The following is a 138426-nucleotide window of genomic DNA, read 5'->3' as shown; positions in this document are numbered from 1 at the left end:
GCTGCAGTTAGCATTCCCACGGTAAACGTAAAATCTCCAAGAAGTGCCAGGAAGCCAAGGAGGGCAGGCAGGCCTTCCCGGCCTCATCACCGGGGGCCTGGTTCAGAGAGGCTGTGTCATCGGGAATGAGGCTTTCCTCAACCACATTTAATACTCGATTTTTCTCCCGGGGAATTTCTGACAAGATTGCCCTGCACAGGGACCGTCTTCGAATGGGATCAGCCGCTCACGCGTGCTGGGCGGCAGCCCTCGCAGGCGACAACGCAGCCCGGCAGAGGAGTGAACGCAGCGGGGGGCGCCTGGCCAGCACGGCCCGGGCCCGGGTCGCGCTATTTCTGCCTCGGGCTCAGGGGGGAGGCCTGCACGCCGGTGCCTAATGAACCTGAATTAGAGAGACGTGCAACCTCGGTGCAGACAGACCGGGCACTTCTCTGTCCCGGGGTCACAGGGCATTCCAGCTGTGGTGACACCCCTGGCCTGCGGTCTCCCGGGAGCCACCCCAGCCCCTGCTCTGAGCGGGACAGTGGGCTCACAGGCAGACCTGGGGTGCCCCCCCACCAGGAATCCTCCTCCAGGAGCAGACAAACAGTGGGGAGAGAGGTTCACGAAATGCATTCGAAATAGCTCAAAGGACCTGAAGCCAGAGCAGTCCTGGGAGCCGGGACCTGGGGGGCTGGGGGGGCGGGTCTCCCCACCCGCAGGAGAAAAGGCCGGGCACTGTTGTGGCGAATTTCCTGACAACCATCGAACTGCCTCGTCATCAGGCTCCATCTGACACCCACCCTGAGCTGACACTTCTAAAAGAGTGCTAACGAAGACCATCACGCCTCAAAAAAACAAAACAAAACAAAAACACACTTTCATTGGTCCAAGTTCTAAACACTTGCTATGGTTACTCAGTGCAGTTGCAGTAATATGTACCGTGATGTACGTAAGCTTCCAGTTAGCACGGCTTTGCTACGTCCCCTTTAAGAAACATTGTATTCTGCGCGAGAGTCGATTCTGAGACCCGATTACACGGTGGGTCCCCCTCCCAAACACAGGGACCGACTGCCCGTGTTGGTTTCCAAGTTCCTGACGGTGTGAGCCTGTTTGGGGCCCAGTTCCTAGTTCCAGCGCCTGCCGGACCACGTGTTTCCGTGTTTAAACAGGAGGGTCAGAGACCGAGAAATAGAAGGTGAGTTACTTCGCTTGTGTCCTTTGGTGTGACCCCTGGGGTGTTTGTGTTTATATTTTTTTCAACTGCAGAGACGTTCGAAAGCCCCTAGAATCCATCCTGTAGGGGTGGTGGGGGGGGGGGGGGGAATGAAGACCTGGGCAGTGTTGTGAGTTCTAGAATTTGTGGTGAAATAAGAGTTTTATGGACCCCTGCCCATTTAGCCTCATGCTTAAGGCTTTTCCCAAATATTTATGTATCTGTCACTTCACGTGAATGAAGCATTTTATTTTATTTTTTTAAAATATATTTTATTAATTTTTTACAGAGAGGAAGGGAGAGGGATAGAGAGCTAGAAACATCGATGAGAGAAAAACATCGATCAGCTGCCTCCTGCACACCCCCTACTGGGGATGTGCCCGCAACCAAGGTACATGCCCTTGACCGGAATCGAACCTGGGACCCTCCAGTCCGCAGACCGACACTCTATCCACTGAGCCAAACCGGTTTCGGCATTTCACGTGAATGAAGCATTTTAGAATGATATTTAAAAATGTCCTCTGAGCAACCACGAGCAAAGACAAATTCGCGAAACCAACCATCGCCATCGGTTGGACTGGACCGTGCTGAGATTTGTTGCGATGGCCAGTTTGCAGAAGGCTTGAAAACAAAACCACGTATTACTGCAAAATAATAGCAGGATTCTCCCCCTTTCGTAAATGCAAAACGAAACACCACAGCGATGCAATGCCAAGTTTTCATTCCTCACGGTTCCCCCTCTTTGGTACAGTAATACTTCTTTTTCTTTCTTCATAGGATGATACATAGCAGGTCAAGAGGAGAAGGAAAGCTGGACTGTCTATTCCTGCTCTGTCTGTTGCTGTTCTTGGTTTCATTTCTCAGTTGCTCCTGAAAAGGAGGCTGCGTGGAGAAGGGGGTGCAGACTCAGACAAGGGGGCTCCGCGTCTCTCGTGAGGAGGACGATCGTACCCTTCATGCCACCCTCAGCCTCCACACACCCTGAGCGAGAACTTGGGTTCTTGGTGGTGGTGGTTGTTTTTCTCATGAAACTAAATTTGACCAAAAGCGAACTCGGGTCCGGCGGGTTCTGCGGGCTGCCTAATGGACCACATTCGGGTATCCACGTCCTCCCTCCTGGGGTGGACCCCCCAGACTCCAGGCTACACCCCCACCTCCGTCCCCTGAAGACTTTCCTCTTTCCAGGTGGGAACAGGACCCGATCGCATTTCAGCAGCCCATGCCGTGCCCGCGATGCCCTCCGGCATGCCAGCGTTTCCTCGCCCTGCCCCGTCTCGGCCTTGTGACGGCCCGGTCCGATTTCCTGTGGACGGGGCAGGAAGCCCGTCACCCGAGTCCTCAGGGCTTTGCTCAGGTGCCAACAAGAGCCTCGGGCAGCACTGAAGAGGCCAGCGCCTGGGCGTGAACCTGACCTCGGGAAGGCCCTGGGTGAGCGGTGGGCAGGCCCTTTAGCGACTCCATCAGAACCTGTGACAGCCCGGGCAGGCTTTTTAAAAAATATACTTTTATTGATTTCAGAGAGAAGGGGAGAGGGGGAGAGAGTTAGAAACATCAATGATGCGAGAATCATTGATTGGCTGCCTCCTGCAAGCTCCCCACGGGGATTGAGCCTGCAACCCGGGCATGTGCCCTTGTCCAGAATGGAACCCGGGATCCTTCACTCCACAGGCCGACGCTCTATCCACTGAGACAAACCTCTAGGTGCTGGCAGGCTTTTCATTGCCCAGAACCTCCCAGCAGAACCAGTTCCTGCTGCTCTGTGAGGTCCCTTCTCTGGCAGACATCTCAGTGCTGTCCTAGAAAGTTCCTTCAGTTGAAAGAAGACCATTTTATTCACTCACTGACTTCAACCTCCAAGAAACCAGCTGGGTTAGAACCCTCACTCTGCCACATCAAAGCAAGTTCCTTAATCCCTCTGAGCCTCACCTGTCAAGTCTCGATGCCACCCCTGGCCAGGCAGAGGGGCGGGAGGGTTAGGTGAGGGAACGTGCTGTAGCCGCTGCCCCTGTGCCCAGCCCACCGTCAACGCTCAGTAGCCGATGGATCCGTGCCGCTGTGAGCATCTGTGCAGAGGTTGTGACCAATCGACTGGGAGAAGATAAATGGGCTGCACAGGATAAAGATCAGTCATGTGACAAAGGATGTCAAATAAATGTCATTTAACCAGAAGAAAACATGTGGCGGCTATTGGCATGGCAAGTATCCAATTACAACAGTCACAACCCAAAGTCTACATCTGTGGTGTGTCCTGTGGGTATTGATCAAAAAGACCCCATGGGAAGGTCTGTGTTTTCACCCAGAATAGAAACAGCGGAGGAAGAAGTGAGGGGCAGAGGGAGGTGAGGAGGTGAAAGCAGAGAGAGAGAAACTTCCTTCACTCTTCCCCAAACTGGATCTCAGAACCGTCCCAGAGGCCCCGGAGGGAGGACCGGTTTGAAAGGCGCCAAGAGCAGATGGTTGTGGGTTGTGTGAGGCACCTCCAAGAACCATGCTGGGCTCTCCTCAAGGGATGGCTCCAGAGGAAATGTGGGCGTACAGAGGAGATGTTTCTAGTAACTTCCTACGACAGAGTCCTGGAGAATTTCATTCCTGAGCAAAATCTAGTTCTGAAAGACTCCAAGCCAACTTGGCCAAAATACTAACCAACCCACATCAGGGTTGTAGAATCAAACATTTTTTTTTTCTCCTTGGACCTTTTTATACCTTTTAAGGATTGAAAATGTGTTACTATTTGAATCAAAGCTTGAGCTTCAATTTGTGAGCTGGTAAAGTAAAATATAAGATTTATGTGGGGCTTAGTGATCCTCTTGGGTTACGTATTGTGGATCCATTTTTCCAATGGGGAAAAATGAGATGATGTCATGGAACCTGGAGGTGAAGTGAAGAAGAAAATGTTTTGGCTTTGTAACCAGTTAATTTGAAAATAAATGAGACATTATGGAACATTGAGAATCTAGAAACAGGGTGGGGGGCAAAGTGGAACAAGGTGTAGGGCAAAGGATTTAAATGCTAAATCCCAATTAAAGTGATTAATCCTAATAATTAAAGCCTAATATGCTAAGTGTCTGGTCATCCAATCCAGCCCCGATAGTGCACTGGTGGGGTCCCTCAGCCTGACCTGCGTCCTTTTGCAATCCAGGGCCCCTCGGGGAATGTCAGAGAGCCGGTTTCAGCCCGCAGGCCAGGCCGAGGGACCCCACTGGTGCACAAATTCGTGCACCGGGCCTCTAGTCAAATATCATTGTAGAAACAGGTCTGACAAAAATATTACTGGAAGAGCTTATTAATTAGGATTCTGGAGCTGGGGGCACACTCTTTCTTTGGAGCTAAGCTCTGGATTCTCTAGGACACCCTCCCCCCCCTTAATTTGAACCAGTGCTATGAAAAGAGGTAGAGACACTGTTATATACTCAATTCATGAGCCATTTTTTGCCAATAATTGCCATTTTCTAGCGTGATCTTGGGGCTGCTAGAATCTGAAGATTCTAGCACATTGGATGGCCAAGGAAAGAGCAAAAAATAGACCTTCTGTCTATAAGCAACCTTTACACATTTTAGCTTGAAATTTGGGCCCCTTTGGTTAGGAACTGAGTAAAATTAAGAAGTTTATATAACAAGAACAAAAAAAAAGAAAGAAAGAAAGAAAGAAGAAGAAAAGGGGCAGTTTCAAGCAGAATGTTTAAACCACCAAAAGCAGCAGCCAGTGTTTTGCAAACACAGTGTGTGCGTGGGGTCCTTATTAGTAAAGACCCTGGACTCGGCCCAAACCCGCTGAGTCCCCGTCTCCCAGAGGGGCCCGGACCTTCTGCCGCCTTTCCCAGGCAGTTCTCGGACACACTCCGGTCTGCAGCCTCTGACTAGGAAATTCCCACGAGAGCTCGTTCTGTGGTTTACTCCAGATCTGAACAGCTCTTCACACTCTCATTTGCAGGACTGAACCTACTGCCTCTGAGGTTGGCTGGCTGGCCTTTGGCGAACCAGGTTCAGCAATAAGTGAGTTTGTAAAACCAAGTAATCTCTCTCTCTCTATCTCTCTCACTCTCTTTCAAACAGTTACTCTTTAAAAAAATATATTTTTATTGATTTCCGAGAGGAAGGGAGAGGAAGATAGAGACATCAGTGATGAGAGAGAATCATGGATCGGCTGCCTCCTGCACGCCCCACACTGGGGATCGAGCCCGCAACCCAGGCATGTGCCCTGACCAGGAATCAAACCATGACCTCCTGGTTCATAGGTTGACGCTCAACCACTGAGCCACACCAGCTGGGCTGAATCTCTTCACACCACACACACACATACACACATATGCACACGCACACACACACACAAACACAATGAGAACCCACAGCACCCTCCCTGAGGTACTGAGGCAGATCCCCTCTGGTGTCCTCCTAAATTCAAGGACCGTTTCTCTGGGGAAGGAAGTGTCTCTGGCACACCGAGAAATTAATTAGCAGCCACCAAATGAGCCACTATTTCATGCCCTGCATGAATTTCTATTTTTCATTTGTTACCATCCCCCCCTCCAAAACATGGAGAAAGTCTCTGCGAAAATTAGTTATGCTGCCTGGTTTCTGGTGGCTCTGCAGGGACTGCCCCTTGGGCTGTGATTCGCAGTATTTACTCCTTTTTTTCACCAAATTATCAAGTGAGAATCCAATTGCTCCTAATGGCACGCACTCTGGGTCCCCCATCCTCATGTATGAGGAAGGGTTTATTACCCATTTGTAGTAATTAAGACACTGATGTTATGGAGACCCATAAAAATCCTTCATTAAGCCGGTAAAGAGCTTTTCATCACAATCCCCGTAGCTAAATATTTATTTAAAAACAAAAACTACATGAAATCGAAGAACTCCACTGGCCACGAACAAAGAAGAACGGAAAGCGCGGCGGGGAGAGTTCGCCGGGGGCGGTGGGCTCCCCGGGCGGTTTCTGGTCATGTAGCCGCGTTTTCTAACGGCAGGATCGAGCCTCGCCGGCGCCCAGTCCCGGGCAGCTATAAAGAAATGAAGTAATTAACCATAAGGAAATAACTCAGCAACACGCTAACAGCTTAATAAGACTTAAGCATTTGCATTTAGGCGTGATTGTTTTCAAATGGTCTCGTAATTGCCTTCGATTTGCAGAAGGTGTGAACGCGCGCGCACAAGAGCAGGGCAGGGTGTTGAGATCGACGTGGTCGCGGGTGAGCGACAGGACGGGTGGGATGGGGAACAGGAGCCCCGCGCAGAGCAGGTCTGCACAAAGGGAATGCCACAGTGCACCCTCGACAGCCCTCGGAAGCTCACACGTGCCCCCAGCCGGGGGTGGGGGGGCGGCGGGGCTTTTACTAGAAAGGCCTTCCTTTATCTGAGGAGTCTGGCCGTCAGCACATCCCTCTGCCCAGAGGGAGCTTTCTGTGTCTCCCTCGAGAGCCTGGGGGAAAGCAGGGTCTGTTCCCACGAGAGACCAGAACACGCTTCTCGCCCAGGACGGAGGCTCAGGGCCCACAGGTTCTCTATAAGCACGTGACGTTACTCGCCTTAAATTCTATGAAAATCTTAAAAACTATCCGGGGGACCGAGCACTGACATGGGGTCCCCCTGCGCTATTAAGCGTGTGAACCTATTGGCACCAGTCAGCGTAGCTTCAGTGCACCCAGGTTAGGGAGACAGGGTGACGGTAGATTCCAGAGGAAAACTGTTGGTGCCAAATAAAGGCCCACGCGAGCCCTGGGCCCCCGTGGGGCAGAGGTCGCCTGGTCGTGAGCAGAGCACGGCTGAGGGGTGGAGTGCCCGGCTCAGGGCCCAGAGCCACCAAACTGACCCTCGCACTCAGAGCCCAGTTCAATTTCAGCAAAACAACACAGCCTCAACTTCCCGTTAAACGGCGCCTTTGAATTCCCTTGGTCTGACGGTTTGATCTGAACGCGGTTTGTCAAGCTGTGCTGACTTCACAGTGAGTGGTAAGCAGACGTGAGCGTTCACACCTGGAGCGGGGCTTGCCGTCCTGGCCCACGAGGGAGGCTGTCCCGGCCTCCTGGGGGCTGAGCAGCAGATCTGGCCTCTGCCCACCAGATCCCAAGAGTTGGAAGTTCACGGCCAGTATCAGACATGACCCTCCTGTCTACTGGGGAGCCCACGATGGGCATGAATGGAAAGGGAATGCCTAGACGTCATGCGCCTGAGGACAGGGTCACACCATAACCGCGATGCCAGGGGCTCCGCCCACGCTGCTCCTGCGGGCCCCACGGTGTCTCTGCCCCTGTGTCTGGGTTCCCATGGCGTCCCCCTCCCTGGTCCCTGGAATAGGACAGCAGCATGTGAGCTCCCCCAGCGCCTGCAGCCGCCGCCCCTGTGACTGAGAGGGGCCACGTGGCCTGGGGCTGGGCCGCTGCTGGGACAGGACAGTGAGGGCCTCCTCCTCTGTCACACCACGGCCTGTGAGGTCCAGGCGTGCTCGTGGTGGGCAGGGATGGGAGGCGTCTGCTTACCCCTCAGAGCTCAGCTCTGTGGGAGGGACCGCCTGGCGCTGGTGGAGAGGCACTGTTCCCGTGGGACATGTTCTCTGCTCGCCGAGGCCGGCGAGGAGCCGTGGCCTGGATGCAACAGGAATCAGGACGCTGTCTGGCCACCGAGCCCCTCACTTTGTCAAGACCCACTGTCCCCCAGGAGGGCCTCAGCCGCAGGCCGATTGGCCTCCCAGGGCGCCCCTCCATCAGCACAGACAAGGGCAGACCTTCTGTGATTCTGAACTCCTCTGATTCCAGCGAGGAGCTCTGCCCCATCGGTGAAATAGTGGAGAATTCCGACGCTCCCAGGTTGTCCCTGTAACACAGGGACCCGGAGTCGGAATCTAAATGTGGGTTCCCACAGAAAGCTGACCGTGGCTTCTCTGCAGGGTCAGCAGCTCCAATGGCTCCAGGCGGGGGTGAGAGTCCCAATATTTAACAGCCGGTACCGCCGGGCACCAGCGGGTTCAGAGGAGGCCCGGGCCGCACAGACCAGGCAGGCGAGGGAGGGGGCAGCTCGTGCTTCCTGGTGGGGCCAGCGCTGTCCGCTGCAGACCACGGGGCCTGGGGACGTGAGCCCAGGAGAGGGAATGTGGTGGAGAAGCAGTTAGAACAGTGGTCAGCAAACTCATTAGTCAACAGAGCCAAATATCAACAGTACAACGATTGAAGTTTCTTTTGAGAGCCGAAAACCAACTTCTGCGCATGGGCCACGAAGTTTCAATCACACTGTACGTGTGCCCGCACGTGGTATTTTGTGGAAGAGCCACACTCAAGGGGCCAAAGAGCCGCATGTGGCTCGCGAGTAGCAGTTTGCCGAACACTGAGCTAGACGATGAACAATGCTGATGTATACGAGAGGAAGCTGCTCTGATGAATAGACTAACACAGCTCCAGAAAACACACAGGGGCAGTATGGTAAGAAACTATAAAAACAAGACCTAAGACTAAAAGGGGAAAAGCCAACATGAAGAGAGATGGTGACACCCTTTGTAACCAACAACGCCTTCCTTCTTGGGAACCCATAAAAAAGCCAGATGACCGAGTAGGAAAATGCTAGGTCCATAAGGACATGAAGGACATTTAAATGGAATAACGTGTAACCACGAATGACCAAAGAAAGACAAATGGATCCAACACGTGTCAGCGATCTGCCTAGCAGGTGTGAAAGGCCGGGCTGGGAGGAAGTGAGTGTGGGCCACGTGTGGGAAAGACAGTCAGTTAACCTGATTGGCTCAAACAGACCGATTGATTCCTTTTACCCATTTTTGAACACGGATAACCTGCCAGCCGGCAGCGCTGCTACCCCGGGCACGGGCATTGACTTGCGGATGGCGGCCCCACGTGTGAAAGCATTACATTTGTCCTGTTGGAGTCTGGATTGCGGCCCCAGAGTCCTGTGCTGAAGCTCTGCCTCCTCTGTCTGCGTGTCCGGAGGTGGGGCGGGAGGTGATCAAGGTTAAGTGAGGTCACAGGAGGGCCCTCAGCCCCCTCACACGGTGTCCTGGCTGGAACAGGAAGAGACTCGAGGGTTCTGCCTGCCCACGGGCACCAGGGGAAGGCGGGTGAGAACACAGGGAGAAGGCGGCCAGCTGTCCGCAGCCAGGGAGAGGGCTCATCGCCCCCAGGTCCGCCGGCACCTGCATCTCAGACTCCCAGCCTCCAGAACGGGGAGCAATAACTGTGTTTTCAGCACCCCCTGCCCCTCCCATGCTGCTGTGTTATGGCAGCAGAAGCAGCCTAAGGCAGTGGTCGGCAAACTCATCAGTCAACAGAGCCAAATATCAACAGGACGACGATTGAAATTTCTTTTGAGAGCCAAATTTTTTAAACTTAAACTTCTAACGCCACTTCTTCAAAATGGACTCGCCCAGGCCGTGGTATTTTGTGGAAGAGCCACACTCAAGGGGGCAAAGAGCCGCATGTGGCTCGCGAGCCGCAGTTTGCCGACCGCGGGCCTAAGGCCTCTATCAGCCAATATTTGGTTACATAAATGACAGCAGATGCATGAAACTGGAGAGCGAGGGAGACTTTAAGGAGAAACGGGGGAAGATCCACGCGTGGGGCCGTGGAAAGATGTCCCAAATTTATTGTGAGATAAAAAAAAATAAACAAACCGAGTGGTCAGTGCACATACAGTGAGATCTGAAGAGATCACGGTTACCATGAGGGGAAGGTGGGTCATTGGAAGAAAGAGTTACATACGAGGGGAAGTTTCTTGTTTCTTTTTTCCTAAAAGGTGTACATGTATATGATTTTTATGTTTTAAGAAAAAGCAGGGTTTTTAGATTTGTAAATATACCAATTAAAGACCCAAGAGAAACAAATCCATGCTTCCTGGGACTTCCCCAGTCTTCAGAGGTAATTAGCACCCCCGAGCTTGCCTGTACATCAGGACTGTTATAGCATGAAGAGCCTGGGTTTCATCCGAGGAAGAAACCTACATGACAGAGACCTGCTCTTTTTCCCTCCCCGTATTTCCCTGTAAACATTCTCACACACACATAAAAGTGAATCGCTGAGTGCCCGCTATGTCGCGTCCACGATTCACCTCTTGCTAGTCTTGCTTTATCACAGGTGCATCCACTGCTCTACTCATCAATGTATTTATTTTTATATATTTCAATGTAAATTGCTGGCACGAGTTTACTTCCCCCCTAAATGTTTCCATATGCATCACATGCAAACTGCTTTTGAACATACACATAATGAAAAAACTCTCACAGCCAGAAGAGACCACACACTTCATGTTAGACTAGGAAAGGGGGTGCGGGGGGGCGCTTAGAAAGAACTGGGGTTTGGGGGAACTTCAAAAGGGCTAATTAGATTTTGTTTGCCGCCTCGGTCCAGACTTCACGGGGAAAGAACGGGGAAGCACCCGCACCTCAGAACCAAACATCAATATGTTTGTCATTAATCAAAACTGCAGTTTAAAAAAAAATCAAAGCGAAAGCAGTACCTGGAGCGTCCGCGGCTGTGAGCGTTTTCCAGGCGCCGTGAGATGGGCGTCTCAGACGGGGAGGTGCTGGCCTGGGGCTCCCCGTCTTTAGCTTCGGGACGGGAACGCCAGCCACCATCCTTTCAAGTCTCCGGGTCCAGCCGTGGCTGTTTTCCTGCAAATATTTGCTTGTGGATTTCCTTGAGCGGTCTCGGTTTTTTCTCAAGCGCTGTTTTCACTACAGACACCTCTCCCCGAGCAGCCCACAAGGCTTTCATGTCACTTCCAGTGTATCAGCGTGTCCACCGGCCTGAGCGGGCTGGTTCCTCATCTCCAAGGTCGTCCAAGGTCGTCCTAATAGGGTTAGGAAGGCCTGCCACCACCTTTCCCCGGGCAGATGGGCCCGCCCGCCAGCTGGTTTATGGGGAAGTAGAGTGTTTTTCTCTGAAACCAGGGAGAACACGTGCCCCCTCTTGGATGACGGTGCCCAGCGGGCACTGCCCGGATCGCATGGAACCCGACGTAGCCCAGGTTCTTTGCTGTGGACGCCCCATTCCAGGGTCCCACCGAACTGCAGCTGCTGGGTGCCTGGTGCTCACTCGGGCAAAACCTCCACAGAGCTCGTGTTCCCACGGGGGTGGGTGCTTTCTGTGGTCCTGGGAGCATCCAAACTTCTAAAGGTTAACACTGCCCAAGAATTCTGGAATCAATTACTATGGTGTAGAGTAAAAAACAAAACAAAAATCATTACAATATCCACCACAAAGATGAGAAGATCGTTAGATTTCGTTATTTTTCCCACCTGGCCAGGATGTTCCCACCCCCACTGGAAACTGCAGGAGGTACCTGGGTGCTGCAGGCCGGGCATAGTTAAGAAAAATGAGAACCAAAGAGGAAAAGCAGCCTGTATGTCTTTAAAGCACATCTGTTCTAACTCCCATGCACGTATTTTTTCCTATTTCAAATTCAAGAATGAGTGAAAACCTAAATCCACTTAGACACCAGAGCTGGCAGGGTCATGGGATGGAGTCCCCGCACTGGGCACGGGATACATCTCTCCATCCCCAGCACTCCAACCCCTCCTCGCCATCCACCAGTTTAAATGGCGCAGGAGTTAGCTTCCCCGAGTAAGGTCAGAATTACCACCACACTGGCCTATCAGGAGAGGGGCTGCGGCGCAGACCCCAGGAGCCCGCACCCCGGGCACTGCTCACCTGGCGTCGCTGGCATCCGGACACCAGCCGGAGGTCACCGGGTCACAGCACCTCAGCTCTCAGGCTGCGTTAGCCCTGGAGGACCAGTCCAAGGCCCCGCAGGGGGAGCTGGGTGATTCCCTGCTTAATTCTGTTTCCAGGTGAAACTCCCTCCCAGCCCTATTTTTAAAAAAAAGTAGCAGGAATTCTTCATCTAAGACCGTAACAGGCAGGCTTTTTCCAGCAAACAAACAAACAGAAAATATGTATATCCTGCTGAGCAGATTCTCAAAGATTCCTGATCCCCAAGATTTCAGCATCTTTGTTCCGGGGGCTGTGCCCTGGGTGGTCCTGAGGCTGCCCACCCAGGGCACCTGCAGCGCTTCCTGAAGCCGCACATCCTATCCTGTGGACCCCTCCCCCCCCCCCCCCCCCCGCATATCTGCAGGCAACACCTTGGCATCGCCCTGGGAGACAGTGTGCGTGCCCAGCTGGCCCACGTCTGAGTCTCAGCCAGGAGCAGCAAGCGCCCAGGTGCTTTCCACGTCCCAGCTACCGTGAATACCGCAGCAGTGTTGTGACGTGGTTTACACACACGATGGCAAAGGGTTCAGTCTTCACAAAGAAGGAGGATCTGCCATTTGAAACAACATGGACCAACGTCGAGGACGTGAAGCCGAGTGAAATAAGGCAGACACAGGAAGGTGAATACAGTATGATGTGGTTCCCACGTGGAATCTGAAAACAAGTTCCAATCATAGAAGCAGAGAGTAGAATGGAGGCTGCCAGGGGCTGGCGGGTGGGGTGGAGGGAGTTGGTCAGAGGCTCAGTTATGCGATGTGAGTACGTCGCGAGGGTCTGATGTACAGTGTGGTGACTCTAGTTAATGATTCTGAGCGGTATATTTGAAATTTGCTAAAAGAGTAGATTTTTAAAAATATTTTTTATTGATTTCAGAGAGGAAGGGAGAAGGAGAAAGAGACAGAAACATCAATGATGAGAGAGAATCATTGATTGGCTGCCTCCTGCATGCTCCCTACTAGGGATCAAGCCAGCAACCTGGGCATGTGCCCTTGACCAGAATCGAACCTGGGACCCTTCAGTTTGCAGGCCGACGCTCTATCCACTGAGCCAAACCGGCTAGGGCAGTGGTCGGCAAACTCATTAGTCAACAGAGCCAAATATCAACAGTACAACGATTGAAATTTCTTTTGAGAACCAAATTTTTTAAACTGAAACTTCTTCTAACGCCACTTCTTCAAAATAGACTCGCCCAGGCCGTGGTATTTTGTGGAAGAGCCACACTCAAGGGGCCAAAGAGCCGCATGTGGCTCACGAGCCGCGGTTTGCCGACCACTGGGCTAGGGCAAGAGAGTAGATCTTAAGTGTTATTACCACACACATACACACAGTGGTACCGATGTGAGGTGAAGAATGTGTTAATTAATTTGATTGTCTGATCATTTCACAATGTATATGGATAGCAAATCATCATGTTGTACACCTTGAATATATACAATTTGTATCGGTCAAGTACACCTCAATACTGCTGGGAAATAAAATTAAAGAGAAAAAAGAAGAAATGTTCAGAAACCACAGCATTTCCTGCAGGTAAACTATAGTCTCTTTAGAAAACTCCTGTGGTGGGAATGGGGGTGAAGAATGAAACAAAAGTCTCCCAAGAAGGGAACAAAGAAACTATTTGTTTGAAACTTTTTTCTCTTATTAAACATCAGTGTCTGGGAGTCAAGTTTAGATAACACCAAAATTGCAATAGTAATTGTAATTTTAAATGTCATATTCCAAGGGCAGCCGTATTCTCTAACTTTATCCACCCTTATTTGAAAACCATGCCTGACATGTGTAAAGATTAAAAGAAAGTCTGATTTCTGTTTATTGATCATTCACTTAATTACTGTTATACAGTAAGTTCAAACCCAGGTCTCCAGAGAAGTATAACAGTTTGCATTCTCATTTATTAATAATGTAAACCTAATACCAGCTCATGTCCAACCCGATACCATGACACCTTCATGTTATGCTGTTTTCACAGCTTTTTAATTCCAACAACACGTCTCCTGATTGAACCTCCTCATTTGAGCCAGAGGGTTCCCCCCAAGTTTCCTCTCACAGCTAAAGATCTGTCCACGTGAATTCCTTTTATGTCGGCGTTTTAATTGAACACTAAAAAAGTAACAGTTCGTGGAATACAAGATTTAGTGTGGCACATAAAAACATAAAATGACAATAATAAAAAAATCTCTCACTCACATAAATTAAGCCAAAGCCCTAAAAATTCAGCTTATGAAGATCATATATTCTGCAGTTGATTTTCCATTTTCAGCCCCAAAATGCAATAAATTACAAAGTATGAGCCTGGGCATGGTGCCGCTCAGACACATTCATTCTCCCCCTGAAACATCTCGGCCGTTTCTTATCATATTTGTCTTTCCAAATCTTTATTAACTCCACCAAAAGAGCTTATTGAAGGCCTACCTTCACTGTGACCCCAGGGGCTTTGCAGCCAGTAAAAAAAAAACCAAAACAAATTAGAACTCTGCTATTCACATACATTCGGGGAAAATCAATAGTTTTAATTTTCACATTGAGGCCCACAATTTTCCACTGACGGCCTCGGCAGGTTTTAATGGACACAAACAATTTACTTTTACTGTTTTAATTGTTCTTAGTCAATCGCTTTTTATTGCCCTTTACATCTGACTAAACAAATGAATCGAGCTGGATTCATAAATGATGACTCGGTAACATGGCCGGTCCTGCGTATTTTACTATTTGAGTCTCAATGGCAGGCGGCGTTAGGAAAGAGAGGGCCCAAGAGGTAGTGCTGGGCATTAAAGCCGAAAACGGAACCAGTCCGGAGGGAAATGGCAGAACAGGGGCTCCGGAAGGTGAGGGAAGCGGCCGGGGGGGTCCCCTTCTCCTGCCTGAATGCCAAGTGCCACCCAGCGGTCCCCTGGGGAGAGGTGAGAGCTTCCGGTTGCTGGGAGCCTGGAGGAGGGGAGGGGAGCTAACTCGGTGCACAGGCTGCTGGGATGTGACCCGCGGTGTCTGGAACCAGGAAGACCCTCTCCAGCGGCAAGCTGGCACCGCCCACGGGCACCTGGGGCACCTCTATGTCGCCCCTTCTCCCTGAGCTGCCCCCCAAGTGCCTTCTCACTGTGAAAAGTCACAGCTTCCTGGTGTCTCACGCGAGTCTGGCTGGATCCCAGGGGGTTTGACTTTTGCAAACTCAATTCCATGCAACGGAAATAAACGAGAGGGAGGATGGACGGGTGGGAAGGGGACTCAGCGCGGATGGCTGTGCCTGTGTCCCCGGGAGTGAGCACGTGTCCTCCAGGGACTGAGACTGGAAATGGGACCCAGCTGCCCCCACAGCGGCTCGGAGCCTGAACGGACTCGCAACCCCGCCAGGTGCTCAGGGCAGCAGCACAGGCCACAGCGGAATTAGATTAAGGGAAGGGTCGGTCCTGCCGTCGCAGGTGAAAGAAGTGACTTTTCTTCTCTGGAGACCTGGGTCCCACCCTCCCTGAGGCCACAAGAGAAACAGGTGTTGTGGCTGAGTCCCCCCCCCCCCCCCACTCCCTACCCAATTGTCCACATCGGCAGGAGTGGGATGCTTCTTAAGGCCGTTAACCAAAGACAGTGGTTAATCACAGCCAAGGACTGATGGGAGGCGGGGAGGCGAGGCTGCAGGTGACACTCGTTAGGAGCGGATTTCTCTCCAATCTGGGGGGCTCATTAATGAGCCACGTTTCTTCCATTTCTTCGTCTCCTTGAGTTTTCCTGCTATTCATAAAACGATGATTTCTGAGGTCTCTTCCAATTTCTTTCAGGAGTTGATTTGCTAAATTAGATTCGGGGAAACCCTCGCATTGCATCCCCAATTACGACCGAGCGTTAGTTACATGACCAAGCGATTTAAAAACAAGTCGGCGTGGGAGGACCTGGCATTGGACGGACACGTATGTTGGCTTTATCTCCCTCCGCCCTGTCATGAGCGGCACAGGTGACCCCCTAATCCAGAGGCTCACGGGGAGCGCTGGTGAGCAGCCCCCATGCCTGACCCCGAAGCTGCCCGCTCAGGGAGGTGGGAACTGTGTTCGTCTGGCCATGGCGTACCCCTCCCCCACCTTTAATGAGAGCGCGAGGGGAGCAGAGCTATTTCCCTAAAGACACCGACCCGCTGTGTAGTTCATCGAGGGGTGTCTGTTCCCCGGGAGACAGGGCATGCGCTGGGAGGCTGGGCGGGCGCTGTGCTGGAAGCTCACCTGGAGACGCGGAAACCCGGCCCGGCACTCCACCTGCGGGAGCTTCTCTCCGGAGGGCTGAGCAGAACGGATTCTCTCTGCCGGGCCAGTCCTGAAAGAAGTGATGGGCAGACGGCTTCATTGTGAGCATTCCAGTGTCTTACCTTCATCAAGTGGTTCTATTGCAAGTGTGACTACGAGGCTCACTGGCCCCAAAGGAGAGGAGTTTGGGTTGGAATAGGTTCTGTGGGAGGAATCTATGCCCGATTCCTGGCAAAGGATGCCTGTGGTGAACATTAGGGTCCTGAAGGATAGCAGCGTTGACGCCCACCCACTTTGGTGACCCTGGCTCTTCTATGGGCATGTTGTGTGGTTTTCAGACGCACCTGAGAAATGGGAGGGTGGGCCTCCTCACCGCCGACGTTAATGACCACTGCCAGGCAGGGAGTTCATCGTGAGCATGACCCTGACCCCTAAACGTGTTCATAGTTATTCCTGTTTGTAGGAGACGGGGTCATGTGGAGGCTTTCTGCAAGACAGCCTGCCGGCAAGCAGGGTTACACGGTGAGTTTGATTCCTTACTTTTCGCCGACAGACCTTGGGTTTATATCGGTGGAAGGAAGGGTTTAATGATCCGAGAAGCAGCAGGTAATACAATGAAGGAAAAAATAAAATCAACACTGCAAAGGGCTTTTATTTTAGAGGCACCAATCAAAAACGAGAAATCACTTCAAAACATATCAAATAGAAAATAATTTATTTTAACTTCATTTTCCTTAACGTTTGTGAGTAAGCATGACTTTGTGAACTTTGCCTGTAAAAAGAGTCTGTCCCTTCAAATCTACACAGAAAAAGGTCGGCGAGGAGAGCACTTAAAAAGTCCACACACCGTCTCCATCCGCGACTCCCCTGTGCGCGCACCGTCTCCCCACCGGCTGCAATATTTGCAAACCTGCTCTAAGCTTCCGTGAAGCTGCACCATACTCAGCTTTCTGCTTAAACCTCGACGCTCGCCTGGGAACTTTCACCAGAAACATGTTTACAGTTGAAACATACATTTAAACACACGGCTGGTTTGGTTATGTGTATTCAATCATTAACCGGTTGGGTGGTTTTGAGCTGAAGCCCTGACCTAAATAATATATTAATGGTCACTCATAGGAAACACATTCAGGAAAGTAACATTATAAAATAGGATTCCATTAAAAAATACATAATGGTAGTTGTATTTTCGGCAGGAAAAAAAAAAGCATGTGTAACTTTTTCCATATGAATATAGTTTAAACACATTATCCTGTGAAAGTATGCTCAAAAAGACCTTTTTGAAATTTAAGCACTTTATGTAAAAGGTCACAAGTAAAAAAGTACCCTTGCTATTTGAGAAAGGCCTTGTTGGTCAATATTGCCTCCCAAGATAGTTTCAGGGTGGCTTTTCTCCACTTAAAATAGAGCCCTCTCCCCGGAAGTGCAGAGGTGGACTATACACATGATCTTATCTTACAGAGACTTGCCGCATTGAACGAGGCAGGGTTTTCTACCCCAACGGGAGCGCTGTCTATATACATGACGCTTAGACAGTCGTCACTGAGAGGAAGGAATTGTACACTCTGGTGCCATCTGGGGACTTGGTGCCATGGGTCAGGAGCTCCTGGATCGTCATCCAGTTATCCAGAATCTTCTTGTTCCTCCTCTTCATCATCTTCTTGTGGCTCAGCTCAAGGATGCTCACCTCCCTCCTGTCCTCTTCGGCGGGCTGCTCCCGGGGGCCGTCCAGCCGGCTCTGCAGCAGGAGCGCGCGCCGCCGCCTCTGCTCCCTGGCGCGCGCCACGTGCTGCTTGCGCTCCTCGCGGCTCCAGTAGCGGCCCAGCTTCATGTCGCTGGCCGCATCGTCGTCCGTGGTGACCCCGCTGCGCTCCTCGCGGATCCGCAGCGCGCGCTCCCGCAGCAGGCGGTCGCGCACTGGCCTCTTGGTGATGTAGCGGGAGCCATCGCTGCGCACCTTCACCTTCCACTCTGTGCGGGGCTCGGGCGGGCCGGCGGGGCCCAGGTCCTTGCACACCCCCAGCAGGCTCACTTGGCTGTGCGCGTACTCCACAGCCGACTTCTGCTGCACCAGCTGCATGTAGCTGCGGTAGCGCCGCGCGTGCGCCGGGATGTGGGCCAGCTTGTGGGGCGCGTGCGCGTGCGTGGGGGGTGCGGGGCTGGGGCCATCCCCTGGGCTGCGCTCAGGGCTCTGCGGGGCCCCGCGCAGGTCCGCCTCCTCCGTGATGCAGAGTGGACTCTCTGGCGATGGCCCGCAGGCCCCTGTGGTCGCCTCGGCCCCTCTCCTCAGGGAGCTGTCGGGGGACATGTCCAGGGCGAGCGGGGTGCTCCGGCAGCTCTCCCCGGTGTTGTAGGCGCTTGAACTGTCCTTGTCCGACTTCTCGGGGAGCTCGGTGATGTCGGAGAGCTCGTGACGGCGTCCATCCGCCTCCGTGTCGCAGCCGCGGAAGCCACCGGGGTGCAGCGTCCAGGCCTCGCGCAGCTGCCGAGCCCGGTGCGCGCGCACGACGCTCAGACATTCGAGCTCGATGCTGCGCAGCTCGGCGTTGAGCAGCTCCAGCTCCCTGTCCACGCTCTCGGGGGCGCCCCTGCCCGCGCCCCGCCCCGGGCACCTGAGCTCCAGCAGCTCCGCGTCCAGCAGCCCCAGCTCCCTGTCTGTGCTCTCGGGGGCGCCGCGCGCCGGGCACTTGAGCTCCAGCAGCTGGCGGAAGCTCTCACACTCGGCGTCGTCGGCGCAGTCGGCCCAGAGCAAGGACTCCCCGCTGAAGGGCAGGTCGCCGCTGCCCAGCGTGTCCTGGCTGCCCGTGCGTGTCCTCTGCCCGGCCAGCGCGGCCGACCCGGGCGCCTCGTCGCCGTTGTTCTCCTGCTCCGAGCTCTCGTCGTTGCGTGTGCTCTCGTCCGTGCGGCCCACGCCGCTGTCCTTCTCGTGCTGGGTGGACAGGATGGTGGCGGTGTCCGTGGTCCCCCCGTCTTCCTCATGTTTCTTCTGCACAAAACAAGAACCACCGGTCACGGCGAGGGGCCTGGGGGCAGCGACCTGTGACCTTTTCCTGCAGGACAAGGCTCTGCAGGTGGGGCGGGCCTCCACCACTCGGCACAGGTGAGGACGAGGACGGGGCCTGGGCATTGGCCAGACCTACCTGGGCGACCACTGATGCCGCCGGAAAAGTGAGGTGACAGTCGCCTGGCCTGGATGCATGGCCCAGAGCGCAGGGCTACCTCTAGCTCCCGGTCAGTGGGGTGTGCAGGACAGTGGTGGTGGCATAGACGGGCCAGGGGCAGCTCAGGTTAAACGGGGAAGGGCTTCACTTTTGAAAACGTGGCCATGTCTCTGCTCTGCAGCAGTGCCGCCCCCACAGGGGCTTTCTCCGCTAACGTGGAAGGTCAGCGGTCCCTTCCCAGTTCTCTGTCCTCAGGGCCAGAAGGGCAAGCACGGCTTTCCTGCTGCCTTCCAGGTGGGGTCTCCCGTGGACCTTAGTTAGCTTCTAAGGGAGACCAGGAGAGGTTTCCTGCAGCTGGGCCGCCTGCAAGGCTGGCGAGGGCTGGGCTAGGATGGGCGTGGCCTGGCGAGGGCTGGGCGTGGCCTGGCGAGGGCTGGGCGTGGCCTGGCGAGGGCAGCTGGGCCTTACCTGCTGCAGCGCGCTGGCCGTGAACTGCATGGCCTGGTGGTGCTGCTCCTCCAGCATGTCCATGTGCAGGTCGTCCAGAAAGTCGTTCCGGTCGTCGTCCATCCAGCCCTCGTCCAGCTGGGGAAAAGCGGCAGCCAACACACGCCTCAGAGGAGAGTCCTCTTGCTCTCATTTAATTCATTCATATTTTTTTAAGAAAATACACTTCCTTGGGGAAAAACATTTCCGGGGTGGTCTGCCTGTTGCTTGCTATATTCCAGGAAACGCCCTGCCTCACCCCATGTCTGGGGTGCGGGGGTCCCCACTGTCTGCTGTTTCATTTTGCAGGGTGGAACCCCTTCTCTCACATCAGCTATTTTCAGGCCGCGGTGCAGGGCCGGGTCCAGCAAGCCCTGCGTCCTGTCTGCCGGCCCCACCCAAGCAGCGGGGCCGCCCTCTTCCTTGTCCAGGAAAGGGCAGACTCCTCAGGGGCCCTTGATCGGCAGCCCAGGCAGGTGCCAAATCTGGCCTTTTATATCTGTTTTAATAAAAAGTTTGTCGACCAATGTTTCTCTCTCTCTCTCTCTCGCTCATTATTTTACATGTAGGCAGCCAAAGGAAGGCCAAGGAATTTAAGCATCACCTTCTCCGCTGACACCCTGAAGCCAGAGTTTATTCCAATTTGCTCCTTTCCTGAAGAGGCCACATTAAGCCCCTTGAACAAGGAATCACCTTGGGGTCTTTCATTAAACAATAAAATAAAATAAAAATTGTTCTATGTTTAAGGGAGACATCATGATTGGATAAACGCAGTAAAATCATTACAGTAGTCAAGCTCATTAACGTCACCTCACAGTCACTTTTTTGTGTGGTCAGAGCACCTGCCATCTACCCTCTGGGCAAATTTCCAGGCGCCAGGGCAATAGCTTAAATCCGGGCACACCCGGTGCTCCCCCTGCAGTTGTGACTGAGACACAGCGCTAGGCGGGGGGACCTTGGTCAGGTCTTGACCTCTAACACCTTGAGGGACGTGACCCTGGTGTCCTCCATTCCACGTTTTCCTCTTCTCCCTCTTTCCAATCCCTGCGTTAAGGTGCCTGCTGGGCCCTCGGTGCAACTGCCAGGGTGGCTGCCAGCACCCTCCGTCAACGGTGGACTCAGATTCTGAGTCTCACAGAGAGATTACCTTTCCAGGGCACAGGGTCTTCAAGTTCGGGCCCGATACCGGGGCCGTGTTCTGCAGGGACAGGGACTCCGGTTTTTGGTTTAGAAATTCAGGCCCCGCCTTGTGCTCAGGAAGCGGACTCACCTGGAGCTCGGGCCGTGCGATGAGCAAGGAGAAGTTCTTGTTTTCCTCGCTGGTTAGAAGGGCCACGGCCTCTTCGCGGTTCCGTACCTCTAGCCCGTTAATCTTAAAAAAAGGAGAGAGAGTGGAGGGTGGACAAACGCAGAAGTAGATCATGCAGAATCACGCTGCGCTACTCCATCCATTACCCGCTTGGGGCTAGAACATGGAAGGTCCGCGGAGCTCGGAGAGAATGCTCATTCTCAGGGGCCCTGCCTGGACGGATGCAGCGGCTGGCCCAGGACGGAGCTCCGGTGTCCAAGGCCAGGGCACCGTGGAGGCCATGTGAACGGAGCGTGTGAAGAGGAACACGTGAGCAACTGACTCGGACGTGAGACTCGGGCAGGAGTACCAGGGAAAGGATGAAGGGTTATCACAGGTGTTTTAGGCTAACACGGGAGACGCAGCAGTGGCAGGTCTGATGGGAACGTTATGGAAGCTGAGGGCAGAGAAGGAAATGGGGCGATAAAGGGGGGGTCTGGCGAGGGTCCCAGCCTCAGGCAGGGCAGACGGTCAGGGGGAGGTGCTCTCTCACCATCACCCCTGGGAACCCTCCCGCAGGGGTTCGGCTTCTTGTCCTGAGAATTTGGGGCGCTGCTGCTCTGGCGGTTTCAGCCCCAGGGTGGGCGATGCCTCCAGGGGACACGGCTGGTCCCACTGAGCTGGGAGGTGAGCCTCCCACCAACTCCTTACGCCTGTGCCCCACAGGCCCGCGGAGGGCTGACTCCACGGCTGGGGTGATGGATCTCGGTTACCAAGGAGAAATGGGGTGGCTGAGACCACGGGGGCCATGCCGAGTGGTAGATGCTGCTGGAAACCCACAGCAACCACAGGAAGGCTGAGCCAACCTGAAGGTTTGGGGTCACCCTCCCAGATGGGGGTCCCTGAGCAGCCGAGGTTTGGGTTGAGGTCTGAGGAATGTCGAATAAGCAGTGGGAAATGACAAAAATCACCCACGGTGAGGAATGTCACGACAGATACAAACACAGTAGCTCCGAGCACCAGGTGAGCTAGCTCCTGCTGGGGTGCGGGGCGCTGCCCTCTCGATGGGGTGCACTGTCCCCACTGTCTCTGTCCTCAGGACTCCCTGTGCGTTTACTGTCCAGGGCTGGGCTTCACCCACGAAGTTAACTCGTCTGGCCTCCCTACACCCCTGGCTTGTGGCCCTCGTTCTTTAACCCTCAGCTGTTACCACACCCAGTTTGATCTTCACGGACAGGCAGGGGCGAGACCGACCTACCTGGATGATGCGGTCGCCTTCCCGGATGCGCCCGTCCTGGGCCGCGATGCTGTTGGGGTCGATCTGGAAAAAACAGTGACCGTCTCAGCACCGGGCGGGTAGGTCACCACGCACGGACACAACAACGGCCCTGCCCGAAGGCAGGCGCCAACACAGCCAGGCTCGTGCCTAAACAGGACCCGCGTGACGCAAGGGAGCAAACATGGGTCGATCCACGTCTCCAAGCACTTTCCAGGGCGTGTCCTCCGGTCCCTGCCTGGCAACCCTGCCCCGCAGCCCTGTGTCCGGGCCCTGCCGGCCTCGGGGACGTGAGGCCCAGCGGACTCTGGCTGCATAGAAATGAAAATCACTACGGTGACTAGCAACCGTGCCTCGATTACTTTACCAAACGTTTCTAATACATTTTGGAAAATGACTTTAAAACTGAAGTGGTCTGGCTCAGTGGATAGAGTGTCGGCCTGTGGACTGAAGGGTCCCGGGTTCAATTCCAGTCAAGGGCACATGCCCGGGTTGTGGGTTCCATCCCGGGTGGGGGGCGTGCAGGAGGCAGCCGATCAATGATTCTCCCTCATCATTGATGTATCTATCTCTCCCTCTCCCTCTCCCCTCCTCTCTGAAATCAATAAAAATATATTAAAAACAAAACTCAGAAAAACTCCACAAAAACAAACAAACAAACAAAAAAACCAAAGTATACTAGTACTTGAGACACTGTGGGAAAGAGACCCCGATGGCAGTGCCGACGGACCCCCTGGAGCCGGTGGATGGAGAACATTCATTCGGAGGGAAGGTTACTGAGCCGGACCGACACACCCATGTCCATCCCACCGAGACAGGCTCCATTTCCAACAGAACCGTTTCCGCGTTTGCAGACGTGAGCGCCCGGCATCCGCGCTGGGGTCACTGGCTGTGCAGCCTTCTCTGGAAGATCAAACAACTTCTCCTACCTGTTCTGAAGACCATGCAACGTACGTGATTCCGACTACACACATCCCACCAAAAGGAAGGAGAGAGAGAGAAACACGTGGCCCGTGGGAAGGATCCCACCGGCCCACCCGACAAACACGAGACTGGCAATGAGAGGCGGCCGCTCCGTCGGGGTTGAGCACACACCACCATGTTATGGCCGGTCTGTAGGCTTCCCCGGGGCAATGTCGCCATCGGTGCTGACATTAGAACATAACCCCAGGGAGGATGGGACTCCATGGAGGGTGATGAAGGGGACAGAGAAACGTGCCCATGTCTTTCTGAGGGATTCTCAGTGAGGCAGAGTTAGGGTTGGTTACCACACGAAAGAGAGACAAACCCCCTCTCTGGGTCCCGACGTGCTCGCTGTGAAGAGCGGCCCTCCTACCTCGCTTATATAGATGCCAAGGTCGTCTTCGTCGTCCGTGCGGTAGCACACGGTGAGGCCCAGCTTGTCCTGGCTGTTGGCTCGGTACAGGTCCACCTCCTGCAGAGAGAGGCCCCGTGAGACCCCCGCACGCGGGGCGGCCGCCGCCGGGGCCTCAGGTGCTTTAAAAATATTTCGTTTAAATGATGAACTGGATTTCTTTGCAGCCGACTGTGAGAGGGGTTAACTTACCCAACCCAAAGCGATTATGGACTCGGGATCAATGCACAGGGCATTTTTGACCTTTCAGTCAATAGAAAGTCATTTTGGAAATAGTTATTCTATTGATCCCCCCAAAAGAAAAATTACCCATATTTCACTCAACATCAAGACGTCGGGGGCAGGGTTTTAAAAAGCATTCCTTCCACGTCTGCCACAAACAAGAATATTCCCATGCCCCCAGCTGTCCGGCCGTTTCACGACGAACCTTTCAATGCGTTTGGTTAGATCAGTGGTCGGCAAACTCATTAGTCAACAGAGCCAAATATCAACAGGACGACGACTGAAATTTCTTTTGAGAGCCCAATTTTTTAAACGTAAACTTCTTCTAACGCCACTTCTTCAAAATAGAAGAAGGCCGTGGTATTTTGTGGAAGAGCCACACTCAAGGGGCCAAAGAGCCGCATGTGGCTCGCGAGCCGCAGTTTGCCGACCACGGGGTTAGATGACTTCAGGTTGTGCTGCCTTACAGATCCAATAAAGGAGGGTAACGTGACCACAGCAATGACTGCTCCCCACGGCAGCTGTCATCGTCATAGCCCAGAAATTACTTTCAGCCGCTCGTACGGCAAATTAAATAAGATGAGAGCCCGGCGGTGAGACACTTGAGCACCGGGGACGCTGCCGTGTCTGCCAATTAGTCCTGCCGCAGAGCGAAGTCAGCTCTGGTGACTGCCGGGGCCGTTGAGGAAGTGTTGGGGCCCTGAGCGAGCTGACCAGGCGGCCTCCCTGCCCTCCCCTGGGTGCAGCCCGCACCAGGACGATTCTGCAGCCGCAGCCGCCGCCGCCGCCCCCGGGGAGGGCTGGGGGGGTCCACCCGGCAGCAGGTCCCTGGGTCTGGATTTAGTGTTATCTGCTCAACAATCCGGCGAGGAGGGACTCTGAGTCGGGGTCTCTGAGCCACTGTCTTTGGGGACAAAGCCTTCCCTCCAGGCTCTTGGTGGAGGGGGGTGAGGAGGGTCTGTCTTTGGGGTGAAGCTCAAAGCGGTTGTGTAGCAGCTACTTCCTAACCCGTCCTGGAAAAGGCAGGGTGCCCACCGCCACGGATGCCGTGAGGCAGAACAGCAGGTACCGAGGCCCTGGCCCAGGGGGGCCGACGCTCTGTGTGCCAGGACCAGGGGCGGGCTGCGTGTGGCGGGCGGTAAGGCTGGACCAGCGAGGGCCCCACGCCCAGCGGGAGAACTCACGTTTTCTTTGGGCATCGTGGGAAACCGTGACAAGTTCTATGAGCACCGCCACACCCTCACTATTCCCAGCCCCTGCCTTTCCGCTGCCCGGTGGAGTGTGATGTGGGGAAGAGCCGGGGCTGTGAGGACCTCCGATCCCAGCTCTGCCTCTTTCTTTCTAGCGGCTTCCTCGGAGCTCATCACAGCGTCCCAGCCTGTGTCCTCACTGCGGAGCTGGCCAGGGGAATGAAGGTGGCTATCGGGCAATTTCTAACCAGACGCGGTATCTGGGGGCTCGGGGGAAATGACAATTGATCGGGAGTTATTGGGAGTTTTGTACATCCTCAACATTTCCTTCTGACGGTGAGCACACCACCGCAGGCACGGAGCTGGTCACGCATCTGTCCGTGACGCTGGAGATACGCTTTCCAAGACTGTGAATCGAACGGGATGAATAATGCACGGCCTCCTCCGAGTCACCGCCCTCCCCCCACGGGTCCTGTTGCTTCTCGGTCTAGATGGATCCCTGGATAACAAGGAGCGGCTCCGCCTGACATTTCAGATGGGACTGAAACGCTAGTCCAATTAAGAGAGTGAAGAGGGCCCTTCCCCCGCGGGAGCCACGCTTTCCGTGTCCCCGTCAGACACTTCCCTCGAAGGCCCCAAGGACCGACAGGACGGCTGATCTACCTGGAGGAGGACGGGTCCCTGAGGCACAACTCTTCCCTCATTGGTCCAGGACGCTGCTGTGCACGTTTCTTAAAATTATCTCAACACTTCCTCTCGGCAGTGGGATGTAGAGCTGCCTCTAAAAGGCTGCATTTTCCTTCACCTCAACTGACCTTCAATTGACCTTCAATTCACCTTACATTCGGGATAGGGTACCACGGCCCTGATGCCTTCACTCAGCAAGTACTTGCTGGTGCCCACGCCAGGCCAGCACGGCCCAGGCAGGAGGAGTGTGAGTGAGTCTGACCAGAGCCCAGCTCTCGTGGGCCTGGATCCTGGGGGAGCCAGACAGCAGGCAGGAGGTGGTACCGTGGGGTCCGGGAAGGGAGACGTGCTGGAGGGGTCACCTCCTCGGGGGACGTGCTGTGCAGGCTGTGCAGCAGCTGGGAGGGCTTGGGGCAGGTGGTGGTACCAAGTCCCCATGGCACTGGGAGGGCGAAGAGGAGGTGATGGGGTGTGTGTGTGTGGGGGGAGGGTGGGCAGGGCTGACCAGGGAAGGATCTGGAGGAGCCCATGCTGTGCCTGGGAGGCTGAGGCTGGGCATCCTGTGTTCCCCCAGGACACCCCTGTCACCTACTCTAGGGACCAGTGAGGAGCGCACCCCAGAACGTGGGGGAAGCGGGGCTCCCTCGCTGCTGTCAGAATCATGTCAGTGGAACACAGGTGACTGGGGAGGAGCCACTGATGCACCAAGTGGGAAACGAAAACAGTAGATGAAGGACAAAGCCCTTCAGACGCCGGCGTTCTCTCGGAATTGCCGGCCAGAATGTCCAGAGCGGGTGTTCGGCCGTGAACACTTACGGGTGAGTTGGGCGGCTCGACCCTGGGGTGTGTGCGAGCATCGCCCTTTTACCCGGAAGCGGTTTCCCAAGAGCAGGGACCTGATGCTGACGTGGATGGGACCATCCTGCGTGGTTTCTGAGAGAACACCCGCCCTCTGTGTGCGCCTGCCCCAGGGCATCCCCACGTGCTCTGCATGGTCCTCCCGGGGGGCACCTGCGGGGCTGGCTCCCGCTGAGACGCCTGGGCATGGAGCCCAACCCCCGGGCCCCAGAGCAACAAGTACGTGCGTGTTTTTAATTATTTAAAATATTCAAAAGATAGGGTAGTCAGTCCTGTTCCGGGCATGGGAAGTGACATAATCGCCCCGCCAGGCTCCCGCGCACCCTCCTGGCACCGCCGTGAGCGCCCCCCCTCGCTCCTGCTCCTCAGTCCTCACTCTCACGCTCACGCTCTAGCACAGGTGACCAGGGAAGGGGCCCGCCACGCCCCCCAACAGGGCTGCCCGCGGACTCCCGGGCCGGGGGTTTTCTAACACGGATCTCGCAGAAATTCAGCAGATCCATAACTCTACCCTTACGGGTTATCTGAGGCCAAAGAGGACGGAAGGTTCTAGACGCCGTGTAATGCCAACTGGCCTCTGTGTTGCAGGCACTGAGAGGACCCCAGGCCACGGGGTCTGCTCCCCGGATGCCTTTGGAGCAGCGGGCAGTTGTCCTTGGGACAGAAATTCGCCGGGAGCCCCGGTCTGTGCGTCCAGAGAACTGACGAGTGTTCTCGTGGCCCCCCAAACCAGCGCCCTCACCTCCAGCTCCAGCTCCTCCCTGTCCAGGTCCTGGTGGGCGCCGCCCAGGTAGTCGCTGGGGTCGTAGTACTCGTGGGCCGAGGGGTGCCTGCAAGGAGAGGAGCAGCTGTGAGGTGTCCCTGCAGTCACAGGCCGCTTCCCACCCCCCACCCCCCACCCCCGGCACAGGCCCGCCGGGCAGGCAGCAGGTCCGCCCGCCACCCACACCTCCCGCTATGTTTCCCAGCTTGGAGGGCGCGTGGGTCCGCCTCTGGGGCCCCTCGCTTTGTGCCTATGACGAGGCACCGCCCGCATCCCCTCCCGCCGCCACTTGCGGTGATTAAATTTTATCCGGAAACAACTTTTACGACATTAGTAATTTTGCTCTTAGAATATAATTTGAATAACTCTGCTCCAGGGTTATAATAAAGTAATTAATATGTCACAGGATTCAATTTATCGGCTCCATAAACAAGAAAGGGAGAATGGGAACCCTGGAGGGAGGCACGGGGGCGACTTACTCCTCGGGCAGGAGGTAGGGCCCCAGCGCGGGCGGGCTGGGCGGGGACAGCTTGGCGAGGGCCATGATGTGCTCGAAGGTGATGTCGGTCTGGGTGCCCGCGTCCACCAGCTGCGCCTCGGACGGCGCCGGGAAGGCCCTGGCCCGCGGCGTCCGCCGCAGCACCTGCACCACGATGGGCTCCTTGGCCGTCCTGAACGCCTCCACGGCCTGGTCATGCGTCGCCCGGGATAGGTCTTTGCCGTTGACCTGTCGAAACATTTAGGGGGGGGGGGAACGTGATGCTCATGAAGCAGGATCCGGAAAGACGGTTTTCCCGTGCAAGCGGCCAGCGGGAGGGCTGCGTGGGGATGTCGGGTCCCCCCCGCCCCCTCCGGGTGATCTCTCCCCATCTCAGGTCCCCGGGGAAGGCCTGGTGGGAGGGGCGAGTTGGCAGGTCTGCGGATGTGGCATCCGTACCAAACCCACAGCGGGACGTCCCGGCTTCCTCCTGGAATGTCTTGGACACCCGCGCGTCCTCTCGCCTGAGAGAAGAGCGTGGCGCAGGCTCAGCGCCGTGGTCAGGGCTGACAGCGGACTGGAAATTAGTCACACGGTCACGCGGCAACGGCGCGCATTTCCCCAGCTCGTGCCAGGTGGCGTGACTGTTCCTTTCCTGCGAGTGACAGGAAGCTTCCTTTTTTTAAAAAAAATATATTTTATTGATTTTTTTTTTTACAGAGAGGACGGGAGAGGGATAGAGAGTTAGAAACACCGATGAGAAAGAAACATCGATCAGCTGCCTCCTGCACACCCCCTACTGGGGATGTGCCCGCAACCAAGGTACATGCCCTTGACCGGAATCGAACCCGGGACCCTTCAGTCCGCAGGCCGACGCTCTATCCACTGAGCCAAACCGGTCAGGGCAGGAAGCTTCCTTTTGAAACGAACCCCTTTTGCTTTTCCTTGAAAGGCCCGCCGGGAATGCGAAGGGGCTCCCAGGCCACAGGTGGGCCCGGCGGGGAATTCCGAGGAGCTTGGATGGCCCACGTTCCGGCCGCCGCTCGGGACACCCAGCAGCCCGTGTAGTTGCTGGGTGTTTCCGAGTGTGCGCAGCCCTAGCACCTGCCCTTCTCATCCCAGTCCGCACCTCCCTCCCCCAGAGCGTCCAGTCACCACGGGAGGCCACCTGGGTGGGTAGAACGTTGGTGCTGCGCCCCGGATTCTCTCCAGGGGCACCCTCAGAACTCACTCACCCCGGCTGCGTCCGGAACAACTCACACGAGGGGACACACAGCCGGACCGTTTCTAGAAAATGAAGTCGCCCCCAGCAACGTGGAAGCCCAGCCGCTTCCTTTCCCCCCTCGCATCCCCCGCGGCGGAGGCACACGGCATCATGTCCTGGAGTTTGGTTACATCCAGTGACGGCACCGCACGGACACCGCCAGGCCCCGAACTACTTCCCTATCTTCCCCGAGTGGTTGGTTTGCTTCTTAAAGGCAAGTATAGGATCGTGGTATGGGGACCGTGCTGCGGAATAGATACGTCCCCAAGGCCCCCCGCCTCTCAAACCTTCCCGGCGGAGAAACGGGCAAATCCATGTCACTCGCACAGCAACTTAATCCCGAGGTTAAACCCCTTAGATGTACACTACCTTCTCCCCGTAGGCATGCCGTTAGTGTTTACTCGTAAGGGCCGGGACGAACACCAGCCCGGTTCCTGTCTGGCACGCTCATCTCCCCCCTCAGTATCTCCGACGTCAAGGCACACACACGAGGTCCCTCCTCCACGGGGCAGACAGACAACTTCCGCTTCTCTTGGTCCGACCAGAACCCGACCACGGATGCTGATGCTGCAGCTCGTGCCCTGCTTTTTCCTAAGCCCTGTCCGCTCTCTCCGGGGACAAGAACTCCGAGGCCGGGCCGCCTTGGAAACAGCCCTGGGTTGAGGAACGAGGAGCAGACGTGGGGTTCGTTCCCTGTAACGAAGCCCAGATGCATCAGGCCGGCGGGATCATGGATGATTCGGATTCAACCTATTTAAGTAATTTACTGACGTCACAAGGGAGTTCCTCGGGCCACACAAAGACTCGGGGCACCAGTGAATAGGAGAATGGCGGAGCCAGCGCCTCTTAAGGCCTCCACCCTGGAGGGTGGGAATATAGGGTTTAACACACAACTGTGTTAGCGGTTCCTCCTTGGAGAAAAGAATGAAAGGACGCAAAGGAATTCTTCCTAGTTTTCTAAACCAATGGACCATCCTGACCCCTGTCCCTGCTAGGGCTGAATCCTTTAGCTCAGTGGTCGGCAAACCGCGGCTCGCGAGCTACATGCGGCTCTTTGGCCCCTGGAGTGTTCTAACGCCACTTCTTCAAAATAGACTCGCCCAGGCCGAAAACCGACTTCTGCGCATGGGCCACGAAGTATCCATCGCACTGTACGTGCGCGCCCGCACGTGGTATTTTGTGGAAGAGCCACACTCAAGGGGCCAAAGAGCCGCATGTGGCTCGCGAGCCGCGGTTTGCCGACCACGGCTTTAGCTGAATCGTCAGAATCCCATTTCTGACCGCTGGTGCCTAGGGAACAATGCCAGCAGCCGGATGCCACACACCTGCTCACCTCACACATCCCGATACGCCCCTCCACACACAGGTGACCCCCTCCTTCCTCCCGGCTCGGATGGCTGCACCGAGACCCACCTCTGGGGCTGGGCCACGGGCCGGCGCCCTTATGGGGGCTTTGGGCAATGTCACGGTCCTCTCTCCGTCTCTCTGTCCGCATTGACAACATGAATGTAACCGAAGGGTTGGGGGTTTTAGGAAGCTTCATGAGAGAACCTGGGTATAACGCCTAAGGGATAAGGATTTACTAAGAAACCAGGGGGCTCATGGGACCCGATACCAGGATGTCACATTTTCCCAGGAGACAACAATCTATCCATCAAAGGAGCAAAATGCAGCCTCGTCCGGGGGCCTGAATAGCCTCTGTACACGGAAAGGCTCCCTCCCTGCCCATCTCCCAACCCCGGCCACCGACACCCACATTAATGCCTGCAGTCCTCGAATTTCTAGGGCCTCGTTAGGGGTGCGACAGATAAATGGTCCCGGACCCGCCGCCTGCCGCACGAAGCTCTTGACAAGGCGCCGCGGGATCATTACGCTCTCCTAACAGCCGATGAGAAGAGGCGGGAGTCACTAACCCAGATGATCCATTCATTCTTGCAGCCAAATTTGTTTTGAATTACCTTGTGCACATAACACTTATTACACTGCCATCTCGGAATCGCATCCCTGAGAGACTCGGCGGCGAGGTGATGACTCACGCCGCCAGCCAACCGAGAACGACAGCCGCTCCTCCCGGGATGAGCACCTCGTCCTCCTTACGAGGCGGCGGCGGCCCCCATCGCAGGAGGAATGCTCGCCCAGGCGCGGCGGGCCGGCGGGGGCGGCATCGCCCCGTCGAGCAGACTGCTTTTACAACAGTTTATGCGGCGGCTCTACAACCCAGTCAACGGAACGTTTTGGAACGAGAAATGCTGACTGCCAAGTGTATCTTTATTATAAATTAAATGCTTAAGTTATTCACCGCAGGCTCTGGTACGGAGGTGCAATTACGGCGGAAATCCAATCAGCCTGTCTCTGGGCACACATCGCGGCCGCAAATACGACGTGACACTAAGGGACTCAAGTGTCCTTGTGCGGAAGGTCTCCCGAGACGAGACGATCGTGCTGAGGGCGTGGGGCGATTCCTTCCCGGGTCACGTGCCCGCTGCCCCTTGCCCGAGGTGCTCACGACCGGTGTTCCCACGTGCCGAGGACTAACGCAGAGCTGGGGGCTTGTCCATTTGGGGGTACATTTGACTGACAGCCCACCTGTCCACCTGTCCGTCACTCACTCCCAGAAAGCACCTGCTGTGGTTCCTGACACGTGCCCCCTCCTGGCGTGCCCCTCGGGAGAGTTCCTCGGGCAGAAGTGAGGCCGCAGCGCCTGCGAGGTGCTTTAGAAGCGGTCCGACAGCAGGCGCTGCGGGCAGCCTTTCACTAGAACAGCCAGGCCGTGCCCCCCTGCACTCGCTGGGCCACCAGCTGAGCCCCGAGCCCCGACGCAGGCCCCACTCTCACTGTCTCCGAGAAAGCCCGCTGGTCAGAGGCTCTCACGCGCCTGTGTCTCCTTTCCGCACGGGAGCCCGGAGCCTTGCGAAGTTCTCCGGGGCCGGAGTGCATGCAGCTCGGGACGTGTGTCAATATGGTACTTGAAAAAGACGGTCTACTCTCTCCAAATTAAAAAACAAGTGTCTTTTTATGGGGAGACATTGGTTTCTGAGGACAATGTCTCTGTGCCCGGGGGTCACCTCAGTTTCTATCACACGTGCTAATGGCCCAGGGTAAGTGCTAATGCAATTTCAAACCCAGCCTATTGTCAATTCCGCCCCTGGATGAAACCCAGCTTTTATGGGGTTCATTTAATTAAATACAGGGGCAGTGATTTCCTTCTGCAAAATATCACACCTATGTTTCCAAACTAATTAAAACGTAGATTCCATTGGAAGCAAGAGATGACAATAAGCCATACACTGGAAAGTGAAAGGTTTTAAGCCCTGATGGAGCTTGGGTTACAAAGGTTCTTGGAGGGATAGCACCCCTGTGGTGACACAGGAAGTGACAGGACAGGGCACCACGGGGAGACGCCTGGAACTCTGGGTGAGCCTGGAGCGCCCCCTGCACAGACAGCTGCACTGGGCGGGCGAGAGAAGTGCTGACCTAGACGGCGCTGCCCTCCCCCGGCGCGAGATGTACCGCGGGGGCCAGGTGTCCCCTGAGCCCCCGGTTCCTCCTTTGGGGAAAGAGAACCCGGGGGGACGACCAGCACGCCCAGCACTGAGGGTCACTTGGTGGGAGCCCCCACTCTGATTCCAAGCCACAGGGAGTCCGTGGGCTCAGCCACTGGGAATCTGACTGGGGAGAAGGTGAAGGGACCTGCAGCGGCGACCACACGGGGACCTCGCAGACGGAGCGCACGCCCGCGGCGCCAGGCAGCAACCCCAACCCGAGGCTCTGCTCACCGGCAGGGCCAGGTGGGGTGACCTCTGACCAGGGCCCTCGGCGGGTGCAGACCTGCCTGGTTCAGAGCCTCAAAAGATGCAAGCCGTTGGGCGGCCCCGATCCCGGTGGGTCCTGCCCGCAGGGAGCCGAGGCCCAGCCCCACCTGTCGCGGGGAGCGCCCGGTCCCCTTTGGACAGAAAGGCTGCTGACCACTCGAGACCCGAGAATAAGATAGGACACTCTTGTCAAAAGAAACCACGGAGCCTTTCTGGGCCTCAGTTTCCTCATCTGTAAGTTGGGGGAGCACTCTAGACGCTGATGACGGATGATGACTTTGAACGTAGGACTGTCACCGCGCTGGTTCCTGGGACCTTTCACCCCCTAGGGAGACCCGGGTTAAAACATCTCGACTTCGGTTTCTGGCCCTCAGTTTAGTTACATGAGAGCATCCCGTCGGGCAGGGGTCCTGCAGACACGCCCCTCCCCCCTCGGTCTCAGTCTCAGCAGCCGACAGACAGCCTCTAGCCACCTGGAGACACTCTGTTTCTGTACCTGAGGGCGTGCCAGCGCGCCGGGCCACACAACACCCCGGCGAAGGCTGGCCAGCGCCCAATGCTGAACTCTCTCTCTTGCTTCCGATTGCCAGGGAGGCTCAGGAAGGAAGCTGAAAGGACCGCTTTGCTGTCGGCAGGGGCCCGGCGGGTGGGCTCCAGTCCCTGTGACGGCAGAAGGACCGGCAGCGATTCCGAAGATGATTGATGAGACCTGGGTAGGATCTGCTAGAAACCCACCAGAAGCCAGTCCTCTGGGAAGGAATTAATGGGCCAAACACTTGATAATGCGATTAGGAGATGAGAAAAGGGAGGGGTTTCCAGAGGGGATGGCGGAGAGCAGTATGTGTCGGGGGTCCTGGTTAGGCCACGCGTAAGGCCGGGGCAAGGACGCAGGCCACTTTCTAAAGAGGAAAGTGTCCCGCGGGGAGGGAGCTGACCCCGGGGCTGTTCCTGTGCGATGCTTCGGAGACGGGCCGCAGGGGGGGCTGGGCATGGGCGGCTGTGTTTCGGCTAACCGTGCGGGCCTGAGACAAGGAACCCAAGGTCCCTGGCGGCAAAACCATGCCTAGCAAATAAAGTCAGACTCGGGCCTCACATCCTGTATTAGGAAACAGCTGTGAAAGGCGGCAGTCATAGCACCCTTTTAGACCAAATCAAGGCCGAGCGCGTAAGGCCTCACCGTAGGAGCACACACGATGAGGAAAGACGGATATCTCAGACTCCACGCAGCGACGGGATTCGGGGCCACGGGCGACGTCATGAAGAGAAGGCAAACACAAGCCACGGACGGGGAGGGGATGTCTGCCACTCGGATCTGACGGGCGACGAGTGTCCCGGCCGGGTCTTGTAAGGTCCGGCACACCAAGAGGAGAGGAAAACCCCAACGGGGAACCGGCGGAGCCTGAACAGGTGCTGCCCACTCAAGAAACTCAGAGCTGCCGTAACCGGTTTGGCTCAGTGGATAGAGCGTCGGCCTGCGGACTGAAGGGTCCCAGGTTCGATTCCAGTCAAGGGCATTTACCTTGGTTGCGGGCACATCCCCAGTAGGGGGTGTACAGTAGGCAGCTGATCGATGTTTCTCTCATCGATGTTTCTAACTTTCTAACCCTCTCCCTTCCTCTCTGTAAAAAATCAATAAAATATATTAAAAAAAAAAAAAAGGAAGTCAGAGCTGGCTGACATACCGCTAGGAAATAAAACAGGCACCTTCGTGAGCAATCAGGGTAAAGCGAGTGTAAGCGAAGTGAGCCACCTCTTCACAGTCACCGCTCTGGAAGAGTGAAGAGCCGACGATTCCCAGTGGTGCAGGAGGCGCAGCCACAAGGACCGCTCTACCAGGACGATGAGGGAGTCGGCACAGGAAGACAGAAGCAGCGTGTACTCTAGTGCCCTCCCGTCCTCTCTCCTCCCTCCCTCCCGTCCCTTCCTCCATCCACCCCGGTCTGTGCACAGGAAGCCATCCACGTATTTCCTAGAGCAGAGGGTGGTCCCGGACCAGCAGCACCTGAGATCCCGGGGAGCACCGGCTCGGTACGAACAAGCCCTCCAGGTGACTGCGATGTGTGTTCACGTTGGACAACGGCTGCCCTGGAGGTATTTCTGGGCCTTGAGACAGAACGCAAGTAAAAGCGAGATTCCATCCCTCCACCCCCTTTGCAATGAAATAGGGAAAAAACATGAGAATACCCTTAAGGCCCAGGGACTCTGGGAGTGGGGGTGAGGAGAGGCGAGGCGGAGACTCATACATTGGTGAGTGCCTAGGGCAGGCGTCCTCAAACTACGGCCCACGGGCCACATGCGGGTGTTTTTGCCGTTTTGTTTGTTTACTTCAAAATAAGATATGTGCAGTGTGCATAGGAATTTGTTCATAGTTTTTTTTAAACTATCTTCCGGCCCTCCAACGGTCTGAGGGACAGTGAACTGGCCCCCTCCCCTGTTTAAAAAGTTTGAGGACCCCTGGCCTAGGGCATCATGGGAGGGCTCAGTGCCCTGACACAGCAGCACACAGGGCATCATGGGAGGGCCCAGTACTGGGATAGGAGTGCATGGGGCACCGTGGGAGGGCTCAATGCTAGGATAGGAGTGCATGCGGCATCATGGGAGAGCTCAATGCTGGGATAGGAGTGCATGGGGCATCATGGGAGGGCTCAATGCTAGGATAGGAGTGCATGGGGCACCATGGGAGGGCTCAATGTGGGATAGGAGTGCATGGGGCACCATGGGAGAGTTCAGTGCTGGGATAGGAGTGCATGGGGCACCATGGGAGGGCTCAGTGCTGGGATAGGAGTGCATGGGGCATCATGGGAGGGCTCAGTGCTGGGATAGGAGTGCATGGGGCATCATGGGAGGGCTCAGTGCTGGGATAGGAGTGCATGGGGCACCATGGGAGGGCTCAGTGCTGGGATAGGAGTGCATGGGGCACCGTGGGAGAGCTCAGTGCTGGGATAGGAGTGCATGGGGCACCATGGGAGGGCTCAGTGCTGGGATAGGAGTGCATGGGGCACCATGGGAGGGCTCAGTGCTGGGATAGGAGTGCATGGGGCACCGTGGGAGAGCTCAGTGCTGGGATAGGAGTGCATGGGGCACCATGGGAGAGCTCAGTGCTGGGATAGGAGTGCATGGGGCATCATGGGAGAGTTCAGTGCTGGGATAGGAGTGCATGGGGCATCATGGGAGGGCTCAGTGCTGAAATAGGAGTGCATGGGGCACCTGAGCAGGCATGGTGGCTCACCAGCCTCCATCCTAAGAGAAAAGCAGAACTTCTCTTGGTCTCCAAAGCTTTCTACCTGAAGAAGAGACAGGTAGACAGAGGGCAGCAAGCCCTGGCCTAACCCGTCCTCAGCATAAGAGTGGCCTGTCTCCCATTGTTCACTGAAGAGCAAGCAATAGAGGTGACAGATAAGCGCCCACATTGAAAACAGAGACTTTCTCGGCCACAGACAGGCGCCAGGCTCATGAATAAGGGCCCCAGGTTGTCAGGGTGGGAGGAGGCGACTTTCCTCTCCCACACCTGCTTGGCCTACCCTAATTCGGGATGTGAAGTGGTTCTAAAACAAAGCTTTCAGGATGGATAGGTTGTTTACACAAACACACCCCTACTTGCAAGAAATCTAAACCAGGTTTGACACTGCTGTCTGGAGGTCAAGTTTAGGTTCATCCAATTACCCACCATCCCTCTGCCCTTGCGAACCGTGCCACACGCCGCTGCATCTCAGCAGACGCACAGCCGCCCTGCTCTCAAGCAGACACGCAGCTAGCATTGCGTGGAGCTAATTGAATATGAAAATAGGATTGTACACAGTCAGGCTTCCAGAATCTTCCTTAAACTTGATTACCATTTCCTTTAGAAAGCTGTGTTTTTCCGACCTGACTGGCTAACGGATAAAGGGTCACAGATCCATACATCTACAGTTTTCTGGCAAGTTACAGTTACGGGGCCAAGTTTTTGTTTTTTAAAACCAACATTAAGTGGCGTGCGAGACACAAATTACCCTTAGCTGCTATTCTAGTTCCTGTTAATCGGCAGGAGAACGTGAGCTTTCTCAGATCATCTGGTCTTCACACCGCCCGGGCGGCCAGCGGGAACTCGGTGCTCCCGGGAGCGCACTTCCGTTTGCCCGCCACCCCGTCCCCTCACTGAGGGCAGAGGCTCCGTGGGAACCCCTCTCATTGGTCGGGGAACAGACCCAGGTCCTCTCAGGCTGCTGGAGGTGCCAGCAAAAAAAAAAATTTTAAATTGTAATCCGTGTTCCCCATAATCTTGGTGATCTATTCACTGGCTTTGAGGGAAACGAAGAATTCTCAAGACGTTGGCACCCTAGCACAGAGAGCATCCCAGCCCCACTTATCATGCCTTTGTGCCTCAATTTCTTCATCTTTGAAATGGGGATAACACCACCTCCCTCCTGGGGCTACTGTGAGGGGAAGCGTATGGCAGGCACTGAGCACAGTGCGACACACAGTAGGTGCTCAGTTAATGGTGTGGTGGCTGCGCTGAACGCCACAGGAGCCGAACCGATAGGTCCTCCTTGCCTGCAGACTTTGGGGAACGTGTTTGTATCCCAGTTTCGAGTCCGAAGCCTCGATCCCAGCCAGAGTGATTTCCCTGTTGCCAAATCGAACCAGGGAGGTCAGCCTTGTTCTCCAAGAGTCTCTGGCTGACCTAGAGGAGGTGGAGGGGACGAATGATACTGACCCGTGTGTCCCTCTGTCCCCCACCCAGGACTCCATCTGGAGACCCTCCTCCAAGCTGCCACAGGTCGGCCTTGTCCTTGTTCTGCAAGGGCACGGCGGGAGGGAGCGCTGGAGAGCTGGGCCTGCGTCCAGGCACCAAGCCAACGGAGCCACAGCCACCCCCATCCCTACAAACCCCTCCTCCCTCCCCTCCCCACAGCCAGGTGACCAGCCTGAGCCGGGTTCCCGCCCAGCCCTGGAGCCTCACAGCTCTCTTGCCCCCTGAACACGGGGTCCGGGCCAGCGAACGTATCCAAGCGGGAGACGCACCCCTCGATGGCCTCAAAGCAGCGTCCTTCCTGCTTCCTTGTCCTTTTGCGTTAACAGAGCTGAGCCAAGTCACAAGACAGGCTGGAGCTCAGAGCGAGAAGCCGCTGCTCACTTAAAGTTTAAATTTCCAAGGGGCACAGACCCTGTCTCAATGTCTCCCAGGACCCCCTCCATCCCCCCCCCCCCGCCCCAGTTCCATAAAAGCACAAACAACGGCTGTAGCTCCACTGACCTCCCAACCCCCCGCCCCAGGTAGGCAGGAGGCAAACCCCCCCGAACCCCTGGGCATGGTTCGCTGGGCACAGATCACTGGTCTGCCTGCACTCTCTGCGGCGCCCTCTAAGCGCTGGGCGACTTCACGTGCCGTTGTTTCTCTAATGTGATTAAAGGTACAATAAGGTGTGTGCGCGGCAGAGGCACGGCCATTGTTCGGCATCATTAGGCTCACAGCAGCCCCCCAATGAAGCGGCGGGCAGCTTGCCAGAGGCCCTAATGAAGAGCGTCTCTTTGAATTATCTCGGGATGCGGAAAGGATCAAGCCTGAGCCCCAGAATATTTGATCCTCTTTGTGCTGCGTGAGGAGGGCGTGCGGGGGGGAGGCGGACACGCCGGACCTTCTGGAACTGTAATTTATGGAAACTCTCCGTTTCTCCGCTCTAATAAGGCTTCGCGTAACGAGAGCGGGGACGCGGTGATTAATTCCTGCAAGTGTTTTGGTGGATTCCTTTATGCTACGGTTCAGGACCCCCAAACAATAGGAGAAGGGGACTCTACTTAGTTGGCGCAAGGGTGAACGGGCTCGAAAAGCAGTCTGAATTTCCCGTCAAGTCCATCTGGACGGCTCCCTACATTGCTGACACCGTGCACTCCACATGGAAGTCATTTATCAGCCATTCGCTGCTCGATGCTTGGGCCAGAGCTCTTTCCACATACATTCCCCACTCCCCCCCCCCCCCCCGTGGAAAACAAACAAACAGAATCCAGACCCCCTCTCTTCGGGGCTGGGCAGCAGGAGCCCACTAACACGGGAATAAGCCGCCGGCTACCACAGCTTTGCAGGGGAGGTGCGAGGGGGACCCCCTTGGAGGCGGCCAGTGCGACGGCTGGTGAAGAATGTTTTTGTGCAAGGAAGAAGCCGAAGTTAGGCAAACTACATTCTGTGCACTGTATGTGTCCTACATTCGTGGCGTACGTCTGCAACACATTGGTGAGGCCCTGTTCTTCTCGCTTCCCTCCTGAGTGACCGGCTCACGGGGCACTGGGCTCACTACTCACTGCACAGGGTAACTAGGCAAATTTAGGATCTCAGCATCGCCGCCCGGTCGCAGAGGGACGGGGAAGACTCCCAGGTGCCCCAGACTGAAGTCCTGAAATGGAGTGCGTGCCCAAGCTTGTTTCAGATGCCCGTGTTTGGTCAGATATGGCGGGGCGGGGGGGGGGGGGGGGAGGGGAGTCAGGCCCCAAATGGTCTGTTTTGGCCGTCTCTGTGCCTCGCTGTGGAGAAGACGCACAAACACCCCTTTATTCCCCCAGGGTGAGAGCATCATTAGGCAGCGGCAGCCAGCTGGGTCTCCGGGTCTTTCGAACGCCACGCGCCCTCTGGTGGCACATGCAGAAATGACACCCGGTGGACCGCTAATCAGATTATGTTTTCCACTCAAGAATATATTCATATACTACTGATCGTGATAAATGAAGAAACAAGAACATTTTTTCTCTCACTATCACAACCTTATTCTAACGTTCTCATGTAAAAAAAAACCTTTTTAACAGGAGGATTATGATTTTTTTGAAGGCTGAAGAAAAATTCGAAGGTGTTAGAAGAGTTTAAGAGGAAAACACTCAAGTACCAAGTTGGGTTACCAGTAGCAGTATGGAAACCTCCCAGGATAAGACTTTCATGTGTACAAAGAAAACACTCGGAGGGGAATAAAGGGTGATGGAAGGAGACTTGACTTGGGGTGGTGAACGCACAGTACAACATACAGATGATGTTCTACAGAACTGTACACCTGGAACCTGTATGATTTAATTACCCAATGTCACCCCCAATAAATCCAATAAAAAAACACAAAAGATAAGAAGAACACACTCAACCCAAATGCCAGATAAGGGACCAGGGTTATACTTAAGTATCCCTGTCACTCTCGGCTGCAATTTCACGTTGTTGGTAATGACACAGAACTCCCCGGCTGTGAATGACAGCCCCCAGCCCAGCCGCCCGCTATGGAAGTTGCTAACATTCTCCCGGAGGGAGGGAGGGAGGGGCAGCCGGGGCGGGAGCGGAGCGTGGGTCTGAGCCACAGGTCCCGCCAGGAGAAGCTGCCGAGAGGACGTGCCGTGGACGCTGCTCGCCGCGTCCTGCCTGGGGCTCGGAGCACGGGCAGGTGTACGGCGCTTTGGGGCATGGCTCCGTGACATCTGCTTACACAGGCAGATGTCTGTGCGGGGAAGCGCGGGCCACACAGCCACATCCCGCGATCCCAGCTCGTCCCAGCTCCCTGACAGACACCCCAGTGCCACCGCGACAGAAAGTAAGAGACTTAATAGGAAATACGCAGGAAAGTCAGGCTGTCTCGTTCAGAGCACCAACGTACACCAGGACCTCTCATTGCTTCCCCGGAAGGTGCCCTCCGCCAGGGGGGCGCCCATGCACGGCCCGGAGGAAAAGCCACGGTTACCTGACGAACTTCGTAGAGCAGCCGGTACTGCTCGTCTGGCTTCCGCAGGCTGCACAGGCTGCATCCCATGTTGAGAGGCGCGTCCGCGGCCGGCTCCGACGCCAGCCCCCGGGAGGGAGAGCAGCCCTCCGTGCCCGGGGCCTCAGGCAGCTGCCTGCGCTGGACACGGGCCGCGAGCACCCTCCCCGCCCTCCCCTCCCTCGCAGCCTGCACAGACGCGCACTCCGCTCCCTCCTCCGACTCTGGCAGCTGCATTGTGCTCCGGCGCCCACGTGTATATATGCTGCCGCTCATGCATATTAATCAGCTCTCATTGACTATTCATAACAGACACCGCCACAGAAGCTGTAATTGCCAGCGAGGACAGTTGAAATTTCTCTAATTAACAAGCACGCGCTCCAGCGGTGGGGAAGCATAAAGGACACTGACAGTTGCGCAAGCCCTTGGCTGGAGCGACAGATAAACAGGACCGCGTTCCCGGCGAGGTCTCTTAGGAGCAGCCCCAACGCGCCGACGCCAAGTACGGTTTCCTTTTAAATGTATCGTAAAACGTACTTAATGCTGCAGGTAACGATGGCGCATCCACGGGTTTTATGGAATGGACACGTTCGGAATAATGTCCATATAACGCTTAGTGCTTTGCTCAGTGGCAGGAAAGACCCTCCACATGTGAATGCCATGTGACACTGAGACACACACCTGTGCACATGCAGAGTAGACCAGGGGGTAAGGACGGAGGGGAGCAAGCAGGTGACTCAGGTCCCAGGGCAGAACGTCACCTGCTAACCCTCCCCACGGCCACGCAGCCCAGCTAACCCTCGCCACGGCCACGCAGCCCAGCTAACCCTCCCCACGGCCACGCAGCCCAGCTAACCCTCCCCACGGCCACGCAGCCCAGCTAACCCTCCCCACGGCCACGCAGCCCAGCTAACCCTCCCCACGGCCACGCAGCCCAGCTAACCCTCCCCACGGCCACGCAGGTGCCGCCTGGTCTCAGAGCCACGACGCCGAGGGCACTGGGGCGGGCCCCAGGCCTGGGGGTCTCGGGGTGCCAGCGCGGCTGCTGGGCTCCGCGGCTGTGTCCGCGTGCGGGGCCAGGAGAGCAGGGGGGCGCCTGCAGGCGGAGGTGGCCCGGGTCCCCCACGCTCACGCCTCGGCCCACCGCGTTCCACGGTTTAAAAAAACATCTCTTGTTTCTTGAGCTCGGAGGTGGGGGTTTACTCTCCACGAAGAGCTGGCACTGAAGGTGGAGGACACCTTTCCCATAGACATTCGCCGCCCTGCCTGCAGGACATGGATGCCAGGCACCCCGTCCTCGAGCAGCGGCGGGCGTTGGAAACTCTCCCGGCTGCGTCCACCGCCTTCGCCCCTTCCCGGCACAAAGAGCGAACTGTCTCCCGAGGCCGCCCACGTCCCCACAGGAGGCGTCGCGGGGTCTGAGAAGAAAGCCACCTTTCAGTCGGAGGCTGGGCCCCGCGGACGTGACCAAACCGGCCCCGATACACCGCGTGGGCTGGCGGCCAGCGGACACACCCGGTCCCGAGTCTCAGGCCCTGACGTTGAGGCGAGGACCCTGGGCCGGGTCAGCGGGAGGGGAGGGGGCAGGGTCGGGTCCGGCTGCCACCTGCGGTCCCCTGGGCGGCAGCAGAGGGCGCAGGCTGTGCAGGGGAGGCGGCCAGGCCACGGTCGGGCCACGGCGCTGACCTCTGTTTGCTGGACGCTGTGAAGGGCCTGGCCCTGTGGGTCCAGGAGCAGGTTGCCGGTGCTCAGTGTCCCAGGGTCCAAGGAGGTCACGCTGGCTCCCAGGGCTGCACCGGGACCCCGGGCACCGCAGCTGCTCAGGCACCAGGAGCCAGGCTGCTCCCCGCCGCCTCAGCCACGGCCCGTCCCCGGAACATCCACGCGGCCGCCTCAGCCACGGCCCGTCCCCGGAACATCCATGCGGCCGCCTCAGCCACGGCCCGTCCCCGGAACATCCATGCGGCCGCCTCAGCCACGGCCCGTCCCCGGAACATCCGCGCGGCTCCGTGCCCCCGACATCTCCGACCTGTCACCCGAGGACGTGGCTGCTGCCCGCAGGCGTGCCCCTGCCCGGCTCCCTCCACGCACCAGCCCGGCCGGTCGGCACAAGAAAGAAACACGCTCACTTCCTTCCTCCTTAACCCCCCCAAGGACGTCTCATCGCCGGATGGAAATGGAATTCTCCATCAGGATCTCTGGCTCCAGCCGCCAGCTTCTGCGCGGGCCTGTCCTCGCACCCTCACGCATGCCCGCCCGCCCGCCAGGCCTGTCCCAGGTTCGCTGTGTCCCGCCATGGGACCGTCCCCTTCTCCTGACCACGCAGCCCCCACCTCCGCGCAGCGAGCCTCCTGAGAAAGCCTTTGCCGGGCCCCTGTGCGAAGTTAGTTCTCCACCCTCGGACGCTCGGCGTCGCGTCCCCTGCGCACTTCAGGATGAGGGGTGCCGGTCCCTGCGGAGGGACCCCGCTTCCCAGAGGGCGGGGCTGGGCCTGCCCGTCACCTGTCCAGCCCGGGGCGGGGCCAGGAGACACGTGGCCGAGTGGACAGCAGAGAGGGCCCAGGGCCTCACAAACCCGCCCCCGCCTTCTCCACGTCCTGTGACCCCAGCTCGTACCAGACAGATCACGGGACGCAACACGGGACAGAACACGGGATGGGAGGACTCGGGATGGGGTCGCCTGCCCCGCCTCCTGCCAACCTCCGGGAAACTCACACCGTTCCCTCCACATGACTGCCCCCCGCCCCCCGCACAGGCGCCTGCGCTGGGGGGACACAGGTGCGCACCGCCTGCCGGGCGAAGGCCAATCTTCCCCAGGCGTCTGACCAGCGGCACTCGGACAGTGAGCCCCGGTCTGAACCCCGCTTCCCTCCCGGGAATTACGCTGCTCGACGGACCCCTAAAAGGGAACTTTGCAGAGAGCAATATCATGGCAAGACCCCCACCCCCCAAATCCTTGGAACACAATTACTCAGGCTTTGGGGGCGTCAGAATCCCCCAAAGAAGAGACCATCAGTCCCCCAGCACCCGCTTTGCACGCGGTGGTCCGCGCGTCGGAGGGCGAGCCCCCGGGAGAGCAGTGGGCCGCGTGGCGACAGGAACCGCGAAGGCTTGTCGCCCCCGCGGGGACCCGCGGCTCGGGCTGCACACACGCTTTCGGCTTCGGCAGGAAAGGGCTGCCTGTGGCCGGCGTCAGGGTTCGGTGAACAGTCACCTGCTGGGACGGTTCTCCCCACGGAACGGTTTGGGGTGTCGGAGCAGAGGCTGCCTAGTCCCTGGAAAAGCAGTTCATGCTTCCCTGCTGAGTCGGGGCGCCTGTGGAGGCGGGAAGCACAGACAAAACAACCCGGGGGCACCCCCTGCGGGCACCCCCACACCCGCGGGCACCCCCACACCCACGGGTCAGGATGCCCTGCAAACACCTGGGGGCAGGCCCACACCTGCGGCTCCAGGTAGGCACAGGTGCCTTCAGGTTTAAGGCGGTCACCATGACGACCAGCTGCCACGCTCTGAAGATCCTGCGTTCTCGCCGTGTGTGTGTGTGTGTGTGTGTGTGTTTCTACGTGTGTGTGTGTATGTGTGTGTGTGTGTGGGGGGGGGGTCAGAGGCTGCTTTCCACGGGCCTTTGAACCTCCAGGTCTTGCGTGTCTCTGCGTTCTGTTTGAAGCTGGGTCTTTGAGATGCAGGGAAGCCATCGCAGGAGGAAAGCTGAGACACGTCCACTTCCTGGCGGGGCTAACGAGGGAAACTGCAAGTAATGATGTCATCCGGCTTGTCAATCGGACACGGGACGCGAGACAGGAGGCGGCCAGGGCCTCGGGACCGCGTGCCAAGTCATCTCCTAATTAACCAACGGTCCTTTCAACTGTCAGGCTCCGAGGACGCCCCGGCCGAGCGTCTGATGAAAATTCACATCTGGGCCCTGGGCGCTGAGGCTGAGCTCCGGGGCTGAGGCTGAACATCGTCTTTAAAAACCAGAGAAATAACCACCCGCCCGGCAGCCCGCGTCTCTGGGGCTCCATGCCAGGGAGGTGTGGGCGGCTGCCCCGAGGCCCGCGGTCCACAGGAGACACGGCCTCCACGGAGCCACTGATTCAGGACGAGGGCTTCTCACCAGGACGAGGGCTTCTCACCAGGACGAGGGCTTCTCACCAGGATGAGGGCTCGTACAGTGAAGGTGATTCTTTTCCTTCTTCCTGCCGCAGCCGCACCGGCCGCACCTCACAGACGGGAACAGCGCCTCAAAAGCAAGTGACCACGTTCCTCATGACAGCATGCGGGACGGATCCCTCGGGAAGGCTGCGTGGGAACCCCAACTTTCACTCCTGGGCACAGGCTGCGGCGACGCTCCCCTCCCACCCCTGCCCGGAGGGAAACCGGTTGGTCCGGTGAAGGAGGCGCCTGCTCTTACTGCACTCACTTTGGCTCCCTTTGTGGAAAAGGCCGTCGCTAAACAAACCAAAAGCAGCCTGCATCCTCCCCCCCCCTCCCGCCCCCGTGGGCACCCAACACCAACGGAGCCCACACCGTGGCTGCTCCTGAAGGGGGGACGTGAGGGAGGGTCCCTCAGAGGCAGGGATGGACGGACGGGACAGACCACGCCTTCTCCTTCACCCCCGGTTCCCGTTTTACTAAGACGGCATCTTAAAGGGAGAGGCTAACGCAGCCCAGCTCCCCCTCGAGTCCCGACGGCCTTGGATTCAGAAAACCTTCCACCAGTGACCCCTCGGCCTTGGCTCTCGGGGTGGGGTCCCCCACAAAACTCTCTGCTGGACCGACCGAGGGCCGTGGGTCCCCCAGTCCTTCTCCCAGCGCCTCCTCTGCATCCTGTGGAGCAAGGGAACCTTCTCAAGCCCTTGCTCAGCGTATGCCTAAGCCCATGGTCGGCAAACTGCGGCTCGCGAGCCACATGCGGCTCTTTGGCCCCTTGAGTGTGGCTCTTCCACAAAATACCACGGCCTGGGAGAGTCTATTTTAAAGAAATTTAAGTTTAAAAAATTTGGCTCTCAAAAGAAATTTCAATCGTTGTACTGTTGATATTTGGCTCTGTTGACTAATGAGTTTGCTGACCACTGGTCTAAGCTATTTTGACCAATCCTGGAAACGGGTGACAGTTTAATGACGCAGCGTTTGGGGTCCCAGCTCCCACGCCTGCTGAACAGAAACTGTGGGGACAGGGTCTCTGGCTGATGGTTCAGCAGCAGCTGGGGGGCCAGCCAGGTGTCAGACACCAGGCACGCAGCTCACGTTCCTCTGGGGGAGCGGGGCGAGGACAGGCCACGTGCACGGCCCGTGCGTTTTAATAAAGGCGTCGCCGGCCCGCTCCCGCTCCATCACGAGGCACCTTCCCCGTGACTGCCCGGTTTCCCGGCCCGAGAAGGGACGCACAGCCAAGCTGGCTCGGCGTGAATTCCAGAAGGCGTTCCTGCATTTCTGACAACCAGAGGGTGAAAACCACCCAGACAGCCCTGTGGGAGACAGGGACCCAGCAGGGAAAGAGGGAAGCTGGGGGACGCCCCTCCGTTCCTTCAGTCCCTGGGGGAGACCGTCACCGTGAGTGGCCAGACGTATCCCCTGATGATTATTTCTAGGATGACGTGGAACGTTCCTCACGCTCTTTGAAAAAAAAAGCGTACGCACTCCAAATTCACACAGGCCCCCGACCCTGGAGCTGAGCCCGGAGCCCGCCCGGAACCCGCCGTCACGGCCAAGCGCGGCCTGGCTTCCCCACGTCGGGAGGAGGCCAGGCCACGGCCGGGGAGGCTTGGCGTCCCACCCACGGCACACACCACCCGGTGCCGTCCCCGGGCCGCAGACACTTCGGGCTCCCGGGTCCCGAAACCGGCTCCGACCCACAGGCAGTAAAGTGACTGTGGTGTCTTTCAGGGCAAGCGCAGTAAAAACATAATTGCTCCCTAATTTTTACGGGTAACGAATGACGGGGACAGTCAATATTTGTGTTGTTGTGAGTGGATACGTGTGTGTGTGTGAGAGAGAGAGAGAGAGGAGAGGAGAGAGGAGAGAGAGAGAGAGAGAGAGAGAGAGAGAGAGAGAGAGAGAGATGGAAATACCCAAACCCGTCCATCAGGCCGGTTAACAACGCCGAACCACTGACCACAGACGAATGTGTTGACTTCAATTGTCTGCGGGGAGCATGTGTCGTGGATCAAAGAGCACACTGATTAACCCAACAGAGACCGGAGCCTGTCACTCTGCTCAGGGGGCGAGCCTGGGCCACAGCGGGTCAGGAAGGAGAGAAAGTGAGTGGGACGGGAATGCCGAAGCCAAACAGTGTGTGTGTGTGTGGGGGGGGGGGGCAGGGGAGCTGAGCTGCCGCTCCCCGTCCGAATGCGACTCGTTAGGTGTGTGTCTTCCTCCCCCAAACCGCCAGCTTGCTGACGCCAGGTAATCTCGCCGACACATAATCACTTCATGTAGCATGAGGTCATCCGCTCCCCCACGGAGTCCCACAGACACCCCGCTCCGGTCACACAGGCCCTCACGTAGCACAGATGGAGAGAGAAAGAAGCCGCTCAGGCTGTCGGCTGGGAAGTCAGTTCTCATGCAAGTAACAGGACTCCTGCTGGCAGGACCCGTGAACACAGGCAGAGCCAGGCGGCCGAACCACCGGCTCGGACGTGCACGTGTGAGAAATAAGCTGCCCAGGTTGTCCGGCTGGGGAGCGCACAGATGGACGTAGCTGAGGCCCCAGCCGGAGCCCACGCAGGGAGGGCAAGTGGCTGCATGGCTACAGAGCGAACCCTGATCCCCGCCCCGTTCCACAAATGCGCCCTCCAGCTGGCGGAGGGGACCGGACTAGACAAACACAGTCAATACGGCAGGTGAGCGGGCGGGTCCAGGTGAGCGGGCGGGTCCAGGTGAGCAGGCGAGTGGAGGGTCGCCAGTGGAGGTGTGTGTGGGGGGGGCGAGTTTGCACTTGAGCAACACACACTGTTCTCGGGCACCAACTGGACCACCATCATTTGTTATTCCCCCCAAGAAACCACGAACCACTGGCCACACGGACTCCCCGCAGGGGAACCCCCTCTGGGGATGCTGTTCAACTGCCTGCCTCTCCTTTCACCGAAGCCACAGCCTGCGCTGGGCACGCCCGGCTCTCAGGGAACCAACGTCCGGGCCGGTCCTTCCAGTCCGCCCCCCGCCGGCCCGTGTTGCCCAACACGCCCACGTGCGATGGGAATCCCAAGCACCGCGTATCCCGTGGGCCCTGCGGGGAACCACGTCGCCCGCGGCTGAGTTCTAGCGACTCCAGGGTGCCCCTGCCCGACACGCTAACACTTTCCTAGGACGATGCAGCTGGAACCTTTTAAGCTGTTCATGAGCTGACAGTGCTGCCCACAAGGCCAGCTCCCCCCAACTCTCACCGGCTGCACGTCCCTCTCTCAACGTCCCATGCACTGTCCGCCTCCTTCCACGGATTTGCTGGGCGGCTGTCAGACACGCACCTGCCCCCGTCTTGTCTGTGACATCTGTGCAGCGAGAAATGACCTGGGAAACGGACTAGGAGCAGTGGACCCTGAGGCTGAATAAAGGACAAAGGACGGGGTGCTGTGGGGAGGGAACAGCTGGGGGAGGGGGTCCCCATTCCCCGCAGGCTCGGGTGACGCACCAGGTCCGGCAGCGTCCACAGGAACGTACTCCTCCAAGGACACGTACTTCACAGCCCGACCCTGCTGTGCTTTCTTTCAAATCAGCACATTGACCTCAACACACACAGTCGCTTTCTTAGTGCGTTTGTTACATAGATGTCCACATGTAATTTTAATATTTGTTTATTTTTTTAGAGAGGAAGGGAGAGGGAGAAAGAGATAGAAACATCAACGATGAGAGAGAATCATCCATCGGCTGCCTCCTGCACAGCCCACACTGGGGGTCAAGCCCCAAACCCTGACTGGGAATCGAACCCTGGACCGCTTGGTTCACGGGTCGATGCTCAACCACGGAGCCACCCTGGCTGGGCTGCATGTAATTTTATAGAACCTGCAATGATTTTATGAAGCCGACCGTGTTGCTATGATATTAAGAACACATACTTTGGAAAACCCTCTGGAGCGTTCCTGAAGAGAATGCCTCATTCCCGCCAGCGGGCCGAGGAACCTGGCACTCCTGCGAACCTCGCCGGCGACGAGGGCCTGCGGGTGAGCGCGCCCGCCGACTCTGCTCCTGAAGCGAACGCGGCCTTTACCTCTGACCTCGTCCCACTTCCTGCACCGAGCTGCGCCTCTCACCCCCGGCCAACACCAGCAGGTCCCCCTCGAAGGGTCCGCGGCCAACGTCAATAACCATTATAGAGCCTCCAGCATGTTCTACATCAACAACCCACGTGGCCTCCACTGTCGGAAGAATAAATCCCAAACGCGTTCATGGCAGAGGGCGGGCGAGGCCTGGGGGAAGCACGGGAACAGATTCCCATTCAATCATCCGCCTCCTGGGCGCTGCTCTCGCACAGGGCTCCCTCCTCGGAAACCAGCTCGAACCCAAGCACAGAGGCAGCGCCTGGGGCAGGGCAGTGGGCCGGGCTTCGCACCGCAGGCCGGTCCGTCTCAGGAGAGTGTCACGCCCGCGGCGGGAACCACCGCCACGTGGACACACACAAGGGCCTCGGCACACCCACAGGAGCCGCCGGAGAATCGGAGGGAGGCGCTCGGAGCAGGAGGAGAGAGCAGAGACCTTCTTGGTTCCGCTGCGCCCCCACCCTGCAGCCCATTAGCCATGACCCCTGACCCTCACCTGAGCGGGGAGACGCATCCCAGCATCTCCGTGTCTCCAAACAAAGGTCCCCTGGGAAGAGGTCATGGGAGGGGCCACGTGACACCCCCGGGGTCGCTGATACGGAGCTCTGAGAAGGTCTGTGCGGATCCGACTCCAGACGCACCTGTTGTGTTGGCTGTGCCAGGTCGCTAATGGGATTAATCTGCATAACCGAGAGGCTGTCATTAAGCTGGGTGGGGTGGTATCTACCTATAAATGCCGAGGGCCGAGTGGCCAAGAATAACACTGCCCAGGACCGGGGCGGAGACCTGCAGTCACTGCGGGCAGAGGCGGCTGGAGCGTGGCACCATCTCACAGACAACCACACAGGTGGGTACACGCAGGATGAACACACACACACGTAACACCCGTGGCTGTTCCCTAGAACGCACCTCTGACACCGGGGTGTCAGCCGCTCCTGGTCACTTCATCGTTAATTAGCATTCCGAAGTGTGGTTATTATTGCTTTTTCGTGTTGATGTTTAGTTCTGAGTGAGGGACGTGTGTCTCGAATGTCTACCCTCCCGGTGCCCTGGCTGATTTCTGCTAGAGGTCCATCCACGTGGGCGCCTCCCGTCTCAAACTGTTCAGGAAACCCACATCTCATCTCCTGCTGAGCCGAACCCTGTCATCGGGATTCCCACTCCTCGTCTTCACGACAGGCTTGCGTTGTTACAGTGGGGACAGAAGCTGTTGCCGTGCTGGAGATGAATCACCGTGAGTGATGCCCAATGACCACGCCCGGACCTCCCCTGCTAAGCCCTGAGCGGCACCCTGCACCGTGGAGTATATCCCTCCATCCTGGCAGTGACCCCAAGAGGGACAACCTCTTGCCTCATCTTCCCAGGGTGTAGGCAAGAAAGGTGAGGCCGGGGAGGTTGGGTAAACCACCGAGACGCACACAGTAGGTGCTGGAAACGGGATTCCACCTGGGCTCCTAGTGGTGACGCGATGCTGTGAGGACACGCGAAACGGCCACGCCACTGCCCCACCCTCGCCAGGGCAGACGGACCCAGGGCCTCAGGACACTGGCCCCGCGGGCCCCACAGACACCCCTCCCAGCTGCCAGGCAGGGGGTCTCTGAGCCTCCACGTCTCTCCCCTGCAACACACACCTAATGAACCTGGTTTTGAGGATGAAAAAACCCCGTTGGCTTCCAAACTCCTCTGAGAGGCTGGGATGTAATAAGCCCGTCGTTTTTCTCCAGCGCAGAGCGAAGAACAAGCATACACCTGCACTCAGGTTTTCCAAACACAGAATCAGAGAAGTCAAAAGTACGACTTCTTCACTCTTCGCCAGGCCCACGTGCACCCTGGCCCCTGCGAATTTCCCCGACGGTGGCCGATCAGAACATGCTGCTCCGGGGACTTCCCCGGCCAGGCTCAGACACCACCGGTGACATCAGCATAGTCGTGGGAATTAGACTTATTAGTTAATTACGGAGCCAGCAGAGGGAGCACAAGCCCAGCTGAACCAGCCAAGTCTCCCGGTCTCTCCGAAAACAGAGTGATGGCCGGAGGGTGTGATGCACGAAGCCCCAGTCACCGGCAGTCAGCAGACAGCGTCTTCGATTTTGGGGGACAGTGTTAGGATAAACATACAATACTGGGCATGGTTCTTACCGTCTAAGCATAAATGTGGGCTTCCTGGGTGGCCAACGGGCCGACAGCTGTGTGTGTACACATGTGTGTGTGCATGTGTGTGTGCGTGTATGCATGCATGTGTGTGTGTGCACACGTGTGTTTCCCTTGGTATCGTGGCGACACCTCCTGCTGATGGGATAACCGAGCTCAGATGACGAGACCTGCCTGGAGCGAGCCTTCCGACTCGATCAGGAACAAGACACCCATTAGCAATGCATTTTCACCAGCAAATGAACTTAGCGCAGCGCGCGTGCGGAACAGGCAGGGATGCAGGGAATCGGGTTAGGTTTATGATTACTCATTATAATTTGCGTCGGCTGCTCTCAGGATGAACGGATCGACAAAGACCAGCCCTGGGTCTCGCCTGCCACGCTGGGAAGCGGCTGAACGCTGAAACCCTCCCGTTTGTCTCCGTGAACACAGGCACCGCTCCGCAGGCCGTGCTGCATGTATGTTTTCACTCTCAGCATCTCACGGCCCTCCTCGGCCCACGGTGTAGGTGAGACAGGAAGCCGTATAATCTCAGGGTAGGTGGTGTGAACCTGGGAGACCCCGTTACACTGCATACACATCGGACAGATCCGTGGTAGAGGGTGTCCCGGTGTCGAGAGGAAGCCAAGCCTGTGCGTGGCCTCCCGCCCCGTTCTCTCGGGGCCAAAGCGGACACGCAGCCACGAGACCAGGTACCACGCTGAGCACCCGGCACCGGTTGTCACGTTTAACTTTTCGGCACCTCTTGCATCACTGCTCGTGTGTTGCCGTGAGAATGAGAGGTGCAGAAGGACTAAGATTTATCCACAGTCAGGGGTCACACCTGGTCTCTTCCGAGCTCAGCGCTCCACGACCCGAAGATGCCGCCTTTAGCTGCCTGCTGTTTCGTGGCTGTGTCCTGTGGGGACCACCAGGGAAGGGAGAGGGAGAGGGAAGTGGGGGTGGAGTGGCCGCTCTGCAGGAGGGGTGCAGAGGCAACTCCAGAAAGAGGCTGTCACCTCGGGCAGCAGTGACCTGGGGCAGCAGTGACCTGGGGCAGCAGTGAGCTGGGGTAGCAGTGACCTCCGGGCAGCAGTGACCTGGGGCAGCAGTGACCAGGGGCAGCAGTGACCTTGGGCAGCAGTGACCTCGGGCAGCAGTGACCTGAGGCAGCAGTGACTTCGGGCAGCAGTGACCTGGGGCAGCAGTGACCTTGGGCAGCAGTGACCTCCGGGCAGCAGTTACCTCTGGGGAGCAGTGACATTGGGGAGCAGTAACCTGGGACAGCAGGGACCTCTGGCAGCAGTGACCTGGGCAGCAGTGACCTGGGGCAGCAATGACCTCCAGCAGGGCCCTGCTCACTCTGTCACTCGTGGGAGAGAGTTCTAGCAAACCCGAGGCAGACCCGAGAGGCTGGCGGAAGGGTCCCTGTGGTCCAGGATTGGGAGCTGCCCGGTTACTTGGTGTCAAGAGGCTTTGTCCCCACGATGACACCCCGGCAGCAGGAGGAGGTGACAGCATCATTCCCACCGGATCCTCATCAGACCTCCTGTTAGCCGGAGGCAGCAAACAGAGGCTCACTGCAGGGGTTTACACCTTAGGAAAGGGCGCATTTTTTTTTTGTTAATCCTCACCCGAGGATAGTTTCCCGTTGATTTTTAGGGAGAGTGGAAGAGAGAAAAACAGAGAGAAACATTGACGTGAGAGAAACACCTCGATGAGTTGCCTTCTGCACGAGCCCCGACCAGGGCCCCAGGCCGGAGAGGAGCCTGCAACCGAGGTACACGCCCTTGACTGGAATCGAACCCGGGACCCTTCGGTCACCAGGCCAATGCTCTCTCCACTGAGCCAAACCGGCGCGGGAAAGGGTGTGTTAAAAAAAAAAAAAGAAATCTGGAATCCGGATTCTCCTCTGCTAGGTGTGGGACACCCAGGCTGAGTGTGTTCTGAGCGTTAATTCCGCGGCCGAGATGCACCCCCACCCCCCCAGCAGAGAGCACAGGCTCACAGGTTGGGGGGCCGGGGGGCCGGCACGTACCAGGCTCACTGGGGACCTGGTGAGTGATGGGCGTGTCTTCGTGTTTCCGTGCAGCCTTCCCGGTTTCTAAGGAAACTCCCCGAAGGGACCGGGTGATGAGGACACACAATTGCACGCGGCCGGTCTGCGGGTCAGGGCCGGCGGCGGCGGCGGAGACCTCGCGGTTACTGCCGCACATGACTTGCGTTTAGTGCCTAAGAAACGATCTCCTTCTGCAATCTCTTGTCCCAATAAAAGGAAGCGCTCGGAGCAGGACCCAAATCCCCCCCAAAGGAGTCGGCTTTAGAAACGCGGTCGTTTTCCTGCCACGGGGATTTATGGGTCTCTGTGACCGTCACCACCGGACACCGGCGTTTCCGCGGTCGCCAGGCGTCCTCGCTGGCCTCCAATCCACTGAACGTCACTCCAGGGCGAGGACTGTAAACGCTTCGGGACGTGTCCCCCAGCAAGACGACTCTAACATAAAACTCACGCTGAAGACTGTCTTTTCCCGATTGCCAGGCGGGCTAATTGCGCTTTGCCCGACGCTGCCTGTCAGGCTGGGACGGGGCCGTGACACGTTCAGCCGCAGCAGGAGGCGGCGGTAATTGGCAGCTCCGTTTTCCCTCCTGGAGGGCAATTCTCCGCGAAGAAAACACAATGTTAACAAGATTTTACAAATCTGACATATGGCATCCTGTCTGAAATGACCAACAAAGCGCCTCTCTCCCCAAGCACTTACTGCCGGCAAGGACCTGGGAGAGGGAGGTAAAAGCAGGGAACGGGGCCCCAGAGTTCTCTGAGGGGAAGTAAATCTGCGATCACATCATAAAAGGGAAGACACTCAGGGGGGAGGGGGGGGGAGGAGTCCCGGGGAGTGAAGAGGTGACAACAGAACCTCCCCCAGAACCCGGCTTCGTGAGTGACACCTGATCACACCCAGGCCTGCGTGGGAGGGAGGGTGCCGACCCCGGGGAGGCCCTCCCGTGAGGCCACGTGTCCCGGGTGGGGCTGATGCCCAGGGTGAGGGAAGGCGGGGCCGTCGCAGACACCGAGGACCTAGAACTGCTGGTCCCTCGCACAGACACTCCGGAATCAATGGTCGGGATGGTGACATTGCTTTGATGTGGATCCTAGAACTTCATCACCGCATCATTCTTGTTTAAGACCAGACACCCCCAGCCCAGCCAGTGTGGCTCAGTGGCTGAGTGTCGACCTAGGAACCAGGAGGTCACGGTTCAATTCCCGGTCAGGGCACGCGCCTGGGTTGTGGGCCTGATCCCCAGTGTGGGGCGTGCAGGAGGCAGCCGGTCCATGATTCTCTCTCATCACTGATGCTTCTCTCTCTCTCTCTCTCCCCCCCTCTCCCTTCCCCTGTGAAATCAATAAAAATATTTTTTTACACAATAAATAAATAAAATAAAACCAGACACCCCCAGCGAGGTCTCTGGATTCTGAGTTAACCAACGAAGGAAGGGAGGGAGGACTACGCCAGCGCATAAAACGCAGACCCTCCGGGAACAGAACGACACGGATCCCCCTCCCTCCTGCCGGGCGGGGGCGCTCCCCTCACCCTGCCTCCGTGGGCACTGTGCAGACGGACGCCGAGGAGAGCAGAATGGGTCCCCAGGAACTTACCCGGGACTTGTTGAGACACCCACAGATTATGGTCCCCAGCTTGACCGGGACTGTCCCCCAGCCCCCAACGGCCGTCTCATCGACCCCAGAAGGCGCCGGGCTGATGTTCACGTTAAGGCTGTGCTCTCCAGGGGGTTACCGGGCCGCTTACCAGCAGCTTCCGAACACCAGGTCCTCACGGGAGAGGCGGGGCCGGGCCGCGCCCTATGTTCATGGGGAATGAAGCCGCCTTTAACCGGTTACCACCGGGCGACACATCACTGAGGGCCACCGGGAACCTGCCCGGGGAAGGAGGGAGGGTGGGATGTACGTGTGTCCACGAACCCAGTGGCACAGACACCCCACTTTCCTCAGGGACAGGGCCTGCTTCTCCCCAAGACGAGCTGCTGCTTCGCCATCCCGCCCGCCCACCCGCCCGCTCAGCAGTGCCGACCCCCGGGGCGCCTGGCCAGCTCAGGTAGACGGGACAGGCCGTGCCTCAACCTGGAGTCTCCGCGGAGAGTCTGCTCCCCCGGACGTCTCGCTGTCCTCAGACCGGGGGAGAGCGGGTCTCGGTTGGCCGGATGGCATGTGCGCGAGCGTCTGCTAGCCTCGGAGGGAGGTGAGAACCCCAGCGCCCAGCAGACGAGAGACCCCGGCTAAGCCTCGAACAAAGGCTGTTCTCACGGCGTTCTTTTGACGCTTATTCCTTCCTGAACGACGAACATTTCCCATTTTCCGTTTCCAGGGGCCAGAGAACATTTCAATTTAAAGTACAGTTAAGTGAAAGAAGCCAGTCCCCAAAATGCAAATACCGTATGATCCCACCTACACGAGGTGCCTAGAGTATTCAAGCTCATACAAACGGAACGCAGAGGGTGGGTCCCGGGGGCTGGGGGAGGGCAGGGGAGGAGGTTGACGCTGACTGGAGACAGAGTTAGAGTTTGGGGAGATGGAGAGGATGGCGGTGATGGTTGCACAGCCATGTGGATGTGCTCAATGTCACTGAATTGTGTACACTTAAAAAATGGTTAGGGTGGCCCTGGCCAGTGTGGCTCAGTGGGGGGAGTGTTGCCCTGTGCACTGAAAGGCTGCCGGTTCGATTACCCATCAGGGCACATGCCCGGATTATGGGATCGCAGCCGATTGATGTTTGGCTCTCACATCAATGTTTCTCTCTCTCTCTCTCTCTCTCCCTCTCCCTCTCTCTCTCTCTCCCCCTTCCTGTGTCTCTAAAAATTAATTTAAAAATCTTTAAAAAAATGGTTACGATGGTGAATTTTGTGTTGTGCATTGGAATCCAAGAACAGTGGGAGAGAGCAGTGGAGGAGGTGGCATGGAGAGAGACGGGCTTGCAGGCTTTGAAGGTGACAAAAGGAGCCGCGAGCCAAGGGCTGGGGGCGCCTCAAGAAGCCGGAAAAGGCCAGAAAACGGACCTGGGGCCTCAGGATGGAGCCGCCCTGCCGACTCCTCGACTCTCACCCGCAGGACACACGGGGCTGCTGGCTCCGAGTGCAAGACAATCAACCTGCATTGCTTTAGGGCCCCGTCTCTCCCCTCACCCCCCAAACAGTCAATTAAAACATATCCGGAAGTGATGGTGACCAGGTACTGCCTACGGCAAACCTGTGGGGATGTCTGTGAACACCTGAGGTCTGGCCAGCACACAGCCCGTCTCCGGGGCTGGGAAAGGCAGACCCCGTTTGCCAGGACTTGGTACACAGAAGAGGCACCATGGCCACAGGACAGACGGCAAGCCGGTGTCCGGCACACTCTACCTCTGCTCAACTGCAGGCCGCTATCTTTAATGAGGAGAACAGCCCTCTCCCAATCTCTGTCTCTGTGCTGCAAACAGGATCCCGGGGTTAAGCTGGGATCCGGAGGCAGCGTCCTGGATCTAACCCTGGCCCTGCCACGGCCAGCTGCACCCACGCCGGCTTGTCACGCACCCTCAGAGCCTCAGTGTCTGCAGAGGTGACATGGGACGATGGACACTCCTCTCCCACGAGCTGCTGTGGGAAGCGGGTGAGGAGAGCATTTCCGCTGGGGCTCAGGCCCGACTCCTGCTGTTAGGAGTCTGCCTCACAGTCCCAGGGACCGCGAATCCCCCCGCTGCGCAGGGCGGGCGCCCTCTTGGGGTGGCCTGGCAATTCGGCGGGCTCTGAGTGACATCAGGGGTGCTGTGTGCCCTCGCTGTGCCGCCGCCCAGGCTGCGGGCGCCGGGTTTGTCCGCCGGCCTTTTATCGGCAACACAACCCCTGAGACGCGAATTCATCAAATGCTTATTGACTTGAGCTGCAGAGTGGTTATTTTTTTTTTCCTTTCATAACATTAGAAAATATTGCTTCTGATTTAAATCGTTTTCTCTGCAGGATGGGAATAAAAAGCAAAGTGCTACTTAAGGAGCCCATTTTCCGATGGGACGCATTGATCAAAGGGGAGCACTTATGAAAACGCCCCGGGACTTGAGGCAGGCTTCCCGGGCTCGGCCGTGCGGGCGTCCTGCGCGTAGGGCGGCCGTGGCTTTGTGCGGTGTAGGGGGCCTCTCTGTCTTCTATACTTGCTGTGAGGCATACACCCCACCCCGGCGGAGACAACCAAAACGTCTTACCACGTCTCGAAGCTTCCCTGGTCTGAACCCCTGCCCTGGCGTGTGTGCTGATTCCCAGATGGCCAAGCACGGCTGTTTGCTAAAAAGATCATTAAAATACTCAACGTAGAAAGAGTCACCGTTGTGGCCACCAGTTGTGAATAATTTAAGAGAAACATTTCTGCCTCGCTGGCGTGGCCCAATGGTTGAATGTCGACCTATAAACCTGGAGGTCACAGTTGGATTCTTATTCAGGATGTGTGCCCGGGATGCGGGCTCAATCTCCAGTGGGGGGCGTGCAGGAGGCAACAGATCAATAATTCCCTCTCATCATTGATGTTTCTATATCTCTCTCCCTTTCCCTTCCTCTGCGAAATCAATAAAAAAAAAAAGCATGAATAAATAAATCAATAAATAAAGGAGAAACATTTTTACGTTTTCAATAGTGTTCTTCCATCCAATAAACATAAGTTAAATGTAACGGTAAGTAACTGTAAATGTACGAAGTTAATGACTTAAAATTATGCCGCACTCTGGGGCCGGGCAGAGCGTGGGGTGCGTGGGGGTACCTGGGCCTCGCGGTGTGCTCGGGTCTGTGTTCGCCCCCTCGTCTGAGCGTCACCCTCCGGTTTTCACGCTGAGGGATGAAGGCTCAGGAAAGCTGAGTGTGGGATCAAGGTCAGCACCAGCACAGCACGAAGGTCACCCTGAGGCGGTGGTGGCAGGACCTGAATCGGGGTCTGCGACTCCCCACCCGTGTGGACGCCACTCCGCGGCGGGCAGGGGACGCACACCTGCTCCTGGCCGAGGCTTTTGGGAACAAGGCTCAGATGCCCAGGGCAGCGGCCGGCCGCAGTGAGGTCCTCGCCGGGCGCTGAAGCCATTCACGTGGTGACCTCAAGCCTAAATCAGGACCCGAGAGCCACCGGCCAGTCGCTCAAACCAACCAGCCACAGACTGACATGCCTGGGGTCGCGGGTGAGTGCCGGCTACTCCTCCTTTTCAATGCCCAGGAAATGGGCTTCCGTGGAAATATCTGGGGGACACGCTCCACCCTGACCTCGGTAACAAAGAGGAACTTAGATTCTGTTTTGCAATTTTATTGATTTTTTACAGAGAGGAAGGGAGAGGGATAGAGAGTTAGAAACATCGATGAGAGAGAAACATCGATCAGCTGCCTCCTGCACACCTCGAACTGGAGATGTGCCCACAACCAAGGTACATGCCCTTGACCGGAATCGAACCTGGGACCTTTCAGTCCGCAGGCCGACGCTCTATCCACTAAGCGAAACCAGTTAGGGCCTGTTTTGCAATTTTAAACTTAGTCTCGGAAATGGGTTGAAAAGACTGTGTTTAAGTCCTAGTCCCAGGTCCCTTGGAATGTGGGCTCATTTGAAAACAGGGTCTTCCCAGAGGGAGGTACGTTAGGATGAGGTCATTGGCGTGGGCCCGAGTGCAGTCTTACTGCTGTGGGCGCAGAGGGAAGGCGACGTGAAGACACGGGGATGCCACCCGACGTCAGAGGGCTGCGTCCACACGCCACGCAACGCCAAGATCGCGGGGCAACCACCAGAAACTGGGGAGGCGGGGGGGGTCGCCACAGCTTAGAGGGACCACTTGATCCCTGATCTCCAGCCCACAGAACTCTGAGACAATAAATTCTATTTTTAAAAATACGTTTTTATTGATTTCAGAGAGGAAGGAAGAAGGAGAGAGAGAGAGAAACAGCAATAAGAGAGAATCATGGATCAGCTGCCGCCTGCACTGGGGATCAAGCCTGTATCCCTACCACATGCCCTGACCAAGAATCAAACCGTGACCTCCAGGTTCATAGGTTGTTGCTCAACCACTGAGCCACGCCAGCCGGGCAGTAAATCCTACTTTTAAATCCCTCTGGCGGAGGGACTCCCCGCTGTGGCAGCCCAGGGAGCTCACATGGTATCTGTGCCCCACAAGAGGGCCTGGGGACATGCATGTGGTGTTGCCAGGGTTTCTAGAACGCCGTGTCCACGTGTGCAGCCGACGGCTTCCTGAGGTGTATGTCCTGGCCCAGGGCCTCGCCCGCCCCCCGGCAGCTGGGCCATCAGCCTGCCCGCTGTCCTACCCTGGGTGCCGGGGCATCTCGCTGTCTGTCATGGCCTCTTCCACTCTGGACGCTTCTGTCCTCACCCCCAGGACCTGCCTCTCTAGGTCCCAGGCAGAGTGGCCTGGCTTTGCCCTAAGGTTGGAACATTCACTCACACAAATCCTGGAGGATGTGTAACGATGACATCTTAGATTAAATGTCTATCGTGTGACAGCTCTATTCAGAAGTTCCGGAGAAAAGGAAGACTACTGACTAAGCAGAGAGCCACAGCGGCTTGGCGGCCACCCTGGGACGGTGGGCAAAGACAGGACATCCTTTCCTCGATCCGCCCGCAGCGACTCACCCCGCCACCTGTCAGGGGTGACACAGCCCAGACCAAGGAGACCGCCCCTCGCAGAACCCTCACTCCCCTAAGAAGGTCTCGGGGTTTCAGACGGGACCAGCCCTGCGTGTTTCTTTTAGTCCACTCACCGCAACCTCACTGCTCCAAACCGCTGTAACCCGCACGTGCCCTCGGCCCGCAGCTCCCGTGACCTTTCCCCGCCCTCGACACATGTGGCTGAGACAGTGCAAACATCATTTGGAAGATGAGTAAATTCAGTAACTCAATTACAGCCGCTCCGAAGCCCCATTCGTCAAGCCGGGGCCGGGTACTTGTCTCTCCGAGGCCCCTGTTTTCCACGGCCAGGCACTGGGGGAGAGCCGCTAATCCACTTAGGAATGATTAAATTGGAATTTGTAACACTTCCCATTATTAAACCTTCAATCTTCATTACGGCAACTTAATGATTACATCATGGCCGAGGAAAACAGATTACGGGTCGCTGTGCCGCTCCGAAAGAAAGCTGGGGTCCAGGTAAATGGTCAGACCACCACAAGCCTCGTGCCTGCGGCTCAGGGATGGCTGGTGTGCCCACAGGGACGCGAAATCGCTGTCCCTTCAGAGGAAAATGTGCAGTGAGACTCGGCCTTTACTGCACTCCTGCCTTGTATGTGGCTGGAGGTGAGTGAGTGGGTGGGAGCTTGGACCCTTGCACAATCTGAGCAAACCTGGAGGGAGCACCTGAGCTCTGACCTGGAGGCAGGTTCCAAGTCTAATCAAGTTCCTTGAAGCAGAGTGGGTGGCGGGGGCGGGGCCGGGGCCAGGGGTGGGCAGGGCCGGGGCGGGGCGGAGTGAGGGTTAGGGCGGGGCCAGGGCGGGGTGAAGTGAGGGGCGGGGCCGGGGCGGGGCGGAGTGAGGGCTGGGGCGGGGCCAGGGCGGGGTGGAGTGAGGGGCGGGGCCAGGGGTGGGCGGAGGAGTGGGGCGGGGCCAGGGGTGGGCGGGGCCAGGGCAGGGCGGAGTGAGGGTGGGGCGGGGCCTGTGTGGGTGGGGCCGGGGCCAGGGTGGGGCGGAATGAGGGGCGGGGCCGGGGCGGGGCGGAGTGAGGGCCGGGGCGGGGCCAGGGCGGGGCGGAGTGAGGGTTGGGGCGGGGCCAGGGCGGGGCGGAGTGAGGGTTGGGGCGGGGCCAGGGTGTGGAGTGAGGGTTGGGGCGGGGCCAGGGCGGGGCGGAGTGAGGGTTGGGGCGGGGCCAGGGTGTGGAGTGAGGGGTGGGGCAGGGCCTGTGTGGGTGGGGCCGGGGCGGAGTGAGGGTTGGGGCGGGGCCATGGGGTGGGCGGGGCCAGGGCAGGGCGGAGTGAGGGTTGGGGCGGGGCCGGGGCGGGGTGGAGTGAGGGTTGGGGCGGGGCCGGGGCGGGGCGGAGTGAGGGTTGGGGCGGGCCGGGGCCGGCTGGTCCCCGCACAGAAGGCCTCCTCCCTGTGGCCTGTGCCCTGGTCCTCTCTCTCTGAGAGGAAACCCCTTTTGCAGAGGCCTTTTCTCACTTAGTGGCATAACCCACGTGCAGGGTCTCCGCAAACCCTGCCCTCGGCCACCTCCCGGGCCTGGCGGCGGAGACAGGCCAGGGCTCCGGCCTCTCCCGCTGACATTCTGACGGTTCTCACCGAGGGAGGAGTTCAGGGAGGCGGAGGGATGTCCTGCGAAGGGAGAACAACGGGACCTGGAGACACACCGACAGGGAAGTAGCCGGTGGGGATGACAATGACCGTAACCCCCCACGGACGTTCACGAAGACCAGGCTTCCCCAGGACCCCTGAAGTGAGCGAGTTCCCCTCACTGTTCACATGGAGAAATGGGGGCGCAGAGACGTTACCTAACGCGCCTGGCGGGGAGGCCGGCCTCGGGGACCCCCCAGGGCCTGCCTGGTGCTGGCCTGCAGCCCCGCCCACAGGGACCAGGTGCCCTGCGTATCGGCTCCGAGGGAATATGGCAGACCTGACTCATGTCAGTTCTGAGGTTTGGGTAGAAGATGCTAAGCTTCCGTCTTGGGTGCTCTCTCTCCCCTGGATCTCGGGGTGCCTGCTCTCGGGGTGCCTGCTCTCCGGGTGCCTGCTCTCGGGGTGCCTCCGGGCCGCTGGCTGTAAGGTCGGAGCAGACCCACGTGGGGAGGACACCTGCCCAGGGCCGGGAGGGACTCAGAGCTGGACCTCCAGCCCCCCTGATGCTGAGCAGAGCCAGTCTGGCTCCCACATAACACTTCTATTGTTTCCAGCTCCAGGGTTTGGGGCTGTAGCAGGTGATTCCGTAGCTATGGTAACTGATGACTCCTCACCCAGCTTCTGTGCCGTGGGGCCTGGCCTGGAACCACTGGGCCTGGCTCCGGACGGTCCGGACCCCTCCGGATCCGTGTCCCAGGGTTTGTAAATCGCTCCTTCATGCAGCCAGGACCTGGTTCAGGGAAAAAGCTTCACTTCTGCCCCCCCTGCCACGTCAGTGCGCTTTGTTAGACGTCGCTGTGGTCTCCCCTGCCTGCCAGTCACCAAACAGACAGGCCAGAGGCACAGGCCGCACACAGGCAGAGGGACAGGTCCCCGAGCTTCGGAGGTGCCCCTGTCCTGGAGGCTCGCTTCGCACGGGATTTCAGAAGCCGGCCGTCCTCCCCGGCGTCCGGGAGGACGGGATCACCTCTCCTAACCACCTCCTTATCCAGCGCACCAGGTACCTCCTCCCACCTCGGGCTCACCTACGAGAGCACATTTATGGAACGAGGTCACCCTCTGTTCTATCTTCATTGAAAAACTGGCTTGGTGAGAAGAATGAGGACGTTCAAACACCGCAGGTCCACGGTGTCCCCCCCAGAACCTCCTCCCAGGGAGCAGGGCCGAGGCTGGAGACCAGAGGCTTAGACACCGAGGCCTGTCCACGCCCAACCGGGCCCAGGAAGGTCCTCCACCAAGGGAAGGGGTGAGGGTGAGAGGGGGCCAGCTGTGAGGTGCCGAGGGCAGGGGGGTTCATGACCCGCAGCCTCAGGACAGCCCCGCAGTCTCGGGGTCCCCACGACAAGGGGCGGGGGGGCCAGGGCGGAGATTGGAGGGAGCTGGCGATGCTGCCCGTCTTTCTGCTCCGGGCGGGCAGGGGGGTGGTGAGGCCCCGCTTCGCTGAGTGAGTGCTTCCCCATGATGTCATCAGAGCGAGCAAACCCCGGCCCGGCCCCAGGGTTCTCCCCTCACAAACCAGAAGGGAGCTCGCGAGCAGGGGAGGGAAGGAGACAGACCTGCCGGGCGGCTCCAGGCTCAGGGCTCCGAGGAGACAGGGGCCTCCCATTGCTTCTGTTTTAATTCAAAAGGCCCCTCATGCCACGCGGGCCCTGGGAAGCCCCCCGGAGAGCTGGCACCCCAGCCCGTCCCCCCCAGGCCTCACAGACAGACGTCCCTGGCCAGCTGCCTGGGAACGGCTTCCGCTCCGTCTGCGAATTGAGGCCCGAGACCTCTCTGCCCTCCCGTGTGCCGCGGTTCCCCTCCCACAAATGAAAACGGATGGTCCCGCCGCCTGGCAGCCGATTCCGGACCCACAGGGTCCCCCCGCCCCCTCTGAACCCATCTTATTCGGTTGCATAAAACTCATCTCATCAAATCAACCTCTCCAAGTTGTAAATTAAAAAATAAACATTCTTGAGAAAATGTCAAATGCAGGCCCGAGAGAAAGGCCACGAAATCCATTTAAGGGAGATTGCAGCGAATCTGGGCCCAGAAGATTGGGAGACGCCGCCGAGTGGCGACTGAATATCAATTCCCTGCCTCCAGCCGGTGCGGGGTGGAATGAGCCCTCCGCCAGGGGTGTGGGCACCTTCCCCACCCAGGGCTGCTCTGGCGGCAGACCAGTCCTTACTGCAGGGACCTCCTCTGGGTCCTGGCAGCTTCTCACCCCCACACGGTCGTCTCTCCCCCGCAGATCCATTCTGAGACACCCCCGTGGAAGCCCGAGACCTCAGAGCCCCCGAACCCTGCACCCAGGGCGTTGCTCCGAACATGCACACCTATGATACAGTCTAGCTTATCGATTGGCACCGTGAGCTATTACAGTAACTAATCCCACAGTAGGAAAATTATAACAGTACGCTGTAATCAAAGTTATGTGAGCCCACCCGGCGTGGCTCCGTGGTTGAGCATCGACTTATGAACCAGGAGGTCACGGTTCGATTCCCAGTCAAGGCACATGCCTGGGTTTCGGGCTCAATCCCCAGTGGGGGGCGTGCAGGAGGCAGCCGATCAATGATTCTCTCTCATCATTGATGTTTCTCTCTCTCCCTCCCTCTCTGAAGTCAATAAAAAAATATTTTTAAAAAAAATTACGTGAAGGTGATCTCTCCCCCCGGCCCCCTCTCTCAAACTATCTGGAATTTTCCATTTGGTATTTTTGGACCCCGGTGATCTTGCAAAAGCACAGGAAGGGGTGCTGCTGTGTTAGACGTGCAGCCCCAGGCACTTGGCCTTGGCCTTGGCCTCCACGTGCCCAGGCCCCCCAGAGCGGTTCTGTGTGACTGACAGGGACAGGAGGGAGGGTGTGTTCTGTCTTTGGCTCCCGCGCCTGTTCCCGCCCATGTGACCCACGCTCTGGGGGACCGGGTGGTACCTGCGGAGTGCCCTTCGGAGAGGCCGTGGGGCGTGAAGACCTGAGGAGGCCTTGCCCGTTGTCTCTGGAAAAACTCACAGGCAGGGCAAGGATGACAAAAACCTGTAATTACAACCCAAAGGCGGCCGCAGCATCTCCATCCGGTCATCAGTGGCACGCCCGGCAGCGACGGCACGTGACTCACTGTTCCCAAGTTCTCTAAGTGAACTTAAGGCTGTTAGCAACGTCCGTGCCCACACAGCGTGGTCACGGCCAAGGACTTTACCTTCATCATGGGCGGTAAGTGGGTGAGGCTGAGGGGAGGGGGAGGAGCAGGAACTGTGGGCCGGGGGTGCCGTGGGCTGGTGATGCTGTGGGCCGGGGATGCCGTGGGCCAGGGATACCACAGGCCGGGGATGCCGGTGGCTGGGGATGCTAGTGGCCAGGGATGCTGTGGGCCAGAGATGCTGTGGAACAGGAATGCTGTGGGCTGGAGGTGCCATGGGCTGGAGGTGCCATGGGCTGGAGGTGCCTTGGGCTGGGGGTGCCGGTGGCTGGGCGGCTGCTTTCAGTCAGCAGCTTGAGTCCGAGTCCACTGGGCAACCACCCCAAGTCCTCGGCCTGTGCAGGAGCCCAGGATGGACGGGTGGGGGGACAATCCAGGTGTAGGGGCGCAGCAGGCACTCGGACCGCAGGGGGGCAGCAGTGGAAGGATTTCTAGAAAACTCACAACAACCCACAGGAAGCCAGACGTTTGCGTAGTGGTTAGAGCTCCTGTGTGGGGTGACGAGGGCTCTGGAAACAGGTGGTGACCTTGTGCGGCATCGTGAATGTAAGACCGTGAGAGTGGAATACGTTACAGATTTTGCCACAATGAGAGGAGAAAGGCAGAAAGCATCGGCGTAGCCGGTGCGGCGCAGGCACCACGTGCCTCCGCAGGGGCGCTGGCGGCGGGTCGGCTGTGAGTGTCTGCGAAGCTGCCGCAGGCGGTCGGCACCTGATCATCCGGCGGGTCACAGGTCAGGAGTGTTATTTCATTTCGGGTAAAGTCTGAAGGCATTGGAAAGATATGAATAAATCAACCTAAGAAACAGCCTTAGTCCCCCGTCTCGTAGCAGCTGGTGGGCTTCTCTCGCTAACATCTTCTGCCCCGAAGCTGACGTGGCTGCGTTGTCCGACCCCCGACACCGATAACCCCGCTAAAGCACAGCCATATCCCACATGCCCCGTCTACCCCGGAATCAGCCTCGACGTCTCCAAGTTTAGAGAGGATGTTTCCTAAAGGGACAGACCCGGGTTTTGAAATTCAAGGCATTTTCTCCAAAACATTGGTTACTGAGTTAAAGTAGCATTTGATTTTGTATCTTATTATTAGGACCATCGTGTTCTTCAAAAACAAAACAAAGGATTTTCCCACTGGGAAAAGCCACCAATAGAACAGGGACGTACATAACACACGGAGCACAGGCCCCTCGACTGCGCTCGGCTCTGCCCGCACGACCCCGGGAGCCTGTCCCCTCCCTGCGTGTTCCGAGGGACTCGTCAGCCCATCGCGACGCGCAGATGAAGACGTCACCGTTCCCTGCTCCCAGCTGATTACCGCGGAGACCAGGCCGCCGGGGCCGCGGGAGCTTTGGCGAGGACAGAGTAACGATCCGTCTGGTGGGTGGCTTCGGGAATCAGCCCCCGTCCTCCCGATCCCGTCTCCACACGCGTGAGCCTGCGGGCCCGCTGAGCCCGTGAGGACCTGACTTTAACGGCGTTGCCTGCTCTGCAGAACACGACACACAGCGTTTTCCCTGAACAACGGACCCCGCGCTCCGGCCCCAGCGCACCTGCGGCCCCCGGGGACCCTCCTCGGCACCGCCCGACGGTGTCAGGTCCAGCCCGTGTCGCCGCCCGCGCCAGCACCGGGCGTGTCCTCAGAGGGAACCGCGGGCCACACCCTGGCAGATTGTCCCAGTGGCCACAATGGCCCGGCGAAGGGCTTTTCCTTCCCAAGTCTCTAGCTATAGATTCAAACGGAGCAACGTCGGCAAATAAAGTTACTCTTCTTTTCAGCTGAGTCAGCATGAAATCCCACGTAGGGGGCAAAGGCCCACGTTCAGACCCAAACGACTGCCCGGTCCCGTGGCCCATCCATCCCGCCTCCAGCGCCGCCGTCATTTCCAGGGACCGGCCCGTCACCTCGCCCGCGGCTGGAGAAGACCCAGCCTCTCCCGCTAAGCACGGGCAGCGACCCACTCAGCAGGCACCCAGGCTCCGACCACGTGCAAAGCCTAACCAGCGGCCCTGGAGATGGAGGCGGCGGCGGCCGAGGCTCCCGGGGTCAAGGGGAAGCCTCCTTCTGTTTCGCCCTCTGGCCCCACGCTTCCTGGGAACAGGTGGGTGGCTGTCCCCGGAGTTCGGAGGGAGCCGTCGGAAGATGGACCTCTGCGAACTGCCTCCGCTTTTACCTAAAGGAGACCCTGTCTGTCCTCAGCCTCGTCATCAGGCCGAGAGGAAGCCGACAGCACAACACGAGCGAGAGCCGGAGCCGCCGTGACGGGACGCAGGTGGCCCGCCAGGCACGGCCAGGTGTCACTAACGCCCTTTGTCTGGGATAATGGCCATGCTTTCAGCCAGATGAGGACTTGGTCGCAGCCCCAGTGGCAGGTTGTTGGAGGGAGGCACCCACTTCCCAATGGAGTTCGTTAGCGTCTAAGCCAGGCGTCCTCCAACTACGGCCCGCGGGCCACATGCGGGTGTTTTTGCCGTTTTGTTTTTTTACTTCAAAATAAGATATGTGCAGTGTGCACAGGAATTTGTTCAAATTTTTTTTTAAACTATAGTCCGGCCCTCCAACGGTCTGAGGGACAGTGAACTGGCCCCCGGTTTAAAAAGTTTGAGGACCCCTGGTCTAAGCAAACGGCTTCTCCTATCGGGGAGCTGACTGCAGGTGGATTCGAGAAAGGAGGGGGAGGGACTTCGTTTTCCAAGCCATGAGGCCACTCACAAGTAAAATCATGTTCTTCAATATCTATTCATTCTATTTGACATTCCTCTTCTTACAGCGCCCTCCCCTCCCCCCCCCCCCCCGCAACACACATGCACAGGTGGGCGGGTTTGTGGGTTGTTATGTCTGGAATTAGCCTCAGGGAACCCCAGGCGACAACCCCACAGCCAGCCCACTCAGCTAGAAGGCGTGACAGACACGTGTGATGCCGGAGCGCCACCTGCTGGCAGAGCTGTGTATTACACACAACACCATTTTTATTGGAGTCACTTTGGTGCGGTGTAAATGCACACGGAAAATGAAATTCTCCCCAGGCGCAAAGACATGCAAACGCACTACCCGATGGTTCTGAACTGTTGGGGCCCGTGTGGGTGCCAGTGGACAGAGGACATCACACTGCCAGGCTCAGCGTGCCCGTTTTAGAAACGGCAATTTTATCTCAGCGTTTTCTTGATCTCAACTTTAAAACTATAAATTTTTTTTAAATAAACATAAAAAACTCTTCACAAAGTATTTTGATAACTCGGTCGTTTTTAGGAGAAACCAACCAAGTTTTAGAGAGCCGTGTTGCCTTCGTCGGGTAAATCTAGGCTTATTTTAACGGTTCCCTCAGAAGTGTTTCTATCTGGGGCTACTTTTCACAAGCGAAGGTGTAAGTGGTCCTTTATTCACCCAGAAGGTCCCACGGAGGTCATGGATCCGGGGAGAGTTCCAGTCACACATGACAGGCAGGTTCCACATGTGGGGATGTGTGACCAAGTCCTGACATCACACATGAACAACTCTTTATGTTTAGTCTTGAGGGACATAGGATTTCATAGTTTAAAAAAATAATAAATTGTTCAGGCTTCAAAAAAAAACACAATAAATTCTCCATTATAAAGTCAATTCTTTACCCATTATGCTTTATTTCAAACATCATTCCCATTACTGGGTACTCAGCCTCAGCTAATGAACAATGAAAAAACAAAACACCCTTCTTTTGCTTCGTTGGGTAGCTTTTGATCCCCTAATGTCGCTCCCCATCCGCTTTGCCAAAGTCTTAAATGACAGAATACACGTCCGTGTCCCAAAATAGAACACCGCGTTTACTGTGTCTGAGCTCAACGGCCTCAGCGAAACCATAAATATGTCTCAAGAAACTCGGAAATACCTTTGAACTTCTTTGGGGCAGAAGGCGCCACAGAATGAAAGAAAAAAAAAACCTACAATTAAAGCTTTTATAGGAAATTCATACACAGATCAAGCGCTGCTCCCTGACCCACAGGCAGGGGGAGCAGGGGCGGGGAGAGGCCGCGGACAGACGCGGCTCGTAGCGGGAGACGGCCTCCAGGTCTGAACACAGCCCAGCGAGACGGACATCGGCTGGCTAGTCCTTTCCAGACCAGAACAGAGAGGTGGATACAGCAACCTAAAGTTGCAGTGCACACGCAGACATCTTGACTCATACTCCCGGCTTCTGTGCCACGCGGAAACGAAGTTACACTCTTGGCTGCGCGTGTGACGTTATGACTCTCCCCAGGCGACCACCCGATGCACCCCGTCGCAGCCTTAATTTAAACAGTATATGGTTAAACACACAGGGATCTGGGGCTAGTTGGCGAGGGTTGTATACCTTGTGGTTTAATTGGCTGATAAAACGGGTCATTAGCTGAGGGACTGAAGAGAGGAAACGTGTTCTCTGCGCACAGAAAGGCGCCTTTCAGGAAGAACAAATTTGTTCTGCCTCAGCCCTTCCTGCTAGAACCACCTGAACAAACACGGCGCCATCTGATGACAAGCAGGGGTTTGTGGACCAGGGAGGTTTCCATCTCCATGACAACGACCTCAGCTCCTGGTTTCCTGGGGTCAGCCGCTCGGCCACCAGCAGACGCAGGCCGGGCCTGGGCTGCCTCTGGGCGCTCTTGCTTGGCTGTTTCTCCCAAATCGTCGGCGGCTGGTGATCACAGACCTGCCCCCGGGTCCCAGGGCCTCCACCTCCCAGGGCTTCATTTTCCAGGAACGAAGCACGTCACGTTCTGACTCAACTCCCTGCAGCCACAAAGCGCGTCCGTTCCTGGAGCCGCCAAGTGCGTCCCCGGCCCCAGGTAGACACTGTGGAAGTCACTGGATCTTACACCTGAAGATCGCCGCTTCAGGGTGAGGTACGGGCACGCATGCGAGCTAACGCTGCAGATGTGAACGGCAGGACGGATGAATGAGTGGGGAAACACAGCAAGAGGCTTTCTGGGAGCTTCTCTCAAAATGAATAAGGACCAAACACAGCAGCAGCGACGTTAGTGACGACAGCAGCGCCACTAACAGGTGCTCCTGGCCCTTTGGGACGAGGGTCTATCAGGGTTTTATTTGCAGCAAATCCCTTGTTTATTTTATTTTTTTTAAAAATAAGGACAAAGGCTGCTGTTCACGGTGCTGCTGGGTAAAACAGGCCATAGCACACCAGGAAAAAGATGTGTCTTCTACAAACCCTGTGTGTGTGCGTGTGTGTGTACATGCATTTTCATTCTCATCTTCTCTAATGCCCTCATTCACACACATGCATGCATATACATACACATGCACACACAAATGCCACACACATACCCTCCCACACCTACACACACACACACACACACACACACACCCCGTAAAGCACACAGAGGGACGCACTAATAGGTGTGGTCTGCATTGTGAGATGGAGGTGACTTCTCCCTCTGGGTCCTCGGCGCATTTAGACCCGCGACGGCATCGCTTTGGTCACTGGGAGGAGGTGGGGAGGTCAGGTCTGATTGGAATAAGCCACACGAGGAGTCGGCACTGGCAGCGAGCACTGGGCAGAGGAGAGAGGATGTGAGAGCAGTGATAACTGGGACGCGTGCTCGGGCACCGGCCCTCACGGTCAGACTCCCGAAACGCGGTGGCAGACGCAGCTAACTGCCGGCCTGCTGTCTGTCCCGGCCTCGGGATGGGCTCGGCTCCCCACTGGGAACCTGACTGAAAAACGCCCCCCACATTGGCTGAGCTGCAGACACCTGCACGAGCCCCCACCAAGCCGCCCGGACGGGGTGGCAGCCAGGAGTCCCGTGCACAACACCCGTCCTGAGTCACCTCTAGAGCAAAAAAGAAAACAAGATAGGAAGTAAGAAAAGCCGAGCGAGGTGCCTCCACTCAGGTTCCACGGTCCTTATCCCACTGACCTCTGAGCAACCTGAGGCCCAGGAGGTGGTTCCCAGAGACCGCAGTGTCCCGCACGGCCACCAGGGGGCGCTGCAGGCACAAAGTTTTCCATCCTTAAGCCCAGGGGCGAGGCCTGATTCCCATCCTGAGTCACTGGGGGGCCAGCTCCCAGGTCAGGCCTGGTGCACATGTAACTGTAGCATATCAGTGTCACTTCTCTGGGCATTTTGGTGTGCGGAAGCACAAAGGGCTCTCTGCCCGAGACTGGAGAAGGGGAGGGCCTGGCCCACAGAACTGGTAAGCTCCCGACCCATAACCAGGGCTTCCTCCCACAAAGACAAAATAAGTGAAAGCTGCGGGCAACAGAGGCGCCCGTGCCCCTTGGAGGTTCTGTTTACCTGTGAGCCCCCAGCCTGGACCCCGGCAGCAGCTGACGACCTTGGCGCCCGGAGCCGCTCAGGCAGGGCGCGCTCCTCGCTGCCTCCCCGCTAAGCCGCCGCAAATCCTTTGTGGAAGGAGGCAAGATATAAACAACAATTTTAAAAACACAAGGCTTCCTCTGCTGTTTATAGTTCTCACGTGCTCGGCTTTTCCCTTCTTATTTTCCAAGACCCCTCGAGGAAGTGACTTCGCCTTCTCAGTTGTGTTGGCAACCGGCCACCTGCGGACGGATGAGCGAGAGTAACACCCGCTGAGCACCCGTGGGGGCGGGGGGGGCTGGCACCCGTAGGTGCCGGGGTGGATCCAGGCTTGGTCTCTGCCAGAAAGGCGGACCAAGCGACCTCTGCCTTCTGTCTGTCCCTCCTGTCTCCACCGAGCATGAACTAGGACAGCGGTCGGCAAACTCATTAGCCAACAGAGCCAAATATCAACAGGACAACGATTGACATTTCTTTTGAGAGCCAAATCTTTTAAACTTAAACTTCTTCTAACGCCACTTCTTCAAAACAGACTCGCCCAGGCCGTGGTACTTTGTGGAAGAGCCACACTCAAGGGGCCAAAGAGCCGCATGTGGCTCGCGAGCCGCGGTTTGCCGACCACGGGTCTAGGCTGCTCACCTCATTCCCTGCCTCAGTTTCCTCATCGATAAAAGACGAGGCCTCGGCGGCCGAGATGAGGGCTCCAGTCCCGGAGCCCCCCCAGCACCCCGGCTTAGGGGCCAGTCTGTCAGGGTCCACTGACACCCTACCCTGGGCCTCTGAGTGTCTCATTGGGAAAGTCACACACAGATTTCACTGTACACGGGGGTCTCGGCCTCTTCCCTCACTGCCTGAAGCAACGCTGGGCTCTGGGTGAATAATCGACTCGGTTCCAGGCAGAAAACTCCGGAGCAAATGCCGAGCAGACAACTTCCTGCGGGAGTCCTGGCGTGGGCGCCCCCTGAAAGCCGGGGGACCGGGCCAGGGCCTCCTGCCACCTTTCCTTGAAAGCAAGAGTCGCAAGTGTTTTGAAAACAACAGATTATCTTTGAAGCAGCAGCAGCAGCAACAAAGGGCCATTTGTCTCTGCCCGGCCCGGCTCACTTGCCGTACAGTGGGGGTGGGGGGGTGGGGACAGGCCCAGTTTCCTACCGGGCGGGCGGGCGAGCACCCGGGCAACTGGCTCCATCAAGGCTCAGCCGCTGCTGCAGGGGGGGGGGCCCTGCCGCCTCCTCCCTGTCCTGTCTCCTCTGCCCCTTTCCCCGGCGATGGGTCCGCCGGCCGGAAACCAAGCACCACTGTCACCCACGCGGCCGGTGGGTCCCTGTGGGACCTGGGGGCTCACACACAGCCCAGGAAGTTCCATCCCTGGGCCCCTCCCAGAGAGGAGACGCCAGCACAGACGCACACGGGAAAGCGTGCGAGGTCGCTCATTTTATTGGAAAAGCAAAACAGACTTCTAACGGCTTAAATATGCAAACGATGGGGGCTGGACAGTGTGCTCTGTGCCCAAGAGGAGGCCAGACCGCACGTGAAAATGCATGTGGAAAGGACACACAGAATTCACAGCAGGAGCTGACCTCTGCAGTGGGAGGCATCGAGCTTGTGGGCCTGTGTGTGTGTGTGTGTGTGTGTGTGTGAGCCAAGGAGCGTGTTAGTGGTGTGGACTCTGAGAAAGAAGACACCTAACAAGAAGGGCACCTGGAGGCGCCCTGGGCTCAAGTGAAAAACCAGAGCCTCGCAGCCATTGCTTCACAGGGGCCTTGCGAGCAAACAGCACTGGAGGGAGAAGGCTGCACCCAACTGCCTGCCTGCGCTGTGCTCCGGCCTCTGAGCAGCCCTTATAAAGGAGTCCCTGGAATCCTGTTTCAGCCAATAGGACTGAGGCTTTCCCGTCCAATCAGAGCCGCCCAGCTATACCCGGAATCTTTATTTGCATGAGGATGGACCAATCAGGGATGAGGGGCGGGGACTTCTGTCCATATAAGCCAGCTCCCCTCAGCTCCTCACCTCACTTTCCTTTCCACCAAAGCCTGTTCCCAGGCTGGGGCCAGAGCTGGAGCTGGAGCGGAAACACCAAAGACACGTCAGCCCAGAGCCACCTCCCCTCCAAGCTATTCCACAGCCATCCCCAGTCACATCTGATAGAGCTTCCATCATCACCATGCCCAGACTGGGGATTCCTGTTGGCGTGGGTCGGTGCCAGGGACCATCGGTTGGCAGTTATGTATGTAATGCTCCGCAATTCTAATGTCAAAACTCGAAGGGAACTGTACTCGATGCCACTTTTCAACAGATAAACGGCGCTCGAAACGCGCGCAGTGGCTGTGGCTGCTTTTAAGCGGCAGAATGAGCGAGGTTCTCGTCTGTGCTTTCTCTCGGTTTCTCACCATCCCTCCCCGCAGGGAGAACGCACATGAGCAGCCTTTCTCCTGTGGGGTCTCCCGGACGCCCACCTTTGGGGAGAACATAGCTCTAGCCGACGCCAAAAAGGAGGGGCCCGAGCAGGAAAGTGGGGCGACGCTCAAGGTCCTCCCTCCTTCCCAAACCTGCCATCCAGCCTGGGGCCTCGCCCCTTCCCCGGCCAGCCCCCCCGAGCTGGCGTCCAGGCGGGTGAAAGCGGTGGCCTGGCTCGTGCCCTCGGACGTTCCCGGGGGGCAAGCTTCTCCCTGCCCGTGGGCCCCGGCTCCTGGAGGAGGCGGCCTCGCTGCAGGTCTCACCCGAAACCATCCGGGCGGTGGACCGGGGCGGTGGACTGGGGTGGGTCCGGGGACGGAGGCGGAAACGGAGACCGCTCCCGGCCCTGCGGTCCCTGGGCCCGGCAGACAAAGCAGGGCGTGTGGAGAGGCAGTTCCGCTGGCAAACAGAACACAACCCCTGTGTTCTGGGGTTGTGTTCCCCAGGCTCCGGGGCCACAGGGGAACAGACACCTCATTGTGCCCGGTCTGAAAGCAGCCCGTCCAAGGCCAGCCCCGCGGCTGCCGGGTAAGTCACAGGGGCTGGTGTTTACACGAGCGGCCTCCGCCGTCGGGACGAACACACGAGGTCTGTTCCAGGGAAACCAGGCTGGGGGCGGGGGGGGGGGCGAGCGGGGAGCCCGGGGGGACGGGAGGACGGGGTGCTGAGGCCGCCGCCGCAGCCCCTGGGGGGCTCATCACTCACTCTGTAAGCAGGTTTGCTTTTGCGAATTTAGCAACATTGTCATCAATCAGAACACACATGTCTTGTGGGTCAGGTGTGTCCCCGTCAGCAGGGAAGGCGGAGTCCATGGCCGATGAGCACCTGGGACCGACGCCTCGGACGCCCCTCACGTTCAAACACAGGATTCGGAATGGTTTGTCCGTATTTGTCTTATTTCAACAAAATGCTCTTTCACCGGTTTCATGCCCCTTGGTTCAGAAGGGAACACACAGGCCACGAGCCCACATGCGACACGTGTGCATTACGTGAAAAACGTCCCAGAAACACCTCCCCCCCCCCCTCCTTCCATAGCAGCGTGAGGGAAGGTCACTTTCTTTGGGGGGTAACTCTCTCCCTCCACAAATAAAGCCAGAAGCTCGCTTGTTTTGTAAAAGAAGAAGTTAAAAAATACTGAATTGCAGTATAAATGAAGCCCAAGGTCCTCTAACATGCCAAGTTCAGTAAACAAGACCCAGGCGAGCCTCCTGGAGTAAGAGTCCCCGTAAGAGTCCCCGGGACTGAGATCAAACCTCAGCCACAGGGCCAGTCGCCCCACAGGCCTTGCAGCCAGACACACCCCAACATGCGGAGACGTTGCATGTTTTAAAACGCTGTTTTTATAAACTGAAATGAAAATTCGTCAGCTTGCATGTTGCAAATTAGATTTTTTTTTAATCTTCACCAGAGGATATGTGGGTTTTTTAAAATTGATTTTTAGAGCAAGAGGAAGAGAGAGAGAGAGACATTGATGTGAGAGAGGTACATCCATCGGATGCCTTTTTGTCCACAGCACTGACCCCCGGGCTAAGGTGGCTCCGCTGTGGTTCAGCAATAATGCCAGGTACCAACCAGGGGTGAGGAAAGTGTTTCCCTGTCTTCCCTCATTGACCCGTTAGCAACCCCCTGTAAGCAAGCTACTTCCTAGTCCTGCTCATCAGCCCCTCTTTCCGGCACGGTAACAAGCCAGGCTAGATCGCCAGGTGAGGAGGTGAAGGAAGCCGCATTTAAATCTAGTCTCCGGTCACAAAGCAAAGTCCCTCCCTGCTTCCCAGCGTGAAAAGCCGCCCCTGAAAAGAGAGTCCACCCTTCCATTGACGGCTCCCAAGACACACAAGCCTGGGTGCTCCTCTCTGACACGGGCCAGCCTCCCGTCCCCACACCGGCCTGCTGAGCACCGGCCCCCAGCGCGCCCCTCCCCCCCGTCCTGTGAGCAAGGCCGTGAGCTCACTTACACCAGTGGTCGGCAAACTCATTAGTCAACAGAGCCAAATATCAACAGTACGAAGATTGAAATTTCTTTGGAGAGCCAAATTTTTTAAATTTAAACTTCTTCTAACGCCACTTCTTCAAAATAGACTCGCCCAGGCCGTGGTATTTTGTGGAAGAGCCACACTCAAGGGGCCAAAGAGCCGCATGTGGCTCGCGAGCCGCAGTTTGCCGACCACAGACCTACACGTTCGAGTCCACCCGAGACGTTAAAAGACGGATTTCCGCAGGCATTTCCACAGAGCCCAGGTCACACGCGATCCGTCACTCTGGCGAGCAGCTCTCAGCCCCGACAGGGAGCCCCGTGTCCTTCCTTCCGAAGGGCGGCTCGGGACAGCGGCTCGGCCAGATCCGGACTTGGAGCTAAACCTCAGTCGGCAACTCCCAGAACCGCCTCCTAATGGACTGCAGTCACCCTTTAATTATTTTAAATAAACTGAATGCATGGGGGGAAAGTTGTTTAAAAAAAAAAAGTATAAAATAGCCCAGCCAGTGTGGCTCAGTGGTTGAGCGTCAACCTAGGAACCAGGAGGTCACCAGTTCAATTCCCAGTCAGGGCACATGCCCGGGTTGTGGGCTCGATCTCCAGTAGGGGGCGTGCAGGAGGCAGATGATCAATGATTCTCTCTCATCAATGCTTCTCTCTCTTCCTCTCCCTCCTTCTCTCTCTAAAATCAATAAAAACATATATTTTTAAAAAAGTATAGAGTAAAAATTTAAAAACCCCAAAGCTTCTCCACATCCCTAAACAGTCGTCCCCAAATTTTAATCCCCGCTCACAATCTCCGGGGAACCCACGTGCTGTTGCCACAAGGAGGCCCGAGCGCTGACCCCCGAGGCCCGAAGCCCCGCTTCATTCCCTCCATTCCGACGGCACCGGGCTTTCATCTGATTGGGGGACGGGCGACCTGTGGTTGGGCTCCCACTGCACAGGGCAGAGCCGCATCTGCCTCGTGGGCACACGCCTTCCCTGGCATCCATGCGCAGATGCCTGAGGATGGAATGTATCGGCCAGACAGAAGGCGCGTCCTCGCAGATACCGCCAGCAGCTGCGCCGATCTCCACTCCCACCAGCCGTTTGCGGGGGCGCGTATGTCAACACGCTCGTCGATGCTGCGTGCTATCAGGCGGGCGCACCTTGGCCAACACCAGCTCGTTCTGCGTGTCCTTAATGACGGCCGAGGCCCAGCACGTTTTACACGTCTGCGGGTGGCATTCTTGGCTCGCTTGCTCCTGGGGAGCCTGTCTCTTTCCCTGGCGTGTGGGGGCACATCCGGAAAGCGGGGAGTCAGCCCTCTGGCCGCGCCTGCCAGCTCACTTTTTATTTCATTGTATCTGTGCCGCCATAGTAAGTCCTGAGCTTTACCCACGTAGGCAGACTACCGGTCCTTTCTTTATGGCTTCTGGGTAGACGGGGTGAAAACACAGCTATCGAGTCAGACCTATAAATAGGTCCCCGTGAGAAATGTGAAACTGGCCCCGGCCCCAGGCACCCCGAGCTCGGACGTGAAACAAACTTTGGAGGGAGAGAGGGCTGCCCTCGCCAGGGTGCCGAGCGCCGGGCGGCTGCCCACACCTCCAGAGCCAGCCACAGGCCATGTACAGTTGGGAGGGGCAGAAATAGAATATTGGGGACCAGTTATAATTGTAAGAAATATCAATCCTGCTCTGTTATCTGTGGTTGTTTTGTTCTGATTAAAGAAGGCACATTCTCACCTGGCTGGCAGGGACCTGGGAGCTCACCTGGAAATGCAGTCCACCCCCCCCCCCCCCCCCCAATCAGGGAGCTGCCTGTTATCATGGAAAGACTAGCAACCTCGTTGCAGAAATCAGAGCTGCCAGCCCTTTGGAGGCCCCCAGCCCTTGCATACCCACAGGCCTGTGTAAATCTCCAGCCCCCATGACCTGTTAACTGCCCATTGGCCTACCCTTTGCCTACTTCCCGTGCAATCTTGGTCCTTCTACCCAATATAAGCAGCTGGCTTATGGGGGGCAGAGCAGATTCTGTGGATGACCCGCTGCTCTCCCATGCTGCCGACAGGATTGGAATAAATGCTCATGTATGACCCAACCCTGTCTCTGCTGAATTGGCTCCAGTACTGGCAGGCAGCCGGGACCCCGTGGTGGTCTGGTCACACCGTGGTGATCAGCGGCCCGCTGTGCTCTCTGGCTCAGGATTCTTTCAGGTCAAAGCAAACTCTACAAGCAATGCACACCGTTCCCGGGCGGAGCTGGGCTGGGCCGTTACCGCGGCTGCCGAGTTCTGGGGGACCTTCCATCCAGGCTGGTTCCCCAAATTCCACCTCCACGGGGAGAAGACAAGGTGCTGATTCTATTTCGTTTCTGAGGCATGTGCACCGGCCAGCACAGAGCCGGTGCTGACGCCCAGATGTCTGAAGGAGGGGGCGTGTTGGGCCCATCACCGGTGGTTCCACAGGGGACGTGGGGAGACCAGAGCTTAACTCTATATGTCCACATGCAGCTCTGTGAGCTCGGGGAACGGACTCACCCTCTCTGTGTCTCCATTCCCCATCCGGCGAAAGAAGATAGTGATTTTATTATCTCCCAGAAAGAAATAGGGTCAAATGTAGACCTCACTGCTAAGTGCTTGGGCTACATAAGTACGTCATAAATGTTACTTGTTATTATGTTAAATGATTCACACATGACTCACTATTAGGAAAGTTATAAGACAAAGCCAAACAAATGGCAGTTTCTTTTAAATTTATAACCCTGGATTTTCCAAACAGTCTCCTTCCAGCATGAAAATGTGACCGCAGCATAACCTGCTGTTGCTTTAGGCCAGTGGTCGGCAAACTCATTAGTCAACAGAGCCAAATATCAACAGTACAACGATTGAAATTTCTTTTGAGAGCCACATTTTTTAAACTCAAACGTCTTCTAACGCCACTTCTTCAAAATAGACTCTCCCAGGCCGTGGTATTTTGTGGAAGAGCCACACTCAAGGGGCCAAAGAGCCGCATGTGGCTCGTGAGCCGCAGTTTGCCGACCACGGCTTTAGGTGCCTGGAATCCAGTCACAGAAGAAGGTAAGTCATTAGATAAACACCCCAGCCCCCTCACGTAATATCACTAAGTCATTAAACACCCAGCCCCCACACGTAACATCCCTAAGTCATTAGATAAACACCCCAGCCCCCACACGTAACATCACTAAGTCATTAAATAAACACCCCAAACCCCACACGTAACATCACTGCTAGTTCAGGCCCAAAGGGCGCTCAGGGCGGCTGCAGTGTCTATAAGAGGAGCCCCCACAGCGACAGGAGGAGACTCAGGGAGCACATGGGGTCTTGGGAAAGTTGCACCTGACAAGTCACATGGCAATGGCAGCGTGGACCCAACCTCATTCCTGTGGGTCCACAATCGGAGCAGATGCACCTCACACCTGCGTTCCCTCCGCGGCCGTTCTCGCCATCTGTGTGACTTGGAGAGAGGCCCTGTAAGGAACGTGTACCCTGGGGGGGGCAGCGTGTACCCAGCACCCACACAGGACATGCAGCCACGCGGGACACACATCCACCTGGGACACACAACCACATGTGGCATACAACCACACAGTACATGTAACCATGTGGCACATGTACCCACATGGGACACACAACCACATGGGACACGCAACCACGTGGGACACATAACCACATGGGACATGCACCCATATGGGACACATAACCATGTAGCACATGCTCCCACATGGGACACACAACCACACAGGACATGTAACCTCATGGGACATGCACCCACATGGGACACGTAACCACATGGGACATGCACCCACATGGGACACACACTCACACGGGAACACACAACACCGGGGACACAGGCCCCCCAGGCGCAGATGCCAGCCACGCCCCCGCAACCCGCTGAGGGCTCCCTGCAGGGGAGGGAGAGGCAGGGCTGAGGCCGGGGGCTTGTGGGTAATGACAGGCCGTGGAACATCAAGGTAAACAGTGCGATACCATCTGGACAGGCACCTTAAGCACACGTTTAATAAAGGGGCTGAGAGGGAGGTCACAAGCTGTTTGATGCTCCATGGGTCCAAACAACGCCACGCCGTGCTCCTGTCATTTCCTTCTTTGGCCTGAACGCCGCACCGAGGCCGCCACCCACCGCAGCCCCCCTTCCTGACAGACGTGGCACCTGTGCCCGAGCCTCACATCCGGGACTCAGTGCATCGCCTCGAACCCGCTGACGAGGCCCGGGTTCCTGCTCCACGTGGCGTCTCCCGCGTCCTCTCGACCCGCGGGGGCCGGCCAGATGGGAACCGAGGAGGGGTTCCCACAGCTGGATCCCCAGCAGGAGACGCGGGGGGGGGGGGGAGGCTGGGCCACCCAAACCGCCAGCAGACACGGATGCTGTGGCTCGGCCGGCACGCCAGGTATGTGTGTCATTCGGGAGCATCTGCCGCGGCCGCCGGAGACGCGCACAGACGCAGACGCACATCTGAAACCTCTGCCCGTCCCCAGACGCCCAGCTGCTTCCAATCCTGAGCATCGAGAACTTATTTTAGGACAAAGGTTTCTTTAAACCAACACCCATGACTCAGGGGCGGAGGGGTCCCCTCGTGAACGCCACGTGTGTGCTTCAGCGGCCGCCGTCCTTAGCTCCCCGCGCAGGTTCCACCCGGGACGCCTCTCCCACGCTCAGCGCCTCTCCCACGCTCAGGAGGGAAAAGGGACCCGAAAGACCGGGGCTCGAATCTCCACTCTGCCAGAGGGAGTGGGCTGGGTCCAGGCGGCCCAGGAGGCGCCTCAGGCTCCGGGAGAACCTGTCCTGCAGCCCAGGAGTCGCTCTGACCGCCGTCCCCCCGGGGCCAGAGCCGCCGCCCGCCCGGGTCTGTGCCACGGCGGCTGGGACGTCGGAGCCCGGGTGCCTCACCTGCCCTGTCTGTCCCTCAACAGAAACAGGGGCCCAAGCCGGCGCTCACTGCGCTCGCCGGCCGTGTCTGGTTTCTGTGGTTCAGAGGTCAAAGCTGCGCAGGCTCGAGGGCAGGTGCTCGTTTTCCTTGGAGCTCACCAGCCTTTCTGACGAAGGAAGAGGAATCGCCCAGAGGTCATGAACTGATGGCCAAGCCTGGCCCCGAGCCCTGGCGGCTCCTGGCCCCGTCCCAGCAGACAGACAGCCGTCACTGGGCCAAGGAGGGCCCCTGGTGGAGTCAGGAGGGTCTCAGAGAGGGGACCAGTGACGGGGTGGGGGGGGAGGGACCCCTTGGGCCAGAGGGAGCAGCGGCTGTGCACTGGCTGCCTGGGTGAAGGGCGTCTGTGCCACGCCCACGGAGCCACGGCTGGTGGGAGCCCACAGAGTGGCTCCAACCTTGATTTCATTTTCTCTTGGCAAGTCCCGGCTTCCTGGTTGGGGGTGGGGGGGGTGGGTGGGTGGTGGTTAAAAGTCTCATAAAAAAGGCTCCAACTGCTGCTTGGACACCAAAGAGCTCTTACAAAACTGCATTTTGATGGGCTACATGCAAATGAATTAGAAACACATGGGCCTCGCTTCCTTTGTGATCCTCGGGGCCGGGAACGCAGAGGCGGGCGCCGGCCTGGAGGGCTGGGCTCGCGAGGACGCTGCGGGCCTCGGACGCGTGCTCCCCCGGAACGCAGGCTAGCACGCACCCCCCTGCCCTGCCGGGGTCTCCCGTATCCCCCCACCCCCCACCGGCGCCTTAGATGCTAGTGAGAGAGAGAATGTTACCCCAAACTGACAACTGCGGGCGTGGGCTTTCTCTGAGGTTGGGGACTTGAGCCAAAAAAAAAAAAAAAAAAAGGATATTTTGGAGCTGCTGGGACTCATGAAGCATAATATACAAAACTTGGACGTCCCTAGGACCCCGCCCTAGGGGCTCTGTTAGAGGTGGGTCCGCAAGGGGCTCACTCAGCAGAGATCCCGACCTGCGGTCCCATCGGGAGCTGGACCCACCCCCCCCCCAGCCCCGGGGGCCGGGGGTGCAGAGCCCGCCCCGCAGAGCCTCGGACACGCGCTCTCCTTAGGAGGATGAGGGTCATAAAGCAGCGAGGGGTCGATGAGGAAGTGACAGGGTCCATCACACAACGCCTGTTGTGGCTAAAAATTAAACAGACTTTTAATTTCCCGTGTCGGGAAGCCGGTGCGTCCGAGTCCAGAGAAGCAGTTCTCACCGAAGAAGGAAAAAACAAAACCTACACCGGGGAAGCGGGTGCTGGTGAAGGAAAGCTCAGGAGCCGTGGCCACAGGGAAGTGCCCGAACCAGCGGGGAAGGGAGCGGCCAGAAATGCTCCCCTCCTTTCCCCCACCCCCTCCCCCCGAGCCGCTGTGGAGGACACCCCCACGGAGCCCGCCTCCTGATGGCAGGGCCTGTGGCACAAGTGCGTCCCATTAGCCCGATCTCAGAGGCCGCCCTCGACAGCTGGTCCCCAGCGCTGAAGGGGCCATTGTTTCCGTTTCGCCGCAGAAGCAGGGGCCTGTGTGCGGGACGCCGGGGCTGCGGGAGGACCATGGTGGACGCCACGGCCGTGCGCGACGCCCATTTTGGTGATTGCTGTTAACTGAGGGTCCGTCCACAGACAGAATGGGCACCTTTCTTCTCGGTGCCAGCACAGGGCATGTCCCCGACAGATGTCACACGGCAGGAAGGCCGAGTCGCTCGGGTTCAAAGCCCGACCCCGAAGCCCGGAGTCAGGCGAGGGCAGCTACTTGTCCAAGTTCAGGCTTCCCTGCACGTCAGGAGGGACCAGGGGTGGCGGGTGCCCGGACATGGCTGAGCTTGCGCCCAGGACGCCCACCTCAGGGTGGTGTTGCTGACACACACACGCATGCATGCACACAAACACACACAGGTGCATGCACACAGAGGCACGTGTGTACATGCAAATGCATATACAGAGATACACATACACGTGTGCATGCACACAGGGACACGTGTGTGCACTTTGCAATCCACATTGTTCCCAGGGAAGAAGCCCCCGTGCACAGGGCCATGAGGAACACGTGAGGAACCGTATGCACTGCCCGGTGCGCCGACCCCGTTATTACCCAGCTCCCGCCGGGCACCGCGGCGCTTCCCCGGGAGAGTTTGGGGCGTGGGAAGGAACTGGGTGGAGAGTGACGATGATGATCAGTGCGGCCCTTCCCAGGTGTGTCCAGGGACAGTGCTGAGGTCTGCGGGCTTCCACGCACCGTCACCCCCGGGTCCCCACAGGAAATCGGGAGGCGATGTTCACGCGGGTCAGGAGACGCGTGCCCGGGGACGAGGAAGAGGAGGAGGAAGTCAGATGGCGAGTGTGCCGCAGGCGCCCTGGGCGTCCCCTTCGTAGGACTGACCAGAGGGTGAGGTGGGGGAGGGGGACAGAAGAGGACTGACCTCGGAGTCCTGGGCGTCCCCTTTGTAGGACTGACCAGAGGGTGAGGTGGAGGGAGGGGGGAGAAGAGGACTGACCTCGGAGTCCTGGGCGTCCCCTTTGTAGGACTGACCAGAGGGTGAGGAGGGGGGAGGGGACAGAAGAGGACTGACCTCGGAGTCCTGGGCGTCCCCCCCCTTTGTAGGACTGACCAGGAGGGTGAGGTGGGGGGAGGGGGGGAGAAGAGGACTGACCTCGGAGTCGCTCGGGCAGGGCAGGTGCTTCCGCTCAGCCACCGTGTGGCCTTCAGTGAGTGACCAGGCCTCTCTGGCTCAGCGGGGGAGGATGACCGTGCTCCGTTGCCACGGAAAAGAAATAGAGCAGTGGGCAGGGAAAGGCTGTCGTCTGCCGCTTCAAGCTGAGAGCACCCCCACAAATGTCGCTTTACCACTCTCAGGGTTTCCTCTGGGGCTTCTATTAGCGTTAGGAGAACCATGAGGCACGTTTCCGATGTGGCCACAGGAACACGGACTGCCTGCAGCCATTCCTGCGTCCACGGGGACCTGACTCTTACTGCACGTGTCTCTCTGTACGTATGTGTGCGCGCACATGTGTATATGCGCTTGTGTCTACGTGTGTACATGCATGTGTATGGGTGCACACATGCACCCCTCTGCAGGCACGTGTGCAGGTATTGTGCATGTATGTACATCTGTGTACATATATGCATGCTTACATGTATACATCTCCCTGTATGTGTGTGTGTGTGTGCTTTTATGTATGCACCTATCTCTATGTGCGTGCATGCATGTGTGTACCTGTTTGTGTGCATATGTGCATGTGTGCGTGCCCCTGTGGTAGTTTTCAGAAGGACAGTTGTATCAGCCAGACTCTGCCGTGAGCCAGAGGAAGCGTGTCGCTGCTACGACTTCACTGTCTACGTTGTTAGGCACGCCCATCGCGCTGGAGTTGAATGTTTCCGTTCGGGGATACACAGAGCCCCATCCCGCAGCCGCCTCCCATGCTCTGGGCAGCACGCACACAGACTGCGCCCACCCCCGTGTTTCCTCTCTGATGCTCCGGCCCCGACAAACTACAGAGGCAACGTTATCGTGTGAAACAACAATCAGGTGACACTGGGGACTGTGGAACAGGAGTGAAAGATACCTACATTTTCCCACTCCTCTTGGTTACCGTCACGGCCCTCTGAGGTAAGGCCGGCGCACCTGACAGGCGAGGAGGTGAAGGTCGGCCAAGCGGAGTCACGCCGGCCTCATACCTGAACCCGGGCCGAGCCCCGCTCAGCCGCCGCGAGGCCTGGCGCTGAGGCCTCCGTACAACCAGCGGCTGCCGGGCTGCCCGGCGGGAGGCGAGGGCCCAGGACCGCGCAGAGGAGCGGCAGCATATGACTGCGGAGAAGGACGTGGACGGGTGGGCACCGAGGCTGAAACACGCATGGCACACACGTGACATCCTGATGGGGACACCGGGCGGAAGGGAAACATGGGTGGGAAAGAACAGGGTTGGGGAGCAAGAAGCCGACTCGCTGGCAGAGCCTGGAGCTCGGGATCCCCCTGCTCCCTCCCCCTCCCCCCCCCCCCCCCCGGCACAGGGCGCTGGCTGAGGGGTGCGAGGCCCAAGCCCGAGACGCGGCCTCCACGAGGGCCCCCGATGGAGCGGGAAGAGGAGCACGTGCGGTCACAGGTGCAGACCTACAGGTTCTCTCTGGACTCAAGTCCCAGCTGTGACACCGTTCTGTCACCTCCGTCAAGTTACAACACTCCTGTGGACCTCACTATTCCAGGGCTCCTCAAACTTTTTAAACAGGGGGCCAGTTCACTGTCCCTCAGACCGCTGGAGGGCCGGACTATAGTTTAAAAAAAAAACTATGAACACATTCCTATGCACACTGCACATATCTTATTTTGAAGTAAAAAAAACAAAACGGCAAAAACACCTGCATGTGGCCCGCGGGCCGTAGTTTGAGGACGCCTGCTCTTTTCAAATATAAAACGGGGAAACAACCAGAATAGTGTCTCACGGGACCGCTGTGAGGATTCTCCCCCTCTCTCTCTCTCTCTCTCTCTCTCTCTCTCACACACACACACACACACACACACACACGGTAAGGACACTGCCAGGCACCTGGTATGCGCTCTGTGTCTGCGACTGTTGTCACCGTCAGCAGTGGCATCACCGTCCACAGAGCAGGGTCTGTAACAGTGACGACTCAGAAACAGCCTGAAGGCAGCCTCAGAGACAGGCGGTCCCACAGAGCGCCAGCCCTCCCCACCTGGGAAAGCCTCAGAAAAATGGGCCCCCACCCACCGCACGCGCTGTGACACGGCCCTGGCTGGTGCCTGGGACACGCAGGGCACCGCGAGCCCCCACATGCGCTCCCTGTGACACGGCCCTGGCTGGTGCCTGGGACACGCAGGGCACCACAAGCCCCCACATGCACTCCCTGTGACACGGCCCTGTCTGGTGCCTGGGACACGCAGGGCACCGCGAGCCCCCACATGCGCTCCCTGTGACACGGCCGGGCCTGGTGCCTGGGACACGCAGGGCACCGTGAGCCCCCACATGCACTCCCTGTGACACGGCCCTGGCTGGTGCCTGGGACACGCAGGGCACCGCGAGCCCCCACCCACCGCACGCGCTGTGACACGGCCCTGGCTGGTGCCTGGGACACGCAGGGCACCGCGAGCCCCCACATGCGCTCCCTGTGACACGGCCCTGGCTGGTGCCTGGGACACGCAGGGCACCACAAGCCCCCACATGCGCTCCCTGTGACACGGCCGGGCCTGGTGCCTGGGACACCTCGAGGCCCCACAACATCCCTGGGTGCCGGGGAGACCAGCTCCCAGCACATGCCTGCCCGGCTGTGCCTGCTTTAAGCACTGGGCGAAGCCGATAGGTGCCGGGGGAGAAAAATTAAACGTGCCGGTGTCTGCGTTTCAGAGCAATGAGGGCTCGCCGTGGGGTGCTGTTTCTCGCCCAGGAAGACGTCGTTCAGGAACATCTGGAGCCACCACGCGTCCCCGGGAAGGAGCCCTTGCGACTCAAAGGGGCAGGAAGAGAGTGGACTGTGGGCCTGAGCGGGGACCGGCCAGCCAGCTCCGCCCCGCCGCCCCGAGGACCAGCCCTGCAGACGCCCGCCGCTCAGGACGTTCAGAAACAATCCGTCCTCGGGGTCACCGAGGGTCCCCATCTCGGGATGGGCGCCCTCCTTTAAGCCAGGGCGGCTGGACCGGCTGCGGCTCAGCCTCCAGCTCCGGGCACGCGGCCTGACGGCTCCAGGCAGGAGGAGGGAAACGGAGAAGACAACGTCCCGGAGGTGGGGAGGGGGCCCGGGGCCGAGGGGAACCTGGGTTCTCTTTCTGAACGTCAGGCAGCTGTTGTTTAAAACGTATAAAAATGAAAGGACCAAGCGTAGCCACAGGGCTGCTGACAGCTGGACGCAGTCCTCCTTCCACGTCCTCACGCACAGCTCAGGGCTCACGTACACGCAGCCGCGGGCGGCCTGTCATACACGCAGGGTGTGTGCTCAGCGCCTGGGGGGGGCGGCCGGGGATCCGGAAAAGGCCGTGGGCAGGACACACGCCCAAGGACTGGGAGGAGGCCCTCCTGACAGTGCCCCCCCCGAGCCCGCCCCGGGCCGCGGACTCCTCGCCACGTCCCAGGTCCGCGTCGTGTGACACGCGCCCTCTCTCGTCGCTGAGATCTGGAGAGGGCTGAACACCAAGGGGACCTCAAAGACGAGCCATCAGCGCGCGTACGCGATGCATGTTTTCACTTAAGAAAAGAATCTGAGCACAAAGTGAAGACGTTGCCAACAATGGGTTCAGACAGTAATGCTACGAAAACGGACCTAAAACAACGTATTTTAATAACATAAAAATGTCGTAAATAGGCAACATGAAGAATACCATCCCTGCGCCCTTTTCCTTTCGGCAAATGACGGGAATGTTTTTACCAGGAGGTGTTGGGTCCCTAACCCAGTGGTCGGCAAACTCATCAGTCAACAGAGCCAAATATCAACAGTACAACGATTGAAATTTCTTTTGAGAGCCACATTTTTTAAACTTAAACTTCTTCTAACGCCACCTCTTCAAAATGGACTCGCCCAGGCCGTGGTATTTTGTGGAAGAGCCACACTCAAGGGGCCCAAGAGCCGCATGTGGCTCGCGAGCCGCAGTTTGCCGACCACGGCCCTAAACAAAGCCGAGAGATGAAGCCCTGCCGTGGTTGGGGACGGTTTCCTGAGGCTTCCTGTGGGGGGGTAGGCAGGTGCCTGGTGCCGGGGACAGACAGGGGGGCACAGACATCAATCACATGACCTACGGACAGTGACTCCAGCCCAGGAGGGAAGATGCAGCGGTGGGCACAGCTCCGTCCCGGGAACCGAGGGAACCCTCAGAAAAGCCACCTGAGGATGCGGGTCTCACGGGGAATCAGCAGACACAGCCCAGGACCTGGGTGCCTTCTGGCCCCAGGGTCTCCCCGTCCCCACAGCGACGGCTGGGCAGCGACCCGAGTGGCCCGGTGGATCCCACCGTCCCCGCCCCCTGCTGCCCCAGCCTCTGCCTCCCGGGCCGCTCCCTCCAGGGCTGTGGTGGCAAGACAGCGGGGCTGGTGTTGGGGTTTCCTGTCCCAGCCCCTGCACCCCCACGCCGGGCTGGGCCTGCACAGGACGGGCCAGGGCTGCCTCTCCTTCCCCCTCCGGCCCCTGCACAGGGAAAACCTCCAGAGCCTGTTTTTGAACCAAAAAAAAAAAAAAAAAAAATCAGCTCCAAGATGCAAAGCCAGCTGCTTTCAAAAAGAAACAACACAGGCATTCTTCATGAGACCTTTTCCATTTCCGGGGGGGAAAGGGCCGCATTCAAGGCAGCAGCTGCTTCGGCCGCACAAAATGAGCTATCTGTGCTTGGAAGCTGGTCACCCGTCTCCACTTAGGAAGCTGGGTTCCCAGGACTGTTCCTCGTCTGATGATCGGAATCTTTCATTTTTGTGGTAATAAAAGAAAAGAAAAAAAGAGTGTGTGGCCATTCTTTATTCCTAATTTAGGTTAACAGCGATACATCTGAAACCCGAGGCCTCCTCTATCAGAAACGATGTAATCACACTCATGGCTGCAAAGAAAAGTCATCACCGGTCTAGCATGTTTCTCCCCGCTTTTAACCAATTAGCCTCCTTCTCTTCCATTTAAGAGGTCCGTGTCTTACGTCTGAGGATGAACAGTGGACTGGGCAGAACACTGAAAGATAGGGGCGGCGATGTTGTCACGTCTCAAAAAGGCAGGCGATTCAGTGAGGTCTTAAAACATTGCTTCAGACCAAGGAATGGACTCTCACCAGTGAGCTGTAGAACAGCGGACGCCCTGGGGTTGCTTTCGTGTCTTACCGACAAGGAGAGAAAAGCAGAAATAAGAACATTCACAGAGTCAGTTCAACGGCTGACTCCCAGCATTTTTTTTTTCTGTGTATGAAAATGAAAAGTAAGAAAAACAGCAAAGTATTCGGTGGTTTTCTCTCTTTGGTGGGACTTGTCACGGGTTTTTCTGTATGTTTTTTTTTTTCCTATAAAAACCAAAAATGCATTACTTTAAGTCTGAAAAAAACAACTGCCTTTCTTTCGTGTGTGTGTTTTTCTGAAATGTGAAAAAAAAAAAGAAAGAAAGAAATAGAAAACTGTTGCCAAAATTAGGCCTCTGTAGTGGAACCAGTGTTTTTTATAAAATGAAACTGAATCCCAGGCTCGCTCTGTGCTGGCGGGAAGCTGCTTGGGGGTGGGGTGTCCCCGGGTCTCATCGGGAAGCTAGTGGGCAGATCATTTTTTAAAAAGTACTAAATGTTAATTAAAAAAACCCAAAAGGTAGAGGAGCTGGCTAAATCAAAAGCATCGTTTGGGCCCTGGCCAGTGTGCTCAGTGGTTAGAGTGTCGGCCCGCACTTCGAAGGTTCACGGGTTCGATTCCCAGCCAAGGGCACGAACCTCGGTTGCAGGTTCGATCAACAGACAGGTCGGGGTGTGCAGGAGGCAACCCATTGATGTGTCTCACATTGAACTCTCTCTCTCCCCTCCCTCCTTCCCTTCGCCTCTCTTTAGAAATCAATGGAAAAAAATAGCCTCAGGTGAGGATTTAACAAAAAAATATAAAAAAGCAGTGTTTGGGAGAAAGAACACGCCTCTTACAATCACACGTACACAGACTAAAACCCTGTCTTTACAAAAAGTTCCCCATTCTTTGCATTTGGCTGTGTTCGCAGCTTGGCGTCCCCAGTCTAACAGCTACCTCTCCTGCACTTCCATTTAGAAGCCGGAGGCCACTCACCTACGTGGGCTTGTCTGCAAATTCTCGACGACAAACAGGAATTCTCCAATGCCCGGATTTCCCCCCACGTGGCCGCCAAGTGCAGCAGCCTGAACAAAGACCACATGCCCCAAATGGCAACTACGCCTACCGCCTGGCCCAGTGATGGGCAACCTTTGGAGATTGGTGTGTCAGACTTCGCCAAAAAACTGAGCATAACTCAGGTAGTGTGTCACTTTGAGGAAAAAAACATTGTTTCTCAAATGTTTCATCCTCAGGAGCAGCAAATGTTTCATCCTCGGCATGCGGCCGCCTCAGCAGCCGCGTGTCATCAGAAATGGCTACGCGTGTCAGTGCTGACACGCGTGTCATAGGTTCGCCATCACTGGCCTGGCCCGTTACAGAACAGGTGAGCCGCCTGCTCTCAGTGCCTGCTGGACTGTGCCATCGTCCTGAGGTGCTATCGCCTCCCTCCGAGGACCTGAGCCACGGACTCCTGTCCTCTCTGGGCTCTGGCCTGGCACCAGGGACAGGACTCGGCAGGTAGAGGGCTCGGGCACCTCTCCAATGAATGACTGAGCGGACGCGCAGCGGGATGAACGAGTAAAGAAGCGAGTACTGACGGCCAGCTCGGGGCGCAGAGTCCCGGAGCCGCGGGATGGGAGACGTGAACTGTAGGTGATGACAGTAATTACAGGGACCTTTCGTCTTCACATGAGTCACAAGGTAAACCTCGTCTTTACATGATTCTCAGGATGAACTCACCTAGTGTCTGGGGAGTCCTCGCCTGCCCTCACCCACCCCGCACCTGCCCTCTCGCCCGCCCCGCACCTGCCCCCTCGCCCACCCCAGCCTCTCCCTGTGAGCTCAGTGATGGGGCGGTGGGTCCCAGAGCCCCCTAGAAAGTGAGGTGTCCCCTGTGAGGAGACTGGCCACTCCAGCCGGCTGGCTGCTGAGCGTCGGGCTGGTCCCAGAGGCCAGAGCAGCCTCCAGCTGTCACGTGTGACGCCTCCAGTCCCCAGGGCATGAGGAGGAAGGGGGGTGCCCAGGAGAGAGGACCCTGAGCTCCATCAGGTGGTCCCAGGGTCACCCTCAGCATCCCGTCTTTGAACTTGCCCGTGCCACTTCCTGGTTACCTGGCTGTGGGTTGAACCCCTGTGCGGCAGCCCTACAAAGGCCCTGGTCCTTGTCGTCACCGTCACCTGCTTCGGCGAGCGAGCAAACCCTCAAGAAAAAAGCCTCGTTCCACTCCGTCCCGTGTGTGGACTGCGCCCTGAGGATTCCGTGTCACAAACGTCCATCTGACCCATGACATTCCTCAGGAAGAAATGAAAACGTCCCTTCAACAACACGCATACGCACCCTCCCAACCCCCCTCCCCCCCCCCCCCCCCCACGAACCCCTGAGGGAGTCGGCTCCAAAGGGAGAGGCCCCGGGGCCCCGTGCTTCTCCCTTTAAAGGGTCTCTACCCCTTTCTTCTCCACACGCAGGGGTGGGCAGGTCTACCACCTGCCCCCAGCTGTTCCACCGTAAACCCTGCCTTCGTGGCAAAACCCTGGCCTGAGAAAACAGATAGCATCGCCACCACGCTCTGACATCACCGCCTTCCATGTCCGAAGGGCTCCGTTTGGTCATAAATCCTCAAACATCTGAAGCACCCTCCCTGGAGGGCAGGATTCCTAGGGCCACAGGTCTGGGCCCAGGGACGCTTTTCCAAGACCATGGCCTTGGGGTGAAGTCGGCTCCAGGCCACATGCCTTCCAATCAGAGCCACAGCGGCCTGCGGGGCAGCCCCGAGCGTCACCTGGTCCCGCCTTGGAGCAGGTGGGTCCCTGAGCTCCGTCCTCAGGGCCCGCTCAGAGCCAGAGAGCAGAACCGGGAGAGCTGGTGTCTGAATGCGCTGCCCCCCACCCCTCGCAGGGCCGGCGTCCTCGGGCTACGACAGGGCAGGACAGAGACCCGGAGACGGGCTTAGGCTTGGGGGTCAACGTGTCAGGCAATTTCGGACTTCGCTGGCGTGAGGGACAACAGGATAGCTTTCCGGAAATCAATCAGGTTGTGTCCATGGAATTTGACTCACACAGGAAACAAGGTTAAAAATCACTTGTTTAGCACCTTCCTTTTGCGGATACGCACGCTGGAGTGAACAGCTAGCATCCGGGTCTCTAAAGCCTTTCTTTCGTTTCAAAGCCAGTAATAATAATAATAATAATAATAGTAATAATAAATTAAGCCTGGTCAGTGTGGCTCAGTGGTTGAGCATTGACCTATGAACCAGGAGGTCACGGTTCAATTCCTGGTCAGGGCACATGCCCAGGTTGCAGGCTTGATCCCCAGTAGGGGGCATGCAGGAGGCAGCCGATCAATGACTCTCTCTCATCAGTGATGTTCTATCTCTCTCTCCCTCTCCCTTCCTCTCTGAAATCAATAAAAATATCTTTAAAATCCTATATAATAAAAGGCTAATATGCAAATCAACCAAATGGCGGAACGACCAGTCGCTATGACGCGCACTGACCACCAGGGGGCAGATGCTCAGTGCAGGAGCTGCCCCCAGGTGGTCAGCGCACTCCCCCAGGGGGAGCACCGCTCGGCCAGAAGCCCTGAGCTGGGCTCACGGCTGGCAGGAGCCTCTCCCGCCTCTCCGGCAGTCGGACATCCCCCGAGAGCTCCCGGACTGCAAGAGGGCACAGACCAGGCTGAGGGAACCGCCCCCCCCGCCCCCATCCAGTGCACAGATTTCATGCACCTGGCCTCTAGTAAATAAATAAATCTCAGCAGATCCTGATGGGTGTTCCGCCCCGAGGACAGACTGTTCCGTCTCAGCCACAGCACAGGTTTCCTGGCTCCTGGCTCCTGGCACGAGGAAGGCCATCAGCACGTCCTCGGACACGAAGGGTGGGCGAGGCCGGGAGGCTGACATTAAAGGGGCCAACGCCCTTTATTCCAACATCACAGAGCAGGAACAGTTGTCAGGATTAACGAGCCGGTCGGGCCCTCCGATATTTGACACTCGTCTCGAAAGGAAAAAACGTACAACGTGAAGTACCTCCCGGGGCCGAAGCTGCCGCTAAGCACAGGCTAACCCCTCTCTCGGAGCCTCTCGACCGCTAATCCCTCAGCACCGAGACCACGGCCCAGACAGACGTGCCTTCTTGGCTGAGACTGTGGGAGCTCCCACACCCAAGCTGAGCACTTGACCAGGCTGATGAGGGGGGCCCCGCTCGGCCTCCCCAACACGTCTGAGGAAACAGATGACGTCACCAGTTCGGTCCAACAAGCACATGTATTCCCGCAAAACAGCCAAAGGCCGCGGCCAACACTGACTCAACCCAGAAGACACGGAAGGTCATTTTTCAACCGAGTCCACGTTTCCCCCTCGTCGCGCCCATTTCTGCCCAGTCCCGTGCTAAACAATCACTTCAACACAATCCCAGCGGCAGTGTGAGGCCGAGTGCGACCGGTCCACACCCCCAGCTCTCCCGAGGCTGCGAGGAGATGAGGAGACGTCGCAGCTCCGAAGTGTGGTCCTAAAACCGTTAGCTCCTTAACGCACAGAAAACCTCCAAGCTGGGCAGGGTTCCATCCTTGTTGCAAACACTCCGACTTGTGTAACTCGATAGGATGGCCTTAAAGACTGTGAACACACTGGGTCATTTCTAGTTCCTTTCCTGTGGGCCAGGAGACAGAGCAACAACAACATTCGCGAGAGAACTGTCAGCGACGTCACTGCCTGTGGTTTCTTCTAGGACTTCTACGGTTTCGGGATCGACGAACGGGGCCGCGTCAGACTATGATGCTTCTGCTCAGCCAGGGAAACCATCAACACACGAAAAGATGACCCACTGATTGGGAGATGTTCACTGATGACACAACTGATCCAGGGTGGATATCCAGAACATTCAGAGAACTCATACAACTCAACACCAAAAAAAAAACAACAATCCAATAAAAAGTAGGCAAGGGCCTGGAGTAACACTGCTCAGAAGAGGACATACAGGTGACCCAGAGACATATGAAAAGAAGCTCAATGTCACTGATCGTCAGAGATGCAAATGGAAGCCACCACAAGCTATATCCCCTCACCCCTGTCAGAAGGGCTGCCATCAACAAGTCCACAAACAGCGGTGCTGGCGAGGGTGTGGAGGACAGGGAGCCCTCGTGCACGGCTGGCGGGAATGCAGACCGGCGCAGCCGCGGTGGGAAGCAGGATGGTGTTCCCTCAAAAAATTAAAAAAATGGAACTCCCGTTTGACCCTTGTCACATCCCCTCCGGAGAGGCCCTCCCAGACCCACCGGGGTCAGCGCTTCCCTGACAACCTGCCTGAACGAAGCCGTTGTTTCCTGGGCGGTGGGTGAAAATTCCGTGGCAGAAAACGGCACGTTCCAAACACAAGGGGGAGAAGGAACCTTCCGGAACTCAGCTACACCGATCACACCCAAGCCACGGGGACGGCGGAGCACAGGTGACCCACGCGAAGTATTTCCCACCTCTGCTCGGCTGCAGGCGCACCTGCCGGGGCAAACACGGTGCGGGGGGCGGGGGGGGGGCGAGTAACACGTGAACCCCAGAGCACGCGGCTCCGGGGCTGCCGCTGCACAGGAAGCGTGTCTTCACCGAGACAGGAAGCCTGGGCGTCAGAAGTGCAGCCGCTTGTCCCGGTTCGTTCATAAAACCCAGAGCGGCATCTCCAACGCTGATCCCCCCATCTGCGCATCACACCTTTAGATTTGTCTTAAAAAAAAGCACGGCCTGGCCAGCATGGCTCGGTGGTTGAGCATCGACCTATGAACCAGGAGGTCAGGGTCTAGGGCACAGGCCCGGGGTTGCAGGCTCAATCCCCAGTGTGGGGCATGCAGGAGGCACCCAATCAGTGATTCTCTCTCCTCACTGATGTTTCTCTCTCTCCCTCTCCCTCCCCTCTCTGAAATCAATTCTAAAAACTCTTAAAAAAATAAAAAGCAATAACGGCTTCCAAACTCCTCCTCTCCGGCAGCTACAGTCACTCACTTGCTTCCAAATAAAGCAGCTGCCTGCTCCTGAACACCCCCCCCCCCATCCCACCCCCTACCCCCGGCCTGCCCGGCACCGGAGAGCAGGCTATTTAAAGCCGCCGCTATTCCCGGGTGGACAGCTGGCAGACCCCACCTGTCGCTGTCAGAGGTCACCTGCCTCTCCGGCTCTAACGTCTGACCTCCTGCAGCGTTGCCCTCAGGAGCTGGCTGTGTGACCTGGAAATCTACGGCCAAGTCAGGCGACAGATGTTTCCCGGGCGAATGCCCTGCACCAGGCGGGATGCTGGGTCCTGGGGACATGGCAGACACAGAGCTCGGTCACGTGACCTGCTCCGGAGCGTCCCCAGAGCAGCACCCGCCTCGGCCCCACCCCACCGACCTGCCAACCTCAGGGACACCCCTGCCCGCCGGGCCCAGGGGTGCAGGGTGCAGAGGCCGGAGTATATTCCAATATCAGAGCTGACTGCTGCCTGGCAGCGGGCGAGGACCCAGGTGGGCCACCGGCAGGTGTGAGCCTCGGGGGTAAATGTCAGAAAGGACGTCGGGGGTCAGCAGGGAAGGTACAGCTCGGCCTCCACAGCAGGGTCTCAGCCTGCGGCCCCTGCCCCTTAGGGAGCCAGGAGAGCACTGGGTGCACGGGGCCCGGGGTCACCAGTCATCACAGAGGCACCCGAGCTCCGCGGCGCCCCCCCATGTCGGCCCCAGGAACGGGCATCCCTGCAGGTCAGGGCTCGCTGCTGCCAGTCGGCCATACAGGTGGCCCAGAGACATATGAAGAGGACATACAGGTGGCCCAGAGACATATGAAGAGGACATACAGGTGGCCCAGAGACATATGAAGAGGACATACAGGTGGCCCAGAGACATAGGAAGAAGACATACAGGTGGCCCAGAGACATATGAAGAGGACATACAGGTGGCCCAGAGACATATGAAGAGGACATACAGGTGGCCCAGAGACATAGGAAGAGGACATACAGGTGACCCAGAGACATAGGAAGAGGACATACAGGTGGCCCAGAGACATAGGAAGAGGACATACAGGTGGCCCAGAGACATATGAAGAGGACATACAGGTGGCCCAGAGACATATGAAAAGACGCTCAATGTCACTGATGGTCAGAGATGCAAATGGAAGCCACAACAAGCGTCCCCGTCCCACACAGCCGGACACAGTGCCCACGCGTGTCCGCCCGCCATCCCCAGCGCCGGCCTCTGACCCCACCTTCCACATGCGATGCACATGCAGCCAGCTCCTCCTGCCTCTTAGCAACGGGCAGAAAGTAAAAATTATAATTTAAAGAAACAAGACACGGTGACTGCTCTCCAGGCCCCGCAAGTCTCAGATGAGTGTCTCGCGGCCACGGGTGACGTCACGTGAAGTGTGCCTTCCCCAGGGCTCCACGCTCTGTCTTGTCCTTGGAAAAGCACCAAAGATCTCCCTTACAACCTAATCTTTGTTTGAAAATCTCAGGGGGACCCCCGTCACTCCTGATTTATTCTTCTCTGCCAAGTGCTTGCTCCGAAGGGGTGACGGCGAGCCACAGACTTAAAGCTCCTGTGGAGCCAGAATTCCGTGGAAGCAGGGAGTGCACGGGAGGGGCACATGCCCCCATGTGGGCAGAGAGGGGCTTGGCAGCAACGGGTTCCTGGCCCCCCCAGCCCCCACCTCTTGGCTGAGTGCTGGGCCCGCGGCTGATGTCACAGTCAGACGGCAGGGCGCCAGGTCAGGTGTTACTTCTCTCGTGGACAATTCCACGGAGCCCTTCACCCCCATCAGGCACGGTCAGGGGTGGGGGTCGAGCATGGCAGCGAAACGGAGCCCCCCTCGGGGATGGGACATGGTCAGTGTTCTGCAAAACGGCGCCCGGCTGCGGGCTCGTGCGTGCGGACACGGCTGGAATCCACGCTGAGGGGAGCGGGCTGCCCCCTGGCCCCTTGGCTACAGGAGGGAGCTGCTCGTACCTTTCCGAACAGGACTCTCCGGAGGCGCCTGCTCTCTCGGGAACAAGACAGTCCATGCCCACGTGCACTCCCAATCACAGCAGGAGGAGCCCCGGGTTTAAGAACCCTCAAAAAGCCACAGGCTGCGGCGATACGAACAGTGTCCTTGACACAAAACCCGGCCTCCTCCTCACAGCCAGGGAGCCCCCCCCCCCCCCCCCGCCCCGCCTGCTGTCTCCTGGTGGGACGCACAGGCTCCCTCCCCGAGGAGGAGCCGCCCAGCCACGGCCTCGCACGGGGACGCACCTGAGGGAGACGGGAGACCAGCTCGTCCGGCCCCAAGTGTCCCACTGGCTCGGCTCCCGGCCTGGCCCAAGCGTTGGACACGGGCCAGGAAAGCACCCGAGAAACCCAGAGGCCGTGTGCGTGTGCGCAGAACACGAGCACCCGGGCGGCTGCGCTGTTGGCCCGTGTCCCCTCGAACGCACGAGCTTCTGTGGGCCCCACACAGCACCGTGGGCCACAGTCCACGCGCCCGCCAGCAGAGCCCACGAGCGGAGCCCATGTGTCCATGCTCCGGAAGAGCCACCCAATGTCAACAACTCCTGCAAAAACGCTCCTTCGTACAAACTTGACGACAAGAGCCCGAGCCAGGAGCCCGAGCGGTTCACCCCCTGGCAGGCAGCCGGGCGCCCGGGACACCACGCGCTGTGGGGCGAGGCTCCCGCCACGTCAACGCACAAGCCTGGTCCACGGCGAGGAAAGCATGAAGCTGGCAGGCAGGTGGGGACGGCGTGACATCCTGAACACCAGCCGCCTGCGCGTCCCCGACAGCCAGCCTCTACAACCAACAGGCGGGCGAAGACAAACACGGGAGAGAACACGGAAACGCCCGAGCTGCGAGCCCGGGGACGGCAGAACCACGCCGCGCTGACACGGCTGTTCCCGGGGGCCGGCGTGAACAGTCCCGTGGGCACCCCGCGCCACGCAGCGCGCCCAGGCTTCCGCGCAGAGCTCCATGCGGCACAGAACCCACGCACGGCCGCGAGCAAAGACCGCGCGGTGACCACAGCACTCGCGATCGGCTCCTCGGTAAGTCACGCACACAGGACCTGCGCCGTGCAGCCGACGTCCCCGTCCCACACAGCTGGACGCGGTGCCCGCGCGCACCCACCGCCAGGCCCCCACGGCCGAGGCGCGGACGCGGCGGCATCAGCCGGGCAATCGCTGGCCGTGCCCACGTACCTCCACGATGCGGTCGTGGATCTGCAGGCCCCCGTCCTTGGCCGCCGGCCCGCTGTCCACGATCCTGGACACGAAGATTCCTTCGCTGGACGAGCCATCCTGGTGGTCCTGGGAGTGAAAACACACACGGTGAGCGCAGGCGCCCGGGGGCAGCAGCGCAGTGAACGCGGTCTGTTCCCCCAGTGTCTGCTCCAAACTGACAGGGACACAGACGATGGTAAAACTGTTCAAACCACACCCCAGGGTACAGAACAAGCCCGGCCACCTCCAGCCCAGGCCTCGGCCAGCGGTCACACTCCTCTACACACCAGGCATGTGCCACCTCTCCTCTCCACGTGTCTGCCCCTCTCCGCCCGTCTGCCCCGCTCCACCCGTGTCTGCCCCTCTCCATGTGTCTGCCCCTCTCCTACGTGTCTGCCCCTCTCCTACGTGTCTGCCCCTCTCCTACGTGTCTGCCCCTCTCCGCCCCTGTCTGCCCCTCTCCGCCCGTGTCTGCCCCTCTCCGCCCGTGTCTGCCCCTCTCCGCCCGTGTCTGCCCCTCTCCACTGTGTCTGCCCCTCTCCTACGTGTCTGCCCCTCTCCGCCCCTGTCTGCCCCTCTCCGCCCGTGTCTGCCCCTCTCCGCCCGTGTCTGCCCCTCTCCGCCCGTGTCTGCCCCTCTCCTCCGTGTCTGCCCCTCTCCGCCCGTGTCTGCCCCTCTCCGCCCCTGTCTGCCCCTCTCCGCCCGTGTCTGCCCCTCTCCGCCCCTGTCTGCCCCTCTCCGCCCGTGTCTGCCCCTCTCCTCCGTGTCTGCCCCTCTCCGCCCGTGTCTGCCCCTCTCCTCCGTGTCTGCCCCTCTCCGCCCGTGTCTGCCCCTCTCCATCGTGTCTGCCCCTCTCCACTGTGTCTGCCCCACTCCGCCCGTGTCTGCCCCTCTCCATCGTGTCTGCCCCTCTCCACTGTGTCTGCCCCTCTCCGCCCGTGTCTGCCCCTCTCCATCGTGTCTGCCCCTCTCCACTGTGTCTGCCCCTCTCCGCCCCTGTCTGCCCCTCTCCATCGTGTCTGCCCCTCTCCATGTGTCTGCCCCTCTCCATCGTGTCTGCCCCTCTCCATGTGTCTGCCCCTCTCCTCCGTGTCTGCCCCTCTCCTCCGTGTCTGCCCCTCTCCATCGTGTCTGCCCCTCTCCACTGTGTCTGCCCCACTCCGCCCGTGTCTGCCCCTCTCCATCGTGTCTGCCCCTCTCCACTGTGTCTGCCCCTCTCCGCCCGTGTCTGCCCCTCTCCATCGTGTCTGCCCCTCTCCACTGTGTCTGCCCCACTCCGCCCCTGTCTGCCCCTCTCCATCGTGTCTGCCCCTCTCCATGTGTCTGCCCCTCTCCATCGTGTCTGCCCCTCTCCATGTGTCTGCCCCTCTCCTCCGTGTCTGCCCCTCTCCTCCGTGTCTGCCCCTCTCCATCGTGTCTGCCCCTCTCCACGTGTCTGCCCCTCTCCTACGTGTCTGCCCCTCTCCATTGTGTCTGCCCCTCTCCACCTGTGTCTGCCCCTCTACACCTGTGTCTGCCCCTCTCCTCCGTGTCTGCCCCTCTCCACGTGTCTGCCCCTCTCCACGTGTCTGCCCCTCTCCACCTGTGTCTGCCCCTCTCCATCGTGTCTGCCCCTCTCCACCTGTGTCTGCCCCTCTCCACGTGTCTGCCCCTCTCCACCTGTGTCTGCCCCTCTCCGCCCGTGTCTGCCCCTCTCCTCCGTGTCTGCCCCTCTCCACGTGTCTGCCCCTCTCCTCCGTGTCTGCCCCTCTCCTCCGTGTCTGCCCCTCTCCTACGTGTCTGCCCCTCTCCGCCCCTGTCTGCCCCTCTCCGCCCGTGTCTGCCCCTCTCCGCCCGTGTCTGCCCCTCTCCGCCCGTGTCTGCCCCTCTCCACTGTGTCTGCCCCACTCCGCCCGTGTCTGCCCCTCTCCACGTGTCTGCCCCTCTCCGCCCGTGTCTGCCCCTCTCCGCCCGTGTCTGCCCCTCTCCACTGTGTCTGCCCCACTCCGCCCGTGTCTGCCCCTCTCCACGTGTCTGCCCCTCTCCTCCGTGTCTGCCCCTCTCCATCGTGTCTGCCCCTCTCCACGTGTCTGCCCCTCTCCACCTGTGTCTGCCCCTCTCCACGTGTCTGCCCCTCTCCATCGTGTCTGCCCCTCTCCACGTGTCTGCCCCTCTCCACCTGTGTCTGCCCCTCTCCACGTGTCTGCCCCTCTCCATCGTGTCTGCCCCTCTCCACCTGTGTCTGCCCCTCTCCACGTGTCTGCCCCTCTCCACCTGTGTCTGCCCCTCTCCGCCCGTGTCTGCCCCTCTCCTCCGTGTCTGCCCCTCTCCACGTGTCTGCCCCTCTCCACGTGTCTGCCCCTCTCCACCTGTGTCTGCCCCTCTCCGCCCGTGTCTGCCCCTCTCCTCCGTGTCTGCCCCTCTCCTCCGTGTCTGCCCCTCTCCACGTGTCTGCCCCTCTCCACGTGTCTGCCCCTCTCCTCCGTGTCTGCCCCTCTCCACGTGTCTGCCCCTCTCCACGTGTCTGCCCCTCTCCACGTGTCTGCCCCTCTCCACGTGTCTGCCCCTCTCCTCCGTGTCTGCCCCTCTCCTCCGTGTCTGCCCTCTCCTCCGTGTCTGCCCCTCTCCACGTGTCTGCCCCTCTCCACGTGTCTGCCCCTCTCCATCGTGTCTGCCCCTCTCCATGTGTCTGCCCCTCTCCTCCGTGTCTGCCCCTCTCCTCCGTGTCTGCCCCTCTCCATTGTGTCTGCCCCTCTCCATGTGTCTGCCCCTCTCCTCCGTGTCTGCCCCTCTCCACCTGTGTCTGCCCCTCTCCATGTGTCTGCCCCTCTCCTCCGTGTCTGCCCCTCTCCTCCGTGTCTGCCCCTCTCCACCTGTGTCTGCCCCTCTCCATGTGTCTGCCCCTCTCCTCCGTGTCTGCCCCTCTCCTCCGTGTCTGCCCCTCTCCACCTGTGTCTGCCCCTCTCCTCCGTGTCTGCCCCTCTCCACCTGTGTCTGCCCCTCTCCACCTGTGTCTGCCCCTCTCCACCTGTGTCTGCCCCTCTCCGCCCGTGTCTGCCCCTCTCTGCCGTGTCTGCCCCTCTCCGCCTGTGTCTGCCCTCTCCTCCGTGTCTGCCCCTCTCCACCTGTGTCTGCCCCTCTCCACCTGTGTCTGCCCCTCTCTGCCGTGTCTGCCCCTCTCCGCCTGTGTCTGCCCCTCTCCGCCTGTGTCTGCCCCTCTCCGCCTGTGTCTGCCCCTCTCCGCCTGTGTCTGCCCCTCTCCGCCCGTGTCTGCCCCTCTCTGCCGTGTCTGCCCCTCTCCGCCTGTGTCTGCCCCTCTCCGCCTGTGTCTGCCCTCTCCACATTGCCGCCGTCACTTTAAAAACCATGGCGAGTTTCCCTCAGTCCCACTGTCGGCTTGACTCCCTCAGGGGCCAAACAGCACCCAACACGGAGACATAAGCCCTGCTCCAGGTGTGGCCGCGAAAGACAGGCTGTGCTAACACCTCCCTCCTGCATTTTTAAGATTGTTTTTTAATCCTCCCAAGGATATGTTTATTGAATTTTTAGAAGTAGGAAGGGAGAGAGGGGGAGAGAGAGAGAGAGAGAGAGAGAGACCAGTGCAAGAGAGAAACATTGATCAGTTGCCTCCTGTGCACACCCCGCCCGGGGATGGAACCTGCATCCTGGGGATGTGCCCAGGCTGGGAATCAAACCTGAGACCTTTGGATGTACAGGACGACGCTCCAACTGAGCCACGCGGGCCGGGTCTTCCTCCTGCATTCTCAAACAGCTTTGCTGGTATGGCTGTGGGGCAAACCCCAGCCATGGGCGCGTCGGGGCAAAGGGCACGCACATTTGGCCACTTCTGCCCAATTACCCCCAGACAGTTTCAGGAATGGGCCCCCAGACAGGCGTTTCCCACATCGTCACCAGCACAGAGCTTACGGTAATACCGACTAGCTTTTAAATTACTTTACCAATGCTTTTACTTAACTTAGCGATACTCAATAGCTTTCCCCTGTGTAATCATCTCACTGTGACAACAGTGTTTTATTTTTGCTCTGGTTTGCATCAGAAAAGCCATCACCCCCCCCCACCCCCAATAATTTCTGATCCCCCCTCTCCTCAAATCCCTGTAGATCTTCCAGCGCCCGGACGGAAACTTTCCGGGACAGGAGCGAGCTCCCTGCCCACACGCCTTCCTTTTCTCAAAGTCAATGAGCTCCCCCTCGCTCATAAAACGCGCCCTCTCAGCCCGGTCACGGCCGCCTTCCCGAGCGGCACCGCGATGGGTTCTCCCGAGCCTGGCACCGAGCGCCAGCGGCTTGTAAATGAAACGCCCAGCACATGTCGCTTCCAGACACAACACCGAGCGGGCCCAGGCCGCTCCACACAGACGCCCAGCCCGCGCGGCGGAGACGCCCTGCCCGGTTCCGCAGGCCCACCTCCCTGCCAATCTGCACGCAAACTCGGAACTCCGCTGGTTAAAAATAACGATGGCCCTCGCCGGTGTGGCTCAGCGGTTGGGCATCGGCCTGCAGACTGAAGGGTCCCAGGTTCGACTCCCAGTCAGGGCACAAGCTCCATCCTAGTGTAGGGTGAGCAGGAGGCAGCTGATCAGTGATCCTCTCTCATCATTGATGTTTCTATCTCTCTCCCCCTCTCCCTTCCTCTCTGAAATCAATAAAAATATACATTTTTTAAAAATAACTATGAAAAGACCACCTTTTCCTCTTGGAACAGCCATAAAGCCCTGTATTCCCCCAGGGGAGGGAGGACCCTGGAGGTGGTTCCGGCACCTGTTCAAGTGCCACAGCCGAAGCTAAGGGGGAGCCCACAATGCCCGGCCTCTCAGACACACGGAGTTCTAACTGTGACTCACACAAACCCAAGTCACAGCCTTAAACGAGCAGTGTCCCCCCAGTACCTACCCCCCGGGACAAAGCCGGTCTCTAACTGCCCCCGGATCCTACCAGACTCTCCCAGGAGGGAAGGGTCAGTGTGATGGTGGGTGCCAGGCCGGCCTGCTGTCCCTGACCTCCTGCTCCCCCTCGCCCCCACCCTCCCCAAACCCCGCATGGCCTGCTGCACGGTCACCTGCCTGAGCTTCCACGGCCTCTGCCTCCTGCAGCCGCCTCACCTAGGCCCTGGCCCCGTGGTTCCTGTCGCTGCCTACGTGCAACGCTCAGGTGTACGTGAGGGTCTCTGAGGCAGCACCGGCCAGGCACCAGGTTGGCCGGGAGCTCCATGTCCACCATGTAACGCACACGGCGGCCACCAGCGGCACTATTCGCATGCATTCCCTACACGGAAAACCTGGGACAGAGAGGTTAAGTAACTAACCCAAGGTCACACAGCTAAAAGGTAGCATAGGTGAGGTTCAAACCCAGGATAGTGTGAACACGCCACTGTTTGAGCGCGCACTCTGAGGGCAATACCGTCTCCCACTGAGAAACGTCTAAAACACACACACAGATGCAGAAGACCAGCATTCCAGGGGGCGGGACATTCCACCAGAGACGCTGGGACGTCTCCGTGGACCACAAAGGATTTATGGACAAGCCTCAGCTCCCTCGGAGGTGATGTCAACAGAGCGAGTGAAAGAGATCTGTGTTCACTCTGCTTTAACGGCTGCGCATTTCTTGGCTGGAAGGAAGAGGGCGATGGGATGGGGTTTTGGCTTGGGCTCCTCTGGCAGAAAACGACATCCAACACGAGTCCCTGTTCTCTAGGAGCATCTGAACGTCCCAGCAAAACCCAGAGAGAAGGGGCAAGAGCAAACACCAGTTTAGGTTAAAGCAAGACCGTGTAGGCCTGGCCGGCGTGGCTCAGTGGTTGAGCGTTGACCTATGAACCAGGAGGTCACAGTTCGATTCCCGGTCCAGGGCACATGCCCAGGTTGCAGGCTTGATCCCCAGTGGGGGATGTACAGGAGGCAGACGATCCATGATTTTCTCTCATCATTGATATTTTTCTTTCTCTCTCTCTCCCTCTCCCTTCCTCTCTGAAATCAATAAAAATATATATTTTTTAAAAAGACCATGAGAACAGAAGTAAAAAAACAACCATCAAGTCCACCCCCGAGAGCTACATTTTTCTTTTAAAAAGCATCTCCTGTTTGGCTCCTCTCCTAAGGCACTTAAAGCCAGCTGTTGTCAAGGTGGAGGGACCTGGTTGGGTGGTGAAATGTCGGGAGGGCCTGACCATGGCCTGCGGTTCTGAGGGGCGGGGGTGATGCTCCGAGCGGCGGCCACTTCCTCAGGATGAGAACTCACAAAGAACACTGCGGGCGTGCTGAGCGCAGCCCACATGATGGACAGCCTACATCCGGGCCCCCATAATGGACAGATGGATAGCCTACATCCGGGCCCCCATGATGGACAGATGGACAGCCTACATCCAGGCTCCCATGATGGACAGATGGGCAGCCTACATCCGGGCCCCCATGATGGACAGATGGACAGCCTACATCCGGGCATCCTGTGATGGACAGATGGACAGCCTACATCCGGGCCCCCATGATGGACAGATGGACAGCCTACATCCGGGCATCCTGTGATGGACAGATGGACAGCCTACATCAGGGCATCCTGTGATGGACAGATGGACAGCCTACATCCGGGCATCCTGTGATGGACAGATGGACAGCCTACATCAGGGCATCCTGTGATGGACAGATGGATAGCCTACATCAGGGCCCCTGTGATGGACAGATGGACAGCCTACATCAGGGCCCCCATGATGGACAGATGGGCAGCCTACATCAGGGCCCCCATGATGGACGGCCTACATCAGGGCCCCCATGATGGACGGCCTACATCAGGGCCCCCGTGATGGACAGATGGACAGCCTATGTCAGGCCCCCGTGATGGACAGCCTACATCAGGGCCCCCGTGATGGACAGATGGACAGCCTATGTCAGGCCCCCGTGATGGACAGCCTACATCAGGGCCCCCGTGATGGACAGATGGACAGCCTATGTCAGGCCCCCATGATGGACAGCCTACATCAGGGCCCCCGTGATGGACAGATGGACAGCCTACATCAGGGCCCCCGTGATGGACAGATGGACAGCCTACATCAGGGCCCCCGTGATGGACAGATGGACAGCCTACATCAGGGCCCCTGTGATGGACAGATGGACAGCCTACATCAGGGCCCCATGATGGGACAGATGGACAGCCTACATCAGGGCCCCCGTGATGGACAGATGGACGGCCTACATCAGGGCCCCCGTGATGGACAGATGGACAGCCTACATCAGGGCCCCCGTGATGGACAGATGGACAGCCTACATCAGGGCTCCTGTGATGGACAGATGGACAGCCTACATCAGGGCCCCTGTGATGGACAGCCTACATCAGGGCCCCCTGTGATAGACAGCCTACATCAGGGCCCCATGATGGACAGCCTAGGTCAGGCCCCCGTGATGGATGGCCTACAGTAGGGACCCCATGATGGACAGCCTAGATCAGGCCCTGGCGTGCGCACTGCTGCCCACCTGGCCTCTCCGCTGGCTCTCAATGACCCTCCAGGTCTCCAGGCAATGGTGCAGAATGCACGTAGGTCTTATTGGGCGATTTCTGCTCATCAGGACACGTTTTGAAAAACACTACGGCGACTCGTGCACGTGGAATCAAATCTTCCTCTGGGGCCAGCCTGGCGCTCTCCCAGAAAGACCACATACACTGAGGACATTCAAGACGCTATACAATGCAGTCTGGGTTGTACTTACATCACTTTTCTTAAAAATTGATTTTAGAGAGAGAGGAAGGGAGAGGGAGCGAGAGAGAGCAACATCAATGACGAGAGAGAATCATGGATCGGCTGCCCCTGCACGCCCCCTACTGGGGATTGAGCCCGCAACCCAGGCATGTGCCCTTGACGGGAATCAACCGTGGCCTACTGATTCATAGGTCGACACTCCACTACTGAGCCACGCCGGCCGGGCTTAAAGTACTTTTTTAAAGGAAAAGAAAATAACCTAAAACGTGCTCTTTGATAAGCACAAGAACGAACCAAAGACCCTCACTCAGAGGCTGCGTGTGCTCTCGCCCGGAGAGGGGCAGACTCCACCCTCACCTGCTCGCACAGAGAAGGTGTCCCCACAGCCGTGCAGTCGCGGGCACGCGTCTCCACGCCACGCGGTTCTGGGACACGGGGCTCCCTTCTGCTCCCCAGGGAACCGCATGCTCTGCGCTTCGCAGGTAACGTGTCTCTGACAAACGAAAGGTTTGCCGCGACCCTGCGTCAGCTTGTCTGTCGGCACTGTTTTCCCGACAGCGCTGCTCGCTGCGTGTCTGTGTCACACGTGGTACCTCCCTCAGCATTTCAAACATTTTCATTATCATTACGTGTGTCACCTGATCTCAGGTGAGCCACCTCTGATGCTTCTATTGTCATTGTTTGGGCACCACACGCCAGGCCCATGAGAGACGGCCAACTTAACGGGTAAATGTTGTGTGTGTTCTGACTGCTCCACCGACGATACAGCCCCAAGTGGGGAGAAGACATTACCCGGAAAGGAGACGTCAGCGCCCGTGTCAAAGCCCCAAGGACAGGCCGACTCTCCTGTAAGGGGCTCATGCAGCTGTGACTTCAAGTTCAAGCCAATGCTCAATCCGAAGTCCTAGGAACCATGTTTCTCTCTCTCCTCCCTCCCTCCCTTCCATTCTCTCTGAAAACCAATGGGAAAAATATCCTCAGGTCAGGATTAAAAAGAAAGAAGAAAAGAGATGAGAGGGGAGAGGGGAGAGGGGAGAGAGAGGAGAGAGAGGAGAGAGAGAGAGAGAGAGAGAGAGAGAGAGAGAGAGAGAGAGAGAGAGAATTATGCTAAATCTGTCTGTGCTCTGTAAATGCAACAACCCAGCTGGGAGACAGCATCTCTGTGCACAGCACGGTTCATAAATAAATGAGGAAACGGCCGGCAAACGAGAGAGTGATGACTCCATCCGGGTGACCCCACCTGGAGCTGACACCCTGACCGCGGCTTCGCCTCCTCCCCGGAGCCCGATGCAGACACACCCTGGCCGTTACCCTGATGGATGGGGACCTTGACCCCTTCTCTCCAGACAAGGGGGTGGACCAGGCCGGGGGGGCAGAGGGCAGAAGCTCACAGACCCACAACAAGGGCCCATCCCTGACGCGTGGCGATGACCCGGAGCGGAGCCCACACTCCAGTTCAGTGCCACCTGCACGCACCCCACCACCTGGGCAGCTCGACTGCCCCACACGCAGACGTCACCCCCAATCCGAGCAGCGTGGACAAGCCGCGTAGTACCAGGATGATGCCACCGTAGGAGACAACCCAACAGAGTCCCCGAGTGTGGGGACGAGACATAAATCACGAAGTCTCCAACTGCAGGAGTGAGCGAAGGACGCGACAGAGGCTCCGCCCTCCCTCCCCAGGCCCGTCCCTCTCCCGGCCGCCCAGGGAAGGAGGGACCTACCGCACACGGCCGGCCGCCGATGATGTTGAAGCCGAGGGAGCCCGCGTCGCGGTGCAGGACCAGGGTCAGGCTTTTGGTCTCTTCGCCCTGCGGGGAACAGAGGAGGTCACAATTACTCACCAACTCAAGCGGGGGGCCGGCACTCGCCCCATCTACGTGGGCTCGGGGTCACCCAGCTGACCATCACACATGCTAAGCCTCCTGGGGAGCATATGCAAGGGAACTGCTGGGCCAAGCGGGAGCCGTGCCCTATGCTGAGGGTGCGAACACCTTGCGGCCCTGGTGTGACCACGGAAGACGCCTGGCGAGCGCCTTCCACCAGCCCCTGGTCTGCAGGTGCGTCTTCCCATGATGCGCCCGGCACGATCGTCAGCACGATCGCCTGTCTGCTCCCCACCCATTGGGTCATGAACGGTACCCACAGCCTGCCCGGCTGTCTGAGCACCTGCGCAGCCGACCACAGTCCTCTCTGCTGGGGTGACGTTGGGGACACCACACGGAAAGTCAGGTGGTTGAGCAGCAACCTGTGAACCAGGAGGTCACAGTTCGATTCCGGGTCAGGGCACATGCCCAGGTTGTGGGCTCAAGCCCCAGTAGGGGGCGTGCAGGGGGCAGCTGATCAATGATTCTCTCTCATCATTGATGTTTCTCTCTCTCTCACTCTCCCTTCCTCTCTGAAATCAATAAAAATATTAAAACAAAACAAAAGTCAGGTGCAAGCCCGAGGGAACCTGAGGAATCCTGATCTACGGAAAGGGCGGGCGTGGTCACAGGTGACCCCGCGACCACAGGAGGTGCAGCGCGGAGTGACTGACAGCACTCGGCTTAAGGTGGGCGGGTCAACACGAAGCCTCACAACAAACACGCAGAGTCGCCCGGCAGGTCTCACGGCCATGGACGCCTGTCCCGGGGACGGAGAAGTCAGGGCTGCCGAGCAAACGCTCACGGAACAGACCGATGAACACGAACAGATGAGCCCGCATGCGAATTGTGGCCTGACAGGTGTGGCGTTACCCCGAGCTTGCTGACACACAGCTGACGTGTTGCCGGTTTGCACAACATCACGGGTGTGTACCGGCTGTAAGCTCGCAATTGCTTTGCTCACGTTTTCTGTTTCCACGCGGGATTATTTAAATGCAGCATTTTAAAATATGAAACACTTCATTATAAACTTTCTTGAAAACCCTAACAGCTTATCGCACAAGAGACTTTAGTCTGATATTTACGGTTTCCTGATCAAACCGTTGCCTCCTGCTCTTTGTGGGAATAAATGCAGCACCTGCGTGGCCTGGGCTCGGCTCTGACTGACCACTCTGCCCCGGCCTGGGCTCCGGGCGGGGCTCCATCACCCATGCTGTGCACAGCCCGCTTCACACGGGCCGGACAGCTGTGCCAGAGGAGCCAAACACACAGAACACACACACACACACACACACACACACACACACATGCACAGATCCTCTCCCACACACAAAGCACACACACATTGCCCTCTACACACACACCCTTTCCCACACACACACACACAGATCCTCTCCCATACACATCACTCACACACACACACACACACACACACACACACACACACACAGGCACAAACAGACACACACATAAGATGAATGGGCCCCAATGTGTAGGATTATCTCCAAGCTTAAAGTCCTCAGTGACCATGGCTGTTTCTCAGGACTATTAGCAATATTGCAAATATTTTCAAAAGTTTTATGTACGCCTAAGCATCAATTACTAAAACCTGGTAAAAATGAGAATTCCTCACTAGAAAAAGACAGTTTCTGATGAAAGGACGAGGCATCCTATAAAAGGCTCATTTCTGCAGGGGCCCTTACTCAACACGGGAGTATCCATATATATAAAAGCCTAAGCGACTGTTACGACCAAATGACCGGAACGACTGGAATGACCTGTCGACCAGTCGCTATGACGCGCACTGACCACCAGGGGCAGATACTCAACGCAGGAGCTGCCCCCTGGTGGTCAGTGCGCTCCGACAGCCAACCTCCCGCGGCCCCTCCCTCCGCCAGATAACCTCCCTCGGCCCTGATCAGCCCCAATAGCTGGCCAGGCTGAGGGACCCCACCCGTGCATGAATTTGTGCACCAGGCCTCTAGTCCTATATAACAAAAGGATAATATGCAAATTGACCCTAACGGCAGAACGACCGCTGGACCAGTCGCTATGAGGCGCACTGACCACCTCTTGGTCTCGTTCCCCGGCCGGCAGGTTCCGATCGCCTGATGGCCACCCACAGCAGGGGCAGGGCTGGCGAGTGGGCAGGAACAGCTTACCTCCCGGTCCCTTCCCCCGGCCATCAGGCACCGATCACCCAATGGCAAACAGGAAACTGCGGGTGGGGAGCAGGGCGGCTGTGGGCGGCTGGGGAAGATGGCCCTGATTGCAGGCCAGGCCTCGGGACCATACCCGTGCACGAATTTCGTGCACCGGGCCTCTAGTTTCAATATAAAAGAGAAGCCAGTTTCCATCCACCTGCTGCACTTGCAGAAGCAGAGCCTCTGACGCCCATCGACTGGTTTTAAATGCCCCCCCCGCCCCCAGCACCCACGGAAGCACCCCTCTTGGCTGCAACCTTTGTACCCGATTGGAGCTGCAACAAGTTCACAGGCAACGATGCCGCTGCTGTAACAGACTAAACTTCAGCCTAACAGTCCAACAATACAAAACGGCGATTCGCAAACTGAAACCGCTTATCCTTCTGCCTCAGAAACACAAACACTCGGGAAGCCCAGGTCTAGCCTCGCCTCTGTGGAGGGCTGAAAACCTGAGAAATACGTGGAAATTTGAGTGTGCTGTCTTACGTGCCTTACATTTCTGGCTTTGTAACGAGTCGGTGCTGGAAACTGAGCGGTCACGCGAGACGCAGCAGAAAGGAGAATGCGCGACCACATCACTGAAAACATCCGTTTCAAACCTCTCTTCCCCGATGGCACGTGTCGTCCCCGGGAGCCAGAACCCAGGGGAGCAAGGAGCTCCCACGGAGAGCCTGGGGTCAGTGGAAAAGAAAGACGCCTGCCATCCTGGGGTCCAGCCACATCACTGTCTCCTTGTGGGGAGGGGCAGGAGGCTCTAACAGCTCCTCAGCACCCCAGCGTCCAGCCAGGACCCCGCCCAGGGGCAGTCGGGTCCCCAGAACCCTGCAGGGTCTCGCTGGACGGTCACATCAGGTCCGCCCGGATGTGCCAGCAGAAATGGAAGCTCGGCGTGCACGGCCTCACGGTGATTCTCTTAAGAAGATGACACCCCAGAGCAGGGGTGGGGAACATCCGGCCCGCGGGCCATAGAAAGCCGGCGAAATCACGTGGTCTGGCCTGGCCAAGGCTCGAGGGGTGAGTGAATTACATGTTTGACCGAATAGAGCAGGCTACTTTTTTTTTTTAAGTGGAATCTTGTCTGGGCCGGGAATGATGTTATAAACATCCCAATGGCCCCTGCACTCGATCAATGTGAAGACTGCCCCGATCACAGTCTGCCCAGCTTCCAACTCCCGGTCGAACTGGGTAAGAATGGTGGGGGGAATACAAGTCACAGGGAACAAGGAAAAATCAAATGTCCTTTGTCAGAAGACACCTTGTGGCGGCTGTTTATTTTTATCGAACGCAAACTGCCTTCTATGGGCAAAGACCCTCTTCTACGTCTCTGCTCTCCAAAAAGCCCAGCTGGGACGCCTGGACGCACGCCACCTCCTCCGGGTGTGGCGGTCCCCGGAGTCCACCCACGCCTGTCAGTGCGGACTCTTCCCTCCCCACGACGGGCGGCCCTGGTTCCCGCGGTTGTGGGATTGGCCGCCCGGCGCGGGCAGGCTGAGGGCTGCCGGGCGGGTTCTGAGAACTGTAATTGACTGACCGTCGGTCTGTGTATCTGGGGGACGCGACACCTCAGCCTCGGATTATGCGAAGCTCCCGGAGACGGCACAGCTGGGACAAGGCTCCGTCTGCGGCCCGCTGACGAGAAAGCGCAAAAATGTGCAGGGCGGGGGCGGGGGGCGGGGGGCGCGGCGTTGGTGCCAGACATTCCATCCAAAGAAGGCGGGGTCTCACTCCCCACACAAGACGTCTGTGTCCTGTCCTTCAAACGGATCCTAATGGTCAGCAGCGTGGACCCGCCCCACCCCTTGCCACGCGCCTCCCTTCCAGGGAAAGAATTCTCGGAGGAAGGACAGAGAGGAAGCGCTCAGGCCTGAGGGTGAGTCACTGGGGTGATGATGCTCAGAAGTGAATTCATAGAGCCCTGGCCGGTGTGGCTCAGTGGATAGAGCGTCGGCCTGAGGACCGGAGGGTCCCAAGTTCTATTCCAGTCAAGGGTTTGTACCTGGGTTGCAGGTTCCCCCTGGTCCTGGTCAAGGTGCATGCGGTAGGCAATCAATTGATGTGTCTCTCTCACATCGGTGTTTCTCTCCCTCTCCCTTCCCCTCTCTCTAAAAATCAATGGAAAAATATCCTAGGTGAGGATGAACAAAAAGAAAAAAAACGAACAACACAAAACAACGAAGTGGGTGAGAGTCAACGGAACTGTTATCGACTCGTATCTGTCCCCAAGGTCAGTGCGGAGAGGGGGAGAGAGACACGGGGACAGGGGACATGGACGGGGAACAGAAATCGCTTTTTCAGACACGAAATGGTCATCCATAAGCCGAACAGATAAAAAAGAAGTGATGTGAGAGAAACACATGAAGAGTTTCAGTGCTTCCCTGGCCAGATACGCATATTCGCCTGCTGTTATAGTGAAATAACCTGCGGATCCCCGAACATCCGCGTCCCTGGCCCCGGAGTCTGCCGTCAGGGTGCACCCCTGGTCTCAGGCGGAGCTCGCCCGCGTTCCTGGTGAAATCCAGGCGTCTGCCCATGCGTCCTGGGAACCAACGCCCCTGCCCAAGGCGCCACCGCCTCCCACGCTCCCACGCAGTGGACGGCAGACGGCGGCTCCGTGCCTGAAGGGTAGCCTCCCAGCTCCCCATCCTGAAGCGTTCCTTCCCTAAATCAGAGGAAGGACCAGGCTGCCCAGGGTGACAGGCCTCTCACAGGATGGCAGGGGCCACGCGGGGGGACCTCCCCGGCTGTGATTCCGTGGGACGAACACATCCCACGACAACCTGTGGCCTCACCTGGTCACCAGCCTCCCCTCCTTCACGTCTCAGCCGGGAGCAGGGGCCAGGGATGCTGCTCAACAGCCTTCAGGGCCCTGAACTCCCACCCCCGACACACAGGCCACGAGTGCGCAGGGCCGAGGTCCGGAGGCCCTGGTGTGGGCAAAGGCGGGCATCCGATGGGGCTGAGACCAGTGCCCACCTTCAAGGCACAGCATGTGTGGGGATCAACTCAACAGGATTTAAGGACAGAAGGTGTGGGGGGAGCAGAGCAGAGGGGTCAGGAGGAGCCCCACGTTAACAATTCCGGGAACGTTATGCCCAGAAATCCCAAGATGCTTTGCTGTGGAATGTCTTGTTCTCAGAATCAGGTGGGTACGTCAGGGAGGGAAACCGAGGCTGGGAACCGAGCCCTTTCCCTCGCTCGAGCCCAGCATCGCCACGGCTGTGGCAGCCCGCACGGGGCTTCACGTCGGTTACAGCGAGGCCGCCTAACCGCCCGTCATGCAGGCCGTCTGGGTTCCGGAACTCGCCCCGGTGTTCCTCAGAGCGTTCAGGAAGGGCCGTGTAGACGACCGATGGGGAGATAAGAACCACGCAGAGGAGCCCAATGCATGCTTATCCGCACTGGGCCGAACCTCTGGAGCTGAGAAGCTACCAAGCGTGACAGGTGGCCCGCCTGGCTCGGGGTGTGTCACCCACGCGGACCCCACGCCCCTCGTGGGTCAGAACCTCGGAGTAAGACACGGGAACCTGTTTGAACCAGCTCTCCCGGTGATTCCGATCGTGCGTGGGGTGTTCGAGAAGCGAACCTGAGAACAGCACCAGCAAACAAACCCTGAGCGCTCGGGCTGCAAAGACACATCAGACGACTCCAGAGCGTTTTATGGGACAAGGGCGAGGCCCCGAAGCGCTGGTGCCGAAACCTCCTGGCCGTGTCCGTCTCCTTCAGCTGCCGCAGATGCCAACATCAGGACGCGTGAAAAAGCGACGCTGCGGTGCAGGAGCTTCTAGGAACATCGGCCTGCCTTTGGGGGGGCAGAGTTCACCCAATGCAATAAGCCAGTTCTTACACAACCTGTGGAGCAGCAAGGGCCCCGAGGGGGCACCTGGGGCTGGAGGAGCTGCCAGGAGGGGGAGGCCTGGCTGAGCCCGAGAGGAACCAGCACAGCTCTCCGCCCGCACCCCCCCGCCCAACTCTTGGGGCTCGGCTGACCCCGGGAACAGTCAGGGCTCCGACACCAGGAGACTTGCTCTGTAAACTCCACCGGCAACATCTGGGCCCCCAGCTGAAGGCCCCCGATGGCCCTCCCACTCAGAGCTTCCCCAGCATCCAGGGTTCATCCAAGTTCCGTATTTTTGATTCCGAGAGAATTTACCCAAACACTCCAGAAAGAAAACAGAAAGGCAAGAGAAATAATAAACGCGCCTAACAATGAATGACGTGCCAACCCTGGGGGGCGAAGGGCTTATTTATAAACAAGTATCACTTAAAACTACGCAGGGCGGCCGGAGGACAGCAGGACCAGCAGGAACCCGAGCCCCTCCGCCCGGGCCCGGCGCCTGCCTGGGACCAGGCTGGGCCCCGCTGGGGTGACTCCTGGCCCCTCCAGTCCTTTGTAGCCTGTGCGGTCCCCGGTGAGCTCCGAGCTGTAAATATTTGCCCTGAGCTCAGCGAGGCCAGCTGCTCGGGCTGCAGCTGACAGGCAGGCGGGGGCCAGGCGGAGGGGGGTCGGAAGGCTTGCGGCCTGGTGTGCACTGGGAGGAGGGGGCTGGGCCAGCGGGAGGGAAAGCAGGCGCAGGCCTGGGGCCCTGGGGGCAGGTATGTCTCCTCCTCGGAGCCATATGGACAGGCAACCAGAGGGGCAGCGGCGGGAGTCCCGCCCCCTGTAGCTGAAAACGTGGCCTTTGCAACCAGGAAGCCCCAGTTCTCAGGGGGTGATTTCCCCGCCCCCTCCCCCAGCCCCTCCCCCGTCCCAGAGAACACTGGACAATATCTGGAGACATTTTGGGCTGTGGAAACACGGGGGCTGGTGCTACTAGGATCTCGTGGGTCGAGGCAGGGATGCGGCCAGCCATCCCACAACGGAGAATCACGGGCCACCATGCCCGTGGGTCCCCAGGCTGAGCTGAGGCAGAACCCGATTCCCGCTCTGTCCCGAGTTGCTGCCTGACTCTGCGCGGCTCTGGGACCTCTCTGAGCCGGCCCGCTCCCCTCAGCGGACTAAGCAGATGATGCATAGAAAGCGCGGCCCTGGTTGCTGGCGCACAGTCCACACTCCGTCAACGGCACCCGTGGCTACAACCAGCGGCCACACGGCAGGGGTCAGGAGTCTGGGCTGGAGACACGGGCACGTGTGGGTGCAGAAGCCAACCGCCCACCTAACAGCTGGGACCCAGGCCCACGACTGCCTGTCCCCGGGCCTCCGTTCCTTCATCTACAAACCAGACAGGGAAACAGCTGAGAAGTGCTCAGCGCTGGGCCCAGAGCAAAGTCGCCCTCAGACGGTGTGAGACGCCACCTCCCAGCAAGCACCAGGGAGGCCTGGGGCCTTAAGGTAATGGCAGACACAGTTGGGCACTTACCCCCACCCCTACCCCACCCCCACCCCAGGCACAGCGTCAGGGCCTCCTCACAGAGCCGGCTCTCCTTGAGGGCTGATAGCAACCACTTCACATTTACAGGCACTGGAGCAACTGGGTCACGTCACGAGGTCACCCAGCCGGTCAGCAACGCGCCCAGGTTCTGAAACAGCTCACATTCACCGGATTCGGTCTCAGTGACTACTGCACACTTGGTGTCCGTTCCTTTAATCCCTTCCGGGATCGCGGGTGAAAGGCACAGACGGTGCCCGGCTCTGTCCATCCCTGTCCGGGCGGCTCGCTCAAGGTCAGCAGCTGCTGCCAGCACACCCGCGCCCGAGCCTGTCCTCCCTGAGGCGGCCTCTCTGGCCTCCTCCTTCCTCACCCTGGACTGGCCCTGGGCCCCGGGGAAGCCTGGACATACTTCACCCCACATGCCAACATCTTCCTCTGTGTCACTACGTAGGGACCACGGTTTCCCACCAAGACACCCCGGCGGGTCTGAGCAGTGAAACTAGAAGCCGGTCTGGCTCTCCCCAGGCTGCGGGCTCCTCTTGTCTCTCCCGGCCCTGAAGCTGCCGGAGCCTACGCCACCCTGTGCGCCTGGTCCTCTGTAGGGACCAGAGTTCCCAAGCTTGGGTTGACTCAGCGCCCAGCTCCTGGCGATCCGGCTGGCAGGCAGAGGAAAGAGGAGGGGCAGGGATGCTCCCAGGGAGCCCAAGGCATCCCAGTGCCCTGGGACAGGGAGGTGCCCCGCGTCCTGGGCCTGGCAGGGGTCGGGCGGGCGCCTACCTTGCCGCCAGCTGGCGCGGCCACGCAGCGACTGAGCGAGTCCAGGCGCGCGCTGTACTCCGTGAACTTCTTCTGGTAGCGCAGGGCGGTCATCTGCAGCTCCAGCTGCGCCGCGGCCAGCTGTGCCACCAGCGACTTCTCCCGCTTGCCCGCGCGCAGCGCCTCCTTCTTGAGCGCCTTGTGCAGCGTGGCGAGCCGGGCCTGCAGCGCGCCGTTGTGCGCCCGCAGGGCCCGCGCACAGCAGTGGCCGCCCGCGCGCAGCTCCCCTCGCGTCAGCGGCAGCCCGCAGCCCTCCTGGCAGCGGCCCACGGGCCTCGCGTCGCACGCGTCCCGCATGTGCGCCTCCAGGTCTCGGCGGGGCAGCACCTGGGCGCACCCCGCATGGCGGCAGCGCGCGGGCGCGAAGTCGCAGCGCTCCAGGTGCGCGGGCAGCGCCTGCAGCTGGACCACCCGGCCGCAGCCCCGCGCCGCGTGCGTGCACTTGATATCCAGCTTGAGGATGAGACGCTTGAGTGGCAGCACGTGGTTGAGCTCCTTGGCCGACAGGCGGCCGCGGCAGCGCGCGGGGCAGCTCCCCTCCTGCACCACCCAGGGCAGCACGCAGCCTGCGCAGAAGACGTGGCCGCACGGCGTGGTCAGCGGGTCCTCCAGCACCTTCCCGCACAGCGCGCACTTCAGGTCCGGGTCCACGTCGCCGTCGAAGCGGTCCAGCTCGAAGCCCATGGTGGGGCCGGGCCGGGGTCGCCGCCGGGGCGCGGCGCCCTCCCTCCCGCCCGCCCTGCGAGGAGCGCAGACCCGGCCGCGCGCGCGCTCGCCCCGGACTGAGCCCAACTCGGCCGACGTCTCGGAAAAGGCCCCGAGCTCCTCCGCCGTATTTGCGCGAGCGCGAGCGCACGCACATCCCGCCCGGCCCGCCCGGCCCGCCTGCCCGCTGCTCTGGGGAGGCGGCGGGGAGGCCGAGGGGGCGGGGAGGCCTTGGGGTCGCCGAGAGGCCGGGCCCCCAGGACGCAGCCGCACCCTCCTCTCCTGGGGCTCTTCGCCCTCTCTAGCAGTTTTTGCTTCTGAAGGCAAAGTCCAGCCTAGAAAAGCTCCCTGAGTCTGGAGCCTTACGCTGCTGTGGCTCCACCCGGGTCGCCGAGCCCCTTCCGGGACCACCGCCCCCTGGGCAGGCCGGTCCCCGCCCCTCCACGCCCCTCCCCGCCCCCTTCGCTTTTCTGGCTGCGCAGGCTGAAAATGCTGGGCCGCTATGCCTGCACTTACGGCCGCTGCCGAATTCGTCCTGGACTGTGGGGAGCCCGGGCTCCAAGGCCGGCTCTGCGCCCGTGGGCGGCCGGGTCCCCCCTGTCGCCTCCAGTGGGAAGCGCAGGCCGGGACAAGGCCAAGGTGTCCTGCAGGGCCGCGTGGAGCGGGGATTCCCAGATGTTCACGCGGATGCGGATTCTGACCCCGGGTCCTGAGAGCCCCCAGGTGACTGGGCTCCCAGGGGACTCTGAAGCCCTGGTCCCAGATCCATCCAGATGGGAAGTGGCTGCCCATGAATCCGGGCCTTTCCCACCAGGACGGGGAGCCTCTGCGTGTGGAAGGAAGACCTGGGGACTCCCAGCATCACCCGTGGACTGGGCACTCTCTCCCGAGGCTGAGAAGCCACCAGTTTCTGAAGTTGGACCCCTGGGCTCCGGGCTGCTGTGGGCCTGGGAGGCCGGACGACAGCGTCCATTCGCCCATTGCTTTTGCTTCTCCTTCTCCCTCTGTGGCTGCTGCGACCTCTGACCTTCGCTATTTAAGGGCTTCATGGACTGCAAGGATCGCCCTGGCGTCCAGAGGGGCTGCTTGCTGGAACTGACCTTTCAGAAGCAGCCACTGGGCTGTGAGCTTTCATCGGGGTTTAAAGGGGCGTCTGTTGCCCGTTTGAGGGCCTTTCATCCAGTTGCTTTAATCGGTGCCCTTCTCTGGTGGCCGTGGGGACTGGATCGGCTTTAGTCTAGGTGAGCAGTGCCGTGCGGGGGTCCTCCCTCCTGAGTGAGGCTGCTCCCAGTTTCTCAGTGAACGGGCAAGAAACAGGTTCATTCAACAGAGGTGTGTGGGCTCCTCATTGTCCCAGGGTGGGCTCCTGTCAGCAGGGTGATAATCTCCAAACCAAACTGGTTCTGAGGCCCAGGCCCAGCTCTCAGACACTGTAAACGGGAGATTAGTGCTTGCTCTGGGCATAGCTTCTCTGAGACCCTCACCCCCCCCCCCACCCGCCCGACCAGGGGCTGATGAAATGCTGCAGCTGAGGCCAAGGGTGGGGGGGGGGGGTGGGGGCCTCGCCTCTTTAGGCAAAGGAGAGTCTGTGTGCGCCAGCCGCGCCGCCTCAGGGTTAATTTTAGCATCAGGGAAAGAACCCCCTGCGTGTCAGGCTGGTGGCCAGGCATGTGTTTCATGGCTGAAATGAACAAAGTGGGGAATCAGAAACTAGAGGAGCCTGTTCCTGGGGGGTGGGGGGGGGTCTGATGGGAGGGGTGTGAGCTGTCCCTTGAAGGGTGAGAAGGAGCCAGCGATGACAGCAGGACATTCTGGGCAGAGGGGACAGGACGGCCGAGGTGCTGAGGGATTAAGAGAGAGCTGGCCCAGAGCTGAAAGCAGGGGGACAGGGGAGAACAGAGGCAGGTAACGGCAGAGACGTGGGCAGGACCTAACCTCCCGGGGCCTGCAGGGCACACGTGGTGAGGACTTTGAACGGCTTGGGGGGTGCTGGATTGGGGGGTGCTGGAGAGCAGGGCAGGGCTTTGGGCAGCCGAGGGCACAGTTGATCCGGTCTGGGTCCTTCAGAGTGGGGCGTCGTGTCCAGGTGCCCCCTCATGTCGGACAAGGACGGGCTCCCTCTCCTGCTCCAGGTAAGCGCTGCTCTCGGACCTCCTCACGGGTGACGCCACCGCACAGGGAGCCGAATCACAGCGTGGCTGTTTGGGGAGCGCACCCGCACTTACACGCTGCTCCCCTCACAAAGTCCACCCTGCGTTCCGAACAGCCAGCTCCCCCGGGACCTGCTGGGCCCCTGTGCTGCTGGGACGCAGCAGGCTTTCCTCGGGCATCGCTGCACACCCCCTCGGCTGGAGAACGTCAGGACAGACGGACGGTGACCGGCAGGCAAGGACAGGGAGACCTCGGACCTTCCCACGTGGCTGGTGGGACGGCAGCTGGGGCAGCCTCCTTGCAAAACGGGCTGGACGCTCCTCAGAAGGTCCCACATGGAGTGGCCGTGTGGCCCAGCAACCCCACTCCTCGGCGTGGACCCACGAGAACAGAACGGACATCCACACAGATGCTCGCACTCGAATGTTCACGGCAGCGTGGATGTTCACGGCAGAAGCTGAGACAGCCCGGTGAGCCTGCTGGGCTCTCCTGGCGGGGGCTGGGGGGTCCCCAGAGGTCTCCATGGTGGTGCACACCGCCCCTGCATCCCCAAGGCTCGCCACGCCCACCCGAAGAGCATCCTTCTCCCAGGAGTTCCAACGAAGGCCACGCACACCAGTCGCCCTCCCAGCCATCACCAGGACCCCTGCCTGGAAGCAGTCAGTTGGGAAGGGACGTTGCATGTGAGAAGGCGGTTCAAGGCTCCTTTTAATAAATTCATTCAAAATGACTTACGCACCCACAGACCCTCCTCCTCCAGCTAAATCACGTGACGGACCAGTTCCTAAAATCAAAGTCAACTTTTAAAGTCTCGAAGAAAGCTGCCACGCTGGGCACGGGCTCACGGTGGACACACACCGAACGCAATTTACCCAAATATTCCCGGACCCAGACGCATTTCCCAGGTTCCTAAAACATCAGAGACCCTGGGCTGTTCCTAAGAAGGAAAAAATAAATAAATGAGGAAATGGATTTGAAGAGTGAAGACCCGTGATAACACGGAATCTCCCACCACACACCAATGGCCGGCCCTCCCAGATGTACAGGAAGGTATGAAATAAAAAAAAAAAAAAAAAAAACCTACCAGCTTCCAGTCATAAATGAAAAACAGAATCCCAGCGCTAGTTTCATGAATAAATCGAACAGTTTTAATTCGGAAAGTCTGTTTTGCAATATTCAAATTTCCCTTTACAGCATGCTTTTTTTTTTTTTTTTTTTTTTTTTTTTTTTTTAATAAGCAAGCTCTTTAAAGTCCTTGCAGCTCAGGCCTATGATCTAGGAACTCGTTAATTTTAATTTTTCTCCTGGCACCTCCACCACTCTCATTTTCTCTGTAAAATTATGATAATAACAACCCGCGCTCACCTAACATACGGTAATCATTGCTAATTGTCTAATTTTTATGTGTAGAAACCCCCGGAGACTTCACACAGGTGCTCTGAGGTGTCATTTCGGGCGGGTGGGGCGGGCCCGGCTGTTTCCTGGGTGGGTGGGGCCCGCCGAGGCTGCCCCTCCGTGGGTAGAACGGGATAAACGGCTTCCCGGTGTCACCGGGCTGGCTGGTGTGACCAGCAGACCCTGAGCATGGCATCCGTTTCTTGTCCACTTGGGCCTCAGTAGCCAGGGGTGCGCTCAGTGGCTCCTCCGAGGGCCTCTGCAGCTCAGTGTGGCCTCAGGCAGCACCACACACACACACACACACACACACACACACACACACGCACACACACGCACACACGTCTGAGCTCAAACCTGGGGTTTCCCGAGTGCCCCTCCCCCTGGCATCTAACACACAATTATTTTCATTTAAGTACCATTTGACGGTCTTAAAGAAGAGGCTTGCCGATTGTTTTGTTTTCTTCCCTTTTTATCATTTTTATGACCAAAGAATACCATTTTGTCTTCTGGGAGGGCTTTAGGCAAAACATTCTTTTTAAAAAAAATTATATATCCTACATAATAAAAGCCCAGCAACCGAAACGGTGGACCGACCAGAACAACCAGAGACCAGAACACCATGGCCCCTTGCCCCGGCTGGCCCCGCCCCCCAGGGAGCAGTTAGGGGCAATCAGGCAGGCAGGCAGGCAGGCAAGCAGTTAGGAGCCAGCAGTCCCAGATTACGAGAGGGATGTCCGACTGCTGGTTTAGGCCCGATCCCACAGTCGGACATCCCCCGAAAGGTCCTGGATTGCGAGAGGGTGCAGGCCGGGATGAGGGACCCCCCCCCCCCCGACCCTGTACACGAATTTCATGCACTGGGCCTCTAGTGTGTGTGTGTATATATATATATTCTCTCTCATCATTGATGTTCCTATCTCTCTCTCCCTTCCTCTCTGAAATCAATTAAATATATATATTAAACACACCATTAAAATATATATATTTAATTGATTTCAGAGAGGAAGGGAGAGAGAGATAGGAACATCAATGATGAGAGAGAATCTATTAAATACACCATTAAAATATATATATATTTAATTGATTTCAGAGAGGAAGGGAGAGAGAGATAGGAACATCAATGATGAGAGAGAATCATCAATTGGCTGCCTCCTGCATGCCCCACCCTGGCGATCAAGGCCACAACCAGGACATGTGCCCTGACTGGGAATCAAACCTTGACCTCCTGGTTCATAGGTCAACACTCAACCACTGAGCCACACCAGCAGCGCTGGGGAAACCATTCTTGAGATGCCAGCCAAGCAGGAGGACTGTGACATCACCTTTCTTTGGAATCTTGTCCTGAAACTGTGGCTTTGGCAGCCGGGTCGAGTGGACACACTGGGCAATGAGAAAGCTAAAACACCCCATTGGAGAAGAGAGTCCTGCAGGGGGGCGGGGTTCTCTTCCCCCTGTAACCGTTGGTTGCCAGTTGAAGACCACCACCGCCCGGGCCCTCCCTGCCGTTTGCTAGGCTGTGCAGGAACCGACACGAAGCACCGCTCCCCGCTGGCCCGGCTCCTCTCACAGGGCAGCGCCATCATGGAAAACTTCAGCCACGCTGACATTTCTCTGTGCAGGTCCAATGGAAAATGTGTCCAACGGCTGGCAGACGCGCTCTGGCAAACAGCAACCGCATCCCCACAGCGCCGAGGGCCTCGGGAGTGGGATCCCCCGCCCCCCCCCCCCCCCATGAAAGCGCCCGAGGCCCGAGAGCCAGTTGTCCCGGTGGGAATCGCTGCGTAACCTGTAATTGCTCTGTGGGCTGGGCCGGCGTGGAGTGCAGATAAAGCTGGAACCCAGTGCTCCTCCGGCTGGTTCTGTGCAGAACCACAAAGGCCCTGATGGTCCTTGAACCTGCGGGGGTAAGTGAGCGTGTGGGGACCCTGTCCTCTGGGCTTTTTTTTTTTTTTTTTTTTAATATATGTTTTTATTGATTTTTACAGAGAGAACAAGGGAGAGGGAGAGAGAGAGAGAAACATCAATGATGAGAGAGAATCATGGATCGGCGGCCTCCTGCACGCCTGCAACCCAGGCATGTGCCCTGACCAGGAATCGAACCGTGACCTCTTGGTTCATTGGTCGTTGCTCAACCACTGAGCCACGCCGGCTGCTCTGTGCTTTGTTTTTGTTTCCCAGGCAACCATAACCCCCCAGCCAGTTTGTAAGTAGAATCAGGAAGCCTTATAGGAATTGAAGGTACCCAGGATGTGGCAAAACCCAGGGAGCCTCTGGGGAAAGTGACGGGCAGTCTCACGGGTCACATGTTACTTGGGGGAAGGCTGCATATTCTTCTCCATGCAGAAATCCCCCCTTCCATGCACTTCTGGCCTTTTTTTTGGGGGGGGGGGGTGTTTGATAAAAATGTATTGAATTGAACAAATAACATGGACATTTAACAGTGGAACTGACCCCGAGCCATCGAATATCACTAGAAAGAATTTCATCCCAGAAACAACATGTGTGATTGTCCATATTAGGGTTTGGCAAACCTTTTTGCAAAGAACCAGACAGTCAATGTTTTCGGCTTTGATGGCCGTGCCATCCATGCCACAGCTATTCCGCAGAAAACTGCCGCAGACAGCACGTAAACGAACGGCAGAGGCTGCTCCTAAGAAAACTTTGTTGGAGGAGGGCGGGATTTGGCCCACCGCGGCCGCTGTTATAAGTGAATAATACACTGCATTTTTTGAAAAACAAAATCAGCTCAACTTGAGACTATTAAGACTTCCACAGTGACACAGGGTGGCATGGACTTTTCAATAGACAGATGCTCAGTAAAGGGCCACATTTTGGACTCAGGGGACTGGAATGTCATGAGCGTGGAGTCAGGACCGCCTCCCGGCAAGTCCTGGTTCTGGCTCGTCTTGGCCACAGGACATTAGCACGTCCTGCTTTTCACTGTTCACCGCAGTTTCTTCGTCTGTACAAGTGCTCAACCTCCCCTGCACTTTAAAAGTCTACACCAGTGGTCGGCAAACTGCGGCTTGCGAGCCACATGCGGCTCTTTGGCCCCTTGAGTGTGGCTCTTCCACAAAATACCACGTGCGGGCGCGCACGTACAGTGCGATTGAAACTTCGTGGACCATGTGCAGAAGTCGGTTTTCGGCTCTCAAAATAAATTTCCATCGTTGTACTGTTGATATTTGGCTCTGTTGACTAATGAGTTTGCCGACCACTGGTCTACACACTGCATTTTAAAGGGCTGAGAGTGCCCAGGGCCATGCCCGAAACCGAAGCACCAGAGAAGCAGCTTCGGTTGCTGAGGTCGGTACCTGACGTGTCTCCCCGGAAGCCGTCTCCGCTCTCCTCGCCAACGTGCACCGTGTCCCTCCGTGGAGATGCCGACGTGGCACCCAGGCCCCGTGGCTGGCTTTCTGCCTATATGTGACAGGCAGGGCAGGGACAATGGCTCATGCACAAACCCTAGGACTCCGTGCCCCTGGCGAGCTGCACCAGGGCCCCTGTGTCAGCCAGACCGGGCCATGGCTGCAGGGCTCAGGTGCTAGGAGAAGGAGAGGTGGAGAGTGGCCCCCTGGTCTCTCTCCCTTTCCAGTGCTTCTCGCTGTGACTCACGGAGGGAGAGCCGAGAGCTGGCCGGGTCGCATGACACGCGGACCATAAAAAGGTATATTTTCAAGGGCAAGAGGTTAAATAAAGGTGAGAGGTTCGCTGGTTTTACAGCCACAAGTGGTTTCTCCTCTTCAGTGAGTCAGGCCCGGAGAAGACACGGCCGAGTGCGCGAGGAGCCCCCGGGGACATGCGGCCTCCGCCACCGCTGGAGTGGGGTGAAGCGGAAAAGCCTGCCGCAAGCTGTCCCCCGTGTCATGAGCCTGGCGAGGCCGTTTCCTAGAACACGCCTCCCCGGGTACAGTGTCACTCTCACCGTGAGCCTCCCGGCTGGGACCGGGGCCTCGCGGGGCTGAGGGTTCCTCTCCGTCTCTTTCTCTCCCCTGGGATCTCCAGCTTCTCTGTCATCCGCGGACCCGGGCTGCCACGCGCCGGGGGAGCTGGCCCTAGAGTGGCCCTCGCTCGTCCCCGCAGGGAACACGCAACGTCATCGCATTAGAATAAAGTGTCAGAGGACACAGACACGACACAGCCACGCTTCACGCCCGGCCACTTCCCCGGGTGTGTCCTCGGGCGTGGGCAGCACGGTTTCATACCGTTTCCTGTGCCACGACACACGTCCGTGTCCCCCCACGGGCCTGTCACGTGGACGTGCCTGTTGACATGCTGTTCTGTCCAAAACGGGCATTTTCAGCCGTTACTGAGCTCAGGGCTCCCCAACCCAACCACCAGAAGGCCCGCTGCGAGCCTTCGAGAGGGATTCCGGGGCTGCGCCCCACCAGCCCGCCGTCCGGCAAGGACGGTTATGACATCACTGCGCTTTGGTGGCAAGGGCGGAGGGAACAGCTGGATGTGGGGTGGCCGTCATCAAACACTCCTCTCTCCCGAGGGTCCCTGTCCCCTCTCTCCAGCTCTTCCCCAGTCCCGGCCCTGGAGGCTCTGGTCTCCTCTCTCCTCCTGGTCCCCCTCCTCCTCGAGATCCGTGCTCAGAGGGATGAGAGCATCCCCAGTGTAGACGGTGCGCCCCAGCACAGGGCCGGGCGGGGCGTGTCTGCAGAGCGTGGCAGCGAGTCCCTGCGGAGGCCTGTGAGGGACTGTCCACGGTGGAGGGATGTGGTGGTTTCCACTCAGCCTCCGCTCCTCACACGTGGAGGACGCCGCGACTTCCCCGAGCACCCAGGCCCTGCCTGCTGACGATGTGGAAACCTGGCCACGCGTCTCTCTCTCTCTCTCTGTTGTTGTGTTTGTGTGAGCCCTGGCCCAGCCCGCTCTCTGCTGTGAGGTTCTCTCCGTGGCGTGGTTTCTGCTCCTTCCTCCATGTTACTGTTTGACATCCTGGGGCCAGATTCCATCATGTCATCCTTCTCTCCCCCCGTCACCAGGCGGACAGCTGGCCTGCAACTAACTGCCCTTGCACTGTTTTACTAGTAAGAGTCAATCAAAACGTGCCCACAGCCGGACCGGCGTGGCTCAGTGCTTGAGCATCAACCTATGAACCTGGGGGTCATGGTTTGATTCCGTCAGGGCACATGCCTGGGTTGCAGACTTGATCCTCAGTGTGGGGTGTGCAGGAGGCAGCCGATCCATGATTCTCTCTCGTCATTGATGTCTCTATCTCTCCCTCCCTCTCCCTTCCTCTCTGAAGTCAATTAAAAATATCTATATATATATAAAAGCCTGACCAGTCAACCGAATGACAGGTTGACAGAAAGACCAGTCGACCAGTCGCTATGATGCGCACTGACCACCAGGGGGAAGATGCTCAATGCAGGAGCTGCCCGCTGGTGGTTAGTGCGCTCCCACAGCCAACCTCCCACAGTCCCTCCCGCTGGCTGCCCCGATCGGCCCCGATCAGGACTGGGTGAGATGGCCCCGATCTGTCCTGATAGCTGGCCAGGCTGAGGGACCACGCCTGTGCCTCTAGTATTAAATAAAAGAAAACCAACTACGTGCCCACGTTTCCACAACGATGAGACGCGGTGACCCTGCAAGGCGGGTACCGAGCTATTGAAACAGGATGCCGCTCCCCTCACACCAGTCCCCCTCGGTGTGTGGAGCGTAAACATGGCTGGGATTCAGGACGAAGCTCGAATGAGGTGGCGGTCACGGCCAGGTCCACGGTGAGGCCTGTGGACGGTGGTTGATCGGCAGGGCCCTCGGAGTGGCAGCTCGGGACACGGCCAAGGGCCTCTGACTTACGCTCTGAAGTGATGTGGATGGAGATGTTTTCTGCTGAGGAAGAGCAGGTCCCGGGTGAATGGGAAGAGAGTGAAAGCAAAAGGACCGGAGAGGCGGTCGCTTGTGTGTCCAGGTGCGGGGCGACCGTGGCTGCGGATGGGGAGTGGAGTGGACAACCTCAGGCCTCCGGAGGGACACCACTGAGATACCTTTTTGGTGGCAGAGCCAATGAGGCTAAAGTTTAACAGCCACACGATCGCGGGGAAGTTCTACACTCTCATCGGCGAGACGGCATCTGGCTGAGCCGGGGATGCTCAAACGACCAGTGCGAGTGATTCTGCACAGCTCCCTGGCCACGACCCTGACAGCGTTCGGGCCTGGCGTCCCATGGCCAGGCCGAGGGCGACCTCCACAGCGCGGGTTTCAGGCTGCCCGGGGTCACGCAGCTCCCACCTTGCGGACGGGGTCTGTGCGGAGCCTGGCTGGCAGCTGGGGCCCATGGCCGCCCCGACGGCGGTTATGGATGGCTGTGCTTTGTCCCAGCCTAGAGGCAGTTGGACTGGATACGGGAGTCCAAGCTCATTAAGAGAAAACAGCAGGAGAACACCCCTTCCCCCCGCCACCCCCCTCCCTCCCCCCGCACACACACACACTGGCTACATGGATCTTTCGAGAGCCACTCCGAGGTCTAGACGAGAGAGGGCAACCCGCAAATATTTACAATGGTTCTTGTTTACATTTCCGTGTTTGGCCTTTGGAAAATCCGACAAAGACGAACGTCATGGTTGTTTCTGGTGATTAAATTCCATAATTAATTTTAAACTCCGCATGACCTATTGCTGTTGCTTTAATCTAACTAATGAGCCTCCTTGAGATTCGCAGGAGCCAGTGAATCCGCCTGACTATGGGGGGCGGGGGCGGCTGGGTCGGGCGGGGGGGGGAGATCTTAGCAACCAAGTCCACAGTCCTTGGGAACTGATAGCTTAGAGCCGTGGTCGGCAAACTGCGGCTCGCGAGCCACATGCGGCTCTTTGGCCCCTTGAGTGTGGCTCTTCCACAAAATACCACGGCCTGGGCGAGTCTATTTTGAAGAAGTGGCGTTAGAAGGAGTTTAAGCTTAAAAAATTTGGCTCTCAAAAGAAATGTCAATCGTTGTCCTGTTGATATTTGGCTCTGTTGACTGATGAGTTTGCCGACCACTGGCTTAGAGACCCCCCTGATCCATCCCACCTGCCTGACTCATCACGTTGGTACCGGGCACTGGCTACACTGCTGCTCTTTCATTTCCGCAGCTCTGGGCTGGCTCTGGAGAGGAGGGCATGGTCTGGAGGTGACGGCAGGCCCGTGGGCTTGCTCCGCGGAAACGGAAAAGGAGCACTGGGCTGGCTATTGTGAAGTGAAAATGATTCTCCCGTCCTGCGTTGAAATGAAAGTGGAGCCCTAAGCGTGCTCACTGCCCACCCACCCCCGTTCTGTCAGAAATAACCCAAGTACAACGTGATGGTCCTCCAATCACTTCTGCCGCGCGCCTGGTTTGGCTGTGCCGGGTTTTTGGCCCTGTGAGTAGCACCGCTCATGAAGCGAAGGTGGAAGGAAGGAGCGTAAATTCCTGCCAGAGCGAGGCAACGCGCCCCCACGGGACTGTCGTTCCTCAGAAGCGAGCCCCAAGCCTGTGTTGCCGTGTGAGGCAGAGCGGGGCCCCAGAAAGGCACTGGCGGGGAGGCAGCGTGTTTGTTTTAATCTGTGTATCCAATGGGCCTTAGGATCCACTTTAACAGTGTATAAATATTTTCCTTGGAAATGCACGTACTTCCTGCCTTTATGAAGGAAAAACAAATGAAAGCTCTGTGTTTTTGGATGGCCATGTCGGGGGAGGAGAGGAACTGGCCGCCGGGCCCTCCATCCCCGCTGTGGCCTGGGGCGCATCACGCTGCCCGCCCCCCTCCACCCCCTGCTCTCCACCCCCAGTATCAACGGTGAAATAGCCATGAAATGGTGACATAAATGCTAAGGGTTCTCCTAGTTCTACCATTTCTCACTACCAGGGGCCACTTCCTTTTCTCCTTACAGTTCTCATTTTCAATAATTTAATGCGATTTTGGCACTCATTTGAAACTCTCCTCAGAATTTTTGCCATACTGTCTCACTTTCCCCCACTGTGATATTGTGATTTATAAGAAAAAAAATATATACACACACACACACACACACACACACACACACACACAAACACTGAGTGGCCAGAATATTATGATCTCTGAATGCATAATAATCTGGCCACTCAGTGTGTATGTGTATATATATTAGCGGCCCGGAGCATGAATTCATGCATGGGTGGGGGTCCAGCCAGCCTGGCCACGGGGAGGGGACATGGGCGGTTGGCCGGCCTGCCTGCTGGTCGAACTCCTGGTCGAGGGGACAATTTGCATATTAGCCTTTTATTATATAGGATATACACTGAGTGGCCAGATTATTATGCGTTCAGAGATCATAATAATCTGGCCACTCAGAGTGTGTGTGTGTGTCTGTGTGTGTGTGTATGTATATATATATCTGGCCTGGCCAGTGTGGCTCAGTGGTTGAGTGTCAACCTATGAACCAGGAGGTTTCAGTTTGATTCCGGTCAGGGCACACGCCTGAGTTACGTGCTCCATCCCCTGTAGGGGGTGTGCAGGAGGCAGCCGATTAATGATTCTCTCTCATCACTGATGTTTCTCTCTCTCTCTCCCTCTCCCTTCCTCTCTGAAATCAATAAAAAATATTGTTTTTACAAGAGAAATATATATGTGTCATCGCTCAGAGGACCTGAAGCTATTGCTCTGGTATCTGTGGTCTTCGTCCACAGGGCCCCTTCCTGGTTCATGAATCCCAAGCCCCTTGGAACCTGCTAAGTGATGACAGCAGCACAGTGTCCCTGGTTGTGCTGATGAGGTGGCTCTTGGACCCCACCCCAGGGGCCGCTGGTGGCCAACAGTAGCCAACCCTCCTGTGGTTGGAGGGTTGTCTGTCCAGTCCCCTCCCCACCCCGGATTTCTGGGGACTCCAGGGGGGCTGGAGGTTGACTCAGTCTCATGACTCAGACCAATGAGGGTGAAGCACGAGGCCCCATAAAACGCACAGGGACAGCTTCTCGTCCCTTTTCCGAGAGGTCCCCCGTTGGCGAGCCCGGCCGCTCTCCGGGGCCCCTGCGGGGCTCCCAGCCCCAGGAGGACAGAGCTCCTTCTTCGGGACCTCACCCTGTGTCTCTTCACTGAGCTGCCCTTTCCTGTCCTTTTGTTTGTTGTTTTTCTAATATATTTTTATTGATTTCAAAGAGGAAAGGGAGAGGGAGAGATAGAAACATCAATGATGAGGGAGAATCATTGATTGGCTGCCTCCTGCAAGCCCTACACTGGGGATGGAGCCCACAACCCGGGCATGTGCCCTGACTGGGAATCGAACTCTGACCTCCTGGTTTAACCACTGAGCCACGCCGGCCAGGTGTTTCTTATCCTTTCATAGCCTTTGTAACAGGTGAGGAAATAGGTTTCCCTTGGTCCCGTGAGCAGTTCTCACACCCCCGGGGCCTGTGGCTGCCTCTGAGGTGCAGGGTGTCTGTGGGGCCGAGCCGAGGGCCTGAGTCCGTCTCTGGGCGGACGGTCAGGACAGAGCTGACTCCTCAGGTACCTGCTCTCCGGAGAATGGCTTGCTGGTGGGAGGAGCCTCCAGGCACACGTTGGAGCGGGGTCTGAGGACCCCTTTCAGGAAACCCCACTTAGAACATGCCTTCTCCCCGCTGGGAACCTCCACGGAGAGCCAGATGTCTGTCCAGAGGGATTTAATTAAGGGTTTATTGACTTTCCTCACATCGGTCCATTGTCCTTTCGATTTTCGGTTGTTTATAAACACACAACCTTGCATTGAAGTGTTTACAGGCACAGATTATGTAAACAATTATTGTAGCATCAAGAAAACATATAATCACAGCATGCGTTGGTGGTTGAAACATTTAAAAATATTTGACTTTTCTCTTGGGGGAAAAAAAGGGTGAAGACATGTGAACAGCCGCCGCCTCCACGTACAGTATGTAAACCCAGATGTAATCTAAGCCGTTCACCGCCATCCCTCCTTCCAGCAGAAACCACAATGCAGGAGGCCCAAGGGCACCTTGAACTCCAGGTGCCGTGCCTGTCAGGGTCCTGTCCACCCGCTGAGGAGGCCACTATCCCTCTCGGGCCAACGCACACGGCCCAACGCAGACCCGGCCGGGAAAGGCCAATAAGGGATGGATGGGCTTTTGAGTTTCCCCCGAGTCTCAGGAATGATTTCCTCAAGCACCTCGTGGGTCTCGTCCAGCTGAAATTCTTCTGCGACAAATATAGAAAGTTAAAAATACGCCCACGCATTTAATTTTAGAAGTTTGACTTGACATTTCTTAGTGAACGTGGAAGTGCTTTAAGACAAAACATACCCAGAGTGCGGATTGGGCTGTGTCTCTTGTACCATACACCTCACGGAAAGCTACAAAGTACTTGGGAAGTTTGCAATGTTTGAATCACTAGATCGTTGCTGTTGTGAGAAAAGTTTTACATTCTATGCTGATTGTTTTCTGGCTCCGTTGAAGATCCTCCCCCTCCCCCCCCCCCCCCCCCCCCCCATGGATTTTTGCCTTTCCTCATGATTTTCTAGCGCAGTTTTCATAATGGGATTACTTCCTTTACCGTGTCTCTGTCTTTGAAATCGTTTTCTTCTCTTGTGCAAGAGCCCAAGCTGCTTATAACTGGCCCACATCACAAGACCGCATCCTACTAGAAAACATTTTGAATGTGTTTGCTGGGTATTTAATTTGGATTTCGGGTAACTTGGTTTATTCCCTTTTTGACTTTTGTGCAGAAACACATTACCGATATTGTTGAATACTATTTTGTAATGGACGTTGGCAAAATGCACATTTAAATCTTAGACTTGATCATTCTTTTTTTTTTTTTTTAATCCTCACCCAAGGATATTTTTTCATTGATTTTTAGAGAGAGGGAAAGACAGAGAGAAATATTGATGTGAGAGAAACGCATCGATTGGCTGCCTCCTGCCCGCGCCAGGACCAGGGAGAGAAGCCTACAATCAAGGTACATGCCTTGACCTGAATCGGCCCTGGGACCCTTCAGTCCACAGGCCGACGCTCTATCCACTGAACCGAACAGGATAGGGCTCAATCGATCCTAACTCTCAGTACAGAGATGCTGCTCTGAGCTCAGTGTGAGAAGGATCTAGAAGCTCAGTCCAGGCTTCACAGTAACAGTCCTGGTTCAATCGCCAGGTACGTCTGCGGCATCGAGTGGGAGGGGAACAACTATACCACCTGTCAGTGTGGAGGAGAAATCTATCGGAGACGGAGAGGTCAGCTACGCATGTGACCTGCATACACATTCCTTAAGTTTCCTGTGTCTGAAACTATGGGCTCTGCCTGTGAGAGGAGGGGCTAACACAGCCCCACGGCCTGGCTGCCATCACTGTCGCTCTCCCGGTCTCGTCTCCTCGACTTGATGCAAATCCCTTCACCCACCAGATGCCCTTCTCTGCTCTTTCAAACATTCTTCCCTTTACATCGCGGCTTCTGCTGGCCATGGTGCCAGTTCTGTTTGTGGCCCCATCTCTGTTCTTGCTACCGATTGCAATGGCCGGCGCTCACTGTGTTTCCGGTGGGTTCCCAGGGGCCATGACGTGCCTGCCGGCTCAGCCTCGCTGAGCACGTCCCCGGCCAGTCTGTGGGGCAGATCCCCACCCCAGAGCCTAGCAGGTGGGAGCCAGGTCCCCGGGAGGGAACAGGGTCCTGGGGGCAGGAATGGCTCCACCCGTGGCGGCTACTTAGACACAGGTGCGGGCAGGCAGGCAGGAAGAAATGACACCTGGAATACTCGGGATGGATGGCATGGAAAATTGCTACAGCTCCTATTCCGACACGATGGAGACCAAATCCTCTGAAAGATTTAGAAGAATTTTCCGAGGAAGCAGATTTGTGAATTCCACATCTGGATATAATAGAAGATAACAAGGGTGTCCACACCCTCAAGCGAATGATGTGTAAATTTGATCTGCCCTCCTGCCTTGTTCTGAGGCAGCACCTCTGTGTCCCTGTCTTCCCTGGGCAGGTTCCTGCTCGGGGGTGAGCTCACCCGGCCTTCCTGCAGCTGGCCCTGCCTCTGGGCTTGGTCCACGCACGGGAAGAGCGTGTTCTTTTACGTGAAGGTGGTGCTTGGCTTGCTCTCCCAGAACTGAGTTGTGATTTCTATTAATTCCATTTGATACACACACACACATGTTGAGCATGTACTGTGCTAGATGCCCTGGGACTCTCACCAGGAACGTCTACCCTGCCTTCACGGAGTGTACAGTCTGAGAGTTTTGTGACCTACAACTATGATCTGTAATGCAAAGGAGAACAAGGTGTCCTAAGAGAGGTATGATATTTGAGAGAGAGAGAGAGAGAGAGAGAGAGAGAGAGAGAGAGAGAGAGAGAGAGAGAGAGAGAGAGGCATTCAAAAGAAGGCTAAAAGCCATTCTGTGCTGGTAAACATGTATAACACCCAACTCTGGGCCCTAGGCCTGGAGGAAGCCTGCATTTGTAGTGATTGCTGATTTCCATAAATTTAAATATTCCAATCATGGCCAAGTTCAAGCTGCCACCCTGAAATCCCCCCAACACATAGTTAGAGAGAGATGTGCGGGAGCCACCATCACACAGTATTTCCATCATTCGGGCATTAGGACGCACCTAAATAGCCTCATCGATGGTAATACAATATGGTCAAAGCATTAGGAAATGAATTCTCTTTTAAACAATCTAATTTGTTGAATTCCAAGTTTAAATGATTTGGTTTTTTTAAAATGACTGTGTTTAACAACTGGTTTAGAAAGTTCCTGAAAGTCTGACGATTGCTTCTCTGCTATTTGGGGGTCACAGGCCAGAAGGAGCCCTCGAGCTGAGCCTCAAAGCACAGGTAGGATTGGGCCTTGGTCCCCTGCGGGGAGGGAGGCACCTCCTGAGAGAGGAATCCGAGGACAAAAAGCTTGAATGGAAAAAGCGAGTCAATTGTTTCTTTAATCCCACTCAGTTGCTGACCCAACTCTGCCCACTCATTCCCATCTCCAACTCCACCCGTCGGAGCCAGGGACAATGACAATGTGATAATGGCAGGTGCTGTGTGCTGAATGGCTGCCCGGTGCCAGGTGATGTTCTAACCAGGAACAAAGCCTCCTGTTTCCGTATGTACCTGGTGCTGAGCAGCCTGTTCCTCGGGACCAGGCTGCTCCATCCGCGCCCAGCTCGGAGCCTGCCCGGGACTCTGCCTCTTCCCACGCCGGGGCCCCACTGCCGCGTGTCACCGCGCTCAGGGAAACATGGCGCAGAGAGAGCATTTCCTGTCCGTGACTCAGAGATGTGGGGACACCATGTGGACGACCACATCTTTCAAGAAAGGCGGGAAAGAGCGTATGGCTTACCTGTTGAACGTGCTCCTGTGGGCATTTGGCGTTGAGGTCCTGTGTCTGTGGGCGAGACAGTCCGTCACCAAACAGTGAAACCAAAGACGATCCGTTTCCAGATTCTTTGGGCCAGATTCTCGCACTGTCTCTCTCCCCGGAAGCAATCTGGCCTCACGCAGCCTCAGGCTCAGAAAGCAGAGGAGCATCACACTGCGCCGTCACTCAGGTTCCAGGAATGCACGCCCCCCACTGGGGATGGAGCCCGCAAACTGGGCTGTGCCCTGACTGGGAATTGAACCCTGACCTCCTGGTTCAAAGGTGGATGCTCAACCGTTGAGTCACCCTGGCGGGGCCTGGACGTCTGTTCTCCAGGATGGAGGGAATGTGCGGGAGGAGGGAAGCGAGAGGACACTAGTTAGGATGCATCCAGGTCCTCACGGGCGCCCGTGCTGAGGGGGGAGCTCCGCTCTGGACAGTCAGGGGAGGGCACCAGGCTTGTTGATGACAAAGCTGAAGAGTGAGTGTGTGAGTGTGTGTGTGTGAGAGTGTGAGTGTGTGTGAGTGTGTGTGTGAGAGTGTGTGTGTGTGAGTGTGTGTGTGTGAGTGTGTGTGTGAGAGTGTGAGTGTGTGTGTGAGTGTGTGTGAGTGTGTGTGAGTGTGTGAGTGTGTGAGAGTGAGTGTGTGAGTGTGTGTGTGAGTGAGAGTGAGTGTGTGTGTGAGTGAGAGTGAGTGTGTGAGTGTGTGTGTGTGAGTGAGTGTGTGTGTGAGTGTGTGTGTGAGTGAGAGTGAGTGTGTGTGTGTGAGTGTGTGTGTGAGTGAGAGTGAGTGTGTGAGTGTGTGTGTGTGAGTGTGTGTGAGTATGTGAGTGAGAGTGAGTGTGTGTGTGTGTGAGTGAGAGTGAGTGTGTGAGTGTGTGTGTGTGAGTGTGTGTGAGTGTGTGTGTGAGTGTGAGTGAGAGTGAGTGTGTGAGTGTGTGTGTGTGTGTGAGTGAGTGAGTGAGTGTGTGTATGTGAGTGTGTGTGTGTGTGTGAGTGAGTGTGTGAGTGTGTGTGAGTATGTGAGTGTGTGTGTGTGTGTGCAGGTGCCACGTGGGAAATCATGGTTAATTTGTTAAAATTCGTTACTTGCTTCTACAAGACACTGAAAAGGCGGGTAGGTTTTCTGTCCTCCAACATGACACACTGAATTCCAGCAACATCATCTTCACATTAAAGATCAGGCCAACCGCCCCCTGAGGGTAGTGTGAGGGGTACGGCTTTAGAATTACCACCCCCACCCCACCCCCTTGCCGTTAAACAACTTTCATGGACTCAATTTTCTCTAATTTATTGTCAGCTGTTTACATCACTGTTACTCGGCCAGGATGATTTCACAGGGATTTAATTGTGCCTGTAAATTGAGTTCCTTTCAGACGCGTCTCTTTATTTGCTCTCTGTCCCTCCCCCGCGTCTCGTTTCACATGTGCTCCAAACATATCAATAATTTACACCGCAACGCCCCGTGCGTGCCTTCCTTATGACACACGTGTTCTGCATCGTGCGGTCATGTCAGAGGCCATGTGAACGTTTGGAAAGGTCTGAATTTTTCATGAAAGTTGGTTGGGGCCAAATGGGAGAACAAAAAAACTACTTGTTGTTGTTGTTGTTGTTAATCCTCACCTGAGGATATTTTTTCCTTTGAATTTTTTTTTTGCTGGGGAACAGTGGACTGGAGGGGAGGAGGGAGAGAAAAACATCGGCTGGTTGCCTCCTGCATGCATCTAGACCAGGGCCAGGGATTGAGCCTGCAACCCAGGTAGGTGCCCTGGACCAGGAATCGAACCTGAGACCATTTGGTGCACGGGGCGGTGCTCTAACCATTGAGCAATACTGGCCAGGGCAACAAACCTATTTTTTTGAAAGGTTTCAAAACTGGTTAAAAGCAGTAACAAAGATAGTGTTTGCTAGGCACGCATTTTTTCCTCTTTATCGTGAACAAATCTAAGCGTTGACACGCGCTATCCATCCTTATAACCACAGGGCAGGGAAGCTTTGTGATGTCCATTTTACAGATCAGGAAACTGAGGCTCACAGGAAGTCACTGCTCAACATTACACAGCGAGGGAATGATAGACGAGAGACCGTGGCTCCGGCCTTTAGGACTCAAAGCCCAAGTAATCCCATAAAACCAGGTAATTTTCTCATGTTTGGGTCATGGCGTTGCTTTAGTTCTGGATCTAAACCTAGAGGGAGGAGCCCTGTTGTGAGGGGTCCCAGGTAGACTGTCTCCCTCCCCCCCTCTGGCTCCGGTAGGAACCTGAGGTCAGGCCTTTGCTGTCCCCATGCCCTGCCCCGTCTCTCCGGGACTCGGACTTGGTTCTCTGAGTCTCATTTTCTATTTCCTAGTTCTGAGTCACCCGCAACCTTTGGATGCTTACCGAGCACTCAGTGTTGTGTGTGTTCTCGAACGCCGTCTTTGAACAATCTTGAGGAAGACAGGAGTGTTTCCAGAGGAGGAGGCTGGGCACCCAGGGTGTAAGGGACGTGTCCAAGGTCCCGGGCATCTGTGTTTGGAGCCAGGACTCCAGCCAGGCCCGTTTGGCTCCAGAGCACGGCCCTCGGCCCCCTCCTGTCTGTGGGAACTGACTTCCGCTCCCTTATTCCTTTGGGGCGGGATCTTGTTACTTTAACATCCATCCCAGGGCTGAGCAAACCTTCTCTGTAAAGGGCCAGACCGAAAATACTGCCAGCCTTGTGGGGCATTCGAGTTTGTCACAGCTGTGCCGCTCTGCCACCAACGAGGACAGAGAGAGGCCACGGTTAGTGTGGCCACGGACGAGAGCAGAGACAGGCCACGGTTAGTGTGGCCACGGACGAGGGCCTAGACAGGCCATGGTTAGTGTGGCCACGGACGAGAGCAGAGATAAGGCACGGTTAGTGTGGCCACGGACGAGGGCCGAGACAGGCCATGGTTAGTGTGGCCACGGACGAGAGCAGAGATAAGGCACGGTTAGTGTGGCCACCAACAAGGGCAGAGACAGGGCATGGTTAGTGTGGCCATGGACAAGGGCAGAGACAAGCCACGGTTAGTTTGGCTATGGACAAGGACAGAGATAGGCCACGGTTAGTGTGGCCACGAACAAGGGCAGAGACAGGCCACGGTTAGTGTGGTCACCGATGAGACAGAGACAGGCCACAGTTAGTGTGGCCACGGACAAGGGCAGAGACAGGCCACGGTTAGTGTGGCCACGGACAAGAGTAGCTGACAGGTGTGGGTCTGTTCAAACAAATCTTACTTGGGTGCTGAAATGTGAATTTTATAAAATTTTCACAGGCAACTAATTCTTCTTCTTCTTTTCATCCTTAGTGTGTGAGCCACACAGAAGTGGGCAGTGGGCCACATTCTGCCCTGGGCCACTGTGTGTCCACTGCTGCTGCGTGCCACGCCATCGGGCCTGGAGTTTGTGATCTTCCTGAGCCTCACCATGAGCTACCATCCATGGTGAGCGTACTATACGCCAACGTTCAAACGTTTTTACATACAGGGTGTCCCCTGAAAAATGTACACACCCTTAACAGCCGATAGCTCAGTTGATGCTTCTTTCTTTCCTGATTTAACCCATCGGATTGGCTAATTATTCCAAGTGTGTATACATGGGGGGGGGCACCCCACTTCTTAACGGATGTCATCTTCATAGTCACCTCAATAGGGAGGTGCTTTATCATCTCTGTTTCACAGAAGGAGAAAGTGAGCCGCGGAGCGATGAACTAATTTGCACCGGGTTGTACCTTCGGGGTCCCTGGTGGCATGGGGGAGCCCGGCCGTCCACCCCAGCACAGGTGTATCCACACACGAAACTGCCTCCTCTCCAGTTCCTGTGAGACGACAGACTTGAACATGCTCTGATATCCTATATAATAAAGAGCTAATATGCTAATTAGACCGAACAGCAGAACGACTATACAGACAACCTTCCGGACGACCGTCCAGACGACCTTCCGGACAAAGCTGGGGCTGCGCGGGCCGAGCCCCATGTACAGTTTTGTACATTGGGCCTCTAGTTACATCTAAGTCATAACCTCAATGCTTAGTGTTCTGTCCACCCAGGTGGCCGAAGGGTTGGGCAGCCACTAAATCCACGTCCATCAGGACAAAGGCATGTCATGGGCGTCTGTTTTCTTCCACACCCGCCTTGGACATGGTAAGCGTTTCCCCGTCACATGGGGGTTTGGGGACCTGCTTTGTGCCCGTGGCTGCCGTTTGCTCGTATCTCCCCAAACTGGCTGGTGCCTCGGTTCTGATGAAAACCCGGAGGGAGCCGCGTATCCACGGGGCTGGGAGACTGTGCGACTGTGCTGGGGTTTCCACTCTTCCAGGCTCTTCATTAGGGAGCAGCGGCGACGGGGCTTAATTACTGCGAAGGCTCTGGAGCCAAGTGGGAAATTATGTGCTCCTGCCGCCGATGCCAGGTGATTAGAGCCAATTATGCCCTCGCTGGGGGCTGATGAGAGAAGCTGGATCTTAGAAAGGGTGAGCCTGTGGCTGCTCTTACTGAGCCGGGAGCTCGGAGCGGCTGAAATGGTCTCCCCTTTCACTCATTGGAAACTCCAAACGAAGGCCACCCGGAATGTGTGTCTTAGAGCAGGTTCAGCTTCAAAATTCACGCAGACGCGCAGCCCGGGCTGGAGCCACGTCCTGGGCGCGGCGCGCTGCGCCTTCTTCCAGGAGGAGGTTCTGGACGTGGCTCCGGGACCCTGCTCCTGAGATGCGGTCAGGCTGGGCGGTCGGCATCGCTGCTCCTCCTCCGGGCTGGCCCCCTGGGGCTGCCTCACATTCTCCTGACTCCTGTGCCCGAGGCATCCAACACACTGTGCAAACAACACGTATGTTACTGTAAAAATGTAACGAAAAGGGGTGTCTCCTTGATTGAAATTGCAGATTCCCTCCCTTCACGTGGATAAGCATTCACAATGTCTTCATTAAAGACAAAACATACCGAGAGCTTAAAAAGATAGGAAATGACATGGTTTTGTTCCAGCTCCGAGAAGCATGTCCGTGCAGACAGAGGAGGAGAGGGGCGGGGCGACTCTGAGGTCAGACTGTAAGGTCAGCTCTGTCTCCACACCCCGGCCCTGGACACGCCCCAGCTTTTACACCTTCGTTGCCTCATCACCCAGATGGGGAAGTTTCAGGTCACTCCCTGACGGTGTTGCTCTGAGAATGCATGAGGCCTTGCAGGGCAAGGGCGTGGCATGATGCCTGCCACGTAGCACACTCAGTACCTGAGATCTGGTTATTATAAGACTGACGTGCCCACGTGTGGGGAAACCCTGCTGACGGATGTTTCCCCAAAGGCATGGGAGGGGGCACATGGGGCTGGGGCAGAGGCTGGCAGGGGAGGGGGCACACGGGCTGGGGCAGAGCCTGGCACTGGCTGTTAATGAATTAGTCCAGCCAATGCCGTGGAACTTGCTACAAGGAGCCCACACCAGGCCTGGGAGCCACAGCGGCGAAAAGCAGCTGCCTGCCCCATGGAGCTGGCCTTCTCACGAGGGAAGCAGATAAACAGATAACAAATAAACATGGAACATGTGCCGTGACAAGTGGTGAGTCCAGGTCCTGGTGGGGCTGGGACCAGGGGTTTGTGCACAGCAGGGTGAGCTCTGGGGGGCGGCATTCACAGTGAGGACAGGAAACTCTTCTCGGAACAAAGCCCCGAAGGCACGTGAGCTGTGGGGCGTGGCTTTCCAGGAGGAGGACAGAGTGAGTGCAAAGGCCCTGGGGCAGGATGAGCATGGCCAGAGGAGG

General features: G+C 57.6%; 1 protein-coding gene across 1 annotated transcript; it reads right to left on the bottom strand.

Annotated features, from left to right (window-relative positions):
* Positions 1-16869: 16869 nt before the first annotated feature.
* PDZRN3 (PDZ domain containing ring finger 3) lies at positions 16870-116171 on the bottom strand. The gene is made up of 10 exons (XM_079794899.1): positions 115099-116171; positions 106608-106694; positions 97177-97284; positions 27916-28163; positions 27416-27503; positions 23678-23776; positions 22324-22386; positions 21048-21149; positions 19760-19876; positions 16870-19116 (listed from the first exon to the last, which is right to left on the bottom strand). The coding sequence occupies exons 1-10, from the start codon at positions 115819-115821 to the stop codon at positions 17659-17661; spliced, it is 3093 nt and encodes a 1030-aa protein (XP_079651025.1). The 5' UTR covers positions 115822-116171; the 3' UTR covers positions 16870-17658.
* Between the last annotated feature and the right edge of the window lie 22255 nt (positions 116172-138426).

This window comes from Cnephaeus nilssonii (genome assembly GCF_951640355.1).
Source record: "Cnephaeus nilssonii genome assembly, chromosome: 17".
NCBI lineage: Eukaryota > Metazoa > Chordata > Mammalia > Chiroptera > Vespertilionidae > Cnephaeus > Cnephaeus nilssonii.
The sequence above is the reverse complement of the archived record's forward strand: the minus strand, read 5'-3'. Positions and strand labels throughout refer to the sequence as shown.

Bases quoted from the DNA above. Each gene is read 5' to 3' on its own strand.
- PDZRN3 (XM_079794899.1), bottom strand. From the start codon at position 115,821: ATGGGCTTCGAGCTGGACCGCTTCGACGGCGACGTGGACCCGGACCTG. The intron at 27,504-27,915 runs GTAAGTCGCCCC...CTCTCCTTGCAG, and splicing joins CCCTACCTCCTGCCCGAGGA to GCACCCCTCGGCCCACGAGT. The intron at 19,117-19,759 runs GTAAGGCCCAGC...TGTTTTGTGCAG, and splicing joins CGGCCAGCGCGCTGCAGCAG to AAGAAACATGAGGAAGACGG.